Source organism: Microcebus murinus, chromosome 8, assembly GCF_040939455.1.
Source record: "Microcebus murinus isolate Inina chromosome 8, M.murinus_Inina_mat1.0, whole genome shotgun sequence".
Lineage (NCBI taxonomy): Eukaryota > Metazoa > Chordata > Mammalia > Primates > Cheirogaleidae > Microcebus > Microcebus murinus.
The window spans coordinates 7,098,678-7,242,856 of NC_134111.1; the positions used below are offsets into that span (position 1 = coordinate 7,098,678).

General features: G+C 35.4%; 1 long non-coding RNA gene and 1 other non-coding gene across 3 annotated transcripts; one reads left to right on the forward strand and one right to left on the reverse strand.

Annotated features, from left to right (window-relative positions):
• Positions 1-12,814: 12,814 nt before the first annotated feature.
• Positions 12,815-113,092, reverse strand: LOC105866576 (uncharacterized). Of its 2 annotated transcripts, XR_012920530.1 has the most exons (7): positions 113,043-113,092; positions 107,258-107,311; positions 53,111-53,241; positions 52,495-52,628; positions 32,919-33,091; positions 19,417-19,470; positions 12,815-13,483 (listed from the first exon to the last, which is right to left on the reverse strand). It is a non-coding gene; the product is annotated as an uncharacterized LOC105866576 (long non-coding RNA). The 2 variants fall into 2 exon arrangements; XR_012920531.1 differs by lacking the exons at positions 107,258-107,311; positions 113,043-113,092 and adding an exon at positions 94,591-94,915.
• On the forward strand, positions 99,664-99,770 carry LOC142872808 (U6 spliceosomal RNA). Its single transcript, XR_012920894.1, has one exon. It is a non-coding gene; the product is annotated as a U6 spliceosomal RNA (small nuclear RNA).
• Positions 113,093-144,179: the final 31,087 nt, after the last annotated feature.

Here is a 144,179-nt window from a genome sequence, read left to right on the forward strand (position 1 = left end):
GACCATGAGATGCAAATAACCGAGTGAAAATTTGAAGCGAGTATAGCTTCACATCAGGCCTTCATTTCCTGTAAGATTAACTGTATCCTTTCAATAAATGCCACTATGAAATTTTGGCAAAATCTGATTCTTTTTATTCCTTGATACAGGAATTTTAACCAGACTACAACTCTCATTATGGTAAATAAATGAATATAATACCTAACGACATTGCAGGAACAGGTTAGGGGAGCACATTTATCTACTAAGATTCCCTTTTCCTAATAATCTGTAAAATAATGGTGTTTCTTCTACACCGTTTATGGACCGAAATGCCTCCTTTTAGAATTTTTTAGCATTAAATGTAAAACCACCCTTGTAGATAAAAAAGTCACCAACAAAAGGGCATGACCTCAATTGAATCCACCCCCCACCCGCTTATCTGAATCATTCACCAGGAGAGGAGACTGGACATGGAAACTGCCCTCAGTGACATTGTCTTCAATAATCATTGTTGATCTTGGGCCTCCAAGCCAAAAGGTTAGATAAACAGGCTGAAGGCCTAAAATGTTTCTATCTATTAATGGCCAGAAAGAGAGCTGACCAGAGAGCAGATGGAGATAGACTCTGTCAGTAAAGCAACCCTTTAATCCACTCGTATGGACAGTATTAGACACACTTTAGCTTCTGTGCGTCTCATGCTCAGTGCCTATGGTAGGGATTTTATCACCTTTGAGGCAGCAGAAGTAGCCATCTAAATAGGCAGCTAGTGTTACAATCCCTGTTCAGATCCTTCCCTTTTTAGCAATTTCATTTGTTCTTCTGCCACATCTTTAATTGACATAAGTAGAATTAATCAATTGACACTAAATGTGCTGAAAGTTGCCCGTCTTCCCCTAACACCACCTCAGGTAAGAAACCACGTGCCCAATACAAGAAGGTTCTCACTCCCCGTGGTGCTCCCAGATCAGGGGTGGTGCTTGGCTCTTAAAAGCAGTCAAAAAAGTAGTAGTAAATACTGCTCAAAGCTGATTCTCTGCACATGAGAACATAGATGTATTGTCTAATTGATTGTTCATAGAAATAATTGGAGAAGGGGATACAGAAAGGCAAATACCACCCACTGCAATATATATTTGATATAAAAAAAGCATTTTAATTAATTATATTTATGATTGGTGAAGAAAGCTTAAAGCCCTGGCTTATCTGCTCTTTGCTCATACATAGCTGCTGTTTTCAGAAGTACTTAAAAATTTAAGTCCAGAATAGAAATCAGAAACTATATACTTATGGCTATTTAAGGAAGTTCACCATTTCTTGGATAGCTTCAAGTCAATCCTGCTTTTGTATATTGGGTTTAATATATAATATAGTTGTTAATGATTTTTAGTTGGACTCAAAAATTTGAATTCCTTCTGATCTGAAACATGAAAATTTTTTAAAAACTTCACTTATTTTTCTTTGTTCATTTTACATGAAGATTATAAAACCAAAGTAAATTTCAAAGTTTGATATCTCCCAGAGAATAGGTTCTGTGATCATTGGCCAATTTTTTCTTGCCTGAAAAAAAAAAAAAAAATATATATATATATATATATATATATATATATATATATTTGAAAGTAATAAAATGGAAACTTTAAAGGAGTGATCTCAGACCAAAAATGAGACTGTTTTGCAATTCTGGGTTTAAATTAAAAGTCTGCTAACATTTGAGGGAGCGGGGCAGGAATCAAGCCTTACAAAACAGTCCTTGATTGGCAATTAGCAATTAGAAAATTTCAGAATGTTCAGGAGGTAATTTTGGATAAGTACCTAAACCCATGGCTGCATGTCTGATCTTTTGCCAAACTTTTCAAATACTAGATTTGCAAAACTGAGATGAAAATTTATCAGCTACTGGTTGCCTCCAGGCATTTTTCTGATATTTGCTTCATTTAAGGCTAAAAGGACTTCATAGATTTTAGGAGCTGTGATCCATTTGGAAGCAAGAGCATAGATACAAGTGGAAAGCAAACAAGAAGTAATCACAATGACATCTAGGTTTCTAGGCCTGCCCAGGCATATTTTCCTCCAGTATTCCAACAAATACTGGAGGACTATAAGCACTTACTTTATACTTGGTGTCTTTCTCAACCAGAGAAATAAAGAATTAACACTTCCATTTTCCAAATGGTTAGAGATGCTACATAACTTACTCAAGTCATAAATATCTAAGCAGCATAATAATCAGTAATATCTGGCCACATAGTCCACATAAGTGAAGCCTGTGCAATGAAGTGGCATCATTCTTTCTCATGGAAACTCTGTTGCAGGGAAAATAAACCAAATTGCCAAATGCCTAGATATGATGAAAATAACTTGCTTAAGTCGTGCTGCCTATTAATAGCTTATGTGAGGTACTCATGTATTCATTCATTTATTTATTTTAAACATCTTATTAATCATCTAATGTACAGCAGGCACTTTACCAGGCTTTTAAGATATATAGATGAATAAAATAAAATATTTGGCTGTTTAGAACTTTACTTTTACATAGCTTGACAGACTGTGAATAATACACATTATGAAGAAACAAATTATATAGAATGCTAGCAGATGATGGAAAAAATGAACAGGGTATGGAGATCAGGATTGCATTTTGAAACACAATGGTCGTAATAGGGCTTATTGGGATGAAAACCATGGACTCATTGTTTAAGGCTTGAAGAATGTGAATTAGATATGGGGGAATACATTACAAAAAGATGGACCAAAAATTATATTGGGAGTTATTCCAACTTTTTTTTTTCCAACTACAAAAATCCACTCCAAATCTATCCCTTTTACAATTCTGCTAGGGGCCAAAGCTATGGTCTTTCTTTTTTGTCTCTTGTTTTCTGTTGTCCATTCTCTATTTCTAATTTTATACCCTCTTTCCCCATTTTTTCTTCATTATCCTCACTTGTATGATTCATCTTTAATATTTTTAAATGACATATGGTTTCATCTTTTAACATTTTAACTTACAATCCTTTAGCTGCTCCACTCAAAAGCTTCCATAGACCATACTGCACAGGGAAGGACACGTGAGCAACAATTTTTCCTCATTTAAATTCTGATATATGCCTATTTTTGCTTAAGAGTCTATTAGATCTGTATGTTATATATTCTCCATTTGACTCCTAAGATAATTTTTCACCCTTGTGTGGTGTCTAAGGACTTATCCTCCATGGACACCACCTAGCTACCTTGCCATGTCACTTCCAATTGGGTTCATCCAGATCATAAGACAAAAGGAGAAAGTGATCTTCCTTGTGTTCCTCCCTGCCAGATGCAATTTTGCAGTGACCCACCAGGGTCATGCCTTCTGTTGAGTAGTCCTCTCTTCCAGCTGCAGTCATTGCGCCTGCAGTCTTAAGGGTTGTGACTGTACACCATCCATTGTGGGTTTTCCTTACCATGTGCAAAGCTTTGTAAATAGTCCCTCCATTAAACTTGCTTTGAATGCCTTTTTAAGTTGACCGTCTGTTTCCAGCTTGGAGCCTGACCTGTGGGATCACCATCTTTCTCCTCATATTTTGTAGCAGGGCCAATGACTATCATAAATAAGTAAAGTAGATATCATTTCATGTGGGTAGAAATATCACCATCCTGCTTATGAAATTTACCTGGGTGTTTAGACTACCTGTTTGTTTTATACCAACCATGTGCCAGACACCAAGTTCATACAATAGCTGTGGGAAGTGGGAATTGTCCCCATTTCATAGATGAAGGAATAGAGGTTTGAAGAGAACATGGAATTTGTCCACAATAATAAAGCCATTAATTGATGGAAATTGAATATTAGCCTTGTTATCTGTGACTTCAAAGCCCATATTACTCCTAAATAAATTTTTGGAAAGAACTTCTTCACCCAGTATATTCAAAATAACTAGGCCTCTTAAATGAACCTTACCATATTGCAAATGTTCCCAAGAAGTTCAATTGCAATAAGTTCCTTTTTAAATGATCTTAAGAAATTCCAAAGAATGAAGAGAGACTAAAGTTCTAATAGAAGGGAAAAATAGCAGGAGGAAAGCTGAAAGAAACACTTTTTCTTTTGACTGTAGCACTACATCAAGTCATTTAACATTGTAATTCAGCATGGATTCCAAATGTGAACAGTATGTGCATCATAATTCCTCTAGGAACTGGGAATTTAGCTGGAACCATGCAGTGTTAGCAACTCTTCAGAATTCTTAAATCCCTCTTAAGGATTCTTAATGATAAATTCTTATATTCTTAGATCCTTCTCATTGGCAATGCAGCTGATCTGTCTTGATAGATGGCAAGTAGCCTGTAGAAACAGAAATCAAAACCCTGTTCTGCTAATTTTACTATTTCATTTTGGGCAAGTACCTTGACCTGCCTTAGGCTTTCATCCTCAAGTGAAATAGATATAAGAATGTCTACCTTATAGAGATTTTTAGTTTATTACAAAAAAACAACCTAATTCAAAACATTTTAAACATTATAAAATCTCAGGAAATGTGCTGAATGATCAGGATAAGGGAAATAGATATTATCAGAAGGGGCCGAGAGGGATACTTCAAGAGGGAGAATATCACTGTTTCTGAAGTCTAAAAATCTGCCTTCACTCATGCAATATTTTATTCTTGCTTTTTCTCATACCCTATTATTTTGGGCAAACTTCATCTCTGAATCACTGGTGCACCACTAGTAAACACTCAAGTTGTCTGTGGTTAAAAATAATGAATTTTTCCTCCTTTTTTTCTGTCTAACATGACCCCATTTTCCTCTCTCTCTTTTTTTTTTTTTTTTGGAGGGTGGTATACAAAAAAAGTGAATCATGAAGTGATATGTGTGGAATAGTAGTATATCATTTCCTATTATACTACTTAGCTATGTCCTGAGATTCTGACTTCTTTCAAATGATGACTTAGAATAAAAGATACAAAAAATAAGGTGATTGGATTAATGATGAACATTAAAGATATAATTTAAGAAATTAAAATATATCACATAAAAAAGAGAAGGAGGTAAAACATGAGTACTAAAATAATATTTTTAATTGAAAATGACATAATTCACTATTGCAAGATCATGAAAACAACCCACGTGTCTGTCAATTCATGGGTGGATAATTAAAATTTGGTATATGCTCACAATGGAATACTACTCAATTCTAAGAAATGACAGTGAGCTAGCACCGTTTACGCTATCCTGGATTAAGCTTAAGCCCGTTATCCAAAGTGAGGCGACACAAGATCAAGAAAATGGGCTCCCCATCTACTCTCCATCAAATTGGTACTGACTGATTAAAAATATGGTGCTCAAATGGTGTTAGTGTTCACCAGGGTTTGGGGGAGGGGGAAATACACATTTTAGGGTTGTGGCGAGCATTGTGGGGAGTGGGGGAGGGAATACCTCTAACCCTTCGTGGGGAAAGCCAGAGATATACAATGTAACCAAAAGGTCAAAAAAGGACAAAAAAAAAAAAGAAAACTTTTATCGCGTGGTGGGAAGATGGGAGGAGGGGAAAGATATATACTTACAAAATAGGTGCGATGCACACCACCTGGGGGTTGGACATGCTTGATGTTTTGGTAAGGCGGGGTAGGGGAACGAATGGCAGGAGCAATATATGTAACTCTAACAATATTTGTACCCCCATAATATGATAAAATAAAAGGAAAAAAAAATCAACAACAACAGAAAGAAAATGACAATAGCCTCTGAGCTTATTGTCAGCCTAAACAAAAAAGGGAAAATATGACTCATTATATGAATAAAAAAGTGAAAACAATTCTTCAAAATGAGCACATTACATGTTTGTAGAGGCATAGGGAAATAGCTTTATTACTTTTCCTAATTAGAAAAAACAATTATAATTATTGATAATTTACTGCTTAATAATTAGAAAAGTAATGTGTTTCATTTAAAAGACTTAAAATATAGAATATTATTAAAAAGAAAATTAAAAAAAGATAATCTCAAAATCCAGAGAAACTAAACATTAATGTGGGGTATGTGCTGTATTTTCAAAATTGTTTCTATGCTACGTTTTTATAAAAATTGGATACAATTATGTTCATAGTATAGCTTTTGCTCATAAAAGTATGTCCTGGACATTTTATAATATCAGTAAATAAAGATATCTAATGTTATTTTTAATGATGACATAGCAATTTTGTATGAATATTAAATGATTAAACAATCCTGTGTGCGTATGCACATGTGCACACAGAGGAAAAGGGGCAGAGACAGAGATACAGAATTTCCTTCCTCTCTCTGCTTTTGTTTTTTAAACCATGCTACACTAAGCACCCTTATGTTTATATCTTCTCTATTTCTCCTTTTCCTTTGAATATTCTGGGAGAGATAATATTTCTGGACAAAGGCATATAATTTGACCCTTCATTTAAAAAAAAAGATATTAGTTTGTTTCCGTTACTTTCATTAGCACCAGTCAGTGCAAGTATGCATGCATGTGTGCTTGTGTGTGTGCATGTGTTTATTCTTCCCACTCAGATAGGCAAAGTACGGGTTTGGTATTTACTTGCATGTCTTTGCTGGTTGGGATGAACGTCTTTTCACGTATGTCTTTTTTCTGTACTTCACTTTTTAAATTAATTCATTAATACTCTTAGCCCATCACCCTAAAATTGTTACTATCTTTTCTTATTGATTTTCAAGAATTCTAAAGATTAGTGATATTAATTTTTTGCTGTCATATGTGAATCAATTATTATTTTGTTAGTTCATTTTTTGGTATTTTATTTACTATGTGTACTTACCACTAAGAAGCATTATGTTTTTAAGTAGTTCTATCAGTCATTTCTTGTGTGCTTTTTACTTGATTGCCAATCATAAAAGAAACTTTTCCAGTACTGTGAACACATGTGTGTGGGCATGCATGTGTGTCTCTGTGGGTGTCTGCGTGTGTATTGTCATTCTAAATTTCATTCAGGTAAGTTTAGAATGTTATTTAATACTTTTTAATATTTATATATTATTGTGCATAATATTTACAAAATAAATCTATAATTTATTTTAGTGAAAATTATAAAATAGCTATAGAAATTGTGTTTCTTTCAAAATATTGACCTAATGCTATTTTTAAAGAACATATCCTTTTTCTACTAATTGGAAATAGTATATTAATCATATTCTAAATGCTTCTTTTTAGTTGAATATGTTTCTAAATTTTATATTGTGTCCTTTCCTGTGTTTATATACTACACTGCTATAATTAAATATATCTTTATAACATAACTTGGCATTTTCAAAGGCAAAATACTGCTTACTATACTTTTAAAATTATTTTAGCTACTCTATAATTTGTACTTCTTTGTAAATTTTAAAATTTACATTTTGTCAAAATGTAAACAGCAAAATTCCACTGAGAATTTGATCTAAAACTTTTAATTTAATTATTTATTAATATATACCCTATCATCATCACTGAATTCAAATGCCAGTTTTACCACATGCTAAATTTCCATCTACAAGAGTTCTACTTAAAACTTTGGACTAATTTTGGAGAGAATCCAAGAACATAGAATATTTTTCAATTTATCCAAACTTTCTTTATGTCCATGAGTAAAGTTCAATATTTTTTCATGCAGGTTTTCAAAATTATTGTTTGCTTTTCCATATTAAATGCATTCTGATACTACAATTGGGACTTTTCATTACAGTTTAAAGTATTTACTGCTGATCTATAGACAAATTTATGTGTTTATGTATTAATATTCCATTGGCTTCCTTGTCTCCTTATATCACACACATGTTTGCACACACACACACACACAATTATTTTAATGCTTATATGTCTCTCCATTTTGCCAGGGAGACAATCACATCCTCTACCATTCATGCCTTTTTCTTTTTTCCAAGCATTTATACTGACATGGACATGAACTCCTAACAATAATGAATATCAGTAGCAAAACCAGATTTCTTTTTCTTGCTTTAATGCAGTGGATCTCATCATTTCATCTTTAAGAAGGATATTTGCTGTTCTTTTCCAACAGACAAACTGAATGACTCCTGACTTATGAATACTTAAAAAAAATAGGTCTTAGATCTCACGAAAGCTTCTCAGCCTCTATCTGGCTGGACTTGTAATGTTTAATCAAAGGCAATAGTAGCCTCCCACAGAAAACACTGAAGTTCTGTATGAAAGGGGAGGCAGGATTTTTGGTTGCTCAAATAAATGGAGAATGCTAAAGGCCTATTACTGGGGTGTGGCCAGAAACGCCAAAATTTCTGCCGTGCATAGTCGTATGATGCTCAACTGCAATCGGCGTTCCTGTGGAGATAAACTGATTCAGCTTATGCTTTTGGTATCTTTTAATGCATTAACATTATGGGCTACATTATTAAGTTTCATGATTTTAGAAGGAAATTTCATTCCCCTATGACACTGTAATTGGTCATGACTTGTTAGACTAGACTTGATAATGTTTTATTTCATAATTTTACATCTACATTTATAAAAGTGATTGAGTTAGATTTTTTACAAGATCCTTATATATTTATACACACACACACATATATATTAATATGTACATATGTATGTATATATACACACATATCAGCTTCCTGGTAGTCTTATAAAATGAAAAACTTGTCTATTAATTTTTTTTGTCTTTTTCTATATTGTCTGTTTATTATGTTTTTCTCTTGCATTTCTTCCTGTTACTTTCTGGCTTTTGTCAATCATGTTTCATCCCCACCTCTTTATTCATTTGAAAGATAGGAATCCTATCTTTCTGCTAATGGTTTATTCTGCTAGTGGCTGAATTATATATTTCAATTTAAATTTCTGTATCAAAGTTAAGAATTTAAGAAAAATATTATGGAGCCAAATATTTTGAAATTTCTTTTTACTGAGATGTTTTGCTTATCTTTCTTTTAGACTCACTCTAATTCATAAAATGTTAATGAAAAGGGGAAAGGGGAGATTTATGAATGGAGACAGGGCTGCACATGAGTTTGGTGACCGGTGGCTGTTAGGAAAGTGAGCTTTCAATTGCCCTTTCTCTCCTCTCTGCCACTTCTCAATGCATGTTTTTATTAAGCCCCTCTTTGCAGCAATGGTAGAAAAATTTATTTCTTACATGGATTGGATTGCTCTAATGGATTTAAAAAGGGAAGCAGAATTTGTAGAAGTTTGTTCTCATGTTTTATCTCATGTCAAATTCTAAAAGGGATTAATCACACAACTCCTAATAAAAAGAGCATAAAGTAAAATAGCATAGTGTTTTAGTCATGAAATGTAATCCTACATTTTGGATGTTTATTTATTTATTTTTATAGATGTAATATTAGCTTTTATTTATTTATTTTTTATTTATTTCAGCATATTATGGGGGGTACAAATGTTAAGGATACATATATTGCCCATTCCCCCCTCCCTCCTCCCACCCGCCCGACACCCGATAAATGTTATTCCTATATGTCCACTTAAGTGTTGATCCATTAATACCAATTTGCTGGTGAGTACATGTGGTGCTTGTTTTTCCATTCTTGAGATGTTTATTTATTTTTAAAAATACTACTAATGCATCCATATGTTAAAAATGTTAAGTAGTGGTAAAAGTTGTGATAAATAAAAGTCTCTTTCCCCACTTGGACCATGCATCTAATTTCCTGAATTATAATTAATAGTCTTTTACATAAACTCTTGGATAAATTAACACCCATGGCAGATAAATACACACACCATTTGCATTTTAGAATATTATACACTTCAATCTTTTTCTTCTGTAATAAATTCTAGCTCATTCTTGTTACCTGCAGAATATTGTCATTGTATTTTTAGCATAAGGTTATTAAATCATCCTCTACTGTGGGTAAACATTAAGTTAATTTAGCAATAATCACACCTCGAATAAATCTCATTGGCTACAATACTGCCATTATACAAAGCTAATTTTATTTTATTTTATTTTATTATTACAAATAGTACTGCGTCAGGCATCTTTCTAAAATTATCCTGAGATACATTGATTAAATTCTGCTAGTCAGATTATGTTGAAGGATATGTTTATTTCTGATTTTAGCAAATATTGCTTAACTGCTCTCACATAAATTTTCAAACATTTTTATTCATTCACTGTTGTGTCCCTGGTACCTACCAGAATTGTTGCAATACTGTGGTGACTTACAATTGTCAAATTCATAGAAAACAGAATGGTGGTTTCTGTGTTTATTGATATAGAGTTTCAGTTTTACAAGACGAAAAGTTACGGAGATGGAAGGCAGTGATAGTTTCACAAAACTATGAATTCATTTAATACCATTGAACCGTACACTAAAAAATGGTCGAGATGGAAAATGTTATGTTTTGTGTATTTTATCACAATTAAAGTGATAGATAAAAAAGAAATATATGCAAGGCAGAAAATTATTTGAGAGTTCTAAAGAAGAGAAATCTAAATCTGACTTGGTAGGCAAGAAGATGAGGGAAGAGTTCGTGTATTAACATAATTTGCAATTTACCACAGGGTAGCATGGGAGGCTTACTCTGATATCCTAATTCATACAAGCACTCTCAATAAAATTGTCACTTTAAAGGTTATTGAATGAATGAGTAAATGAGTTTTGTGTGTATTTCCATGGGTCAAATTGGCACTGGAAAGAAAGAGAATGTATCTGCTACCTCAAAAGGGAAGACATGCACATATCGTGGCAGATAGCAGTGGCCCTGGTGTATTCTACAGGGAATCTGGTTTGGCCACTAATGAAAAAAAAAAAAAAAAAAAAGACTATGACTCCCATTAAGTAACCGCTTCACACACTTCACACACACACGCTTAAGCTTCTGGGGTAAATAATAGCTACTATATTTATCAAACACATAAATTCAATGAGTATAAATAAATAAAACCCTGGGGGCTGAAAATTTGAGGAATAAAAAATATTTGACCAGTCTCATAGTGTCAATTACTTATTAATTGAAAAGGGAGAAATAGAAACTTTACAGAAGTGAAACTTGACAGAATCCTTCTCAAGCAGGTGACTGTCACCAGTGTTGGTTCAAGTCCACCCTGTAACTAACTCTGCCCACCTGTGCAGTGAGGAGAACCAATGGCGAATCTGTGATATTCCTGCCAAAATCCATAGTCAAAATCAAACATCAAGGAAATATCAGAAAAACTTTAACTAGGAAGAAATTAAAAAAAAAAATCCTGTATTCACCAAAAATGCCCATGTCAACATAGTCAAAGACAGACCGAGGGGCAATTTAGATTGAATGAGGCTAAAGAGACATGACAATTAAGTGCCACACGTTAACCGGGATCCTTTTGCTTATACAATATTAGGACGGCTGATGAAATTCAAATACTGTCTGCTGATGAGATGATGCTCTCCTGTCAATGTTAATTAGATAAATAATAAAGATTGATCTAGACATAGCTTCCTGTAGATGCAAGTGTCTATGTCCATACCTGCAGATATCTAGCATCTATCTATCTGTTTATCTGGAGAGAGAGAGAAAGACAGAGAAAGAGAGGGAGGATACAGCAAATGTAGAAATATATTAACATTAACATTTGCAAAATTTGAGTAAGAGATATATAATGGTTCTTTGTGGCCTTGCAAATTTTCTTTAATTTTGAAAATTTGTCAAAAGACAAAGTAAAAAAAGAAGCAATATATAATATTAATAACATTTATTTCATGATGCATCTTCCCTAAATCTGTCTTCCTATGATCCGAAGAGTCTCTTGCTCCAACTGTACCTCATGTGAAATAGCAAATCAGCCCAGTGGGGAAACAACCCTTCCATAGCCCTCCTAAGCCTCTCGTTCCAGGAATACCGGCTGCAGCCAGCCAGCAGCTTTGCATATTGGAACAAATCCTGAAATATAAAAGCACTTTGGCATGTTTTTAACAACCTAACTGATGATACCCTGTGCATTTTAATGCTTTGCATGTTTTGAGACAATTAACTGGTACCAGATGATGTGAATTTACCTAGACTGATATAAGTTATAGTGTACATGAGTGATATCTGGACACACCTAAGGAATCATATTTTCAATAACTGAATTGCTCTCATGGGATTTCTTGCTACTCTGCTTCAGGGAGTTGCTACCCCAAGGCTTTGGCTGCACTTTAGGGGGAAGTGGTTCCTGCCAGAGGTATGAGGGATCAGCTATATGCAAGAGAGAAAGGAGGAGTTGCCAAGGAAGGGGGAATATGTCTTCTTTGTCAGAACTTTTAGCTGCAGAGAGCCAGATACAGGGAGAAAAGAAAATAAAGAACAGGGGTAATTACACAAGAAGATGCATTGATGTAAGAGTCTACAAATGAAGAAAAGGAATATCCATGATATTAGTGGGTTCTTGGAAACAGCTGTTAATCTACTTGTCACAAAAAAAGCATGTGATGGTTCCAGATCTACAATATAATAAATAACCTGGCCTTGGTAAAATCATTTCAACAAAACTTTAAGGAGGAAACTGTAGGAGCTCATTTATGAGATCTCAAAAGAGGGCCTTAGTGGCCTCATTGGCAGTATTTGATGCCTCCACTCTCTGGGCATAGATTTCTCGACTGGCAGTGGGCACTGGACCCACCCTGAGATAATGAGCCCATATGAGAATTTGGAGCTGGAACTAAGAGAATTTGGACTCAGCCTCTTGGTTGGGATGTAAACATTGATGCTGTGAGCAAGCTTATTCCAATGTGTCTATGAATCTTCCAATGACATCTTCATAAATGACAGCAAACAACTAACAACAAAAGGTACCAAAAACCTAGAGTTAGGTTCATCTATTTTTTTTTTTTTTTTGGTTTGTTCTTCTCCTTCAATAGATTGATTTATAATGGTGAAGTTTTTAGAATGGGCAAATGGCTATAGGCATATAAAGGGAGTCAGGGTTTGTAGACTTAGAACTTATCTTCTACAGGTAGAATAAATATTCAGCTACATTTTTTAAAGTATCATCCTCAAATCAGAGGAACCATGGGGTATTTATTTTCTGTTGTTGCTGTTTGTGTGTTTATCTAGAAATTGAAGTGTGAATTGGTTATTTTTAATTAATATCTGTAGCCCCATTCTTCTTAGGGAGAAAGCTGTATTAGACACAGAAACTATTGTCAGTTCCAAGAATTGATTACAGTATCTTGAACAACAACAACAAAACACACCTGAATTTCAGGAGGAGGTGGCACATAGGAAAGTATGGAAAATATACAAATGAACATGAAACGGCTCAAGACAATTGCCAAGTGTATTGGGATTGCTTAACCTTTGTGTGTTGGTATTAGTCATAAGTTATAGATATATTTGAATCTTCTTTGAATGCACAATATTAAGTAAAATATTGCTATTTTAAGGAGAACTGATTTTATTTTTCTAGTACATCTGCACAGATCTTCTTCAGGTTTTGGCCAAAGTGCATCTTTTTTATTTTTATAAACTTCTTGCTCATGGAACACAATGACCTGAGTATAGACACTGCATCTGGAAGATCTGCCTCCAAACTTTCTTTAATGTTTTAAACTGAAAGAAATGGGATAACAAAAAGATGAATTTGCTGGAGTCACACAAAAGACCAATCACATGTAAAACTGAGAATCATAGAATTGGAATATAATACAAACTACTCAGAGCATGATTATTTATTTTTACACAATTATTTAAGCCAATGATACAGCAGAAACAAAGTTTTGCAGCTTTGGGTAGGAATGTGGATAAATGATTCAAACTTTATTGAATTCACTTAGTTATCTATACTTATTTCATGGGGGTCACTTAAGGCAAAGTTTCAAGAAGATTTAAGTTTTGTTCAATTTCTTTCTACCTCAGTGTAGGGTGTCTTCCCTCCCTGCTGGCTATTGTATCTTCCAAACTTGAGCACTTAGGGAATTCATTACCTTTGCCAACCTCTCCTAAGAGTCTTCATATTTTGAAAAGAAATATGTACTTCAGCCTCCCCTATCCACACTTTTCATCAAAATAAATCCACCACAAGTACCAGCCCTTTAATACCTGTATTTATTTTTATATATAGCCACGCATATGGTAATAATCATACATGTCAACTTGCCTGCATTTGCAACCCAGCCTAGGTGAGATATTAACCTTCTAATGAGAGTTTCTCAAAAGAAAAACTTTCCTATCAAAATAATGAATCCAATGAGATCCATTTGAGGAATTATTAGCAGGAAAATTTTTTTGTGACTTTTATCTCAATTCCTTTTTAAGGTAGTCAAAGTGCCCTGTTAGAGAGCCATCCTAATGCGACAGCTTGGATGTGCTACTGAAGAGTAAGAATGAACTGGAGATGGTGAGTCCTGAACTGGCCAAGGAAGAGAGCATCCAGTGACAAAGTTCTACCAGAGATGATGATGGGAGCAAGAAGAAAGCACTAGGGAATGCAGGGACAGGAGTTAGGCAAGAAGACGAGAGCTGGACACTGAGAAGGAGGCCAAAGTGTGGCTCTGGGCACAAAGTGAAAGGGTCAGGGTGCAGGAAGTGCACAAGACCTGCAGGACTTGGAATAGCAAAGATCAAAGAAACAGGCATTTGGAGACAGATGATTATGCACCTTTGGACCAATGGAGATTGAAGGTTCTGCGAAGCACATAGTTAAATGTGCCTGCCAAGCCCACCCATGTAAAGACAGCCACGTCAGGATAAGAAAGACAGGGAGTGCCCTGAGCCTATTTCTCAAATGCAGCAGGCACTGAAATGGTCAAAACTTGAGAGACTGGGACAAAAACCTAGCCATCATGTTCACAAAGGTACATTTAATAATCATGGCCCCAAAGAACAACCAACCAACCAAGACAGCACAAAACCTCCAGGTCTTTCTGAGCAGGTGAGTGGTGAGCTCAGCAGTGGTCTCCATGAGGAGCAGCTCCCCAGGGTGGCTGGGACACCCCTGCCTCCGGGAGCGCCCTGCCCCAGCGTGGCTCAGGATGCAGCGTGTGCCTCCCGGTTCCAACGCACCCCGGTAACTCTGATTTAGCTCTCCTTCCCTGAAACGTGATTGGCCGTCTCTAACATTCATTTGATACTGTACTTAGTTTCATATGTAGCAGACTGTGAACACACGCAACTAGATGAATTCTGTGTTGATTTTCTATCGCCGCTGGAGCAGATCATCACACATTTAGTGGCATCAAGCAAACACAAATATTTCATCTCACCATTCTAGAGGTCAAATGCCCAAAGTGGATTATACCGGGCTGACATCGACTCTGTGAGCAGGGCTACGTTCCTTTCTGGAAGCTCCAGGAAATGGTCCATTGTCTCGCCTTTTCAAGCTTCTAGGAGGCTGCCCACGGTCCCTTGGCGTGGGGCTCCCGCTCCCGTCCATATGCAAAGCCAGCAGCAGCTGGTCAAGTCTTTTTGCACATAGAGTCACTCTGACACTGATTATTCATCATCCCTTTGCCACATTTAAAAGACCCCTGTGATTAAGTTATGCCTACCTGGGTAATCTAGGGTATGCTCCTCATTTTAAAGTCAGCAGATTAACAATATTAACTTTATCTGCAACTTTCATCCTCCCAGCCCCATGTGACATAATATATTCACCATTTTCACAGTAAGGACAAGGACATTTTTTGAAGAGACTTCACTCTGCCTGCGACACACCTCAAATGCTTGATAGGCCCAAATCTGTCAAAATCTGCGTATGAACACACACACATACACCACATACACACATACACACCCCCCCACACATATATATACACACAGAGACACACATACATACACACACAGACACACACACAAACACACATATACATACACACACAAACACACACATACACCACACACATATACACACAGAAACACACACCACACACATGTATATACACAGAGACACACACATACACACACAAACACACATACACATACATACACACACAAACGCACACAAAGACAACACACACAGACACATACACACACGCACACACACAAAAGTACAGGCATATATCCCTTTGCAAAAAGGCAACCAAATGAACATATTCTGCCTAAAGATAGAAACATTTAGAGGTATTCAACATGAAATTATATTAGAGGATACTTGAAATCAGCATTATAAAGAAACCTCTTCCTAAGTGGAAATTGATTCAGAGTCATCAATTTAAGAGCTTTAAGCCCAAATTTGCGCATGGAGCACGGGAGGGCTGCATTGCCTGAGATGCTACATTTATGACAACATCTCATAAATGGAAAAGGGTTCCAGGTCCTTAGCAGGAGTTGAGATTGTGTACACAGCCACACCCGGCTGGAGGTGTCAGAGTTATTAATATATATATAGAACTTAACCCATACCCTCTGCTATCAAAATCTCTATGGTGCTGTCTTTTTGGAAAAACAAAGACCAGGATGAGGGATGAGGATGACTTAAGGACTGGCCCCTGGGCAGCCATTATTCTCTCAAGCGGGCACAGCTGCCAACAGCTCTGCAGAGTTAAGCTCACCTCACTCATCTGTTTTCCTCAAGCGTCACAACCGAGCTAATGCTGGTGACGTGCGCCGCCAGGTGTCCTTGTGCTGGCACCACAGGTTTTCCTGTGGAATGACTTAGGGGAGACCATCTTGTTGACGAAGGGTATAAAGGGTCTGTCTTGAAACAAAGTATGTTCTTTTTACTTCAACTGGCTGGGTTTCAAGGATGGCTTTGGGGGGCTTTGGGGGATCATGTGGGCTTACGATCCTGTTGTCACTGTACCCCTGATCCAAGGGAGACCCACAGAGTCCCCACTGGAGTGAGAGGTTCCATGAAACATGAGCGCATCTTATATGGAAATGCCCAGATGCATTCTCTCCTTAACGCCTCTGTTCCTACTTATGAACTGAAAAACAAAAATCTCAGAGTGAAAAGCAAATAACAAAGGAAGAGGGAAAAGAAAACAGGCAGTAGGGCTAGAAACTGCGCCTTCTGTATCTGGACCAGGGAAGAATTCTGGAGCCGGCGGGCAAGGGCTCAGGCCCTGGGTGCTCATGAGGGGGTTATGGAAACACTCAAGACACAGGAAGCATCTTACTAATCTTCCCACCATTACCTTTTCAATTTTCAAAACTTAATAGATCTTGGCCGGGCGCTGTGGCTCACGCCTGTAATCCTAGCTCTTGGGAGGCCGAGGCGGGTGGATTGCTCAAGGTCAGGAGTTCAAAACCAGCCTGAGCAAGAGCGAGACCCCGTCTCTACTATAAATAGAAAGAAATTAATTGGCCAACTGATATATATATAAAAAAATTAGCCGGGCATGGTGGCGCATGCCTGTAGTCCCAGCTACTCGGGAGGCTGAGGCAGAAGGATCACTGCAGCCCAGGAGTTTGAGGTTGCTGTGAGCTAGGCTGACGCCACGGCACTCACTCTAGCCTGGACAACAAAGCGAGACTCTGTCTCAAAAAAAAAAAAAAAAAAAAAAAAACTTAATAGATCTTGCCCTTTTTCTAAACTCCTCCCCTTAAAGAATCTCCTCAGTTTCCTAGTTCAAATTCTTTTTGTGCTTATAGTAAATTTGAAAAGGAGGGAATATTTTCTGTTTTGCATCAGGAAGAAGAGGCTTGCAGCAGGGTCAAATTTTACTTTTAATGCCAGTGAGAAGATACTTTACAAATGTATTTTAAGGACTGAGTGTCTGAGGCAAGTTCTCCTTCCTTAACATATATTCACCCCTTTTTGTAAATATAAAACTTATTTTTTTCTTTCTCAAGGCTTTTAAACATATTGGAAAAATTTGAAATGGCTTAAAGTGCTTAGAAAATGGCATTTTGATGATATAAGTGAACTCAAACTACTTAGCTAAATTTTTTCTTTAAATTACCTATAATTCAAAAAGTTAAGTGAAAATACATTTGCAAATGTACTTGAAGGTTCAATTGATTGTGGATGTTTTGAAATGCGGGTGGAGTAGGTTTAGACATTCAGATCTGTCCATTTCTGCCCAACTGGTGAGCTGTACCTGGAATCTCAACTAGGTCTTTTATCTTCTGAGTCCAAAGCAACTTTCATGTGTAAGTTCATTAAGTATCACTCCAGTATCCTTCACTGTTTTGTGAAATGTTAGGAGAGGAGAGGAATAACATGGTAAGGCTGCATCTGCTTGGTACAGAACATCTTGAGTTTGAATGGGCCAGTGACACAATGAATAATAGTGTGTCTGACTAAGGATCAGAAGGATCAAACTGAGGAGTTTAGAACAAAAAAATTCAGGATGGTTTGGTTTAGGCGAGGGAAAAATCCCTCAGAAATGTGCTCCAGGATTTGTTTCCAAGAACACCTATAGAGAAAATGAGTAAAGCCAACATCTGTTTCATCTGTTTAGTGTAACCAATGTAATCAAAGCTTTAATACATTACCTATTTAATCCTAGAGCAAAATAATAATCATTACACATTGTCTACAAAAGATGAATTTGAGGCTGTATAGATGATGTAACTTGTTCAAAGTCAAAGTGTCAGGAAATGATGGCAGCAAGGTTAAGCATGAGTCATTTCCGAATACCTAACGGCCACTTTGAATTATGTCAGTCCCTCCCATCATCGCACTACCTACGGAGAAGGTATAAATGCTGGACTTCTGGGCCTCTGTCTCTGTCTTCCCTGAAATATTTTTGTCTCCATGACATCTTACACTTACCCTCAATGTTCTTTTCCCACAACCAGAGACCAGGATCCTGTCCTACTTCCCTGATTGAAACTTGAGCCCAGAATAGAACGCAGCATCATCTCATCTTAATTTGTATTTGATAAGAAGTGAAAAAAATTCATTGCTAATTAAGCAGTTCCCTGGATTAGAAAATCAGCAAAGGAGGGATTTTAAGGAAAAGGTTTTCTTGTTGTTAATTCACTTTATTTCCAACGTGTATTGAATGAGCCCTTAGTGTGGATATTTATTATTAACAATCCAACAAAAATAACATTTTGCTCTCTAATGATTTTGCTAATTGATACCACAATTAAACTGAATAATTTAAAACTCAAGTGTTCTAATGTGGGTTACATTGAAAATTTTTCAAGATTATATAACTGCTACCTCCATATTATTTCAGAAATCTCTGGTCACTAATAACCTGGCATTGATGTATACATAGGTAAAAAGTCTTAGAATTCGTAATGTTATTATGGTTTAGAGCAATCATTCCTATTTCTAATGCCAACCCTGATAAAACAAGAAATATTTGGACATATTGAATCATGCTAAGCATATTTAATATAACCAGAAAACATATATTATTACTTTTCAATTGGTTTATACAAATAGTTAACTTTGAGAAATTCAAATATTTTAGGCTTTTACAGAATCTTTCAAGTATTCTCTATGGTTGAATACATCTATGTTGCTTAATGTCTTTAAGTAACTCCCTTGTGAATTTCAGTTTAAACAGGAAAATTTTGACTAAGGTTTTAAATACCTTTCAACTCTTAAAGATACGTTTAAGTTTTCAATGTAGTTTTAAAATTACCTATTAATGGACAGCAAATATACTGCATATTCAGCACCTACTGCATACCATGCACTGTTCAAGGTAATTGACAGTTCAGGAGGAAATCAGCTTCAGGTGATGGAATGGAAGTGTGCATGGAGGCAATTAAAATCCAGGCAAGAGGCAGTGGCAGGAAATATAGAAGAGAGAAAAAAAGAAGTTAAGGATATTGTCAGATTGTTTTTTGGCATGATCAAACAGAAAGATAAATTTGCCACTTACTTGAATGGCAGATGACTTAAGGAGATACCAGTCTGTAGGAGGCAAAGGAAGTTTGGTTTTGGAATGTTATTTGAGATTACTTTCAGAAGTTGATGATGAGAGTATAAACTGTTGCCACATTGAAAAACTGTTTGGTTGAATCTATCAAAACAACATATACACTTGCCCAACACTTCTACTCCAAGGTATATGACAAAGAGGGAGTGTAAAAACTTCACCAAAAGACTTGTCCAAAAAATTTCACAGCAGCACTACTTATAACATTGAAAAACTAGAAGCAGACTAAATAATAATAAGTAATACATTATGATATATTTATGTAATAAAATATTATACAACAATGTACCTATTTGCAACATTATAAATGCATCCCACAAATGATAAGACAAAATAGACACAAAGGAGTAAACACTGCCTGATTCCATTTATATAAGTTTTACAAAGAAGCAAAACCTAAGGTATTTAAAATATTGGTAACTTGGGGATAGTGATAATTATGGGCAAAGTACAAATGATGGGCCACTGTGATGCTGAAAAAAGCAGTTGTCTTTTTAGAAATGCATTGAACCATACAACCATATTTTATATGCTCTTAACTATTTACATATTAATCAAATAAAAAATTTAACATACGTTTTAGGTATTTAATAAATTTTCATATGGAGATGATAGATAAATGGTTGAGTATATGAGCCTAAAGTTTTAAGGAAGGTCTGGGCTGGATATAAAACAGGGAGCTGCCAAAGTTTATATGAGATAAAACAATTGCGCACAATCCCAAGAAGATGCATACATAGTGAATAAGGTATAAGACCAAATTTTGTGCACTCCAAAGTTGGAGTCTAGGAAAATTAATTATGGCCTATAAATGGATATGAGAAAAGGTGATCAGAGTGACAAGAGGATAGCTGAGTGTGCAGAGTTCAAAAGCCAAGCTAAGAAAATATTTTTGAAAAGTAATTGGCTTTTCAAAGTAATTTGAAGGTAAAAAATGCAGATGGGTGAAGCAATATGACTTAGTATAGGAAAAAAAATGCTCATCTATGAGAAATTACAGCATCATGCTCATAGTTAACAATACCACACAGTGTACTTAAAATTTTGCAAGAGGGTAGAGCTTAAGTGTTATCATCATCATCATATATAAACTGGGTGGGAGGAAACTTTTGGAGGTCATAGATGGGTTTATGGCATAGATGTGGTGATGGTTTCACTGGTGTATACTTACCTCCAAACTCATCAAGATATATGATTAAATATGTATGACATATTTTTAATAAAAAGAACTCCCTATAATCACATCCAGCCAGACTTCAGTCAAAACTCAGGCATATGAAAGCCTATGGTTCCAGACCTATTTTAAAAAAATTCCCTTTCATTCTTTCATTCCCCGAATCTTTCTCAAATAACAAAATTTGAATTTTCTTGGAAAAAAAAGAAGGAGAGAGAGAGAGAAAGAAAGAAATAGGGATGATTCTCTAGAGGGACAATGTTAGAAAGCCTTAGGAAAAGGAACCTAGTGACAAGGGTCATCCTTGGTTAGACTCAGGAAGAGTTCACAGGCAACAATTGGAACACGGAAAGAAAGAATAGACATGAGTGAAGATAGGCCAGGTGGACATTTTTTAATGATGGTTTATAGTGTCTCTGTGGAAGAAGTAGGGTCTTCACTTAAACATGGATAGAAGGGAAAAGGTTTGAAGAAAGAGAAGAAGGTACTATAAAGTCTCCTTGATGAGCATGTGCTGATGAAGACAGGAAATGTAATAGTTTTTCTGGACAACATGTAAAGGCCCACTTGCCGTTGTAGTTCATATATTAAAAGTAAAATAAATTATTTAGATAAGGCTATTATAAATATTTGTATCCTCCATTTGCACAAGAATGGATAAAGCTGTTGAAGGATCAACATCCTTTTGGGAGGCATTGCTAATGAAAAATTGTCTTATTATCATTAAGGGATGATAATGAATAGAGATTAGTCTAATTGATATATACCAGGTCATAAAGGAAGGTAGTTTTTTCTTCATGTCCTGTGTTTCTTCTATTGTTGTTTTTCTTTCCTTCTCCTTTGCCCAAAATAACAACAATGATAATAATAGTAATTTAAACAAATATTTTTAAAAGTTAAGGGATACCAAGACAATACCAAGTTTTAGGTAAATATTTCATGTACAGTAGAATATCTAATAAGATAGCAGATGTTTTCCAGTTTCGGGAAATTAAAAATAGTGTGATCTGTGTTTATGTGTATGTGACATTATCTCCATGTGTTTTCACACCACCAATTTTAATTGTTTGTTTCCTTGACTGTAAAGATATAAGAGGTAATGAGTTCTTCATTGTTCACTAATTGTGTACTTAACAGAAGTCTCAGGCAGCAATTGTAAATCGCTGCTTTACTCCAATGTTTGGGTATACCAGTGCAAATAATCACAGATACATCTGTTCTCACATAAAGCAAACTGCTTCTGCTATGAAAATAAACAGATGCAGCGAGCACTAAAAATCATCCTGGTGAATTTGGTTGATTAGAATTTAGTGGCTTCTCCTTTTGATATAATGTATGTTTAAAAATTCACCTCTATATATCAATATGCCTATATATCTTTATTTATCTATATACTTTTATTTTAATTTATCTATATATCTTCATTTCTAAAATAGTGAAAGTAGAGATATGAGAAGCAGTACTGCCTACATGGTGACCCCGAACTACTTTCTCCAAAGGAGGATTTTTTTAACAATAAGGAATGATTTAAAAATAGTTTAGAACTGGAAGCAGAGACATCCCGAGTAGCCTGGACACCAGCGGCAAGGGTAGGTGGAAAGGTTAACTTTCCCCTCCCTTGCATCCGGGACTGTTGGTGAGCTCTCCAGTGGTTGGAGAGACCTGCGGACACCAGCCCAGAGACAGCCACTGCCAGTGAGCGGTAAGCCTACAGCAGACGCAGGACCAGGGTCCCAACTCCCTTGGGACACCTCCGTGGCAGACCCAAGCCATGTGGCAGGCCCCATATTGCTACACTCCCCCCACCACCACCACTGTCCCTATCCGGGGCTGCGAAGAGAGACAATATAGCCACCAGCTGGAAGCACCTCCAGGGAACGGGACCTTCCCTTTCAGGGCCCTTCAGCTGACTGAGGGGAACTCAGACTGTGAACTCCCTACCCACCAGACAGGTGCTGCTGGCCCAGTGATTCCAGGAGAACAGGGCAGACCCTGAGGCTGAGAGACATCAATCCTGCTTGGGCTCCCTATAGGTGAATTAGGACTGGCACTCCTCTCCCTGGTGGGGTTAGGGATTGAACTCCGGAGCCCAGAGGTCAGACCTGCAGACCAGATCCCGTGCACCCAGGTCTCACATTGCCCGGGGCACAGAAGGGATATTCCTGAACAGCCTACTGAGGTGTGTGTGCCTTCTGGGGCAGATCAGCATCCTTGAGGGCAACCCTCCTCCCAAAGGGGGCCTGAGTGCCCAGCCCAGGTAGCAATCCTGCGTAGGGAACCTCCCGGCCAGCGTCACAGCCAGGGGAGGCCCAGTGGCATGAAGTCTGGCCTGCTGGCAGAGGCCCAGGAGTAGCCACAGAGTGCGGAGAGTTGAAAGGAGCGGGCCCGCTCCAGACTGCAGGTCTCAGATGGCCCCATCCCCACACGCAAACTTTCTGACTGAGCGGGGACATTTCAGCTTCTCCCTGACAGCTTTTCCCAGAAGCAGAGAACAGAACTTTGACCCCTGCTAACAGCATTGTTGGTGCCTGAGGGCAAGCTTCCCCAACACAGCTCTACCCAGACTCACTCCCAGACCAGCCCTCACTGAGGTGGAGAATAAGGACACACCTGGAAGTCCCAGGGCCCCACTGACTAACTGAGGCACTAGAGTGCCTCTCCAGACAAACAAGAACTGGATAAAGACTGAAAAACAACATTGTAGCCTGCTTGTCTGGGCAAGTGCCACCTACTGACAGGGAGGACATTTTGCACACCCTTTCCACGATACCTACTGATTCATCATACAGGGTGTGGTCAAATCTCACCCACAAACACCACCTACTGGCTCAGAGACTAAATAGGGCATGTCAATATCCAAATGAAAACCTAAAGGCAAGAAGCAACAACTGATCCAGATGAGAAGAAATTAGCGAAGGAACTCTGGAAATGAAGAACCAAACAGAAAGCACACCCCGAAAGAGGAGCACTAGCCCCTTAGAAATGGACACCAAACAAAATCAGACCACTAAAATGACAGAAGAGGACTGTTGAAGGAGGATTGAAAGAAAATTCAACTACTTTCAAGAAAAACTGGATAACCAACACAAAGAAAACACAAAAAGATTCTAGGACATGGAACAAAAATTCACTAAAAAAAATCGATACAATGAAGAAAAATCTAACAGAAGTCCTAGAAATGAAGAATTAATTCAGGGAACTACAAAATACAATGGAAAGCCTCAAGAACAGGGTAGATAAAACAGAAGAAAGAATCTCAGAGATTGAAAATAACACCTTCCAATTAAATAAATCAGTCACAGAGATAGAGCAGAGAAACAAGAGAAAAGATCAAAGCCTACAAGAGATGTGGGATTATGTCAAGAAACCTAATGTGAGGGTCATAGGGCTACCAGAAGGGGAAGAAGAAAACACTCAAGGATTAGACAAGCTACTTGAAGATATAATAGAGGACAATTTTCCAGGCCTTGCTCAAAATTTCCAGATACAAGTTCAAGAAGCTCAGAGGACACCTGGGAGATTCAATGCAAACAGAAAGATGTCACAACATGCAGTCATCAGACTGACCAAAATATGAACCAACCAAGGAGGCCTTTCTATGAGCTGTAAGATGAAAGAAGCAAGTAACATACAAAGGAAAGATAATCTGAATAATGCCAGACTTCTGTACTGAAACTTTACAAGCAAGGAGAGACTGGGGCCCCATTCTGACTCTTCTGAAACAGAATAATGCCCAGCCTGGAATCTTATTCCCTGCAAAACTAAGTTTTGTATTGAAGGAGAAATCAAGATATTCTCAGATAAGAAAAGAATGAGGGAATTCACCAAGACAAGACCAGCCCTTCAAGAAGTACTCAAAACAGTGTTACCCACAGATAAGCTAATAAACACTCATGAATATAAATCTACTCAAAGCTAAAGATCAAAGCCCAGATACCACAATGTCTCAAGAGAGAAAACAAAGCAACAAAGTTCAACCCAACATGATGAACAGAAATCTGCCCCACCTGTCAGTTATCTCAGTAAATGTGAATGGCTTAAACTATCCACTCAAGAGACATAGGCTAGCTGATTGGATAAAAACATATAAGCCAAGTATCTGCTGCCTTCAGGAAACACATCTAACCTGCAAGGACCTGCAGTTAGACTAAAGATAAAGGGGTGGAAAACAATATTTCAAGCAAATGGAAGCCAGAAGAAAGCTGACCTGGCAGTCTTGATGACAGAAAACTTAGTTTTTAAATCAAAAATAGTAATAAAAGACAAATAAGGTCACATATAATGGTGAAGGGTACAGTTCAACAAGAAGACATAATAATTCTAAATATATAAGCACCCAACTTTGGTGCATCCAGATTCATAAAGTAAACTGTACTTGATCTAAACAAATGGATAAACAACAACATCATAATAGTCAGAGAATTTTACACCCCACTGACAGCACAGGACAAATCCACCAAACAGAAAATCAACAAAGAAATAATAGGCTTAAAGAGAACAATAAAACAAATGGGCCTGACTGACAATTTACAGGACATTCTACCCCAAACCACTGAATATATGTTCTTCTCATCAGCTCATGGGTCATTCTCTAAGATTGACCATATCCTAGGACATAAAGCATGTCTCAAACAATTTAAAAAATAGAAATTATACCATGTATCTTTTTAGACCACAACGGATTAAATGTAGAAATCAATCCTAACAGGAGTTCTCATTTCTACACAAAGTCATGGAAACTAAACAGTCTTCTGCTGAATGATAACTTGATAAATGAGAAAATCAAGATGAAAATCAAAAGATTTTTTGAACTAAATGAGAAAGGCGACACAAGTTACCAAAACCTATGGGACACAGCTAAAGCAGTCCTGAGAGGATAGTTTATTTCCATAGATGCTTATATCGAAAATCAAAAAGATCACAAATAGACAACATAATGAACCATATCAATGAGCTGGAAAAAGAAGAACAGACTGACCCCAAGCCCAGCAGAAAAAGTGAAATCATTAAGATCATAACTAAACAAAATTGACAAGAGGGAAACTATATGGAAGATTAATAAAACAAAAAGTTGATTCTTTGAAACAATAAACAATAAATTGACACACCATTGGCTAGAATAATGAAAAGCAGAAAAGAAAAATCTCTAATAAGCTCCATCAGGAACAATGAAGGAGAAACTACAACTGATGCCCCGGAGACAAAACATATAATTTATGAATACTACAAAAACCTCTATGCACACAAACTGGAAAATGTGGAGGAAATGGACAATTCCTTAGAAATACACAGACTCCCTAAGCTCAACCAGGAAGAAATAGAATTCCTGAGCAAACTAATATCAAGTACTGAAATTGAAACAGCAATGAAAATCCTTCGTAAAAAGAAAAGTCCTGGACCATATGGTTTCACACTCAAATTTTACCAGACCTACAAAGAACTGGTGCCTATCCTACAGAAATTATTCCACAACATCAAGAAGGATGGAAACATCCCCAACACGTTTTAAGAAGCAAACATAACCCTGATACCAAAACCAGGAGAGGATGCAACAAACAAAGAAAACTACAGACCAATATCCCTTATGAATGTAGATGCAAAAATTATCAAAAAAATCCTAGCCAATCAAATCCAGGTACTTGTCAAGAAAATAATCCCTCACAACCAAGTGGGCTTCATTCCAGGTATGCAGGGATGGTTCAACATACGCAAATCTATAAATGTAATTCACCATATAAATAGAAGCAAAAACAAAGACCATATGATCCTCTCAATAGACCCAGAAAAAGCATTTGACAAAATTGAACACCCTTTTATGATAAGAACTCTCAACAAAATAGGCATAGATGGGGCTTACCTAAAAATGATGCAAGCCATATACAACAAATGCACAGCCAATATCATATTCAATGGGGAAAAATTGAAGGCATTTCCACTTAGAACTGGAACAAGACAAGGTTGCCCACTATCTCCACTTCTATTCAATATAGTACTGGAGGTCCTTGCTACAGCAATCAGACAGGAGAGTGGAATTAAGGGCATCCAAATGGGAGCAGAAGAGATAAAACTCTCACTCTTTGCTGATGACATGATATTATAGACCTAGAAAACCCCAAGGATTCAACCAAGAGACTCCTTGATCTGATAAATGAATTTGGTAAAGTCTCAGGATACAAAATCAACACACATAAATCAGAGGCATTTATATACACCAACAACAGTACAATGAGAACCAAATCAAAGATTCAAACCCTTCAAAAGAGTAACAAAGAAAATAAAGTGCCTAGGAATATATGTCACCAAAGAGGTAAAAGACCTCTACAGGTAGAACTATGAAACAGTGAAGAAAGAAATAGGAGAGGATGTAAACAGGTGGAAGAATATACCATGCTCATGTGTCGGCAGAATCAACATTGATAAAATGTCTACACGACCCAAAGTGACCTACAGAGTCAATGCAATCCCTATTAAAATCCCATCATCATTTTTCACAGATATAGAAAAAATAGTTTTACGATTTGTATGGAACCAGAGAAGACCCTGTATAGCAAAATCAATCCCAGACAATAAAAACAAAATAGGAGGTATCAATTTACCAGATTTCAAACTATACTACATGGCTATAGTAACTAAAACACCTTGTGTCTGGCACAAGAACAGGGACATTGACCAGTGAAACAGATCAGAGAACCCAGATATAAAACCATCCTCATATAGCCAACTAATCTTCAACAAAGCAGACAAAAACATACTCTGGGGAAAAGAATCCTTATTCAATAAATGGTGCTGGGAAAACTGGATAGCCACATGTAGAAGACTGAAACAGGACCCACACCTTTCACCTCTCACAAAAATCAACTCATGCTGGATAACAGACTTGAACCTTAGGTGTGAAACTATTAGAATTCTAGAAGGAAACATTGGAAATACGCTTCTAGACATTGGCCTAGGCAAAGAATTTATGAAGAAGAGCCCAAAGATAATCACAGTGACAAGAAAAATAAATAAATGGGACCTGATCAAATTAAAAAGCTTCTGCACAGCCAAAGAAACTGTCAAGAGAGCAAACAGACAACCCACAGAATGTGAGAAAATTTTTGCAAGCTACACATCTGATAAAAGACTGATAACTAGAATTTATTTAAAACTCAGGAAAATTAGCAAGGAAAAATCAAACAATCCCATCAAAAAGTGGGCAAAGCACATGAATAGAAATTTTTTAAAAGAAGACAGAATAAAGGCCAACAAACATATGAAAAAATGCTAAACATATGAAAAAATGCTAAACATCTCTAATCATCAGAGAAATGCAAATCAAAACTGCAATGAGATATCACTTATCTCTATTAAGAATGGCCTTTATCAAAAAGTCCCCACACAATAAATGTTGGAGTGGATGTAGAGAGATAGGAACACTCCTACACAGCTGGTGGGACTGCAAACTGGTTCAGCCTCTGTGGAAAACAATATGGAGATACCTTAAAGTGATACAAGTCAATCTACCATTTGATTCAGTAATTCCTGTATTAGACATCTACCCAAAAGATCAAATGACACTCTACAAATGGGACACCTGCACTCAAATGTTTATAGTAGCACAGTTCAAAATCGCAAAGGTGTGGAAACAACCCTTGTGCCCATCAATACATAAGTGGATTAATAAAATATGGTATATGTACACCATGGAGTGCTGTTCAGTTTTAAAAAACAATGGTGATATAGTACTTCTTGTGTTTTCCTGGATAAAGCTGGAACCCATTCTACTAAGTGAAGTATCTCAAGAATGGGAAAAACAAGCACCACATGTATTAACCAGCAAATTGTTATTAGCACATCAACACCTAAGTGGACATATAGGAATAACATTTATCAGGTGTCCGTTGGGTGGGAGGGGGAGGAGGGGATGGGTATATACAAACATAATGAGTAAGATGTGCAATGGTTGGGGGATGGTCACGCTTGAAGCTCTGACTAGAGGGAGGGGCATGAGCAATATATGTAACCTTAACATTTGTACCCCCATAATATGCGGAAATAAAAAAAATGGAAAAAAATTAAAAAATAAAAATAGTTTAGAGGGCTGGCCATTGTGGCTCATGGCTATAATCCTAGCACTCTAGGAAGGCAAAGTAGGTGGATTGTTTGATCTCAGGATTTCAAGACTAGCCCAAGCAAGAGCGAGACCCCATCTCTACTAAAAATAGAAAGAAATTAATTGGCCAACTAAAAATATATAGAAATAATTAGCCAGGCTTCGTGGTGCATGCCTGTAGTCCCAGCTACTTGGGAGGCTGAGGAAGGAGGATTGCTTGAGCCCAGGAGTTTGAGCTTGCTGTGAGCTAGGCTGACTCCACAGTATTCTAGCCCAGGCAATAGAGTGAAATTCTATCTAAAAAAAAAAGTTTAGAGAGGATAACATCAGCAAAATGATGTTGTAGACAGCTCCGAATGCCCATCCTTCCACAGAAACATAAAAAAAGAGCAAAATGGACAGGACCAACTTTGTCGGAACACTAGAAAACAGCCAAAAGTTCACAGCAATGAAAAGGCAGCTTTAAAACACTAGAAGAACTTTTTGTACTTTTACTTGCTTTTGTTCTGCTCTTCTCCACTTTCAATAATGAGTAGATCTAGACTGAGGATCAAATAAAAGAACGGAGGACTTAAAATATACTATAAACCTATAAATGCTACTGTATACATAATATAAATCTATAAGCAATGCTATGAACAAACAAAAACAATATACTCCACTCAATAATAGCAGAATGTACATTCTAATAACAGCAGTTGTATAAAAAACATTTTCTATGATATATGAGTTATTTGGCCATGGGCCATGAATCAAGTTTAATTTTTTGTTTTTTTATAAATCACACAAAGCATATTTTCCAACTGCAATGAAATAAACCTAGAAATAATTACAGAAAAAAAATCAGAAAATTCACAAGTATGTAGAATTTAAGCAACACACTTTTAATCACCCAATAGGTAAAAAAAGAAAATAAAAGATAAATTAGAATATAAATACAGATATATGTAAATGAAAAGAAAATATATTAAAACTTATAGGGTGCAGTGAAGCAGTACTCAGAGGGAATGTCATAGCAGTAAACAACTAATTTATAAAAAGAAAACAAATAAAGATTTCAAATCAACCTAACTTTAAACCTCAAGGAACTAAAAAGAAGAGAAAACTAATTTCAGTGCTAGCATAAGAGATTAATAGAGATAAGAGGGGAAATATATGAAATAAAGAGTAGAAAAACAATAGAGAGAATCAACAAAAACAAAACTTGATTCTTTGGAAGGATCAACAAAACTGACAATTCCTTAACTAGAACTGACAAAAATATAGGAATAATACAAATAAATAAAATCAGAAATAAAAGTTAGATCATTAATATAGACTTTACAGAAATAAAAAGACATAATTGAAAAATATTATGGAAAATTGTATGCCAATAAATCAGATAAACTTTCTGGAATAGAAAAATTCCTAGAAACACAAATATTACTAAAACTGACTCAAGAAGTCATACAAAGCTTCAGCATACATATAATAAGTAAAAATATTCAATCAAAAATAATAAAGTAACAAGAAAACAACACCAAGAAAATAAAACCCTCTCAGAAAAGAAAAGCCCAGGGCTAGATGTTTTCACTGGTGAATTCTACTAAATATTTAAAGAAGAATTGACACCAATCCTCCTCAAAACTTTCTAAAAAAAAGAAGAGGAAAGACTACTTCTTAACTCATTTTATGAAATAAACATTACCCTGACACAAAAGCCAGATAAAGACATCAGAAAAAATGTAATTACAGATACATAAATTCTCATAAAAACAATAGCAAATGAAATATAACAAAATAATTCACACACAAAAAAAAAGTTTCTTGTGCCAATAATAGTGTTGGCCAAGTCAGTGGGTACAAAATCAACATGCAAAAATCAGTGGTATTTCCATACACCTGCAATGAAAAATCTGAATATGACATTAATATAGCAATTCCATTTACAAAAGTATCTAATAGAATAAAACACTGAAGGATAAATTTAACCACAAAGATAAAATATTTGTTCCCTGAAAAATTTAAAAAAAAGAAAATAACATGCTGAAGGAAATGAAATAATGCCCGAATAAATGAAAAAAAAAAATCCTTTTCTTCATGAATTGAAAGATAATATTGTTTAGATGTCAATACTGTCCAAAACAATTTATAGATGTAATACAAACTCTTAACAAAATATGAACATCCATTTTTGAAAATATGGAAAAGCTGATCTGCAAATTCATATTAAATTGCAAAAAGCCCCAAATAACCATTACAATCTTGTGGAAAAAAATAAGAATGTCAGAGGTTTCACACTTCACAATTTTAAAACTTAATGCTAAGCTTCAGTGATCAAAACAGTGTATTATTAGTATAAGAACAGACACATACACCAAGGGAACAAAATTGAAAGTGACCAGAAAATAAACCCATCCATTTTGGGTTTATTCAAAGGCCAACTGATATTCAACAAGGGTACCAAGATAATTTGATCAGCAAATAAAAATAAAAAATAAAAAAAATAAAACTCCTTAACAGCGGTGCATGGACAAATGGATACCTCTATGAAAAAGAACAAATATGGACCCTTACTTCACACCACATACAAAAAATAACTCATAATGGATCAGCTTAAATATAAGATATTAAGTTAAAATCCTCTGAGAGGAAAACACGGTGTAAATCTTCATGAGCTTTGGTTTAACAATGAATTCTTAGATATGACACCAGAAACATAAACAACAAAAGAAAAAAATAAATAAATTGAACTTCATCAAAATTAAAAACTTTTGTATGTCAAAGAAAATTATAACGACTATAGAATATTTGATAATATTTGGAAATCATATATCTGACAACTCAGTGAGAAAGATAACCCAATTGAAAAATGTCAAAGAATTTGAATAGATCTTTCTCCAAAGAGTATATATGCAAATGACCAATAGACACATGAAAATATGTTCAACATCATTAGTCATTAGGGCAATGCAAATCAAAGTTACAATGAGATACCACTTCATATCACTAGGATGATTAAATTTAAAAAATAAATATATAAAAGCAACTAGTGTTGGTGAGGATTTGGGAAATTATTACTAGAAACATCACATGTTGTTGGTAGAAATGCAACATGGTTTGGCTGCTATGGAAAATAGTTTGAGAATCTTTCAAAAAATTAAACATAAAGTTATTCAAGGATGCCTCAATGGCACTTCTAGTTATGTATCCCTCAAAATTAAAAACAAGTACTCCCATATGTCCATGTAAGTGTTAATCATTTAGTATCAATTTAATGTTGAGTACAGGGGTGTTTATTTCTCCATTCTTGTGACATTCATCAGAGACGAGCGGGTTGGGGGTAGGTGGGGATGGGTTAATAATGGGTGCTCACGTCTGGGCGATGGGCACACTTGTAGCTCTGACTCAGGTGGTGAAAAGGCAATTTATGTAACCAAAGAGTTCATATCCCCATAATATTCTGAAATATAAATAAATAAATAAAACACATACTCAAACAAGTACAGGTGCACACTAGTACTTGTGCAACAATCCCCTACAATATCCAAAAGGCAGAAAAAGCCCAAACGGCCATCAAGGGATGAATGGATAAACAAATTGATACATATACGCAAAATAGAATATTATTCAGCAAAATATGAAAAAACTGATATGTACTACAATGTGAATGTACCTCCAAAACATTTTACTTATTGAAAGAGCGAGAACGAAAGGTCCCATATTATATAATTCCATTTATATGAACTATCCAGAACAGACAAATCCAGAAAGACAGAATGCAGACTGGGGCTTACCAGGGGCTGAGGGGAGAAGAGATGGACAGAAATTGCTTAATGGGTTCAGGATTTTACCCTGGAGTGATAGAAATAGTTTAGAATTAAACAGACCTAGTAGGTAGACTCTATATCTCTGCAACCTAACTACCAGGGTGCAGGTCTTCTGTTGTCAACTCACTTAACGTGTCAGTGCATCCATTTTCTAATTGCGTGGAGTTCCAAAACTGGTGCCTTGAGCATAGTAGGAGCTATGTATTGTTGCTGTCGTTAACGTTCAAACACTATATGCACATGAAGACCTTGCAGTAGTAGTGATGTGATCATGATGTATGAACAAAGGATGAGGAAGAACTAGAAAACACAGTGAACAACAAATTTTCATTAAAATATTTTCTAATATAGTACAAAAATAATTTTGTAACAAGGCTGATAAAAATTTCAGGTTTAGGGTATGTTTTCGTACGTGAACTCTGATTCTAACTGTCTAAATTGTTATTTTTTTTTCCTGAAATGTGAACTACTGTATGCCAACAGCAACAAGACATCTTATAAATCATCAACATATTGGGTAGTGGGTTATGAATATTTTGTACTTTCTCTATTTTTCAAACTTCCCATAGATATCTTTTATGTATTTGTATTCAGAAACAAATATATTTTGAAATATATATGTTTGGAAAAGAAAGTTTGTAACTAAAACTAGAAAGTAATTTGGAGCATATTAGAATACAATGGTGAAGTCAGTAAACAAAAAACTTATATATATATATTTTCTTTTTACTGAGTTAAAGTGGCATTTTGGTTAAATAAAAAGAGCTGTGATTGTACCTTACTCTTGAAAAGTATTATGTAGGACACTCTATTTGAGAAAAATAATGAGCATCTACAATCAGAGTATGAATTTTCGTATTGACCTATCATAGACACCACACAAAGACTTACTGTGGACTGTGCATTTATCTCTGATACACTGAAAGAAAATTATAGAATGTGTAAGAGAAGTACTAAATTATATAAATGTTTTGCAACATAATATGTGGCCTTCAGCAAGTAACTTCTCTGTATGTTTCAGTTTTATCATCTATAAAATAAACGTTCTCTCTTGTTGTCTAATCATTTAGGTCAATAGAGGTTCTTAGAGTTTATCAAGTATAATCTCAAACTAAATTCTACTTAACATTTTCCCCTGCTTGTGTAGAATTATTTAAAGCTGGCAAGAACATACACACATACACATATACATGTCATCCTCTGTGCAAACTAACCTACATTTATTTAGGACCACACTTAAGATGACTATAAAATGACTGATAATAGAAAGCAGGTAGAACTACAAATGAATTACTCAGTGATACATCAACCTAAACCAGGAAAATCAAATGTACTTCTCTTGTCCATTCATCGTATTTGCTTATAGAACAATTTATAGGGAGGAAAAACATATGTTCTTTCACTCCAAGCAAGCCCCTACTTCTTCCTTGGCGTAAATGATGCTTATGCACGACGGTGTGCTTATACTTGTGATGTTTTAGTCTTTTTAAAATATACAAACAAAATCAAAGGATTCTCTGACTAGTACTTTTCAGTTTCCATTTCTCAGTTTATGGGTACCTAAGACTCATTTTTATGGAGGAAGCAGTGCTGTCTTGTTTAAACAAAAAATTAACAGAACGCTCTTGAGTTTGTGTTCAAGTGTGTGGTTCAGGCACATCCTTTAGATGCTTGGGAGGCTGGCGGTACTCAGTGGGCACCCGATCTAGGAGTGTCCTCAAGAGCAGCCTATTTTTCTACCTGTTAGGTCCAAAGCCAAGGAGAGAGAGAGCGAGAGAGACAGAGAGGGGGAAGAGGGAGAGAGAGAGAGGGAGAGAGCCTCATGTGTAGCAAAATGCTGTTTATTTGGGACATCTGGGTGCGGATGGATGGAGGCCAAAGAGCACCCACACTGAGGGAGGGGAGAGCCTTGGGTTTTATAGAGGGTTTCTTAGCAGGGAGTGAGTGCCTGGGCTGGAACAGCTGCTGCAATAAATTTCTTTTTTAAACAACCAATTTCTCAGACCCCTGGGTCAGTCTCATCCTTAGTGATAAGGGCGGGGTTAGTTCCATCCTTATGGGGGAATAGGAATGCTGGCTGCAGCTGTCTGTTAGGTTTACAACCTCCAGGGACTCCCCAGATTCCTGCGGCTGTTGTTTCACAAACCTCAATCAATTTTCCATTAACCGCATTCTCTGTCCCATACATACCTTTCGAGTGTCCACCTGGAACAAACCTAACACTACCCAGCTTGGAAATCTAGCTATTAGGGTTACTTCCAAGAGCTAGAACACAAAGTAGATTTTTTTTTCCTCTTGTTTTTCAGAAGCTCTCTGAAATTATGTGCAAGTCATTTTTGTGAAGAATGAATGGTAGTAGGAGAAAAAAGGGGATAAGATACTAAAAACAGGAAGAACAAAAAAAAAGTAATAAAAAGAGGATTTTTTTCTCTTTTTATGGAATGTTAGATAAGAAAATAACAGAGAGGAAAAGAAATGTTGAAAACGTGAGTAAAAAATAATTTTAGGAGGAATTGAAAAAAAAGAAAGTGGAAATATATTATAGCTGTCCCACATTCTCTCCTATATTCAATTGATTTTTCTCTACTGGTTTATTTTTTTCCTCAGAAGTTTTTATTTTGCATTTTTATTTCCTTCTTTTTATTTTTTAAAAATTCATTTGCTTTTATTTATTTTTTTAAATTTCCTAAAATGAAAATACAAATAATAGTTTCAATAGAGAATGTCTAGATTTTTATGCAACTTATTTTTTGTTTGTTTCTTTTGGGGGCATGCAGTCAGACTACATTTCCAGCTTCTCTCCCAGCCAGCAGAGACATGCAACTGAATTCCATCCAGTGGGAGTGTGGGGAAATCATGTGTGTCACTTCTGAGGGTACATGGTTAAGAAGCAGTTGTGATTTCTCTACTCACTCTTTCCTCATTCACACAGAAGACAGAGGAGTCTAAAACCATAGGACTGCAGGGCATAGTAGCCACAAAATGGAAGAAAAATGGGTTGCTGCAACACTAAAGACTAGGAATAAGTATGAGATGGAGTGCTATGTGATTAATAAAATTTCATCTCTACTGAGAGGTGGGGACGTATATAACAGCAGCAAACTCTTTCCCGGACACTAGTTAACTGCCCTATTTCTCTCCTCACTTTCTCATTTAAAAGAGTTATCTACAGATGTGTTTTCTATTAGTTAATCATTATTTTATTCTTCAACTACCAAAGTCAGTTTTATTCCCTCTATCCTATCATCTAATTGTGTTTTCCAAGTGACAAATGCTTTAATTTATGTCTAGTTGAAAGAGTTTGAGTATTTATTTTATGCAACTTTGAAACAGAATTTATCTTGGACATTCTTGACCACCAATCACCTTGGGAAACTCTCACCACTCCAGTTTGATGAAAACATTTGATCGATTTTCTTCCTAACAGGATACTCTCCAATCTCATTGGTAACTGATCTTTGGTGACCATTCCTTTGAATGTCTCTACTATTTTTGGACTCGACCTTAAGTTCTTTCCTGTCTTTCTCTAGATTCCAATCCACTTTCATAACTTCAAATAAAAGTTATGGAAATGATTTTATATAGATAGATAGATAGATAGATGTAGATGTAGATAATCTGGAAATGTTGATGTTTGCTAGATCTATACATCTATTTAATTGTGCTATCTAACCGTATGTCACATATCATGTTGATTTTAGTGTGTCTCAAACTTAATTTTTTACCTCCTAGCCAAACTTGCTTATCTCCCTTCTTTTGCTAAATGGAAAATTCTCTAACTCTATTCAGTAACAAAACAGCAACAGTAAAACCGGGATGCATTCTTGTCATTTTTTCTTTGTACCTAATCAGTCCAGCTGCAATGCAAAATCTACTCAACATTCCTCTCAGCTCAACTGGGTATTTGTTTGAGGAAGTACCTTCATCCAGTACTTCCTCCAGAAAAACTTTACTTCTTCCAGAGAAACTTCAGTACTAGAGCATCCAGTAGGCTAGATGCTCCCAAAACATTCTTTGGAATTTACAATGCTTCCTTTGTCCCATATGCTATATATTACACTGTGATAAGCTTTTCAATTGTATGCTAGGGGTAAAAGGAGAGAAAATACATTTTTTTGTATTTTCAATCACTACTTTTATTTACTGATATATCTATTAGGCTTAGGAAGTAAGGAAAGAATGACAGAAATCCACAGTAGGCCAATTTGCTGTAGAAGAAATGTATGAGAAAGGGAAAGAGAGAGTTTGAAGAATGGAAAAACATCTTGGGAAAGAATAAGTAGTGGGAATAAAATCCAAAGAGAAAAAGTTAGGGCCAGGGGATTTTCTGTGAGGTACGGCCATTTAGTGACGAAGAAGAGCTGTATAAAGAGTAATTTTTAGAAAGACTACTGTGTACCGGAATTCAATTTCCTTATCCCTACACATGGACAATGACCTATAGAAAATACATGAGCATTATGCTTTAATTGCTCTGGTAGTAGACATGTAACTTACAGAGTAAGAATGAAGGCTTGCTTTCAGGTAGTTTATACTGGTCCGTCCTCACTAGATGGGAAGCAGTAGTGGCTGATTATTTATCTGTGTGCGCACAGATTTAGTTCCACTCAAGTAATTAGGACACGTGTAAAAACACAAATGAAGCTGTAGATCTATAAATTTTCTTCATTGTTCCTTTCTAACTTACCCTGTCTCTACCGACATAATTCCTAGCACATTTATCTCACTTAGCTGAATCGTCTCCTATAGAAACCAGGACTTGTAAGTTATGCACTAGGATATTGAGTTGAAGATATTACCAAGCAAAGTGTTGAAAATGCAACCTGGTTATTTATTTGCCTTTTAATTTTTTTGCTTATAGTAAATGACAGAGAAAAGGACTAAACACCAAGTAACCAGGAAATTCTCACCCTGTCCATATTGCAGAAAATGTTAAAATTAAGAGATTCACTCAACCGTCAGGAAATCATGATCAGGATAGAAAGTCAAAGGCGCTGCTGGACAAGCTTTGGCTGGCACTTGGAAAATTTCAGAAAGTCGGAGTATTCTATCATAGAGAGAACTCTGGAGAGATTACGTGTATGACTCATGGATTCCTCTGTCAATTAATAGAGGCCAAAAATAGAGATAAAATTATTTGGGAACGATCTGCAGAGAATCTTCTTGTCTAATGATGTGTATTTCTGTGACACGTATGAGGGAACGATAATGTGTTTTGAGCATTTTATAACAGCAGAAATACTGCCGGCTGGGACAGACAGAGTCAGAGAAGAAACATGGTGAAAGGATGCAGGACTCCCATAGTCCCACAGGCAGAACACAGGCTGATAAAGCTACTCAGCTACACGTATGTGTGGCCTTTCAATAAGAAGGACTATGACTCCACAGCCAGAGAGCTGTGAGCCCCAAAGGCTTGGAAATCTAATGTAGTTTGTCCTGATGGCGTTCAGAATTTCTTGCAATGGTGACTTCTTTCATGTTTCATTTCCTCTCTGCCTTTTTGAGTGGGAATTTCTGTGATTGTTGTTTTATGCCTCTTTCACCATCATATTTTGGGAGTAAATAATATGTTTTCTGTTTTCACAGGTCCATAAATGGAGAGAAATCTTACTCCAGGGAGCATCATATCTGGAGTTTCATCATACCTGATTTAGATGATTTAAATAAGATATGGGACTTATAATTTTTTTTATTTTTTTCCATATTCCAGAGTTCAAAGGAAGGATGGGGGACTTTCGAAGCCAGTGAAATTTAGGTAAGTGTTTGAACTTAAGCTGATTCTGAGATGGGTTGAAACTTTTGGTGATACTAGGATGGAGTGATTATATTTTGCATGTGAGGAGAGAGTAGGACATAAATCTTCACAAGCAAGGAGGTGGACTGTGGTAGAATGAATAATGGTGCATAAGGATGTTCACATCCTAATCTCCATAACTGGTGAGTGCGTTACCTTAGATGGCGAAGGATGTTTGCACATGTGATTAGGTTAAGAATTTTGAGAAGGGGGACTAGCCTGGATTATCTGGATTGGCCCAGTATAATCACCTGAGTCCTTATAAGAGGAAGGTAAGAGTGTCAAGATTAAAAAGGTTATGATACAACAATGGAAATAGACATTATAGTGATTTGGCCATGGATCAAGGAATGCCGGCAGCCTCTGGACGCTTAAAGAGACAAGGGATGGATTCTATGTTAGAGGTTCCAGAAGGAACCAGTCCTTCTGACATGTTGATTTTAGTCCTACAAGACTAAGTTTGGAATTCTGATCTACAGATCTTTAAGATAATGTATTTTGTTATATTAAGACACTGTCTTTGTGTTAATTTGTTCTAGCACCCATAGAAAGTTAATAAACAGGCTTTGTTTTTACTTTTGGAAAAGTCTGATGCTTTATTTCTCTCCATCATCAAAGTTCAGATTAATGCCTACCTTATACCCCAAACCTCTCCAGGTGTGTCTTTCTCTTTTCTAATTATTCTTTTCAATTCATCTTTCATTCTAGTGCAGTTGTGTGTATGTCTCTGTGTGTGTGTGTGTGTGTGTGTGTGTGAGGAGAGAGAGAGAGAGAGAGAGAGAGAGAGAGAGAGAGAGAGAGAGAGAGAGAGTTTTTTAGGTATATTTGTCTTGGATTTCTGACTTTGCTCATCTTGAAAGGCATCAGCACTAGTCCAGATTGTGATGGGGTAAAAGCAAGGGCCTTACTTTTAACATTGACACTCTTACTTTCTTCTTATAAGGACTTCTATGATTATGTTGGGCCAACCCAGATAATCCAGGCTAGCCCTCTTCTCAAAATTCTTAACTTAATCATGTCTACAAATGTCCTTTGCCATCTAAGGTAACACACTCACCAGTTACAGGGATTAGGATGTGAACATCTTTATGCACCATTATTCATTCTGTGACTCTGGATGCAGAAATCATGTAATTTATAATCCCAATAAAGAAAATGTATAAGAGGACAGAGTGTGTTAATAGTAATGAAGACAAGACATCAGTTATAGACAGGATTGTCCCAAGCAAATTGGGTCATACGGTCACCCTAACAATAGTAAAGTTTCTACTCCAAAAAGGAGCCAAGGAGAACTTGTGAATTAAATCAAATTCTTATGAAAACCCTAAATAACTATGATAAATCACTTTGAAAGGACTAATTAGAAGAATCATTTAGAAATATGAAAAATTAAAGCAATGACAGGCCATTTTTTGATATACCAAACCAAAATAATTTTATTTATTTATTTTTTAATATGGTACAGGTTCCTGAGTTTTCTTTTTTCTTTTCTTAATTTCAAAATATTAAGGTGGTACAAATGTTTTGTTAGATGCATAACTTTTATAAAGCTTTATTCAGGGCATAAATATGCCCATCACCCAAATAGTGTCATTGTCCCTGATAGGCAGGTTGTTGCCCCTCCCCTCCCCTTCCTCCTCCTTGCTTGATTTCCAATGACTTTTACTTCTCTCTGTGTCCATGTGTGCCAATAATTAGTTCCAAATTATTAAAGAATAGATATGGTATTTTTTTTTCATTCTTGAGCTACTTTACTTAAAATAATGATCTCCAATTCCAACCAAATTGCTACAAAAGACATTAATTCATTTCTTTTTATGGCTGGGTAGTACTCCATGGTGTATATATACCCTCATTTTGTTAATCCACTCATGAATTGATGGGCACTTGGGTTGATTACACATCTTTGCAATTGTAAATTGTGCTGCAATAAACATTCGACCACAGGTGTCTTTTTTATAAGATGTCTTATTTATTTTTCATTTGGGTAGATACCCAGTAGCGGGATTGCTGTATCATATGGTAAGTCTACTTTAAGTCCTTTGAGAAATCCCCATATTGTTTTCCATAGAAGTTGTACTAATTTGCAATCCCACCAACAGTGTATAAGCATTCCTTTCTGCATCCGCATCTGCATCCATTGTTTTTGGGCTTTTTAATAAAAGCCATATTCTAACAGGGGTAAGGTGATATCTCATTGTGGTTTTAATTTGCATTTCTCTGATGATTAGTGACATTGAGAATGTTTTCATATGTTTGTTGGCCATTTGTCTATCTTCTTTTGAAAAGCTTCTGTTTATATCTTTGCCCATTTTTTAATGGTGTTGTATGTTTTTTTCTTGCTGATGTTTTTGAGTTTTTTGTAGATTCTGGATGTTAGTCTTTTATTAGATATATAGTTTACAAATATTTTTTCCCATTCTGTAGGCCATTTATTAGCTCTGTTGATTATTTCCTTTTCTGTACAGAAGCTTTTTAGTTTAATCAAGTCCCATTTATTTATTTTTGTTGTTGCTGAAATTGCTACTGGGGTTTTAGTCATAAATTCTTTGCATAGGCTGATATCCAGAAGAGTTTTTCGTACATTTTCTTCTAGAATATTTAGGGTTCCATGCCTTACATTTAAGTCTTTTATCTATCTTGAATTAATTTTTGTAAATGGTGAGAGGTAGAAGTCCTGTTTTATTCTTCTGCATGTGGCTATACAATTTTCCCAGCACCATTTATTAAATAGGGCTTCTTTTCCCCAGTGTATGTTGTTTTCTGCTTTGTTGAAGATCAACTGGTTGTAGGTAAATGGTTTTATACCTGAGTTCTCTGTTCTGCTCCACTGAAACAAATTTGGAAGTATCACATTACCAGACTTCAAACTATACTACAAGGCTACAGAGCCTATCTTCTTGATGGCTCCCTATACTTATTTGTGTTTATTTACACCTAGATCTTTGATATCTTTTCAACTGCCTCCTGAGCTTCACATGTGTACCAGTTGACTTCCATTTGAATTTTCCATTAAAAAAAATCAATCAGCAGTTAACATATTATTGATTAGCTGATTTAGCTTCTTTAATTTGTTAAATCATAGAGTTAACTTGTCCAAATCACTATTTGTTTTGATTCCACAGAAATATAAACATTTTGTTGTTGTTGTTGTTTTTACTTTGTCTTACATTTGTTTATTTGATTGGATTTTAGTGCCTTAATGAGCAGGTTCAATAAGAAAATTTCATTATATAAATATTTACCCATTCCACCAAATTTTAATTATGAGGTTAATACATCTGAAGTTCAGTTGGGAAGATCTATTTTTATGTGCTCTCACTAACAATGTGTCTGGATAAAATAAAAATGAAAGAAACTTAAACAATTCTAACGCTTTATAAGACTGGAGCCATAAGTACCTTATCCATTTAATATTCCACTTATGCTATTATATATATATGTGATAAGGTTTATCAAAAGAAAATTGTAACTACTTATAATTATAGCCTAACAAAATAATCTTAAATGAATTAATGTTTTAGAACATTTCAATATAAACGTATTTACTAAGAAGAGACAAAAGGATAATATATAAAATTATGTTCATTTCAACAAATATAATGACTGGCCTATTATGGGCCAATATTTGACATTGGAGTTACAGTTTGCATAAAATAATATGCATCTATGGAGAAACACAGGTTGATAGATAAATTCTATATAACATGATAGCTGTAAAGAATAAGTTTAAGAATACGAAATAATTATCTGGGTTCACCAAATATTTGGTCATATAAATCAATAAAAATATAGTATTATTTCTTTCACTGTTTGTTTGAGTCTTCAGACTAATATCTGCTTTCAGTTTGGTTTTAGTGAGAGATGCTTCACTGATAGTGTAAGTGGTATTAAACATAATGGCTGATGTCACTTACAGTTAATTTACATGAGAATATCTCCTAAGATCCGTACCTCTGGGCAGGGCCATGTGCTTTACCTCCTACTGCTTTGTGACACAACACTCGGAAATCACTATGGAAATAAGATCTTTGTTTCATGAGTGTGTTTTCCCTACTGCTTCACCCAGTCCTCAAGTTGTCATCTCCCACTGTGACAGCACTGCAGTCTCTAAGGAAAGGATCTGGATGCTACAAACACATGATAGAAACACCACATAAGTTAAAAGGCAATAGATCTTGAGGATGAATACTATAAGCAAATATCCTCTTGGAATCAAAATTTCTCTATTAATAAAAAGAGGGTCTATTTTATAGATCCTCTCTTCAAAATCATTTCACAGTGTGGTTGTTTATAGACGTTTTGGTCAAGCTATTTTCTTGAGGCTAGTAAAGAAGTAGTATGGTGTGCATATGAATAATGCATCAGAATCAAAGCCATTTGGGTCTAATCCAGTAGCAGGCACTTTTCCTCGAATTACCTAAATTCTCTCAGCCTTAAATTTATCACTTGAATAATGGAATTACAAAACTCCTCATTGTGTCATTGAGATGATTTGTATAAGTAAAACATCTTAATAAATGGCGGCTATTATTAACAGAATTTTTTCCTGCCATGGTGATATGGGTAAAATATAGTTGTATTTTTCCCTTTCTATTTTTTCAAAACTTCAGCCTAGTTTCAAGTAAAGAAAAGATAAGCAAAAGTCATAAACTAAAACTATTCTGTTTAAAAAATGGTTGTGTTGACATGCCCAGAAATTATCTATTAATAAGTATTATATAATCATCATGATCAGATATTCTTTGATAAAAGAAAAATGAAGCAACAGCATTTTCATAGTCATGGTAAAAAGCCATAACGTCAGTTTTAAATCCATTGCAGAAATCAAATGAAGAGCAGGGAAAATCAAGCAGAATATAATCTGGCTTTTCCTGCATTTATATTTCCCATCTAAATGTGTTGAATTGAATATATTACAGTCAAAAATCTATAACAAGTCAAGTAGGAGCTTTACTTAATTTGTACAAGTATCTGTTCAGCTCTGGTTGTGTATGAGGCCTAGTGAGAGTTGCAAGAAGGCATACAAAATTGTTTATTTTAAGAAAATGATCCTGTATTATGAGCTAAGATATTTTACAAAATAAAGACACATGTCATCATTACCATGACAAGCATAGATATTGCATGCCAAAGATAAGTAACATACTCAAGGAATGTCTTTGAGTGAAGGGTAATGCTTGAATTTAAACCCAAAGTTTTCTGACCCCAAAGTTTGTTGTTTTTTTCTACTGCCTGCATGTGAGGTATAGAACAAAATGTCTGCCCTAAAGAAGTTTATAACTTAGTAGTAAAATAAGTAAGCTATATATATGAAAAAGATAATCAGCATTTCTAGGTGCAAAAGGATTGGCTGGGGCACTTGAGAAATGTCAAAGGAAAGAGAAACAGAGATGATTTTAAGCCTGACTGACTAGGTAAGGCTTTATAGATTAAGTCTTGACAAACATGTAGACTTTTTCTGGCTGAGAATGTGGAGTCTGGAAGCATTTCAAGTTGGAAGAGTGTCTGAGAAATGAGGCAGAGGAAAGCACAGTAGACAGTGAATACAGCAATTTGATTATAATGGCTATTTAACTTGGGGAACTGGTGGAAATGAGGCTGGAAACCAGAATGTTTCTATTTTTATTTTAGACCTTTTTGGGGACTTTTCTCTGATATATAAGATATTGTGAGAGTCTAATGAAAGTATGTTTTATTTCAGAAATCAAATATGACCAAAATGTGTGACACAGATACAAAGCAGTGCCATGTGTTCTTGTGTGGCCAGGATGTGTCCCATTGTGTAACCTCCTACAAACTCATTGCATGAGATAGTCATGTGCCTCAGGCCAGGCTAATCATAATATCCCTTTTCTTTTAACATAGTGGTCTTCCTGGGGTGGTTACAAAAAAATGAGCATGTTCAATAAGAAGACTTCCCTGGAACTGCTGTGTGGAAAGTAGAGATTCTCTACCCACTAAGACTACTATTGGCCATGAGGGAAAAGGAGAAGCAGAGTCAATAGATGATGAAAAAATAGGAATGAAAGTGAAGAGAAATAGAAAGGTTTTTAGGGTCCCTGGATCCAGCAGTACTTAAAACCACTGTAGAAGAAAATTGAAAAATGCACAGAAGTCCTCAAGACCCACGGAGTCCTGGTCTGAGCCCAATAAAGACTTTATTCCTCACACACACACAAAAAAGCCACTGTGAACTAAAATAAAAATTTAAGGCTCACCTGCCCCCCTCCCCCAGCTGACTGAATGGACTCCCTCATGGCCAAAGGAATATCCTAAAACTAAATTGTCTGCCAGGAGTAGGGAGGTCAGACATGCCTCATCATGCCCCGTTCCTTCTTGGAGACATCCTTTGTAACCCATTAACAGGCCTAAGGGTATGCAAAACAAACCTGCAGGTTCTCAATTTACACAACAAATGTATGTCAGGTGGCTGGTCTCTGATTAACAGACCCCATTATTTTAAAAGATTCCAAGCCTTTAGATAAAGCTTCCTATCTTTAACCGATTACAAACCAAAGAATCTTTAAACCCATTTATAACCTGTAAGCCCTCACTTCGAAATGGCCCACCTTTTTGGGCCAAACCAATGTATGCCTCCCACGTATTGATTTATGACTTCACTTATAACCCCTGTCTCTCTGAAATGTATAAAACCAAACCAAACTGTAACCAGCCACAGCTAGTCCACTTGTTCAAGGCTTCTGGGGCTTGACTATCCGGGTTATGATCCTCAAATTTGGCTCAGAGTAAATCTCTTTTAAATTGTTTTACAGAGTTTGACTTTTTTTTTTTTTCCGTTGACACCACAAATTCAAACTACTCACAGACACATTAATTTTCTTTTTTCCCCTTCATATGGTTTGAATTACCCAATTTATTATGTATTATCTATTATTTGTAATTCATAGCTAGGAAAGCCCTATTTCATTAAAAAATATAAGTTTTGATGGTGTGGTTCAAGTCAAGTACATATCTTAGGATATTTGGAAAAAACGAAAATTAAAGTGAACAGCCTGGGAATTCTGATGACAATGGAAGTGAACAAGCAGTTCTCACAGCTCTGCTCTAAACAGGGACCAGGAGGTAAAACATTTTAACATATACTTCACAGAACACATAACCGTAATTACAACGGAGAGGGAAACACTTGAGAGGACTTCTGCTTTTTAGCCATGAGGAATAAGATGTTCCGAAGCAACCCTCCCACAACTAGACAACGGGGAGAAATATAGGAAATAACTATTTTCAGACATTGCACCAAGGGCAGCCCAGAGCTATAATTCACAAGGAAAGGGAAAGAAGCTAGATGACCCAAATTGCTGCCTAGCACTTTTGTCTGGAGGTAATTTCTATACTACAAGACAGGCAGGAGAACTGAAACCAAGTGTGGAAATCTCACTAAATTGAGAAAACAGAGCTTGGAATTTGCACAGGCCAATAAGCCTAGAAATTGTTGTTCAGGGAACTAGGGAGAACCAAAGAACTAAATCTGCAAACATACAAAGCTCCAGAAATCTACATGAGGGCCCAGGAGTATTTCCTGAATACCAATATGCATACCTATAGTGTGAAATCCCAAGAGACTAAACAAAACAACTCCCCAGGCAAAAAGTCATTATATGAAGCTACAAGATAAACAATTCTCAAAGGTCATGCAAGGCCAAGAATTGCTTGACTTTCTTTCAGCCAGAGTATGGAAGCTTCATTCACTGAATACAATGGGCCTTTTGTCCTTACCTTAAAAGTGGGACTAAATGAGTTATAGAAATGCTACTATAATTAAACTCAAAACAAACTAAAAAATAAACTTTAAAAAGATTAAACTAATCCAAAGGTACTTAATTGCCTAATAGGGAAAAAAATCTATCAATCTCATCCTTTAGAGGTACACAAAAAATAAAAAATATATATTCAAATTGGCCAGGTGTGGTGGTTCACACCTATAATCTTAGCACTCTGGGAGGCAGAGGCGGGTGGATCATTCAAGGTAAGGAGTTTGAAGCCAGCCTGAGCAAGAGCGAGACCCTGTTTCTACTAAAAATAGAAAGAAATTAATCGGCCAACTAAAAACATATAGAAAAAAAAATTAGCCATGCATGATGGGGCATGCCTGTAGTCCCAGCTACTTGGGAGGTTGAAGCAGAAGGATTGCTTGAGCCCAGGAGTTTAAGGTTGCTGTAAGCTAGGCTAATGCCATGACACTATAGCCCGGGTCAAGAGAGTAAGACTCTGTCTTAAAAAAAAAAAAAAAAATTAAAATTAAAAACACAGGGTTCAAAATATAAAATTCTGAATGTTCAATGCCCAATTAAAAATGAAGAATCAAAAAAATCACTCATAACCAGAAGAAACATCAATTGACAGCAATGAGCAGAGATGACAGAATTAGCAAAAAGGAGAGGAAAATAGCTATTATGAAAATGATCCATATCTGTAATGATGTAAAGAAAAAAAATTAACATAAAGAGAAAAAATAAAGCAAAAGATATATGAAAGAAATGATTGGGACTTCTAGAGATTAAACCACAAGACCAGAAATTAAAAAGCAAAACAAGTAAAACAAAAAACACTAGATGGAATTAATAAGCATATTAGAAATGACATAGAAAAAGAACAATAAACCATGGGTTTGTAATAATACAGGCATTTCAATGAAGGCTGGAGAGAAACAGACTAAAGGGGAAAAAAAGATAAATAAATAACTGCAGCATTATTGACCTGTGGGACATTATAGGTGATGTAACATTGCTAACATATGTATAATTGGAGTCCCCAAAAGAGAGAAGTATGGGGGACATACATATATAAAATAATGAATGGAGCTTTTGAAAGTTGATGAATATCACAGAACCATACACCAGACCAGAGAGCATGCAACAAACCACAAACAGTAAAAAAAAATTCCACATCAAGTTACATGCCATAATCAAATTGCTAAAATATTGTGATAAAGAGAATGTATCAAAAACTAATGACAAAAATAAAAGACAACTTACTTCAACAAAATATGAATATCAAATAGAAAAATTAAATTATTAAAAAGAGTGAGTGAAAGGGAGCACATTTGTTGGATACAATGCAATAAAATTATAAACAAATAGAGCAAGAGAAACTACAATTACCAAAATACTTGGAAAATAATGCCATTCCAAATACCTCATAGATTAATTACTCAGGATCTTACAATAAAAATTAATAGACTTAGACCTGAAGGACTATGAAATCAACACATAAAGACAGTCTCATATAGGTAAACTACCTTTTCAAATGAATTCATAGCTTTAAGTTGTGGAATAAGAAAGATTGAAATCAAATTATATAAGAAATCACCTTAAGAAATACCTAATAGAGAAAATTTTAACCCTTGATTAAAGAAAATATAATACCTTGTTGTAACCAATGTTTATTAATTGACAGGTGGAAATTATCTTCAAGCAAATCTATAAAATCCATGTAATACCATTCATTAAAAATTCCAACAGAATTTTGGATATTCAAGAACAGCAAGATAATTTGAAATACTAACAATATGGAAAGGTGCTACCCCTCCCAATACCAAGACTTATAAAATTATAGTAATTTAAACAAACACAGCATTGAAATAGAAATAAATCATGAGAATAAGTAACTCCCTCTAAAAAAATCATAAATATGTGGGGACTAGAAGTGTTTTAGGGGCCTCATTTATTTATTTTATTTGAAAGTATTACCCAGGTACAAATGTTTTTGGTTACAATGATCACATTTGTAATTCTTGAGTTAGAGTTATAAGTATGCCCATCTCCCAGGGGCCTCTTTTAAAACAAAACAAGACAAAATCATCTTCTCTTGCTGATTTTTATACAATTGAGAGGTATGACAATGAGCATAACAGACATAGATGTTGAAATGCCAGTGTAGTTGCTTCATAGTTAATTAAAGAACATAATTTGGCCTGACCATGTAGGAGAGCAATATGTCAGCTTAGCAAAATAGAAAAAATGGGCAAACCATAATAGCTATCCTATTTCTGTCCCAGAGAAACTCTAACATGTACACTCAAATATACAAGAATGAGAGTATGGTACTATAAAATGATAATCTAGACACACCTTATACCTGAGCCCAAATATTCAATATACATATCTATATTTTCCAGAAACCTTTGCACTTATGTTTGGTCCATGTGACTAGTTCTGACCATATAATCTGAGCAAAACTTATGAAAATAATCAGTGTGATTTCTCTATCTCTTTCTTGCCTACAACAGTAAATTCTGAAGACACATATTCCATGGTGAGGAATTGTAAAATAGAGGAACATGCTTTGTCCCACATTAGCATTAAGGAGAGCCTGAAATAAATCTCTGTTGTGTTAAGAAATGCTATTTCTAGATTTGTAGTACTGCTGCAGAACATAGATTACCTTCACTAATATGCACCTAATTATCCAATAAAATATACATTAGACACAGTATATTTATATAGAAGAGACAAAATATAAAGAATGGTCTAGATGCATTTACATATATAAATACCAAATGAATAGATGATGAAATAGTCTTGAGCAAATGCATAGAATCAATTCTAAATATAGAATTTTTATACTTTCTAGAGTTTATATTTTTTGAAAAAAGCAGAGTATACTGAAGAGAATATATATGGAAAAATCTGAAAATAAATTAAAAGGGGTTAGCAAACAGATTTTCACTTATTGATTGATTCTTTAAGCAACAATGATTTATTGAGTGCCTACTATAGGCCAAGGAGTATCCAATCAAACATTTGCTTCTTTCTCTTCAAGCACTATGTTATCTAGTGGGAATACAGATTATTTGAAATAAACCTCACAGAAGTGTCATTTGTGTCCTGACTGAGCTATTTAAAGAATGCAGTGAAGCACTGAGGCAACATTGAATTAGGATTTGGGTGGTTCTTCAAGAATGTATCCTAGAGGAGACAGTGTGTAACCTGGCTCCTAGAGGGAACTGCTTTCAGGCCAGAAAGCTATTTTGGCCTTAAATTACATCTTTTTAAAGGCATGAACCTATGGGGTAAATTACAGTAATCCCTCCTTGTCTTCACTTTCACTATCCATGATTTCAGTTACTCATAGTCAGTACAATCCGGAAATTTTAAATGGAAAATTCCAGAAATAAACAATTCCTAAACTTTAAATTGCATGTCTTTCTGAGTAAAATGATGAAATCTCATCCTGCCCTGATCAGTACCACTCTTTGTGCAAGGTATCTACACTGTAGAGGTTACCCACCTGTTAGCCACTTAATGATTGTTTTGGTTAGCAGATCAACTGTGTGGTGGTATCACAGTGCTTGTGTTCAAGTAACTTTTATTTTACTAAATAATGGCCTCAAAGCACAAGAGAAGTTGGCAATTCAGATATCGCAAAGAGCAAAGTGCTTCCTCTAAATGAAAAGGTGAAAATTCTCTATCTAATTGGGAAAGAAAAAAATCATATGCTGAAATTGCTAAACTCTACAGTAAGAACAAATATTCTATTGATGAAACTGTGAAAAAGGAAAAAGGAATTTGTGCTAATATTGCTGTCACACCTCAAACTGCGAAAGTTATGGCCACAGTGCTTGATAAATGCTTAATTAAGATGGAAAGGACATTAAATTTGTAAGAAGAAGACCCTAACAGAAACATGTTCTGATTGACCACAACACAGTATGCCAGATTAATTTAATTGAATTAAACATTATCGCAAGAATGTATTTATAGAAAAAAAGTAGTATGTATAGGGTTCTGCATTTTCTGAGGTTTTAGGCAGCTACTGGGGGGGTCTTGGAACGTATCCTCCACAGATAAGTGGAGATCACAATGTTTAAGGAATTTCAAGTCATTCAGCATGGCCAGTGATCAGAGTGCACATGGAAGGAGAAAGTTATTTCTGAGAGGTTGCACTGGACTGACTGGGCATTCTCCCCCACCCCCACCCCACATCTTTACCTATGGATTTAATCAATATATTTAGTACTAAAAGAGCATAGATTAAAATAAATTTCTACTCTAACACTTATCTCATTTTTTTGCAACAAATCATTCCCATGCCTATGTTTTCTGGTTGATGGTGATCTTCTTTGGGAGGGAGTACAGACATTGTTTAACACCCATGTGCTCTCCAAGCCTAGCACAAAGTGGAGTGAATCCAAGGTGCTCTAGATACCCAACATAGAATTTGATTTTAAAATTTCTTCTAAGTAAAAGTATGCAGTTATGTGTAAAGGGACATTATTTTAATGGTGTTGTATCATGGGATATGTACAATATGACTTCACTGGTGTTGGCTGGGTAGTGAAAAAGTTAAGGAGAAAGTAGATGAATCTGGATTTACATCTTGCTTTGTGTTATGTCCGGATCAGAGAGAGACTCACGAAGCCTCATGTGTAGCAAATTGCCGTTTCATTTTGAGCACCTGGGTGGAGACCAAAGCGCATCTACCCCGAGGGAGGGGAAAGCCTTGGGTTTTATAGAGGGCTTCTCCTGGAGGAGTGAGTACCTGGGCCAGAACAGCCACTGTAAAAAAAAATTTAAAGAACCAATTTCTGGGACCCCCGCATCAGTCTCATCCTGCAGGGATAAGGGAGGAATGTAGCTTCTTCCTCCCTCAGGGGGATAGGAGCGCCAGCGCAGCTGTTTTACAACCTGCCCACTCTCCAGACTCCTGTAGCTATTGTTTTACAAGCCAAAGTTTTTCAATAATCGCATTCTGTCCTATACATACTTTTTAGGATCCCACCCAGAACAAATCTAACACTCTGAATCACATACATTTGTGGTATTGGACAGGTCATTTGATTTTGGAATCTTAAAAATGTGATAGATAAAATTAAGATTAGTCACATCCACCTTTGTGTATTAATACAGCATTAGGATCTTATGAAATAAACTATCACATTGAGTGTCTGGTAAATGAAGAGATTGAACAATGTGAGTTAGCTTGTGGTATATTTCCTCCAACATTTAGTGAAAGGCTGAATAATTCTCTTCAATACGTGTAGGGAAAAAAATAACAATTGAAATAAATGCACACTGTATATGGAGAGGCTGGTTAGAAAGTATATCTGACCAAAGTAGGAATTTTATGAATGGGAATACAGAAGATGAAATGGAAAGTATAAACTACACCTGTTTCTTAGCCTTGTGACCAAATGCTCTTTGAGTTTGACTTGTTCACAAGTAAAGCAATGTAAATGATGTTGTCTTGTATGAGTGAGATGTGCACCATCTGGGGGATGGTCATGATGGAGACTCAGACTTGTGGGGGGAGGGGGGAAACGGTCATTTATTGAAACCTTAAAATCTGTACCCCCATAATATGCAGAAATAAAAAAATAAAAAAATAAATAATAATAAAAAAAGATGTAATAAAAAAAAGATGTAATAACACCTAGGAACTTTCCAGATTTCCTGTGCAATTATTGTTACTAGATCCAATTTAGACATGAAAAAGGAGCATTGTTGTTTGTTGTTGATTGGTTTGCTTGCTAACTTTCCTGTTTTGTGGTTTTATTTATGGAATTAGTTATTTGTTTTTGTTTTAATCCTAAGGAACAGCTAGCTCTGTCTAAGACTGCCTTTAAATAGTTTCTCCTGAGAAAACTTTCATACAGCTTGTCGTCTTTTCACAATCTGTTGCTATAAGAAGGTAATGTCTATTTTTGATAGTTACTGATGCCAATGGGATAAATGGCATCCTGTTATCTAATTAATTAAACAAGTTCTGTGCACTTCCTCTCGTTTCTGTATCCATGAAGTCAGGCTTTTTTGGTTACTAGGCTGATTAAACAAACAACAGACACTGCTGGTTGGTCACTCAAGTCCTCAGGCACTAGAGAGAACAATTGTTTTGCCAACAGAGTTGAACTTTTGCCCTTGTTTATTCTCAGCCAAGTGTTACCTACCTTGTGGAGGAAATGAGTTAAAGCTTATTAGGAAAGCTCAGAGAGATTCTCCAATATCAGATAATCTTTAAACAGCTTTTCCAGGAGGGAGGTAGATAAATCCAATTTCTCTGGTATCAAATAGAAGCAAATGCCTTAAAAAAACAATGGTATATTCAATCTTCTTGCTTTCTAGGAGAAAAAAAAATCTTTAAACTGGGAAAAAATGGAGAGTAAATATTAAGGAAAGTAAACTTATTTCAGGAGATATAATGAAGGGGAAAGTTAGAAATTGGCTGTATAATTATCAGAAAATTGAGAGACCTTGCTATTGAGAAAATTGAATCAAGACTAATCCTATTTCAGAAATGGAGAATATGAAAAGAGATTCTAAAATGAACTATCAAGCCACAAAAAGACATGAAAGGAGCTTAAGTGCTTATTGCTAAGTCAAAGGAGCCAATCCGAAAGGGTTACAAACTGCGTGATTCAAACTGCATAACATCCTGGGCCAGGAGCAGTGGCTCATGTCTGTAATCCTTGCACTTTGGAAGGCCAGGGTCAGAGGATCATTTGAGGCTAGGAGTTCAAAGTCAGCCTTAGCAACATAGCCAAAAAATACAAAAATAAAAATTACCTAGTCATGGTAGTGTGTGCACCTGTAGTCTCAATTACGCAGGAGGCTGAGGTGGGAGGATCCTTTGAACCCAGGAGATCGAGGTTGCAGTGAGCTATGATGCACTCCAGCCTGGGAGACAGTGGGAGATCCTGTCTCAAAACACAAACAAAAAAGTCAAAACCATGTAGCATTCTATAAAAGGCAAACTATGGAGATAGTAAAAAGATCAGTGCTTATCAGGGGTTGGGAATGAGGAGACAGGAAGGGATAATAAATAGGGCAGTGGAATTATTCTGTATGACAGGTCAATGGCTGAAACATGTTATTGTCCATATGTCAAATTTCACAGGATGTACAAAGAGTAAAGTTTCATAAATTATGAACTGCAATTAATAATACTGTATCAATATTGGTTCCTCAGTTGTAATAAACATGTCGCACTAATGCAAGGTGCTAATAGGACAAAGTGGAGGGAGGGTGGAAGGAGTGTGGGGGACTCTGCACTTTGCACTCAATTTTTCTGTAAAACTAAAACTACTTTAAAAACATTTGTTTTTTTTTTAAAGATGCTAGAAGAGTACAAATCTACAAATGTTATGATGATGGTGATGATGGTGGTGGTAATGAAGATTTTCAAAATAATTTTAAATACAGAACTGTACATTTAAGTTCAAGAAGAAAAACAAAAACAACATTAAGAATGCAAACATTAGGAATTAAAAATATAAAAATACAAAAGAGAAGTAACATAATAAACAAATTATCAAAGGCAAGGTATGAGCGCCTGGAAGTTGGAAATCCTTATCATGATACACAGTAACCGATGATGAAGATCAAACCAAAAAGAACAAATGATCTTCACTTAATCCTCTGACAAGTTACTTAACATTATTAACCTGAGAGAAAGTAGTGCATGAAATATTTTTGAAATTCAGGCAATTTGACAAAATATGCTATGATTATTAATTTTAATATCCAGAATTGGGTGGATTCATTATCAGCAGTGTCAATAATTAATGGATTTATAGTGAAGACATATGACAAATCTCTAATTTTAACTCTGTCATTCATGGAGTAAATGAAGAATGGCATGAACATATGAGGGACATCAGATATATTGAATGACACACCCTGATCTAAAAAGATTCTGAAATGTTAGTGTGATGAGAGAAAGCTAATAAAATAATACTCATCAGGGATAAAACAGAAGCACTACACCTGCATCAAAAAGCCAGCTTTATTAGCAGGAAACGAAAGAGATGAGCTCCATAGAAACTCCAATTTTAAAAAGTATGTGTGTGTAATATATTTCAGTAATATGCATGTCAATGATATATAAAATATTCTAGAATAGTGTCATATATCTACCTTCAAAAAATCAATGAGATTTTTAGTTGATATTAATACACATATTTCTAGAAACAAAGAATAGGAGATACAGGCTCCAGGGAAATTAAAATTTCATGACAATATTTAGGGGCATTAGAATGCTCAACATTCTATATTGTAACATGTTTACCTGAAACTCATGTGATTTTAGCTCATAGTAATGAGCATATTTCTAGAAAACTAGAGAAGAGCTTCTCTCTCATGTGACCTGTTTGCACACACTCTTGAAATTCTAAATCCCGTCCTGGTACTCCATCTTAAAAGAAATATAGTCAAATTGGAATGTGTCCAACAGAGGTTAAACATGATATTGAAAGTGATAATAGTATGTCAGAGCAAAAATGGTTAAAGGGATTGGAAATATTTACCCTTGTAGGAAAAGTTTCTGAGGAGATAATATGTCTTCAAATATCTATAGTTTTCCCTCAGAATAGGGACTTCCTCATCTTTATGAACTCAAATATGCCAAAAAAAGAGAAATTTTAACTTTTACCTCAAAGAGCATCTCACAATCCATAACGGAGCATTAGTCACAAATACACAAATGTGGCTTTTCAAAGGACCTACCTCCTAATATCATCAAATACTCAGTGTCCACCATGACGTAACAAAGTCTCTCATTTTCTTCCTAATCAAAATGTACTATTAATGCAAAAAATTATAAATAGCTTGTATATTGTTAAAGAAAATAATTAGTATTTCATAGACAGAAAATACTCTAGGCCCCGGAATTAAAAATGCAGTAGGCTCCAGACGAGACTATAAAGTTGCAGTGGGTGGGGGGTGAGGAAGAAAATAATTATGTAACCAATGAGACCAGTTAAATATATTTTTTTAACTCTGTGATAAATTATCATCCTTACTGATGGGAGACAGAAATGGCAGGAGAAAGGATAAAAGCTATCTAGACTTCAATGGTTTATCTAATTTGAGTCTCAGGTATCCCCATGGTTCATAATAAGCCTCTGGAAGTTTAATATGCATGAATTTGACCACATTCTTCACTTTAATTTAAACCTGTGGGGTCCTCTGCTCTTTAGTCTGATCCTAGTGATGCTTTTCATTGGTTCTGGCATGGACCTACTTTTATTATGTATATAAACCCAGAAAGTGACTAACCTTACTAATATCTACAGTGTGGTCTATCTCCCCAGTTCTCTGATGGAAGTTTACAGAGAGAACCAAGTAATCGCACAATTCAATATATTTCATTGCTATTTCATCATTTTACCAGTTAATCCACTGCCGAATGATCCCAAACCCTCAACAATCCCACTATGTGCTTCCATCACTTGAGTCACAACAGATTAGACCTATAGAAAATCAGTAGAGAGTTTAGTGTCTGTGAATGATTTTAGGTGACTGATAGGAAATCGTTTGCCCCTCCCCACTGCCCCTTACCACCCCCCAACAAAAAAATTGAAAAAAAACCAAAACTTTAGCAATAAGGATGTTATAACATTACAATACAGTTTTATTTCATGAGTGGAACTCATAGGCCAAAGAATATTCCTTTGAGTGTGTGTGTGTGTGTGTCGACTTTTTTCATGGATATAAATGTGGATGAAAATAGAAAAATATTAATAGACTGTCTCTTAGACATGTAAGTAAATGTGATTTGTGTTATGTCTTATTTGCTTTTCTTCACTTTATAAATAGTTTTCAATGAGCATCTATTATTTTTACAATGAAAATCATGACCAACTATTTTTAAATGAAAAGCATAGATATATTTATGTCGGGGCACGAGAGAAATACATTTAAATTCCTAGCAGCAATAATTTTGGAGAGTAAGAGTTATGGTTAATTTTAACCTAAATGTGACCATATTGCTATTGTAATCTAAAATAATGTACATTCAGCAATTATAAATGAGCTACAATAGTGGAGAAATTTGATAAATGTACATTATTTTCCAAGTTCTGGCCGTTTCTTCAAGGTGACTCCCCTAACAGGACACCCGTTCCCTGTATTCTAGGACAAATTTTGACTCTTCCTGAAATATCAATGCCAACTACCTCAGGACTGAGACAAATGACATAGTCAGTACATTGAAGAATAAACTAAAGTTAGAGGTTCAAAAGTAAGATGCAGCTATACATACATATATTTAACATACTTTCATTTAGCACCTCCTATGTGCTAAAATTGTATGCTCAGTATACGAAGAAAGGAACAACCCTTTCCCTCGTGAAACTCTGATGGTAAGAAAATTAGATAAGCTAGTAGTAGCACAATTTCATTGATGAGATAATATATATGCACAAAGAGCTATCTTAGCACAACAAGAGAGACACTATCTTACTAGCGATGGGTAAACCAATAGAGTGGTATTTGGCCTGGCTCTTGATAGATGTGTGCGTATCTACCAAGTACACACACGAATTGTTTCTTCTTGTGTCTCTACGAGGTAGACGAATATCATGTGAAAATGCATGAACATTGAAAAAATAATATAGAAAAAATATTCTCTCAAGATGTTTTAAGATTCTTCTATTGGTCTTTTTAAGATATATACATATATGGATCTATATGTACATACATATATGTGTATATACATATATATGTATATTATATGTGTATATATATATATATAAAAAATAGTGTGTGTGTAGTCTCGAGAAGTGGAACTGGGATAATTGCTTTTATTTCATGGCAAATGAGTATTGCTATGGAGACACAGAGCATGAAAAAATAAAACAAACAAAATCATAAAAATATACACTAAGGTTGTCTTTTGTTTCTCATCAGAGGATGAAGAAGACAGGTAGCCAGGCAAAAGCACTAAGGCTTTCAGATTTTCATTCATTTCAGGCAGGATTTGCAAGTGCTAAAGGTGGAGAACTGAGTTCTTCAGAAGGCTAGGACCTTTCTCCTGGCCAAAGGTGGGCCAACGCGTCCACCAGTGGGTCCCAGCAGGGCAAAACAGCACTGACTCATTGCAAGTCTACTTGCCTAAGGCTTGACCAGAAAACCAGCCTTGGGGGCCTGTCTTTATAGTGAGCCATATGGCTTTTATTGAGATTTCTCAGGCAAGCAGGAGCAGAAAGCCTAAACCTCTTGAGGATGTCAGGTGTTCAGATAGTCATGTCTAGAACATCACTGCCTCAATTCTATCACTACAAATGATGTGCATTGGCCAACAATAAGTCTAAAGCCTTTAGTCTCTAACTAAATTATGATATATTATAGCTCAAGGATGGGAATCTTGTTATAAAGTAGCTCTTATTTATAAGGGCCTGGACCCTGGTAAGAGGATTATCACAGCAATTATCATCAAAATAGAAAAAGGGGACATAAAAGGCTGGCCATCCAGTCCAGCAGATGGATATATGTAGAGAGAGATGGGAGTTTCGAGAGAAAGATGTTACAGTAGTTTCATAAGTCTCTTCATAAACTATGATTCATTTCTTTATCTTGTGCATCTTTATGCAGATATGTATGTTAGAATATTAAGGATCACATGATTATATTAATATTTAGAAGTATCTGGAAGCAATCTTTGGATTAAATGGTATCCTTATGTCAGACCATAACTAATTCAAGTTTAGAAAATAAAATAACCATTCATTTAATTTATATGTGTGCATTCTGGCAAGAGAGTTTTCTTCAGAGAAGCAGTATAGAATAGTTTGGTTCTAGCAATAAAGATTACAGATAAAGCACTTAGGAAATGGTTTGCACATAGGAAGGTCTCACAAAATGTTTATTTATTATATTTAGCAAGATTAAAATTAGAGTTGTGAGAAAATGAATTTAAGTGAAATAAAGCATGTTATTTTACTAAACATATTTGAGGAGTGTATGATTCCACTAATTAAGATGTCATTTTTAAAAATCCAGTGTATTAATCCCTTCATTTATTCATTCACTAACTAATGAATTATTAATAATTTATTCCTTAAATTTTAGTATTTGGCAAATATACTCCAATAATATGGGAACATCCAAACATTAAACAAGCAAAAAACCCAAACAAATTTATTATAGAAGAAAATATTGTATTAATTAAGAATAAATATTATTAAGAATAAATATTATTTCTTCTTATTATAGAAGAAAATAATTAAAAATAATGTGCTATATACAGCAGACAGAACAAAATATTTTGGAAACTTAACTTCTCAAATTAAATGAAAGTATATTAAACAAAAATTTGTTTTCTCTTCTTTTTTTTTTTATGACACACTACCATTAAGAGACAAGAGTTTCTGTTTTGGTTTTTGTTTTTATTTTTTTAGCTGAGACAATTATTTTCAAGAGTCAAACTGGGATGAAAGGAGTGCTTTTCAAACACTTTAGTCTCCTAAATAAAAGTGTTGCCCGGGGCTCATCAAGCTCTCACGACAGCAATCCCATATTCACAAAGAACTTTTGTTTCCAAGGAGAAGGGGAACATGAAGTTTCTACACATCTTTCCTATATTTTTATCTCAAAGGTTTTCAAAAAGATTGTGGGTTTGCAAAATTAAAGGCTCCTGGAAAAGAAAGACTATAATGTTATCAGGGAAAAAATCAGGACAAAAAAGACAGGAAGGAAAGGTAATGATGCTCTGATTCTTTTGACTTCACATCACTCCCCTGCGACTACATTAGTTTCCTATTGCTATTGTGACAAATTACCACTAATTTATTGGCTTCAATCAACACCAATTTATAATCTTACGTTTTTGCATGTCGGAATTCTGACACCAGTCTCATTGAGCTAAGATCAATGTATCTGCAGGATGGTGATCTTTTATGAGATTGTAGAGGAGAATCTGTTTTCTCACCTTTACTGGGTTCGAGAGGCTGCCTGGTGACCCTCTTACCCCATCTTCACAACCAGGGGGTCAAGCCCATCCTGTGCTGCCGTCTATATGACCCTGCTCTGTTGTTTAAGTATTTCTCTGATCGATGCAGGAAGGGGTCTCCACTTTTAAGGATTCACATTATTAGATTAGGGTCACCCAGATAACCAGGATAATCTCCCCATCTCGAGATCTTTCACCTTAACCACATTTTCAAAATCCCTTGGCCAGGTAAGGTGACGCAGTCACAAACACCAGGGGTTAGAACCTGAACATCTCTGGGGACCATAGTTATCCCTACCACAGTGACATGACCCCCGTATGCTTTCATTTAATTCCACACTGATTTTACAACCTCCACTTCACCCATCAGGAGTTAAGGGTGATCTTTTTACCTCATTCAGACACACATTCACTTATGATACACATTTACTTACTGAACATGAAATAAATGATGTGTTCCAAGATTTCCTTTATATGCTGTCACTGCACTAAGCCACTCTCGTTCATTTATGCATTTGATTAATTAATGTCTGTCTTTCCAACTAGAATATAGAGTCAAAACTTTGTTTCTCTCATTTAATGTTTTATCCCCAGTCACTAAAACAATCTCTAGCACAGAAGAGTTCCTAATAAATATTTCTTAAACTAAAAAAGAGTGAATGGATAAGCAACTAATTACTGTGCACCATCTGCCAGGGCTCAATGCCTGTCTACATAAAGGCAGGCAGGTGGAAAGACCACGAAGAGGAGATGCAGCATTGAGCCCCAGTTGTTATATAGAACTTGTGTACAAACAGTCAGCATGATCTGTTCTTCCTGCCCAGGATCACCGCATCACCACTAGCCAAAAATGACCACCTGCAATACAGTCGGGCACAATTAACTCCTGGAGCCAAGAAGAAAATGCAGAGAATCTACAAGATTAGCAAATAGTTGGAGCTAGCCCTAACTAACTCTGCCACTTACTATTCGTGTTACCCTCAAAGGTTAGCCATTCTGGAAATGGTTGCAATCTGTGGCTGTAGAACCGGAAATAGCCAAGGGGTTGCTGACCTTTACCGCTTGTGGAGGATTGATTCTGTCGCACTGTTCACAGTGATACTGCTCTCTGACCAGCTCTGACATTGTCTCCTGGCAGAGCACAGACGTGAAGTCATTCCACTTTGAGGTCAGAAAGGCACAAATAGCCGTGGCATGACCCAAGCCCGAGAGGAATGAAGGTAAGGAATGTGAGCTCAGCAGATGAGGAAAGAATCTGCGTGCCCCCAGGGACATAATCTTTCTCTGCATTGTGCATCTGTCTCTGCACATAATTTATGTGTGTACCTGTATCCTGTGGATAATAAAACTTTATTTTGTATGACATCTCTCATACTGCACTTCTAAATATTTAATAGAGTTAAATAATGCAGTTACTGAGAAGAGTAATAGGAGGCAGCAGGGGAAAATTAAAAGGCAGCGACAAACAGTAAGAGTTATGCTTTGGGAAGAGTCACAAAACGATTCCTCCTTTCTTTCATTGACTTCCCAGAAAGCAGTCCTGAAGCCAGGGCGAATCGAAGGTATTAACAATCCAAGGATAGAGAGTGTATTTCCTCAGGGTCAGTTCTGTGTCTAACAACACACGTGACCTTGGATGGGACACAGGGTGACCCTGAGCATCAATTTCCCCATCTAGAAAATGGAACAACACCTCGGTAGCAGTTGTGAGGATGAACTTTGCTAAAATATGTAAGTTGGTTTTGAAATGTATTATTACTCTAAAATAATTCCTTTGCTGGTAAAAGAAACTTAGGTGAGGAGGACTGAATGAGATTTACACATAAGACACGACGGGACTAGAGTGACAGCTTTAGAGATTAGCAAGACTCAGACTAGGATCAATTTACATGGCACTGAAGCAGAAATCCAATTCCAAAAGACTTTAGAGTCGTTTTGTGAAACAGGCAGCTGGAAGCTGGGCGGTGAGTGTGTGCTTTGGTGTCCCGGGGTGAGCCTCCCATTTTCCTCCACAGCCTTCGTCGCCCTTACTGCCCAGTGGCTCCTCCATGACAGAACAGTGCATCTCTGCATTATTCTTATCGATGTTCCTACCAACCGACTACTTTTATACCTTCTCAACTCTTATCAGGGAGCTTTAAACCGGCCTGCGGTTATTCTTATGGCAACTGACCCTTGAATGACACGGGTTTGAACTGTGCAGGTCCACTTAAGTGTGGTTTTCCTTCTGCCTCTGCCAGGCCTGAGACGGCAAGAACAACCCTCTGTTTCCTCCGCCTCAGCCTGCTCAGCATGAAGAGGAAGAGAATGAAGAACCTTTATGATGATCCACTTCCACTTAATGAGCAGTACACATATTTTCTCTTCCTTATGATTTTCTTAATAACATTTTTCTCTAACTTATGTTATTATAAGAATATGGCATATATGTATAATATACAAAATATATGTTAATTGACAGTTTGTGTTATCAGCGAGGCTTCGGTCAATAGTAAGCTATCAGTAGTTAAGTTCTGGGGGAGTCAAAAGTTACCGGTGGATTTTCGACTGCATGGGTGATCGACAACCCAAACCCCCAAATTGTTCAAGGGTGAAGTGTGCATGCTATTTCTTAAAATAAACATTACTCCTTAGATTCTGGCTCAAAACCTGCCTCTTTGAAGTCACTTACAAAGGTGTCAGCTCCTCTAGGAAGCTTCCCGCACCTCATATAAAGACACTTTTCATCTGCAGTCATAAACTCCTCTCTAAATGTGGTGCCTAGCCCAGCTGCAGCGTCATCCTTTGGGGAATTATTAGAATGTAAATACTTAAGTGCCACCTTAGACCTACAGCACACGATCAGACCCTACCCGTTTAGGATGGAACTTGGATGAGGAGTCAAGAAAGGAGGTGTGACCCCGCAGCCCTGAGAATGCTCTTTCTCAAACCTCAGTGCACAGCAGGTCGCCTTGAGGCTCATGTTTAAGACACAAATTGCTAGGCACCCCAGTTTCCAATTCTAAATGTCCACGTTGGGGATCAAGAATCCGTGGCTCTAACCAGCTCCCAGCTGGTGCAGACGCTTCCGTCCCGAGCCCCACGCTGAGAATCTCGCCCTGGCCGCCCAGTGCTGTGACACGGCTGTCAGCGCTCACACAGTACTTCAACTGGGTGCGCAAGCTTGGCCGGAGCAAGGATAAAAGCCTTTTCCTAGTATCCTTTGGCATAACTGAGAATATACTGGAACAATTTAAAAGGCCAAGGCAAGATAAAGAAAAAGGAGGATGACATCTAACCCAGGCCTTCTCTTCCCTACAGGCTGGGCCGCTAGAAGTACACCCACCGCCTCCATGCCGGGGTGAGAGCCTGTTTTATGTTTGCACCAACTCTCTGTCCTTAACCTTCGTAGCACTCACAAAACTGTGTTTTTATATAACCAATATGCCATAAATTTCACAGAGGTTAATTAAATGTTTTATATGTAGTCAGTTTTGACAACTGCATACAACTCTGTAGCCACTACCAAAAAGAGTAAATAGAATATTTCCCTCCTCTTTGAAAGTTTTGTCATACACCTTTCCAGTCAATCCTTCCTCTACAGCTATCTGTTATTTTATGTATTTATTTATTTATTTATTGACAGGATTTCACTCCATCACCCAGGCTGGAGTACAGTGTCACGATCACAGCTCACTGCAGCCTGGAACACCTGGGCTCCAGCCATCCGCCCCCCTCAGCCTCCGGGCAGCTGGAATTATAGGCGTGCATCAACATAGGGTAGTTTCGTTTATGGTAGTACAGCAGGTTCTAAAATAAGATTGTTTTGTTCAATGTCATTTCTTTGTAATGTTAATGATAAAAAAATTTCAAATATTGGCTGGACCCACTGTTTATGTGGAGTTGGGATGTTCTCCCATGCCTGCACGAGTTTTCTCCAGGGACTCCAGTTCCATCTCACATCCCAAAGCTGTGACTGTGAGGCCTGGCGTGTCTGCGTGGGCCTAGTCTGCATGCCTGTGGGTGCGGGCGGCGGTGTGAGTCACCCTGTGACGGATGGCGTCTGGATAGGGCTGGTTCCTGCCTTGCACGGTGAGCCTCAGGCCACCCAAGACCCTGACCCCAAATAACTGGAAAAACTATTATTATTTTGCTTCTTTTTATTATTCCTTCTTAAGTTGAGGTGCAGTTCACATTTATTCCAATATTTGATATCAGAAGTGTGTTGGTCTTTATTTAAAAGTTTGGTGATGCTTCTGTAATGAGACATATACCTTTGGAAGTTAACTCTTGTTTATATCAATCAGCCTGTGGTAAAACTGGATCCATTATACATTGTTTCACTTAAAGTCACATTTACAAGAACCTATGGATGCCATTAAGTGAGAACATATTATATTTAACAGGAATAATATCATATCATATGTATTCTATTGTGTTGGGCAGGCTTCCTTCACTTAATAAAATATTTTTTTAATAATGTATGTGATTGACTTGATACATTTAAAAAAATTGCTATGAAGTATTCAATTGTATAGCTATAACACAATTTGTTTATCCATTCACAAACTGAAGCACATTTTTCCCCCCAGTTTGGAGCTGTTATGATTAAATTTGCTATGAACATTCTCAAACCAATCTTTTTTCATCCATATGTTTGTGCTTTTATTGGATAAATACCTGAGAGTAAAATTGCTGTGTCACCAGATAGATTTATATTTAACTTTATGAGAAAATTCTGCACAGTTCTTTAAAATGTTTGAACCATTTTATGCTCCCACCAGCAATGTATCCAGGTTCCAGTTGTTCCATATTCTTAGAAATATTTGTTATTAGTATTTTGCTTTTAATTTTATTCATTTTAGTGGGTGTAAAGTGAAATATCATTGTGGCTATCATTTCCATTTTACTATTTAATGGTGTTATTGAGTACCTTTTCACGTGCTGAGAGAGTATTTGTATATTTTGTGTTGTCTATTTAATTATTTTGCCTATTATTTATTTTATTGTTAATTAATTATTGATTTATAAAGATTCTTTACATATTTTGAATAAAATTCCCTTTTCGTATATTGTTGCAACTATTTTTCCCAAATAGTAGCTAATTTATTCATGTTTTTAATGATGAATGACATCATTACAAAAGCAAAATTTTTAGTTTCGATAAAATCCAATTTAACATTTTTCTTTTTTAAAGATTTTTTTGTACCCTTCAGTTGCCACAAAATTATAAATTTCTTATTCTAATATCCAGAAAGTTTATGATTCTGGATTTTATTTTTAGGCCTATGATCCATTTTAGACTAGTCCTATGTACAGAGGAAGAAAAGTGCCAAAGAACAAAACACAGTTTTTCTAAAAATATTTGTAAAAATGTTTTCTTTTTTCCCAGTAAATGATGCTGATATAGTTATTGAAAATATAATAAATTGCCCACACTCACACATACACACACGCATGCATATATAGCATATATGTATTTATAGTATATATGGGTCTATTTCTGAGCTCACTATTCTATTACACTGATACAATTGCCTGCCCATATATTAATAATAAAACTGATTTCATTTGTATACATTTACAGTAAGTCTTGAGGTCAAGTAGGGGAAGCCTTCCAAATTAGTTCATTGTTTTCAAGATTATTGCTGCTGCCCTTTGCTATTCTTCTGCCATTCTTCTTATTTTCCTTAGCTTTTCAAAATAAATTTTAGAATTTATTTTAAAATAAAAGCCTTTTGGAATTTTGGTAGGGTTCAATGAAGTCTTTATTAGAGGGTGGATAGTGAACAATTTTGAGTCTTACAATCCCTGAACGTATTTACCTCATCATTTATTTAATTTTTCTCAACAAAATTTTGTAGTCATTTGGTCTTACATGGCTTTCATTAGATTTATTCCTAAGTGTTTCATGTTTTTGATGTCATTTATATTTTTATTAAATAAAAGTAAAATGCTAAATCTCTCTTTTAGTATGCAATGCTCAGTTTTAACAAAATATACAATCCTTTAGTAACCACCATAATTAAGATATCAAACAGATCTACCAAAAATTTCTCGTTTTTTTTTTTTTTTTTTTTTGTAGCCTATCATTCCTCCAACTCCTATGGCCCCATTGCCCCATAACCACTCACGGTTTCACTTGTATCAGAGTATTATGTAAGTAGAATGATACAGTTTATAGCTTTCTGAATCTGACTTCCTTCACATAGCATGATACACTTAGAGCCTTCAATACTTTTGGACACATCATTAGTTTGTTCCTTGTTATTGCTTAATAGTAATCGATTGTATAAACCTATCACAGGTTGTTTAACCACTTACCAAATGAAAGATGTTTGTGTTGTTTCCCAGTTCATGTTGCTTTTAATAAAGCCCTACTCATGCCCAGGTTTTTCAGGAGGGTAAATGACAGCAGTGACACTGCTGGGACACATGGTGAATATTCATTTAACTGTGGTGAGAAATTGACCAACTGATTTCAGAAATGGCTGTACCATTTTGCAATCTCACTGGTAATGTATAAAATTCCAATTCCTCTGTATCCTCACCAGGATTTGGTATTGCCAGTTATTTGTATATTTTATTATTGACTTTGGGGATTTCTTTATATAGTGTAGTCCTTCTTCTGATATATCATTTGCAAATATTTTCTCACACTCTGTAGCTTGTTTTTGCATCCTCTTCACATAAGCTTTCATATAGCAAAAGTTTTTATTTTTAATGAAGTTTTGGAATTGAATTGTTTTTGCTACTTTTAAAAAAATCAGTTGAGCATAAGTGTGTGTCTTTTTCTGAGTCTCTTCTTCTATTCTGTTGATAGAAGTTTCCATCCCTCCACCAATACTTTGTTAGGCTGAGTATTCCAACCCCAAATGGTGGTATATTTATCTAATTATTTAAGTCTTCTATAATTTTGATTATCAACATTTAAAATATTCAATATATACTAGGTCATTAAATATGAAATGTCTAATTTCCTTAAGGACTAAGTTTGACAGTTGATATCTGTGACATTTCTCTTAGAAACTTTTTTTTTCTTGTTGTTGTTCTATTGTGAGGGTATATCCACAGTCTTTCAAATGCATGCTTTGGCTTGAGATTATCTTTCACATTTTTTAGAGCAATTTTTGTGAACCCATGGATAAGTAAAAATTTTTGTTATTTTTGGATATGAGTTCCCTCATGCAACCAGTGCAATATAAACAGCTTGGAATGTCATGAAAGCATTTGGGAAGGATGTAGCTAATGAACGCATAGTATGTTGATAGTTTGAGAAGTTCATTCTGGTGATTTTAACCTTGAAAATGAGCCATGTGAATGATCTGATACCAAGATGGATAATGATGAGCTGAAAGCTGTAGTGGAAGTGAATCCATTTCAACCTATGTGTGAATTAAAAGCAAGGTTTGATGTTACTATTCCAACTATATCAGAGTATTTAAAGTAAATGGCCAAGGTAAAGAAGCTGGATGGATGGTACCGCATGAATTAAAGGAGCATGAGAAGAGAAATAGTCTCGAAGCTTGCCTTTCTTTGCTGTTATGACACAAAGGTGAACCATTTCTATACTGTATTGCTATGTGTGATGAAAAATGGATTCTTTTTGACAATTTCAAGCATTCAGCACAATGATCGGAAAAAGATGAAGTGCCAAAACACAGCCCAAACCAAATATCCATCAATAAAAAGTTAATGGTGTCATTTGGTTGTCCAGCACTGGTATTAGCCACTACAGCTTCATGAAATCTGGTCAATCAATTATAATAGGTGTCTACTGCAACCAATTGGATGAAATGATGAGGATGCTTGTGATTAAGAAGCTGAGATTGGTCAATAGAGACAGGCTAATCCTCTGGAAAGACCACTTGTCACAAAACAAACCAAGAAAACAAAAAACAATCCTGTTCCAACTACAGAGTCTGGACTTGGAAACTCTCTGTCATCCACTGAACTCCCAAGACCCTGCACCAACTGACCACCACTTCTTCCAGGCTTCGAACCACTTCTTGCAAGGAACAATATTCACTTCTCAACAAGATGTGGAAACACCTTTAGTGATTTCATCACCACTCACACTCCAGGTTTTTCACTTCTGGCAAAAACAAGCTACCATTAAGAAGGCAAAATTGTGTCAATAGTTTAGGCACATGCTTTGATTAACTGCACTGCTTCTTCTTTGAGATATAATAAACTAAACTTTGCATTTGAAATCAGACATTTCACATTTAATGGTGTAATAGATAGCACATATGTTTGTTCAGAGTATACCTAAATATTTTGCTATCTTTGGGGCATTTGTAAATGGTGTTGTGTTTTTAATTTTGGTGATTGCATGGGCATTTCTAGGATATATCATTGTGATTGATTTAGTGTGCTAATCGTTAATCTTGTGGTTTTGCTTAACTTACATATCAGTTCTAGGAAGATTTATTATATTATTATCCTTTTTTTCTTTTAAATTTCTTAAGACTTTCTACATGGGCAATCACATCATACCATCAGCAGATGGAGAAGATTTGATTTCCTCCTTTCCAATCTGTATGCTTTATATTTACTTTTTCTTGCCTTATTACAGTGGCTTCCATAATGCGTTAAATAGGAGAGGTAAGAATGGGTATTGTTACTTGTTCTCTATTTTAGAAGAAAAACAGTCAGTAGACTACCCTTAAGCATGTGTTGTTTACCAAGTTGAGATAATTCCCTTCTATTCTTATTTTATGAGGCTATTTCATGACATGGTATTAGATTTGTCAAATTATTTTTTATATAAATTAATATGTAAATTTTCCTTTTTAGGATTTGATATGGAGGATTATATTAATTGATTTTCAAATAGTAATACATCCTGACATGTGAAGGAAATCCTAATTGGTCATGTTATATAATTCCTTTTATGCATAGCTTAATTAGGCTTGCTAATATCTTAATGAGGATTTTTGTATCTAAATTCATGAGAGATATTGGTCTGTAGTCTTTTTTTCTTGGTACTATTTTTCTCTAGGGGTATCAGTATAATACTGGTTACCTAAAATGAGTTGTAAATTGCTTCCTTCTCCTCTGTTTTCTAGTAGATATTATAAATCTGATATTAAAAGCTTTTTAATTGTTTGATGAAATTCTCCAGTGAAAAAATTTAGGCTTGGATTTGTCTATTTTATAAGATTTTTAATTATGAAAATTATAAATTGATTTTTTGATGGTTATAAAGTTATTTAGATTGTCTGTTGAATTTTGCTTAAATGTTGGTAAATTTTAGAAATTAAGGAATCCACTCAAGGATCCATTTCTCTTAGATTTTTAAATTTATTTTTATAAAGTTGTTCATAATATTACTTTATCTTTCTAATGATCTTATTTAATTATTGATATTGTTAATTTAGGCTTTCTCTCAGTTTATGTTTGTTATGCTAGAGACTTACCAATTTTATTTTTTATTCAAAATCAGATTTTTTTCTTATATTGACTTTCCTAATATTTCACCTCTTTTCAACTTTATTTTTTCATCTCTGATATTTCCTTCCTTCAGTTTGCTTTCAGTTTATTTTGCTGTTTCTGTTCAAGTTTCTTGAGGTAAGAAATTATGTTATTAATTTAAGACCTTTTCAATGTAAGCATTTAGTGCTATGAATTGCCTTCTCAATTCTACTTCCCTGAACCCCACAAATAATCATATACTGTCTTTTCAATTTCATTCATATTTATATATCTTTAAATTTCTTTTGGGACATTCTATTTGACCCATCGATTATTTAGAAGTGCATTATTTAATTTCAAGTGCTTAAATATGTGCATACCTAGCAAAATACTCTCAATATACATTTAGGATTATTATATTTTCCTGATGGATTGTTCCTTTTTTCATTCTGTAATGTCCCTCTTTGCCCCTGATAATTTTCTTTGCTCTAAAATACATTTTGTCAGATATTAATATAGTCATAGTGCATTTTCTTTATTAATTACTTATAATATACCTTTTTCATCTTTTTACTTTAACTTGATTTTAAATTTGAATTAAAATGAGTTTATTGAAGGAAGCACGTTTATTTTCTCCGTGTTCAGATTAGTAAATTCTATTAGTCTGTCATGTAGTTCTCTGATTCTTTTTTTTAAGCCACATCCAGGCATAGATATTTCACTGTTTCTCTCCTCTGTCATCTCCATGCTAATCTTGAGTCCATCCAGTGAGTTTTGCATTTCAATATATTATATTTTCCAGCTCTATAATTTCTGTGTGATTATTTTTTATAAATTCTACTTTTTTGATGAGATGTTCTACAGTTCCAAATTCAAAAGAACTTGAAATTGACTATTTAGCAGCTGCTTTGAAATCCTTGTCAGATAATTCCAATTTTTTATTCATCTTGGTGTTAGCATCTCTTGATTGTCTTTTTTCATTTGCACTATGATTTTCTTGGTTATTGTTTTGGCAGGTAGATTTTTATTTTATACCTGGTCCCTTCTGATTCTGCTTAAATGCAAACGGATCTCTATAGGCCAGTGTGTGTGTGTGTGTGTGTGTGTGTGTGTGTCTAGGTTAGGAATCCCCTAAAAAAGTATGCTACAGGTGCCCATGTGTTTTTGGGGGGAGGAAGAGAGATTAGTGGAGTCCAGGGGACAAAGAGCCTTCCCAGACTGGTCCTCTTGCTGTAGCTGAGACCCTCACTCACTGAATTCTGTGTCTCTGGCTGCTGGATGAAATTTATGACCTTTGGAGACAAAAAGCCTTCCTAAAACAGGTCACCTGATACACCTGGGTCTTTCCTTTAGATTCTTTCTACCTGATTCACTATCTCTTGACAGAAAAGAGTCATTTTAGCTCAATTAAAAAGGGGAGTGGCTCTCCAGGCCACCGATGTCTGTGATTATATCATAATCATGTGTAGGTGGGCCTCCCTCTATTGGTTGGAGAAACACCAGACAACCTGTGTTTGTTCTGTTCCTCTAGTCCGAGGGCCCTACATCAGCTTACTTCTTACCACCTTTTAGAGTTTTCCTTTGTTTGTCTCTGTTGTCATTTCTAGGGTTGATAGTTGTGCTTCGGGAATTGGAGCAGGGAAAAAAGGTATATGTCATTTTGTCCAAACCATGTTTCCCCAAATATTTTTAGATGTGATATTTTCATGCTTATTCACCTCTATGAATTTTGTTTTATTTTCTTGAGACTTCCTGGTTGAACAATAAACTATTTAAAAGTGTGCTGTTTAATTTCCGTGTGTTGAGATTTCCCTATTGCCTTTCTGCTATTGATTGTTTAGCTTGATTTTATTATTGTCATGGAATACACTGTGTAATTTTAATTCTTTTAAATCGGTCAAAGTTTGTTTTATGGCTCAGGATACTATATATCTTGGTGAATATATATTATTTATTATTTTGAATGTTAAATCAGCTCTGTTTTCCTAGGATAATTTCTTTTAGTGAGTCTATATATATGCTTTAATATATTATTGGATATAATTTTCTAATATTTTGTTAAAAATTTCATTTTTCATCATCTACTTTTGCTATCAAAGTAATGCTGGCTACCTCTGTCTTCTGGAAGAGTCTTTGTATATTAGTATTTTTTCTTCCTTAAATGTTTGATAGAATCACCCAGTAAAGTCATCTGAGCCCCAGAAATTTCCTGTTGAAAAGATGTAAACTACAAATCTAATTTACTTAATAAATACAATATTATTGAAAATATGTATTTTTAAGTGAGATAATGGTTTCTTAAAGTAATTTATTCACTTCATTGAGGTTCTTAAAGTATGAACATAATGTTTTCTATAATAATCTCTGAACCTTCTTTTGATGTCTGGAGTTTTGTACTGACGATACCCATTACTTGATTTTTGATATTCATATTTTATCTTCTCTTTTGTTTGTTGTTAAGTCAGGAAAGAGTTATCAAATTTATTGATCTTCTCAAAGTACTAGATTTTGCTTTCATTGATGTTATATATTATTTTATTTCTTTTTCCAATTTCATTGATTTATGCTTATATTCTTATTTTGTACTTCCTTCTGCCAGCTTTGAATTTCATTTGCTCTTCCTTTTTTGGTTTCATCAAATCGAATCTTAGATAATTTAAAACTATTTTTTCAAATATAAGATGTCAATGCTATAAATTCCTTGACTTGAACTCTTTTAGATGCATACTATAAATTTTAAAATGCTGTTTCTCATTTTCTTTCAGTTTAGTAAGTTTTTAATGTCTCTTGATACTTTCTCTTTGATACATATGTGTGTTAGAGTATGTTAATTTTCAATTTTTTTTGGATTATAATCCTTTCTAAATTAGAAATGTTTATTGGCTTAGAATATGGCATGTGTTGATGAGTACATCATTTCTGCTTATAAATGAAACAATTTCTACTAGTTTTAGTATAGTGTCGGATTAGCTTGCTAGTCTATCATAATAAAATGCCTCCAGGTTGGGGGCTTAAACAACAAAAATGTATTTCTCACAGTCCAGAGGCTGGAAATCTAAGATCAAGGTGTCATCAGATTTAGTTTCCCCTAAGGCCTCTCTTCCGGCTGGCAAATGGCTGCTGTCTCCCTGTGTCTACATGTCTCTGTGCCTGCACATCCCTCATTGTCCCTTCTACATCTTATAGGAACATCAGTCTTATTGGATTAGGATCCCATCTTCATGACTTTGTTTAACCTTCCTTACCTTTTTAAAGGCTCTATTTCCAAACACAGTCACATTGAGTGCTAGGGCTTCAACATATGCAATGGGGATGGAAATGTGGGACACAGTTCATAACAGTGTTCTGTAAATATCAATTAGGAAAAATAGATGGGTAATTTTTCAAGGTTCTCATATTCTCTCTGAATTCCCTTTAAATGTTATCTAATTACTGAGTGAGGAGACTTTAAGCTTCCAAATTTTTTTTTCTTTGAAACAGGATCTTGTTTTGTTGCAAGGGTAGAGTGCAGTGGTGTCATCACAGCTCACAGCAACCTCAAACTCCTGGGCTCAAGCCATCCTCCTGCCTCAGTTTTCCCAGTAGCTGGGACTACAGGTGCACACAACCCACACCTGGTTAATTTTTTTTTTTTTTTTTTTTTGTAGAGACAGGGTCTTGCTATGTTGCTTGTCTTGGTTTCTGATGAATGCCTAGAATCAAGCTATCCTCTGGCCTCTGCCTCCCCAAGTGCTAGGATTACAGATGTGAGCCACCACACCAGGCAAGCTCCTACCTTAACTGCGGACTTGCCTGTATGTTCTTGTATTTCTGTTAAATTTTGTTTCATTGATTTTGTTAGGTATATAAATATTTTTTAAATGTCTTCTTTTGAATTGATTCTTTCATCAAAATTAAATGTTGCCCTTCCTTTCTAATACTATTCTCTAATGTCAAGTAGAAGTGGTCGATATTATAGCCATGCCTCTGTAGCTTTCTTTAGTGCTTTCATAGTATATCATTTCCTACCCTTTTATAATATTTTCAACTTGTGTGTGTCTTTATAATTGAAATGTGTTTGGGGCACACAGCATATAGTTAGATCTTCCTTTATTAAATCCCATATAATAATATCCACCTTTTAACTGGGGTGTGTAGTCAATTTACATTTAATGTGCATATTGATATTATTACATTTATTTCTCTAAAACAGTATTCTTTTATAGTCATTCTATAATACTTGATTTATATTTATTATTGTATTATAATATTTATATTATATATTATTATATATAAGTATGATACTATGTAATATTCCTATATTATCATTATATTTATAATATTTTATTTTTTTCTTATTCTTCCTTCTCTTCTTTCTATTAGGTGAATTGACAGTCCTCAACTTATGATGATTTATTTCACTTACAATTTTTTGTCTTTAAGATGATGCAAAAATGGTATGCATTCAGTAGAAACTGTACTTCAAATCTTGAACTTCAATATCTTCCCAAGCTAGCAATATGTAGTATGGTGTTCTCCCTCCCTGGGGGGCCGCAAGTGGTAGGGAGCTGTAGCTCTAAGTCAGCCACCCTATCGGGGGGTAAACTACTAACACTTTCCAGTGTACTGTGTTACCAGATGGTTTTGCCCAGCCATAGGTTAGTGTAAGTGTTTTGAGTACATTTAACATAGGCTAGGCTAGGCTATGATGTTCTGTAGGTTAAGTGTATTAAATACATTTTTTTTTGCTATTTTCAACTTACAATTGGTTTATTCTTATGGGACTTAACCCTATCATAAATCAAAAAGCATCTGCACATCTTATTTTTCAGTCATTCTTGTCAGATGCAATCTCTGATACTGTAGACACTAGCCACATGAGGCTATATATAATTAAATCAATTAAAATTAAATAAAATTAAAAATTTTATTTTTCAGTCATAGTGGATGGAGTTTACATAAAATACTATTCACATGAACTTTTCCATCATAGCAGAAAGAACAAAACTCTGTCGACATAAAACCTTTCCATCATAATGAAAAGTCTATTGAACAGAACTCTAGAGATTATGATATGCCTTTTAACCTATTCCATTGTTCTTTCAAAAATAATGAAATATTCTCTGAAAAAAGTAAAAATCTTAAAACAGTATGACTCCATTACCCTTTGTGTTCTTGCCATGCATTTTTTACTCACATATACCTTCAGCTATACAATATATTTTAATTATTATTGCTTTAAAAAGTGAATAGTCTTTTACCAAATTGCATTATACATTTATGAATATATGTATGATTCTATAAATTAATATATGAATAAATTATTTAAATGCTTTTTATATTTATGCATACGTATTACACTTCTAATGGTCTTGTTCTTTTTTCTCAAAGTATGAGTTTTTATCTGATAACATTTTCCTTCAGTCTAAAGTACTTCTAGTATTTTTTGATAGTGTGTATTTACTAAAGTCAAATTCTTTTAATCTTTATCCACCTTAGGAGATCTTGGTTTCACATTCACTTTTGAAATATGTTTGTCTAGATATAAAATTATAGATTAACTCTATTTTATTGTTGTTACATTCTTTTAAAAAGTCAATCTATTTTATTGGATTCCATCGATTTGGTGAGATGTTGATTTTTATTTGTATTATTTTTCTCTTGAATTTAAAGTGCCCTTCTTTCTATTGTTGGCATTAAACATTTGCTGTTGCTCCTTGGTTTTCAGCAACTTGACTATTAGTATAATTTTTATTTAATCTACAATAGCTTCATTGAGATGCTTGGCAGATTGATCAGCAGATCAATATATTTCAATAGTTTTAGAAATTTTCCAGTCTTTACTAGTTGAAATGTTTATTCTATCCCATTTCCTTTTTTTTATTCTTCTGTAACTCTAATTGCACAGGCAGTATACTATTTGATATTTTAACACAGATCTCAGATGTGATGCTCTGTTTTGTTTTTTAACATCTTTTCTTAATATTTTAGTTTGACTATTTTCATTTGCCCTGTTACTTCACTATCTTTTTCTCTGATTCTAGTCTATTATTCATTCCATATATGTTTTTTGCATTTCTACTTGATTATATTTTATTATGTTCATATGTCCTCTAATATTTGCCACATTCCACACATGCCTTTTTATTTTTTTATTATATATTGGGTATTTCTATAAAATAAAAGTAGAGAATGAAATACAGATTTTTTATTTAAAGAAAGAAGCACTCCCTTTCTTACATCATGCTTCTGAAGTGGAAATAAATGCAATCCAATCTGTAGTTCTGCTAGGTCTGGACATTGTTGCAATTTTAATTTAATTCATTTTATACTGGCTTCAAGTGTTTTGAAGGTGTGGTCAGGATGTTCTCTTCAACAGCACCAATAGGTAACTGAACACTGTCCATATTTTTGATGTCTTCCTCTATCTCCAACTTTTTGACCCACTAATTTTTTGAACCATGAAGGAAATATCTCTTCCCACTTTCCAGCTCATCTTTCTGCTTTTGAATCACTTGGCAGTTCTCTTTGTTTTTGAGTTCTGCCCACAAGTTTCTAAACCTTGAGAGAACTCTCAGCCCTGATGCCTTTGCCCTTGACTGTTGAGAGTGACCTCATTATCCTTTGGAAAGGCCCTAAATTTCTTGGAGTGGTTTCTCTTCCTTCAACTCTGCTCCTTTCTTAGACTTCGGTAGCTGAAAGCCAAGATTTTCACAATGACTTTCTCAACAACTCTCCTACCTTTGTTTTATTATTTTTCATATGCCCTGCTTCATGCCAGTGTTGTGTGAATTACAATGTGAAAGAGGTGGTGAGTGGATAGACATGTTCAATGGCTGGGGCACCTTAGGATTTTAACCTGTCGTAAGAGTATGCACATGATGCTTTAAAGTAAAAATTCTACTGATTTTCTTTTAATTTATTATGAATATTTTCCTCATTATCATATATTTCTACATAAATGAGAGTAGTGATAAATCTTCTCTAAGTAAAGATCTTTCTCTAGAGTTTGGTCTTTGAAGTTTTGTGTTTTTAGCTATCTAATGGAATTTAATAAGTCTGTTCTTATAACTTATCTGAGTTTAGTTGTTAGGATGAGCATGTTGGTCTTTGCAAATTTTTATATCCAAAAGAGGATTTATGGCCATTACACTACATGGAATTATTTGTTTACAAAACCAACTCCCTCTGCAAGAGACTCTGAAATCCTTGAGGCCAGGTACTGTGTATTTTACATTTTATGTCCTCAGCAAGTAGCAGAGGCAAGATATTGAGAAGAGGATAAATAAATGCTTGACAAATATGTAAAGGAATATATAGATGAGCTCCACACTTAGATGAGCTCCTACAAAAAGCAAATACTATAGTCTCAAAAAGCCTTTGTTCAAAATCCATTAAAAGTACTTTATAAACTTTCAAATTCTTTTGAGAACATGCAAAATTATAGAATGTAAATTTAAAGGAATAGGTCTGGACTAGTTTCAGAGCTGATCTTCAGAAATTTTCATCTATGTCATCCAATATAAGCATACATTTTTAAAATAAATAATTCTCTAAATATAACTTGCTTTAATAAACTCCTCCATTTTAGTGTCTATTAAACTTTTCCTACAAGCTTTCTCCCCCTTTAAGGTAATATAATTCCTTCCTGTAATGTCCTTGGAGGAGAAGTAGAGTATTAACATCTCATAGGCATCTCCCCATTATATCTGAAATAAATGTAAAAATCTCAAACTTAGATTAGTGTACTGACTGGAAAAAATAAGGAAGTTGAGATTAACTTGATAATTATGTACCTTCTCTGGAATTGCATCAGAAAAAATACTGCTGGAAAATGACTTGAGTCATTTTCCTCAGAAAATGCATAAGAAAAGACTGATACTAGGATATTTCTGTTTGTTTTTCATTCTCTAAATTAAATAAAATAGATTGTGATGAATCAGACTAAATACTATAAATCATTTATCTCCTTTCTCATGTCACATATATGTGATACACAATTTCTTATCTGAAACAGATATCCAGGCATAGGTACAGCAAATAGCAAAGCAAGCCATTATTTTATGTATAACCTTTCACATTGCCACATGGATCTGAACAAATTCCAAAATCACTATTTTCACTGAAAATAATGCCCAGATGTAGCAACTATAGACTGTCTGGATGAGGAAGTAAATCGAGGATATATATATTTTTTCTTCTTTGAAACATAAATCTGTTAAACTTTAGTTCTAGTAATAGGAAAAACTTCCCTCCAGGAAGTACTCAGAACAGTGTTACACACAGATAGGAATAATAGACACTCATCAGTGTAATATCACCCAGAAGCTAAAGATCAAAGGCCAGATATCACAATGGCTCAAGAGAGAAAACAAAGAAACAAAGTTCAACTCAACAGGATAAACAGAAGTCTGCCCTATTTACCAATTCTTTCCATAAATGTGAAAAGCTTGAACTGCCCAATAAAAAGATATAGGCTGGCTAAATGGATAAATATATACAAGCTAACTATCTTCTGTCTTCAGGAAACACATCTAACCCACAGAGATGCATTCAGACTCAAGCTGAAGGGATGGAAAACAATATTCCATGCAAATGGAAGTGAAAAGAAAGCTGATGTAGCAGTTCTGATTTCAGATAGCTTAGTCTTCAATCAACAAAGGTATTTAATGACAAAGATAGTCACTATATAACGATGAAGGGTGAAATTCAACAAGAAGACAAAACAATTCTAAATATTTATATACCTAACTCAGGTGCACCCAGAATCGTAAAGAAAATCCTGTTTGATCTAAACAAAATGATAAATAGCAGCACCATAATAGCTGGGAATGTCAACACCCCTCAGACAGAATAGGACAGATCTTTCAAAGAGAAAATAAACAAAGACACAATGGATTTAAATATAACAAATGAGCCTGACTGACATTTATAGAACATTCTACCCCAAAACCACTGAATATAAGATTTTTTCATCAGCTCATGAGACATTCTTTAAGTTTGACCATATGCTAGGCCACAAAATGTGTCTCAGCAAATTTAAAAAATAGAACTTATAACATGCATCTTCTCTGACCACAGTGGAATACAATTTCTAATTTCTAATCAACTCCAACAGAAACTTTCATCTCTACACAAAGTTGTGAAAACTAAACAATTTGCAGAATTTGGGGGTTAAGGCGGGAATTAAGATGGAAATCAAAACATTCGTTGAATTAAATGATAAAGGCGACACACGTTATAAAAATCAGTGAGACACAGATAAAGCAGTCCTGAGAGGAAAATTTATATCCATAAATGCCTACATTCAAAATACAGAAAGATCACAAATGAACAATATAATGAATTGTCTCAAAGAACGGGAAAAGGATGAGCAAACCAACCCCAAACCCAGCAGAAAAAAAGAAACAGCAAACATTGAAGGAGAACTAAACGAAATCAATAAAATTTTTTTTTTTGGCAGATTAATAAAACAAAAACTTGGTTCTTTCAAAAAATAAAAATGGCATGCCTATTGCTAGATCAATAAGAAGCAGAAAAGAAAGGATTCTAATAAGCTCCATCAGGGATGAAAAAGGGGAATTACAATTTATACCATGGAAATATAAAATATCATCTATGAATACCATAGAAACCTCTATGTCCATAAACTTGAAAACATGGAGGAAATGGACAAATTCTTAGAAACACACAGGCTGCCTAAGCTCAATCAGGAAGAAATAGAATGCCTAAACAGACCAATATCAAGTACTAAAAAAGTCCCAGACCAGATGGTTCCACACCCAAATTTTATCAAACCTACAAAAGAAAACTGGTGTCTATCCTGCAGAAATTATTCCACATTGAGAAGGAAAGAATCCTCCCCCACACATTTTATGAAGCCAGCATCACCCTGATAACAAAACCAGGAAAGGACACAACAATAAAAGAAAACTAAAGACCAGTATCTCTTCTGAATATAGATGTAAAATTTCTCAAGAAAACCCTAGCTAACTGAATTCAGGTGCTTATCAGAAAAAATAATCTGTTATGACTAAGTGGACTTCATCCCAGAGATTCAGGAATGGTTCAACATATGCAAATCTATAAATGTAATTCAACACATAAATAGAAGCAAAATAAAAATACAAAACAAAACAAAACAAAAAACATATGATCCTCTCCATAGACACAGGAAAAGCATTTGACAAAATTTGACACAGTTTTATGATAAGAATGCTTAACAAAATAGGCATAGATGAGAGTTCCAAATGATAAAAGCCATATATGACAAACTTATAACCAACATCATACTGAATGGGGGGAAAATTGAAAGCATTCCTGTATAGAACTGGAACCACATAAGTTTGCCCTCTATTACCACTTCTATTCAACTTGGTGCTAGAAGTCCTAGCCAGAGCAATCAGACAAGAGAATGAAACCAAGGGCATCCAGATGGGAACAGAAGAGGTCAAACTATCACTCTTTGCTGATGATATGATCTTATATCTAGAAAACCCCAAAGATTCTGTCATGAAACTACTGGAATTGATAAAAAATATAGCAAAGTATCAGATTACAAAATCAATGTTCACAAACAGTGGCATTCCTGTATGACAACAGTCAAACTGAGAACCAAATCAAAGCCTCAATACCCTTCACAATAGCAACAAAGAAAATAAAATACCTAGGAACATGTTTCACTAAGGAGGTGAAAGACCTCTAAAGAGAGAACTATGAAACATTGAGGAAGAAAATAGCAGAGGACTTAAACAAGTGGAAAACCATTCCATGCTCCTGGGTTGGCAGAATCAACATTGTTTACATGTCTTCACTACTCAAAGTGATCTACACGTTCAATGCAATCCTTATAAAAATACCAACATCATATCCGTACATCCAAAAAAATAATTCTACATTCCGTATGGAACCAGAGAAGACCCCGTATAGCTCAAGCAATCTTAAAGCAAAAGAACAAATTTGGAGGCATCATTTTACCGGACTTCCTGCTATACTACAAGGCTATAGTAACAAAAATAGCATGGTACTGGCACAAGAATAGATATATAGACCAATGGAACAAAACTGAGAACCTAGATATAAAACCATCTTCAAATAGCTATCTAATCTTTGAGGAAGCAGGCAAAAACATACACTGGGGAAAAGAATCCTTATTCAATAAATAGTGCTGGGAAAGTTGGATAGCCACATATAGAAGACTGAAACAGGACTTGTACCTCTCACCTCTCACAAAATTAACACAGATAACAGACTTAAACCTAAGGCAGGAAACTATATGAATTCTAGAAAAAAATGTTGGAAAAACTCTTATAGACATTGGCTTACGCAAAGAATTTATGAAGACCCCAAAGGCAATCACAGCGACAACAAAAATAAATAAATGGCACCTAATCGAGTTAAAAAGCTTCTGCACAGCCAAGGAAACTATCATTAGAGCCAACAGACAACCTACAGAATTGAAGAAAATATTCATGTGCTACACATCCAATAAAGGACTCATAACTAGAATCTATGTAGAACTCAGGAAAATCAGCAAGAAAAAAAAATCAAACAACCCTGTTAAAAAGTGGGAAAAGGACATGAACTGAAACTTTTCAAAAGAAGACAGATTAATGGCTAGGAAACATATAAAAAATGCTCAACATCTCTAATCATCAGGGAAATGCAAATTAAAACCACAATGAGATATCACTTAACTTCAGTGAGAATGGTTTTCATCAAAAAGTCCCAAAATAATAAATGTTGGCCTGGATGATAGGAACACTCATACACTGCTGGTGGGACTATAAACTAGTACAACCTCTGTGGAAAATAATATGGAGATAGCTCAAGGAGATATAAATAGAACTAACATTTGATCCAGCAATCCCATACTGGGTATCTACCCACAGGAAAGAAAAGGACATTCTATAATAAAACATCAGCACTATAATGTTTATAGCAGCACAAGTCACAACTTCAAAGACGTGGGTACTACCCAAGTGTCCATCAATACATGAGGGAATTAATAAATGTGGTATATGTCTACCTTGGAGTTCTGCTCGGCCACAAAAAAACAATGGTGATCTATCACCTCTTGTATTATCCTGGATAGAGCTGGAGCCCATTCTACTAAGTTAAGTATCCCAAGATGGAAAAAAAAATCACCACATGTACTCACCATCCAAGTGGTATTAATTGATCAATACTTAAGTGCACATATTATAGTAACATTCATCAGTTGTTGTGCAGGTGGTGGGGGGAAGAGGGGATGGATATATTCACATCTAATGGGTGTGGTGCACATAGTCTAGGGGATGGACTTGCATGAAGCTCTGTCTCAGATGGGCAAAAGCAATATATTTAACCTAAACACTTGTACCCCCATAAGATGCAAGATTCACCTGCCACCAAGTCATATACATTGCTTGAACTTCAACCAATTATACCCTTCTGGATATGACATGAACCCACTGAGACCAAAATGAGCCAGCTTTCTACCCAAGGTAACCCTGATGTGAACAAGCTAGGGAGAGAGTAATTCCTTTAGGGAGAGCTGACAGTTGCAACAGAAGCTATCAAGAGCAGAGACAAATCAAATGAAAGACAAAAACCATCAGAAAACTTGTCCAGAATAGAAATCTCTAAATAATGTAGCAAGGACAAAACACACTTCCCTTTATTTTTGATAAAATTTAAACTCCTCCATTAAGTAGTCCTTCTTTAGCCCAAATTGCAGGTTTCCAGATTTCAGTTACCCACCATCCATCTCAGCATGAAATATTAAATAATAAATTTTAGAAATAAACAATTCGTAAATTTTAAACTGTGAACAATTCTGAGTAGCACAATGAAATATCTTGCCATCCAGCTTTGCCTGGCCTGGGACGTGAATCACCCTTTTGTCAAGCAGATGAATGCTGTATACTAGTCACTTAGTGGACGTCTCCGCAATGAGATCAACTGCCGTGGTATCACAGTGTGTGTCTTCAAGTAACATTTATTTTTACTTTTATGACAGCATATTGTTATAATTGTTTTATTTTAATATTAGTTATTGTTGTTAATCCCTCGTTTGCTTAATTTATAAATTAAACTTTGTTATAGGTATGCATATATAGGAAAATCTACAATACTATCCACGGTTTCAAGTATCCCCTGGGGGTCTTGCTACTATGCCCCAATAAGGAGGGAGCTACTATAGAACAAAAGGGTACTTTATTACCTGCTTTCCTCCTCAAGTTTGCCTCCTATCATGAATCTAGAAATGACTTCTGGACACTCACAGTTGTGGGTGCAGCCTGCAGCTCCATTTGACCATCCTCATATTCTGGATAGTCTAATTCATAAATGTCTTTCAAAACTCAGCTTAAGTAATACCTATTGTAGGAAATCCTGCCTGCTTCCCTCATCTGGATCTTTCTTCTATATACCATATTTCCCGAAAATAAGACCTACCTATAAAAGAAGCCCTAGCAGGATTTCTAAGCATTTGCGCAATATAAACCCTACCCCGAAAATAAGACCTAGTGATGGGCGTGGCTACACAGTGCATCTGCACAACCCATTCCATTGCGGAATGGTATAGGAGACGTGCAGCCCTTCTATCTGCCCCATCGTGACAGCTCCTATCCCAGAGGTGACCAGAAAGGTGCAGGCAGCCCCACCAAGGTCAGCTCCCCCTGTCAGGTCCTGGCCATCCTGTGTGTGCTGCAAGCTGAGGCTTTGAGGGGAAAATAACACATCCCCTGAAAAGAAGCCCTAGGGTGTCTTCTTAAGGAAAACTAAATATATGACCCTGTTTTATTTGGGGGGAAACATTGTATCACCCCATGATTTTGTTGTTATTGTTGCAGTTATTGCATACTGTGGTAATACTCTGATTATCTGTAACCAACGAAGTTTACAGAGGGTTCACCTTTTACATAGCATCAGAATTTCTTCTTCTCTCTTATATTGTTACTGGGGCCTTACTGAGCTCCCCAACTTTCAATAGGCCTGTTTCAAAGAGGTCTGTTTCTTCTTCAGTTTAAAAGTTTTTTCTTCTTGGAAAAATAATGTATTTTGCGTGTTTATTTTCTGCTTGGCTCTGCCAGTTTCTAAACGTCAGTAAAGCAAGTAAAGCATTCCCGTTACATAACCTCAGAGCCTCTAGCCGTCACCTGCCATTCCTCAAATCTCAGTTCAAATGTCATTTGTTCTTCAATGTTTTCTTGTCATTTATCCTTAAATCAGCAAATTTAACTGCTACCACATTTATCATTCTAAAATATTTATTGACTAATGATATTACTGCACTTATAATTTCATTAGAGTTATCTATTTATGTGAAAACTTCTCTGCCTAACTTTACTAGGAAGAAAGCCAACTTAGTTAATTTTTTTAATCTATTGCACTGAATAGAGCACCTGGTGCATAACTGACACTAAATAAAAATAGACAGTGGATAAGAAAAGAAAGAATGAAAGAAGAAAGGAAAAAGGAAGAAACATAGAGAGAGGAAATATGGAAAGAGCCAAAGACAAGTAAATAGTGCTTAGATATCAATATACAAGGGCTGTCCAGAAAGTAATATGAAAAATTATGAAAATTATGACTGGATACTTTCCGGACAGCCCTCATATTATCATATTGTCATCAAGCATTTGATTCAGCCATAATCTCCCAGTGAAAATGTGCTGGAACTAGCATTCAAATCAATTTCAGAGTCTTCCTATGCTACCTGATAGCTTCCAACATGAAGATGTCTATAACACAGTAACTACCCAAGAATCATGGTGAGTTTGTAACTTACTGGCTACACTGTAAGCATCAGTAGTCTTTTGGGTATATAATCCTTTGCATAGATAAGCTCTAAAAGATGCCAGCATATTAAAAAAATGAATAAACATAACTATATATATATATAACTATATATATGGTTATATATATATAACTATATATATATAAACATATCTATAACATAAATATAGAAATTCTGGGATAAAGACTCACTGGACACTGATTAAAAGTGTATAGGCTTTCTTGAGAACCTTATCCCAGCTCTGCAATGAATAGCCACCCAGCTGTCACTATAACTGTGTCTTTAAAAGACCATTCTAGGCTGGGCGCAGTGGCTCACACTTGTAATCCTAGCACTTTGGGAGGCCAAAGTGGGAGGATTGCTCAAGGTCAGGAGTTCGAAACCAGCCTGAGCAAGAGCGAGACCCCGTCTCTACTATAAATAGAAAGAAATTAATTGGTATATATAGAAATTCTAGTATATATAGAAAAAATTAGCTGGGCATGATGGCACATGCCTGTAGTCCCAGCTACTCGGGAGGCTGAGGCAGCAGGATTGCCTGAGCCCAGGAATTTGAGGTTGCTATGAGCTAGGCTGACGCCATGGCACTCACTCTAGCCTGGGCAACAAAGCGAGACTCTGTCTCAAAAAAAAAAAAAAAAAAAAAAAAAAAAAAAAAAAAAAAAAGACCATTCTACTATTCTGTTGAGTCAGCTACTTTATGTTGAGAACAATGAATTCCATGAGCATGGGTCCATTGCTGCATTTTATTTGCTGTGAAGTGAGTTTCTTGGTCGGAAATAATGTAGTGTGAAATACTGGGAGAGCAGATAGGCATTCTATAATATGAATCCACAGATGATAATTTCGGCAGAAACATTATGTTCAGGGAGGGCAAATTCATGTGCAAAGTTTCCATTTCAGTAAGAATGAAGTGAAGTTCTTTCCATGATGGAAGTGTACAATCTACCTCCAGGTAGCTAGCTGATCACCCAAAGGAATAGTACCATAGTACCGACTCAGTGTTGGTCTCTGCACTCAGCAGTGGCTGCAGCCTGCTTGGCCTTGGTGAACAGAAGTACATGCTGCTGAGCTCATTCCCAACAGCTTTGCTCATGACCCCTTTGGGCAATGACAGTGGTGGCTGGGGAAGAAAGCTGATTGGTATCTACAGAATGGGTTGTCCTATCCATAAAGATTAAAATTTGTTCCTTGAGTCATCCTTTGGTAAGGACAACCGCAGACACAAATATCTTCTTGTTTTTCATCCATTAAGAGAGATCTATTCATATACCTCTTCCCCAAGTTTCGTTGTCATTACTTTTGTAATAATACTCCTTTAAAGGCCCTGACCATCCAGCAAAACTACTGGCCACAGCACATGAATTGATACATTACCACATGCTCAATCCTTTCCCCTGCCAAGAAAAACGAACAACTTGATGTGCTGCTCAAAGTTAGGCCCATTGGGAAGTTTTCTCCTCATCCCTGTCCTTCAGAGATTTCCCAAAAAAGCTATAGTACTACAGCTGCCAACTTCCAGGTGGTGCCAGTGTATCATGCAGAACCACTTGTAAACCAGACATGAGTCTTCTCTTCTTCTGTTTGTAGGGAGCTCCTCATGAGGCCATAGGAGCTGTCTGTGAGAGAGAAGGTAATATAGCAGAAGTGGGGGAGGGGCATTCGAGCCACTTATCTGTGCAACTTACTTGTGCTTTCAGGCCCTGCTCAAGTCGAATCTTGTATATGCTACTTGCATTTGATAATAGGTAGCTCGGTGGCCCCTGGTTAAGTATACAGTTTCCACTAACACTTTGAGCACCATTGGGTCTACTGGGTCACGCAACCCACGTGACAGAGCAGCTTACACACCAGCCTGCACCTGTCGCAGAGGCTCCCCTTGTTCCAGTCCCCCCTACAAACTAGCAACTTTTGTGTCACTTGGTAAACGGGCCTGAGTAACATACCCAAATGAGAAATATGTTGTCTCCTGTATCCGAAGAGACTCAGCAGGCATTGAATATCCTATTTTAGTTATAGGAGGAGGGGCCAGATGCAATAACATATCTTTAATCTTAGAAGGATCATCTTAACACACCCCACAGCACTATTCTTAAAGAATATATTGCTAATTATACTCAGGATTTTTTATTAAAACCATTCTCTTTTTTAGTTTTGTTTAATGAAAACAGTTAAATCATTCTGAGTCATCGTAATGATACAGATACATACCCCATTTTAGCCCCTCATTAGGTAAACAGTATATGCTCATTTTACCAATGTGGCTGCTCTGGTGACTCTTAATGGGCTTTCCATGGTCCACGTTCAGGGATATTGGAAAAAGAAATTAATCTTTCATCATCACTGATTCTGAACAACCTTCATCATGTTTTGTAATGTTTGACCTTTTCTTGTTCATGGAGATGATGCTATCACCTATCTATCTCCTCGCTAATAGCTTGATTAATATTGATGAATGTGGATACCAGACTCCTGAAAAGATGAGAATAATCTGTCTTTAGGAGATTCCAAAAGACTGTTCCATGATTTCCATGCCTAGACAGACCAATACTACCTATCTGTTGCCAAAATTAAATATCAATCTCTTTTCCCATATTTTCCTTCAGTCTAACAATTATATGTTTAATGGAAAATAAAGAGTCAAGAGAAATATAATCCTCAGGATCTGGGGGCCAGTTTACATATGTATTATATATTTTTTTTCTTTAACATAGGAAATTGCAATGGACTAAATGTGCGTGCCCCACCACCACCAAAAAAATTCATGTTATAGTGCTAATCCCCAAAGTGATGGCATTAGGAGGTGGAGTCTTTGGGAGGTAATTAGGGTTAATGAAGTTATGAGGGTAGAGTGCTCATGATGGGATTAGTGCCTTCATAAAAGGGACCTCAGAAGGTTCTCTTAGCTTTTTTCCACTACATCAGGACATAAAGAGACGTTGGCAGTCTGCAGCCTGGAAAAGGGCCCTCACCAGAATCCAACCATGGATCCTGATCCTGATTCAGATCTGATCTCAGAATTCTAGTCTCTAGAACTATAATTTTTCCTTATTTATAAGCCACCCGGTGAATGGTAATATGTTATACCAGGCTGAACTAAGACATAAATGTTTGAGCTTTTGTAAATGCTTTCATAGGAAAATCTTGTCCAATGACTTTATGATTTTAAAAGTCACAATAGAAAGATTGTGGAAGTTAAAGTCTGTCAAAGTTGAATTTAAATTTCAGCTCTAATGATTGTTGGCAGTGTGAATTTAGCTGATTCAGTTTTTAATTTTTAACTGTCAAATATTGGTTACACCAAAATATCAGGGATCTAGGGTTATTGGATGAGTTGACATATGTGAAACAACCAATGACTGCCAAGGAGCAGATGCCAAAAATGAATTAGAGGAAAAGGGACTTATTGGGAATGGGAAACGAGAAGTGGAAGGAGGAGAAGAGACTTTGCACCTAGATGCAGGAATGAAACCTGTGTGAAGAGAAGAGGAAGCAGGATTGGTTAGGAAGAATCCCAGAACTGCAGCATGGTTGTAAGATAGGTACAATCACGTCTACGTCCGAGCCAAAGTTCCCTGCTGGATGAGTCCCACGTGTCCTCTGGCTGGGCATTAGCAACTGCGCTCTGCTGAGGGACTGCAGGAAGGGTGGGCTCCCTGTGAACACAATGGTAGGTCCTGAGAGGCAGGCGTTGGAGTCTTGGTGAATTTTGCTCCTTATAGCAGAGGATCTCAGGGGCTCATTTTTATAGCCACAGCAACAATCTAGATCTTGGCACAAGATTCTTTCCAAATGGTTGTTTCCAGACTTTTCTGCAATTGTTCCATTTATTGTTTAGACAATAAATCAGTCTCTCTCTCCCCTTTTTCCTCTTCTCCTCTACCATTCCTCATTTTAACTATTATCTCTGATAGTTTCCAATTTCATGGTGTCTAGAGAGACTAAATATTCTGAGTAATTTATTTTAGAATCATTTTAATATTACTTATATAATCTATTATTTGGGGGAAATGGCAAAGAAGAACTGCAGGTTTTTCAGGAATTGTAAGTAAAATAATTGCCATTCTCCGGAAGCATTGCCACAAGACTGCAAATGGATTTCGCCTCCACTGAATGCCCTTATATTCCTATTTGACCCCAGCAGTCCTCCCAGTAACAGTGACAGACTGAATGCCACTGGGAAAAGAGAGCAAGCCGTGCTCAAGTCTTCACACACCACAGGGCTGCTGAGCACCCAGACAGACTAGGTTTGAATTAATAAGGAAACGTCTTGAGTTTCATCTTGAGATGAAAGTTACATCTTCTTATAACCCATTAGATGGATCTTGATCACTGCCACAAACAGGCATTTTGGGGATCTGATAATACCCTACCCTCCAGTTTAACCAGATAACATGTCATATTCATTTTAATCCTCATATACACACACACACATCCTCATACACACACACACACACATACACACACATATACAGTGACATAATAGTTATTTAACAAATTGTAGCTAATGCTATCAATGGGAAATATTCTACATACCTGTTTATCCATTTATAATTTGAAATATATAAGAATACAATGATAGTTGACAATGATGACCTTGTTCCTCTTAATGATTTTTTGTCTTTATATACCACTATGTTCTTTCTGTGCAAAAAGTAATGTGGTTTTAAGGAAAGGATGCAACAAAGAAAGAAAACTACAGACCAATATCCCTTATGAATATAGATGCAAAAATTTTCAACAAAATCCTAGCCAATCAAATCCAGGTACTTGTCAAGAAAATAATCCCTCACAACCAAGTGGGCTTCATCCCAGGGATGCAGGGATGGTTAAACATACACAAATCTATAAATGTAATTCACCATATAAACAGAAGCAAAAACAAAAACCATATGATCCTCTCAATAGATGCAGAAAAAGCATTTGACAAAATTCAACACCCTTTTATGATACAAACACTCAACAAAATAGGCATAGACGGGGCTTACCTAAAAATGATACAAGCCATATATAACAAACCCACAGCCAATATCATACTAAATGGGGAAAAATTGAAAGCATTCCCACTTAGAACTGGAACAAGACATGGTTGCCCACTATCTCCACTTCTGTTCAACATAGTGCTGGAAGTCCTTGCTACAGCAATCAGACAAGAGAGTAGAAGTAAGGGCGTCCAAATGGGAGCAGAAGAGGTAAAACTCTCACTCTTTGCTAATGACATCATATTATACCTAGAAAACCCCAAGGATTCAACCATGAGATTCCTTGATCTGATAAATGAATTTGGTAAAGTCTCAGGATACAAAATCAATACACAGAAATCAGAGGCATTCATATATGCCAACAACAGTAAAAGTCAGAACCAAATTAAAGACTCATTTCCCTTCAAAATAACAACAAAGAAAATAAAGTACCTTGGAATATATTTAACTAAGGAGGTAAAACACCTCTAAAGGGAGAACTATGAAACACTGAAGAAGGAAATAGCAGAGGACATAAACAGATGGAAGAATATACCATGCTCGTGGGTAGGCAGAATCAACATTGATAAAATGTCTATACTACCCAAAGTGACCTACAGAGTCAACGCAATCTCTATGAAAATACCATCATCATTTTTCACAGATATAGAAAAATTAAGTTTACGCTTTGAATGGAACCAGAGAAGACCCCGTATAGCAAAATCAATCCTAAACAATAAAAACAAAATAGGAGGTATCAATTTACCAGATTTCAAACTATACTACAAGGCTGTAGTCATTAAAACAGCTTTTTGCTGGAACAAGAACAGGGACATTGACCAGTGGAACAGAACAGAGAACCCAGATATAAAACCATCCTCATATAGCCAACTAATCTTCAACAAAGCAGACAAAAACATACACTGGGTAAAAGAATCCTTATTCAATAAATGGTGCTGGGAAAACTGGATAGCCACATGTAGAAGACTGAAACGACACCCACACCTTTCACCTCTCACAAAAATCAACTCATGCTAGGTAACAGACTTGAACCTTAGGTGTGATATTATTAGAATTCTAGAGGAAAATGTTGGAAATACTCTTCTAGACATTGGCCTAGGCAAAAACTTTATGAAGAAGACCCCAAAGGCAATCACAACAGCAACAAAAATGAACAAATGGGACCTGATCAAATTAAAAAGCTTCTGCATAGCCAAAGAAACCATCAAGAGAGCAAACAGACAACCCACAGAATAGTAGAAAAATTTTGCAAGCTACACATCTGATAAAGGGCTGATAAATAGAATCTATTTAGAACTCAGGAAAATCAGCAAGAAAAAATCAAACAACCCTATCAAAAAATAGGCAAAGGACATGAACAAAAACTTCTCAAAAGAAGACAGAATAATGGCCAACAAACATATGAAAAAATGCTCAACATCTCTAATCATCAGGGAAATGCAAATCAAAACCACAATGAGATATCACTTAACTTCAGTGAGAATGGCCTTTATCAAAAAGTCTCCAAACAACAAATGCTGGTGAGGATGCGGAGAGAGAGAAACACTCCTACACTGCTGGTGGGACTGCAAACTAGTTCAACCTCTGTGGAGACCAATATGGAGATACCTCAAAGCAATACAAGTCGATCTACCATTTGATCCAGCAATTCCACTACTGGGCATCTACCCAAAAGATCAAAAGTCACTTTATGAAAAAGACACCTGCACTCAAATGTTTATAGCAGCACAATTCACAATTGCAAGGCTGTGGAAACAACCCAAGTGCTCATCAATTCCTGAGTGGATTAATAAAATGTGGTATATGTATATCATGGAATACTACTCAGCTTTAAGAAACAATTGTGATATAACACCTCTTGTATATTCGTGGATAAAGGTGGAACCCATTCTTCACTTATATATATATATATAAATGAAGTATCTCAAGAATGAAAAAACAAGCACCACATGTACTCACCAGCAAATTGGTATTAACGGATCAACACCTAAGTGGACATATAGAAATAACATTTATCGGTGTCGGAAAGGTGGGAGGGGAGAGGAGGGGATGTGTATATACAACCACAATGAGTAAGATGTACAATGTTTGGGGGATGGACACGCTTGAAGATCTTACTCAAGGGGGGAGGGGGGCATGGGCAATATATGTAACCTTAACACTTTTACCCCCATATTATGCTAAAATTAAAAAAATTTAAAAAAATTACTGTGGTTTTTAAGTAGCTTTTTTGGAAACTGAGTATATTAGAAATAAACAATTATCAAGATTAATAGCTGTAGATAAGATATATGCTCAATTGAACATAAATTACAAATATGTATAAATATGATCTCCATATCAAATAATGTATTATAATGTAATTATAAAAGAAAAAACAATTAAAGCACCACAAAACTGTAATGATTGGCCTGGCCCGTGGGTAGTTTGACAAATAAGTGTAGTGACATCAAAGGCTAATGAATTTATTATAAAAGATATAGTCAAAGAAGGCTCCATTAACCTATGGTGTTAGAGCTAGCTTGTTAAATATTCAGGAATTTTTGAAAGCTGGATCTTAAAAACAGCTATTATTAAGAACTAAGTCATGTACTTATAACTAAATTAAATTGCAAAGATAATGCTCCAAACTTACCATTTCCTAATTATTTTACTGCATTTCAATATTGGCTGTATTTTTAGGTTATATATGTCTATTGTATCTGTGTGGTAGATATGCTATATAATGCTGTGTTACTGCATATCTTTTTCCAACTCCACAATCAGTGACATCACATTAGCAGCTAGAAATCAGCCATGGTGGGAGTATTTACACCAAAGAAATTAATTGGCAAATGCTACAAACAGGGGCTTGAGTTATTATTTTGTTTATTTTCTACACTTAAATTAATGGAGAAAATGTGAATAATGGAAAATAAAATATGTTTTAGTCTACTACTGAAGCTGAAAATGGTTACAGTTTAACAAATAGTATCCAATACAAATCAACAGAAATAGAGAATAGAAAAACAACAGAAAAATCCATTAAAGCAGAAATTGATTTGTGAAAAGATCAACAAAATTGGCAAAACCTTAATTATACTGGATAGAAAAAAAGAGAGAGGCTCGCATTATAAAAATTAGAAATGAAAGAGTGGACATTCTCATCTACCTTAGATAAATAAATAGGATTTTAATGAAAGATCATGTACAAATAAAAAGTTTTAACAAATTAGATAGATGAAATGGACACATTCCTAAAAAGGCAGAAACTAACAAAACTGACTCAAGAAGTAATATAAAGGCCGGGCGCTGTGGCTCACGCCTGTAATCCTAGCTCTTGGGAGGCCGAGGCGGGCGGATTGCTCAAGGTCAGGAGTTCAAAACCAGCCTGAGCAAGAGCGAGACCCCGTCTCTACTATAAATAGAAAGAAATTAATTGGCCAACTGATATATATATAAAAAATTAGCCGGGCATGGTGGCGCATGCCTGTAGTCCCAGCTACCTGGGAGGCTGAGGCAGAAGGATCACTCGAGCCCAGGAGTTTGAGGTTGCTGTGAGCTAGGCTGACGCCACGGCACTCACTCTAGCCTGGGCAACAAAGTGAGACTCTGTCTCAAAAAAAAAAAAAAAAAAAAAAAAAAAAAAAAAAAAAAAAAGAAGTAATATAAAATCTGAAGGGACTATAATAAACAAGAGATAAAATCAGCAATTAAAAAATGAAACAAACAAACAAAAGAAAAAACAAAGTAATTCCCAGGCTCAGATGGTCTCATTGGTGGGTTTTATTTTTTTTTTACAACACTTTAAGAAGAATTAATACCAACTCTTAGCAAACTCTTCCAAAAAAGAAAAACAAAACAAAACAAAACAAAACAAAAAAAAACAGAAGAAGAGGAAGGAACACTTTCCAAACCAATATTAGAGGTCAGTATTGCCTGACACCAAAACCAAACGAAGACAAAGATAATGCAGGAAATGATAACTACAGACTAATATCTTTTATGCCTATTGATGTAGAACCCGCAACAAAATACCCTCAAAGTGAAATCAGTGACATATAAAAGGATTAGGCACTATGACCAAGTGGGATTTTCCCAGTAATGCAATATTGGTTCGATACTTGAAAATCAATTGATGTAATACACTATACCAAAAGAATACAGGAGAAAAACAATATAACCATCTCAATAGTTGCAGAAAAAAAGCATTTGACAAAATCCAACACTTTTAATGGTAAATTAAAAAAAACAAAAAACTAGCAACAGAAGGGATTTTCCAAAACCGCATAAAGGGCATTTATAAAAAAATATTTAAAAAAAAAACAAAACACAACATCATAGTTAATGACAAAAGATTGAATACTTGTTCTCTTTGATCAAGAAAAAGACAAATGTACTCCCTCACAACAATTCATCACCATTTTGTAGGAAATTATATCCAAAGTTAAACAAGGAATGAAATAAAAGTCATCCATTTTGTAAAAGAATATGTAAAATTATCATTATTTTCAGATATATGATTTTGTATGTTGAAATTCCTAAGGAATCATTGAGAAAAGCTCTTAGGACTAAAAAATTAGATCAGTAATGTTGGATACTACAAGGTAAATATACAAAAATCATTGTGTTTCTCTACACTTTCAACAACTAATCCAAAAATGAAAAGTTGCCGAACAGCTGGGCTGTTTTCATTTGGGGACTATATTGAATAATGCTGCTTTAAAAATATGTGTACAAGTTTCTTTTGGGCTATCTTTTTCATTCTCTTGTGTATAAAACTAGTAGAGGCATTACTGGGTTATTAACGACTTCACTCTTGGCAACTTGAATTTCTGTGAATCAAATTATTTTAAGGGAAGCTTTCTTTATACATACATTATCTAACATATTAGCATTGTCAGGTAACTGTGGTGATGTTAGTTCATTTCAATATATTTGAATTCCAGGCATCAGTCACTAAAAGTTGCAATGTTCTATAAAGATCTGCACATTTTAAAACTTTACATTGTACATTTTAAAACTTTAGCATTGCCTTGCAAAACTTTCTAATAGGTTGAATGATTTTAATATCCTGATACCTCTTAAAGCCTCTGTATTTAAATGGTACCCTGAATTCACACTTCTTCTATCAAGGGATGATCTTAAACCATGTATAGTTTAAATTGTGAATAATATATGTGACTCTCCAATGCTGTAAATAATACAAATTTTGAAAAACAAACCTTATTTAAATTTTTAAAGCAAACTTATTTAAAGCGATCCTGTTTTTAATCTATGCTACGTAGTAATGAAAACACATTGTTTTTAAAACTGTGGTTTCTTAATCCCAATTCAGCAACTTTGAAACACTCAATATTTTTCTGATACCTTCTATAAGGAAAGGAAAGAAAAAATAAAAGAAACCTATTTTTTTAATTAATGAATCTATAGGTATGTGATGACTCTCGAGTCAATTCTAACTATATCTTCTATGTCATTATGTCTTATTATATAAAATAAGAACTAATGTTTTAACCAATGATCTTAAGATCCTCCTGTATTTTCAGTTGTCAAAGAAGACATTGGTAGTATTTTACCAACTATCTCTACTAATTACAGTTTGAGACAAAATTAGGTATGCTAATAATATATCAAACGAATGAAAATTCTTTAGATGATTAAACTTCAATTGCAATTTTTTCTGGAGTAGAACTATATTTCTATCGAGCTTTCTAGATATTTCAGGGTTAATGACATTAAATTTATCTAGTATCATATATACATATATAACCTCCAAATAATTGAAAGTAATATGATACCAAAGGGTAGTGTGGTAGGGATATTGAGTGATGCATTAGAAATGGTGGTTATCTTTATTACACTTTAGAACTACTTAGTGCCTGGGTAAGGGGGTCCATTGAGGCTGCTGTACAAAGATGCTTTCTGTGATCCTGCTGTAAGTAATGAGCTTTGATGTGAGATTCAAAGCCTTTACCCCAGACAAAAAGTCATCCAGAGTAAAGATAGTATTAGGGGTATGTCGTATCATTTTAATATATAACACAACAGAAAAAAACACAGACTAGGATCTTGAGAACAAGATAGCATCGTATGTATATGTTAAATGAAAAGTGACAACAATGAATATAATTATAGACATTAAATAACTTCCATGAAGTGAATAATAAACAATTAAGAATTTATACTTTCTCCTTACCTCTTTCCACTTCTGTTATATCCTAGAATCTCTAAACTGGTTTTTCTACTTCTTATTATGGCATCAGATTTTCAAGATCCTGTGAGAATAGTGCTACTGCTTTTTGCTGGTACTGCCACTATATCTGTAATCAGAGCAAGCTGTTAAAAATAGATAAATAAAGTGATGTAAGAGAATACCAAGCTGACAGTGTGCCCCAAAATATCTCCTCACCCACTCTGCCATCTGGCATTATTTTGAATCTTAGGTCCTAGTCAGTTTTCCAAATATACAGATATTTCATTGGGATTAAAAACATGACAGTTGATGTTAAACATTTGGTGCATTTGGTAGATGCCCCCACAATTTTATAGTGCTAAATATTCATTTCTTATATACCTTCTATCTTAATAAATTATTTATATTTATAAATAGAAAAATAAAAATAATTCTTAAAATTACTAATTTAGACAAATATCTCCTTCTTAATGGAAAACACTTTATTTCTAATTTCATTTATTAAGAGAGCTGCCTTCACAGATAAATATACATAGATGATGGATAAATATAATAGATAGATGGATAGAGATGGGTAATAAATAGATATTTGGCAAAATAACATGATGGTTCTCCTTTATACCATCCCAGAAGGCTGAATATGAATTAGCCAATGATTTGGGAAGAAGAGGCCATAGTAGAACCAGGAAATAAATGAGGCATACTTCAACATAACCTTTAAATGATTTTGATCTAAGAAATAACTAAAATTTGGGTACAATGCTGCAGACAGGTGATTTAATCTTCCTCTGACTCAATATGACCTGGCAGGAAGGGGTTGAGAGCGAATAGGGGAGGGTGTGCCGATCATGGCCACTTGGGAGACACACGAAGTTTCCGTCCACCGGAAGTGCCAATGACCTGTGCGAGGCTTAGCATCCCGTTCTCCTTACGAGCACTATTTGTTGAGGGCACTGGGCAATAGTAGCCAGCCCACCCATCGGAGATCTTGCAGAAGAGAATAAGGCTCCTCTGTTATCCAAGACTCATCCCCAATGGACCAGCCCTCTATTTAATAGCTAAAGATAATACCTTAAGCTCTCTCATAATAGAAAACTAGTCTTGAATACCTGGAAGGTCAATTAGCAAAAGCAAAGAAAGACCGTCTGCTCCATCTAACCAAAGTAGGGCTCAGCCACCTGCTAGAGATCTCGAATGGGCACAGGATAGTGGTGGACTGACCCATCCTACCATGTTTCCAAAGCAGTAGCATGGAGACCTGCAGGATTAGGAGATCTAGCCTTTCTCAGATTTTCTAAGTAGCCTGGTCATTTGGAATTACAATATTCTTACTTCTCTGAAGTACTATCTTGTGTAGATTAAAATTTTCTTTTCTCACTTGTCAAACTGTGGAAAATAATGGACAAGGACCATAAACCCAAGCTGCAAGGTAGGCCATGTTCTAACTAACTTCTTTCAACCAAAAGGATTGTTATCACTAAAACTTCATTTCTTAATTTGGTCATTGTAAAATGTATGACTTGCTCATGAGATTGCTAAAATATATTTTAAAAAACAGTTTTCAAAAACGTTTCTAGGATGTGTGTTCTGGGTGTTCCAAGGAGAGGTCTCTGGGGTATGCGGTACAGTGAGGATAGGACTGGGAAAGATCACTGACCCCTTCGCCTCAGCACCTCTGCTTTCTGCCAACCCATGGTGGAGATTTCAAACAAGATTATATATGAGAAATGTTACATGCTAATCAACATCAGGAACCCTGGAAATAATATATGAAAGTACTTTATTAATCAGAGAGCACTGTGCAAAATTTGAGGAAATGGTTTTCTTTTGGATTTCTCTATAAAGTAGGAATGATAACAGTTCCACAAATCATCATAAAAGAATTTAATGAATGAAATGAAATAATGTGTTCAAAGGGTTTTAAGAAGGTAAAACCTTCATATAAATATAAGGGCTTATTAAGTATGTTTTCTAGGTCCACTTATTGGTCACTAAGTGCTACAACTGGATGGCCTGGGATTACTTAGAGTAATGCTTTCAAAGTGCTTAGAATTTTTGTTTTATTTTATTTACTGACAGATGCTAGATGCAGATCTCTAAATTTTTAATATTCATGCTACTTGATTTAATTGAAGCACCAAAGCTAAGTCTCTACACACAGATGTGAAATTAAAGGTCTGTGTCTGTCTATATGTATAATATTTTATATAGAAATGTATATATTTATATATGTATATATATAATTTTCAAATCCCAAAAATGCATTGCCATGCTATGATAATCAGAGCTCTGAATCTTTTGTAGATGCAAAGTATTATTATTAATCCACATGGAGCAGATATCTCAGCTGATTTGATCGTTTAATGAGGCCAAAATCCAGTATTTTCTCCTTCAGAGATTTGTTAGCCTTTCACACTGTATGTTTATAGACCTGATGGTCTCTAAAACTGCATTCCACTGTCACTAAATACTAATCAATGAGCCAGAATCCAAAGACAAAAGAGGTGAGAGATTATAGTTCCCCAGATAGGGTCCATTCATGTTTGGCAAACGTTATAATAAAAAAAACAAACATGGTAATAAGTGTTTCTGTAACTTCACTTCTTCATATAAAATGAACACATTAAAATATAAAACTTCCACAACACTCTAATTGTGTTTCCAAAATAGGGTGGACTACTTTACTTAGCTAACAGCCAATACAACATTTAAATGTATATATATATAATATACATAATGCATACAAAGAAATTTGGACATATCATCCCCTATACTAATGCAAAGTGCTAGTGTTGCTGCAACACAATCATTTTCTAGTGTACTCTTTGGATTATAAGGCTAGAATTGAAATAATTTACTAAAAGATACTTATGCTTTTATAAATGTTTAATTCGTTTTGAGACTACTTATCAACACGCAGTATTGCATATCCATAATGCTAACTTTAGGGTATTCTTTTAAAGAGTTGGTGGTGCTACTTCAGTATCTGAATTTATCTTCCAAGTACAAATGTTCAAGCACTGTGTATGACTTATTCTTAGGCCTTTCATATAATTTATTATTCAAAAAAGGATAGTTTTGAGATATTTTTGGCGATATTGTTAATAAATAACTCCAGTACATCAGACATAAATTGGGAGTGTCCTGGGCAAGTCAAGGTATGCGGTTTGCCTAGTTACAGCAGACAGTCTCTGGAGCTCACCACTGCATTCCCCTTAAGGTTTCAGCTTGTGTCTGACTTAGTGATCTGGCTAAGCAAGAGGTGCGTTTGGGCTAGCAGTGATCTACAAACTAGAAGCGAGCTTGGGAATAAAGGACTGAAGTTGAGGGAATATACCAGTAATTGTTAATCTTCTTGGGAAGGGTTGCCTAGTCACCAGTGTTGTTCTCAGAGACATGGTAGCCAACCCAATCACTGCATTTCCTTTGAGTTCAGCCTCTTCCTCTTCTCAGTTATTTTATGAGGCTGAGGCAGTAGAGAGCAAACCCTTGAACTGCAGAACCCTGCTGTTCCACTGACACTTTGTTGCTAGGACATCCTAGCAACAAAGTGACCAGTGTGTTTCCTTGGTGTAAGACAAGAAGTGGTTTGGGGAAGGTGCAAACAATAGAGTTTCTCATGCAACATTTAGGCTATTTCAAGGTGACTAAATGTCCACTCAAGTCAGTATGGCCCTAAGTCTAAGCCAAGGTGAGCAGTAGAACTTGGGTCTTCTCTTCTAGCTTCTGCCATCCTTGGCAAACAGTAGCCTGTTCAGTTTTACTTTGGAAGATTGGCAGGCACTTTGGAAATCTGGAGGAATGTTCTAACATCTGGATCAGTCACATGGCTCTCAGTCTTCACCAAACCCTACCTCCCAAATTTACAATTCTTAGCCATCAGTATCAGTTGCTATCATCCACAACAACCCTTTTAGACACAAGGCATCAGAAGCACTGAATCCAAAGTGGTTTACCTCAAGATACCTTCCAGGCATTTAACTTGGTGGTAATCTGAAGTTTAGTTTCATTTTTCAAAACCAATAATACTCAAAAATAGTAATTGAGTGTTTCCTTTGAAACAGGCTCTATTAATACACTGGGATACAACAGTGAATAAAAGAGCAAGATCTTTGTACAAATTTATATTTTAGGGTAGAGGCAGACAAAGAAAAATAAATGAATAAGTAAATAAAAATTTTTTAGACAGTTTTCTATCTTATGAAGAATATGAGGTAATACATCACATTGTTTTGAGGAAGAAGGGCTACTTTAGGGAGGTCAGGAAGGACACTCGTAAGGACGTAGTTCCTGAGATGAGACCTACAGAAGGATAGGGTTGGCCATGTAAACAGCTGGGGAGAAGCATTACAGCAGAAGAAACTGTGTCCAAAAGCAATGTGTTGGAAATAGGCTTGTTGTGTTAATAAAGAGAATAATCAGTCCATGGAAGTGGAGCAGTGAAGGAGGAAGAATAGTATATAATGAAGTCAGAAGGGGAGAGTAGGGGACCAGAGATGTGGAGTCTTTGAGATCATAGAAGGACTTTACATTTTATCCAAAATTGAAGTGCAAACTTTTGAAAGATTTTAAAATCTGACTCATTCTTTTAACATCTCCATTATATTATTGAATACATCTAGGATGTGTTCTCAGCTATTATTCTTTTTTTTTTGTTCTAAAATCTAAAGGCTTTTTGGCTCGAGAGAGAGAGATGGTCTGATTTTTGTTTTTAATAAGTCACTTCCTTTGCCATGTGAATGATGGATTCAAAAGTTATTACTGTGGACTTATTGAAACAGTACAGGCAAGAGAAGATATTAGCATGAACTACTGTGGCTGTTGAGAAGAGGGGAGGATGAGAGGAGTCAGAATATTTTGTAGTTGAATTGGATTAGATGTTGAGGATGAGTGAAAGGTGGAATCACAAATAAATCATAGGACTCAGGCTTGAACAATTGGATAGATGAAGATGTTTAATGAGATGAAGATGACTGGAGAAGGAATATATTTGGTAATGGGTAAAGGGGATAAATATATGACTTTGAATATGTTAAATATGAAATGCCCGTGGCACAAAAAGAAATCTTATGTAGCGTGCTCGCTTCGGCAGCACATATACTAAAATTGGAACGATACAGAGAAGATTAGCATGGCCCCTGCGCAAGGATGACACGCAAATTCGTGAAGCGTTCCATATTTTTGATTGAAATCATTCCCACTTAGAACTGGAACCAGACAAGGCTGCCCACTATCTCCACTTCTGTTCAACATAGTGCTGGAAGTCTTGGATACAGCAATCAGACAGGAAAATGGAATCAAAGGTATCCAAATAGGGGCAGAAGAGATCAAACTTTCACTGTTTGCTGATGATATGATATTGTATCTAGAAAACCCCAAGGATTCAACCAAGAAACTCCTGGAACTGATCAATGAATTTAGTAAAGTCTCAGGATACAAAATTAATACACAGAAATCAGAGGCATTCATATACGCCAACAACAATCTAATTGAGAACCAAATCAAAGACTCAATTCCCTTCACAATAGCAACAAAGAAATTAAAGTACCTAGGAATATATTTAACCAAAGAGGTAAAAGACCTCTACAGGGAGAACTATGAAACACTGAGGAAGGAAATAGCAGAGGATGTAAACAGATGGAAATCCATACCATGCTCGTGGATCGGCAGACTCAATATCATCAAAATGTCTATACTACCCAAACTGATCTACAGATTCAATGCAATACCTATTAAAATCCCATCAGCATTCTTCACAGATATAGAAAAAATAATTTTACGCTTCGTATGGAACCAAAGAAGACCCCGAATATCAAGAGCAATTCTAGGCAACAAAAACAAAATGGGAGGCATTAATATGCCAGATATCAAACTATACTACAAAGCTGTAGTAATTAAAGCAATATTGTATTGGCACAAAAACAGGAATATTGACCAGTGGAACAGATGTGAGAATCCTGATATAAAACCATCCTCATATAGCCATCTCATCTTTGACAAAGCAGACAAAAACATACGCTGGGGAAAAGAATCCCTCTTCAATAAATGGTGCTGGGAAAACTGGATAGCCACCTGTAGAAGGCTAAAACAGGACCCACACCTTTCACCTCTCACAAAAACCAACTCACGCTGGATAACAGACTTAAACCTAAGATATGAAACTATCAGAACTCTAGAGGAAAAAGTTGGAAACACTCTCCTAGACATCGGCCTGGGCAAAGAGTTTATGAAGAAGTCCCCAAAGGCAATCACAGCAGCAACAAAAATAAATAAATGGGACATGATCAAACTACAAAGCTTCTGCACAGCCAAAGAAATAGTCATGAAAGTAAACAGACAACCTACAGAATGGGAGAAAATTTTTGCATCCTATGCATCCGATAAGGGACTGATAACTAGAATATACTTAGAACTCACGAAAATTAGGAAGAAAAAATCAAATAACCCCATTAAAAAGTGGGCAAAGGACTTGAACAGAAATTTTTCTAAAGAAGACAGAAGAATGGCCAACAAACATATGAAGAAATGCTCAACATCTCTAATCATCAGGGAAATGCAAATCAAAACCACAATGAGATATCACTTAACCCCAGTGAGAATGGCCTTTATCAAAAAATCTCCAAACAATAAATGCTGGCGTGGTTGCGGAGAGAGAGGAACACTCCTACACTGCTGGTGGGACTGCAAACTAGTTCAACCTCTGTGGAAAGCAATATGGAGATACCTTAAAGCGATACAAGTGAATCTACCATTTGATCCAGCAATCCCATTGCTGGGCATCTACCCAAATGATCCAGTGACACTCTACAAAAAAGACACCTGCACTCGAATGTTTATAGCAGCACAATTCATAATTGCAAGGCTGTGGAAACAGCCCAAGTGCCCATCAATCAAAGAATGGATTAATAAAATGTGGTATATGTACACCATGGAGTACTATTCAGCTCTAAGAAACAATGGTGATATAGCACACCTTATATTTTCCTGGTTAGAGCTGGAACCCATACTACTAAGTGAAGTATCCCAAGAATGGAAAAACAAGCACCAGATATATTCTCCAGCAAACTGGTATTAACTGAGTAGCACCTAAGTGGACACATAGGTGCTACAGTAATAGGGTATTGGGCAGGTGGGAGGGGGGAGGGGGGCGGGTATATACATACATAGTGAGTGAGATGTGCACCATCTGGGGGATGGTCATGATGGAGACTCAGACTTTTGGGGGGAGGGGGGAAATGGGCATTTATTGAAACCTTAAAATCTGTACCCCCATAATATACCAAAATAAAAAAAATAATTAAAAAAAAAATAAATCTTATGTAGCACTTTCCATATGTTAGTGGGAAGTACAAAGGAGAAACCAGCAATGGGCTACTTAACCTATATCAACTCTTTACTTAGGATGTCTTATATCAGTGAGTCTGAGATGCTCTTCTGAGATAAACTTTCTCTAGCATACATTTAATCTCTGCCGGGGCAGATTTTTTATAGGATTTTCCTCTATATGCAATTATTATTTAAGAAATGCAATTTGAGCTTTTTACTCAGTGCATTGTGGTTACATAGTTAGAAAAACAGACAAAAATCAAAGCAATAGTGAGTTCTAGGATAGCAGAGGCATATAAACAGAACTGAGAGATGGCTGTGAAGGACAGAAGGCTTTTCTGTTTGTTTGTCTGTCTGTCCACCTGTCTGTTTGTGGTGTTTCTCTGTCATGAACTTGCAATGATATGTGATAGCTGAAGTGCCTACAAATGTTCATCTTGTTCTCATCATAGCTATTGCCTGCTCCTTTGGTTTTTCTCTCTACTTGAGAACTTTATGATGAAGATGAGTAAAAACCGAGATATCAATGGAGAACATTTTTGAAGATTGATATGTGGCAAATGATAGAATGCCATTATTCTTCAACAAGAATGCATAGGTTTGAGAGAAATCCACGTGGTGACCATGGATTTGTGATGCTCAGATGCCCCTTCAAGAGAACTTGCCATGGGAAGCAGAATTGACAGCCTCACGATGATGCACCTTCAGATCCACCATGGAGCTTGCATGGCCATGGCACTCACACATCCTTTGGGCCACTCCAAGGCGGTGGCTGAAAAAGGTGGGAGTGCCAGGGCCAAACTGTTTCTGCCTGACCTAGAAGAGTCTATCGGCAATCTTTGCGCAGCCACCCAGCATCAGCCTGGCTCTGAACTGTGGTGCAGTCTGAAGCATTCCTGCTCAATCCTCCTCACATCTGTTTCCTTTCTCTGAATGTCAAACACACATCTGGGCTGAAGGGCCCCTTTCCCTGGCTCCCTCCCATTTTATCTTTCACAGATCTCCTCCCATAGACTTGTAATGTAACTAATTTAATCTTGGTATCTGCTGCTTGTAAGCCCCGGAATGACAAATCCCTAAACAGGTGAACATCCTAGGCTTGTTATGGAAGGGTTATTTTATTTATTTCTGAGTTCCCAGGATGTGCCACATGTCTGGAAAATAATGGCAAATACTTACTAGTATTCCCTTATATGATATGCATTTCTATTCTATGGACATTTCAAAGTAAGTTTGTTTATTTATTTAATTTTGACATATAGTAGTTCATTTAATTCTCATATCTCTTAAGGTAGATTTTATGATCTTCATTTAGACATGAAGAAATTGAGTCACAGAAAATTTATGCAACTTTTTCAAGGTTACACAGTTTACAAGAAGTAGTAGCACTGAAATGGGAAGAATATAGGCTCTTACATTTATGCTCTAATTAGATACATTAGTAGGTTATTAATATGAGTTGGAGGTAGGGGAATAAGGCTGAAGGGCTGGAAGACTGACCAAGTAAAGAAAACAATATTGTAACATCATCACATTTATACATTCATAATATTATTTTATGTATATAAAGTCATTTCTAACAATAAAAAGAAAATGAAATACTATTCATACAAGTGAATATGTCTGAATTGTTTTTTATTTCAGAATCTTATGGGGTTACATAATATTTGGTTACATATAATACCTTTGCCTAGCCCAAGCCAGGGCTACAAGCGTGCCCTTCCCCAATATAGTGTGCTCTGCATACATTAGTTGTGAATTGATTCACCCCCATGTCCCCCTCCCACCTGACTGGCACCAGGTGAATATTACTTCCATATGAGCACCTTAGTATTGATTGGTTAGTGCCAATTTGATGATGAGTACATTTGGTGCCTCTTTTTCCATTCTTGTGATACTTCACTTCAAAGGATGTGCTGAAGCTCTATCCAGGATGATATAAGAGTTGCTAGTTCACCATTGTTTTTTGTAATTGGTAGTATTCCAGGGTACAAATACCACATTTTATTAATCCATTCATGTATTCATGGGCACTTGGGTGGTTCTAACATCTTTGCAATTGTGAATTGTGCTGCCATATACATTTGAATGCAGATTTCTTTCTTATGGAATGCCTTTTTTTTTTTTTCCCCTTTGGATAGATGGCCAGTAGTGCGATTACTAGATCAAATGGTATTTCTCTTTTTAGCTCTTTGACATATCTCCAAATTACTTTTCACAGGTATTGCACTAATTTGCAGTCCTACCAGCAGTGCAAGAGTGTTCCTATTTCTCCAAATCCACAACAGCATTTGTTGTTTCGGGACTTTTTGATAAAGACCATTCTCACTGGAATTAGGTGATACCTCATTATGGTTTTGATTTGCATTTCCCTAATGACTAGAGATGCTGAGCACATTTTTATATGTTTGCTGGCCATTATTCTGTCTTCTTTTGAAAAGTTTTAGTTCATTTCCTTTGCCCACTTTTTGATAGGGTTCTTTGAATTTTTTCTTGTTAAATTTCTTAAGTTCTATATAGATTCTTTTTAAAGCTTTTTTTATCAGATATGTAGCATGCAAATATGTTCTCCTATTCTGTAAGTTGTGTATTCTCTCTGAAGATAGTTTCCTTGGCTGTGTAGAAGCTTTTTAATTTGATCAGGACCCATGTATTTATTTTTTTTGCTTCTGTGATTGCTTTGGGCATCCTCTTCATAATTCTTTGCCTAGGCCAATGTCTATAAGAGTTTTTACAACATTTTCTTCTAGAATTATTAAGGTTTCACACCTTAGGTTTAAGTCTGTTATCCACCATGAGTTGGTTTTTGTGAGAGGTGAAATAAGGGGATCCAGTTTTAATATTCTGCATGTGGTTATTCAGTTTTCCTAGCACCATTTATTGAATAGGTATTCTTTTCCCCAATGTACACTTTTGTTTGCTTTGTGGAAGATTAGATGACAATATGAGGATGGTTTTATATCTGGATTCTCAGTCGTGTTCCAAAGGTCTATATCTCTGTTCTTGTGCCAATACTACGGTGTTTTGATTACTACAGCCTTGTAGTAAAGCTTGAAGTGTGGTAGATTGATACAGATTGTTCTTTTTGCTTAAGATCACTTTGGCTATATGAGGTCTTCCCTGGTTCCATATGAAGCATAGACAAACTCATACCTATACTGCAAAAATTAGTCCACAACATTGAGAAGGATGGTATTCTCCCCAACTCATTCTATGAAACCAATATTTCCTTGATACCAAAGACAGGAAAGTACACAACAACAATAAAAAAAGAAAACTACAGACCAAAACCCCTCATGAATATAGATGTAAAAATCTTCAACAAAATCTTAGCAAACTGGATCCAACAGTACATCAAAGAAAATAATTCACCATGACCAGGTGGGCTTTATCCCCAAAATCCAAGGATGGTTCAACATATGTAAATCTATAAATGCAATTAACCACATAACTAAAAGTAAGAACAAAGACCATACGATTCTCTCAAAAGATGCAGAAAAAGCATTTGACAAAATCCAGCACACTTTTATGATAAAACTCTAACCCTGAGGTTTTTTCAGTCTTTTGTCTCTGTTCTTCATATTGAATATTTTGTATTGATCTAAGATAGTCACATGTATTGACTCATTCTTCTGTCATCTCCATTCTGCTATTGAAGCCATTCATTAATTTGCTTTTCAGCTATTAGGTTTTTCAGTTCTAAATTTCCATTTATTTTGATTTTATATTTTATATTTATATACTGAGAACTTTTAATTTTTTCTTAATTTTCAAGAGTTTACCCTTACCTCATGGTGGTAATAACAATGTGAGCACCTTTACAAATTATAATACTTATAATGTAGAATATACATATTGTATACCATACCCTGTTATATTACACCATATGGTATTGTATTGCATAATATCATGTTATATTATGTATTATGTGATAGATATGCAGACAAGAGAGAGAGAGAAACAGAGAGATTGCTTTGAAATACAAGAGTGAATGCTATTATAATAGGAGTGTCACAAATTGCAATGGAACATAATATTATATATTTTGAGCCCAATAATGGTTTTCTAATATATCTTTGGAACAGCAGTTGTTATTGTATTGGCTATTGGTCATATTTTCTTTGGTGAGACTAACCACATGACATGATGCATTCTGTACTATTCAGCAAGTGAAGATATCAACAGTGAAGTCCTATGTCGGCAATACAGATGGGGTTGGATCACAACAGATTCATCTATTGAGGCTGAAGTCCAGAATGGTATCATAAACAGGCATGGAAATTAAAAAAATAATTGATATGAAAGTAATATCTAATGCATATTGAAATAAAGTAGGGAATGTTCTCAGTAGATATTTGTTGAACTGACTAAATCAAATTGCCTTTACTTTTAATTTATCATTGCCTAAACCATAATTAGAAGTTAAATCAATATCTCATTTTATCTAGATTTTATTTCTTACACTACATGTTTATGTCTTAAATCATATGCAAGGACATGTTATATATCCATATTCATTATATGCTGCCACATTTGTGATTATTTTTCTACATCAAGGTTTTCGAGTTGAAATTTCTTCATCAGATAGATGGTTAAGGTAAATGACTAAAATTGGTATGGTAAATGAGAGATGTGTGTATTAGACAATAACATTAAGGACTTTGTGTAACTGAAGGTAGAATGCCCTGTAAAAACACACAAATAAAACTAATAGTAATGAATTTTTTTAATGTTATAAAAAAAATGTAGCCCCCAAAATACATTTGTGGACTCCATGTGGATTTCATGACTCTCATTTGTGATTCCTATTAGGTTGGTAATAGCACTTCATAGATTGGCACTTTTTTTCAGTGCAAGACCAGATAGTAAATATTTTTAAGCTATGTGGGCCATACACTCTCTGTCGAAACAACTCAACTACACTGTTGCAGTGCAAAAGCAGCCAGAGACAATATCTATATTAATGGACATGGATGTGTTCCAATGAAATTTTATTTATAGAAACAGTGATAGCTGAAATAATAGCCAGTGAGCTATAGTTTGCCAACCCCTGTCATAAATGGAGCAGTAGACTAGGATTTAGTGACTTTAGTTCTGGTTCAAATTATTATTCATGCTCAGAATTTTCCAATCATTTATTACTTCAATCATACAGCAAGATTTTATTTGTAAGTCATTTCTGCTTAGTTAGTTTGGATGTCTTCTTAAATATGCCTTCATTTGTCCATAGGGAGAGTTACTAATTTTTTAATATTAATGTTCCAAATGGATTCTTTCTAAGATTATTTTTAATTTTTTGGTTGAGTTATACACAAACATCCACAAAGCAAGATACTGTACTCACCTCTACTATGAGAGCATGATCAGTGCTGTGTGATACCTTCTGAGCCTTTCCATGCTGAAATGTGAAGGGTCAACGTTAGACATCCAAAGAGAAGACCAAGCTACCAACAGTATATCATTAGATCTGGTAAATAGATCTACTTCCAGCAATGCTAAAACATTAGCAATATTAGTGGGGGATGGGAGGATGAAATCCTATATACCTATTAGAATAAAATTAAATAACAATTGCCTTAAAATAGAAAGAGAGTTCCACCTTTAGTCATGAGGAAATGTCCCATGATATTATTTCTTGTTTGTTTGTTTGTTTGTTTGTTCTACACTTTTTGTTTGTTCCTGGTTTTGGTTTTAGGTATTCTTGTAACATGTACACAGTTGGTCTTAGGTAAGGTTTTTCTATGAGATTTTTGAGTTACTCATGAAGACACACATTTGAACAAATGAGTATTATAACATGCTTAATACTGCCACTTGAAAAACAAAATTTTATATCAACTGAGATTAGTTGATTACTTGCTTTTTGGTTGGTTTGTGTTTATATTTTTCAAGCAGAGGAGACAATTATCTGGGTCTATATTACTTCCATCACTATTTTATGATCCTTTAAAAAGGTGTATTTGCTAATCTAACAGTTTAGTTTTTTGATTACTTAGTTGTTAAAATTTTTTGCAGGAGAGTCAAAGAAAAGAAGTTGATTTTTTAAAACATATATCCTTTATATCATCACAAGTCAACAATGTATTCTTAAGCAGAAAAAAATATTCTTTGTTTCAGAAATATTTGAAGAAGTGTCTGACACATTTTAAATGATCAGTTAATCCAAGGAAAAGTTGGACTATTGTAAGAAAGCTCTTGTTTTCATTGTTCTTAGCTACCTTACTATGGAAAATGCCAAAGAGAGAGTTGAGTGTTTAGAAAAGACAAATATTTAAAAAGTGACTTATTTCATTATGTTAAAAAGAGTTAGAGGCCGGGCGTGGTGGCTCACGCCTGTAATCCTAGCACTCTAGGAGGCCGAGGCGGGCGGATTGCTCGAGGTCAGGAGTTCGAAACTAGCCTGAGCAAGAGCGAGACCCCGTCTCTACTATAAATAGAAAGAAATTAATTGGCCAATTAATATATATAGAAAAAATTAGCCGGGCATGGTGGTGCATGCCTGTAGTCCCAGCTGCTCGGGAGGCTGAGGCAGGAGGATTGCTTGAGCCCAGGAGTTTGAGGTTGCTATGAGCTAGGCTGATGCCACGGCACTCACTCTAGCCTGGGCAACAATGCGAGACTCTGTCTCAAAAAAAAAAAAAAAAAAAAAGAGTTAGGGTTTATAGGCATAAATACTTACATAATTGTGTGATGCAAATATGAGCTATATTCTATTCCTTTCCAAGTGTGTTTGAAATAGCAGGGCTGTCATCTGCATTAGCCATACAAGAAGGTGGGAGACTCTTGTCTTAAAGTACCATTGCACTAACTATAATCATGTGAACTAAAATAAAATCTTATGGCTCCCTCCCATTGGCTGACTAAAAGGACCCTTCTTGGCCAAGGGGATACCCTAAAACTGAATTGCCTGCCAGGATGAAGGAGGTCAAACATGGTCATCATGCCCCCCTCCATTCTTGGAGATATCCTTTGTAACTCATTAACAGGCCTAAGGCCATGCAAGACAAACTTGCAGGTCCTAAATTTTTGCAACAAATGTATGGCCAGTAACTTTTCTCTGATTAACAGACTCCCTTAAAACATTCCAAGCCTTTTTTAGAAAACATCCATTTTTTAACCAATTACAAGTCAAAGAGTCTTTAAACCCACCTATAACCTGTAAGGCTATACAGGTATAGCTTTTGAAATGGCCCACTTTTTTGGGCCAAAACAATGAATGCCTTCCATGTATTGCTTTATGACTTTACCTGTAACCGCTGTCTTCCTCAAAAGTTTAAAACCAAACTGTAACCCAACCACAGCGAGTCCACTTGCTGAACGCTTTTTGGAGGTGGCTCCAGGTCATGGTCCTCCAATTTGGCTCAGAATAAATCTCTTTAAATTATTTTACATAGCTTGGCTTCTTTTCCGTTGACAAGGAGAAATACAGAGCTTTTAAAGAGAGGGGGATTTCAGCTTCAGTCTATTACTGTTTAACTAAAGCTGATCATCCTGATCAACCCCATGTCCAGCGAAGACAACTGTGACCTCTGCCCAGACAATTCTGTTGAGCCACCTCCTGTGGTACAAAGAAACAAAGGACACCCCACTGCCCTCCTGATTACTGGCCTCTGGCAGGGATGCAAGTTTTAACTCCCAAGAAGAGTGAGGGAAGTTTTAAAGAGACAGCTTATAAAACATTTTGCTCTTTGTTCAGGGCTTTGTTTCCATTACAGTATATTTATATACAACTGGTAGCACAGTAGGTTTGTTTATACTAGCATCACCACAAGCACATGAGTAATTGCTGTGCTATGACTTTACAATGGCTACAACTCACTAGGTGACAGGAATTTTTCAACTGCATTATAATCTTATGGGCCCACTGTATATGTGGTCTCTGCTATGCCTGTAACTACTCTTAGATGAGACAGTGGGCTTGCCGGAGAAAAATGCCTCCTCGTATAGCTCTGGGACCTGACATTGGTAAGGTCTTCCCCCAGCCCCTCCAGTTTCAGTCTTTGCTGTGGAGAAAGCTCTGGTTCTTTCCCGTAGATAATTCTTCCCCTGCCTGCCTCCTGCCAGATCCCTAAAGGGATTCTTTCTTGGATCTTCTCCTTGAGAATCCAGTAGGTTTCCTGGAAGTAATGTCCACTCACAAAAGTGCGGGGTCTCCCTAAAACATCAGACCTCCAGAGTGTCACACTATTATACTGAATGTCATGCCACACTCAGCCTCCAGCAGTTTGTTCAACATTACCATTTTAAATGTTACCAGTTTATGGCCCAGGAGCTTTTTGCTCCAGGTAACCGGTCTGAGCTGTGACTCTGAATATGCCTGCCTCTTCAGATTGTAGAGTGGCAGTCGCTCTGGAAGCTCAGTATAGAACTGCGATTGAGATTTTAAACAATGATGTGATATTTCATAATCTTGTTAAATTAGTACTAATACATGAATCCACAGGCTTTTCTATGTGTGCAAACATATCTTTGAAAATTATAAAAGTTTTACTTTTTTGTTTTATTTTTAGATCTGTTACATAATGATTCTAAAGCTGATACTTAGGAGATGAGAAGTTAAGAAGAAATCAGAGACTGAGACACTGAACTTAAGCAGAGTTTTGATAGTCTCATGGGGGACAAAAAATGGAGAATAGGTTTCTCAAGCTTTGAATTCTTATCCTGAAGATGTAGGTCAGCTTTCCTAAAGGATTGTATTGTCAATCTCAGATTATAATATGATCATCTGTCCCTACTTTAACTGTCTGCTAGAAACAAATGTAAATCCTTCCTAGACCAATATAACATCACTCAGTTTCTTAAATTATCCCAGCAACATTTTATTCACAATGATTTATACTTGATTAACAATATCTAAGAATCTAAAAAGATAAAACATAACTCAAAAATCAAAGAAAATCGATAATAATAGACAGATATAGAAGAGTCAAATATTGGACTTATAAGAAATGGACTTTTGAAATATCTGATTGATATGTTCATTAAATAAGATGAAAAGTTGCATGATCTCATCAGACACCTGGAAATTATATAAAAATTCAAATGGATGTTTAAGAACCATAAAAATACAAAAATACTATTGAAAATATCTCAACTGATAGGTTTGGACAGCAGATTGGACAGTGTTAAAGAGAGGAGTCATTAGCTGGAAGATAAATAACAGTACTCAGATTGAAACTGGGTGGAAAATCACAGGATAAAAACACAGGGGAAAAAGAGAGCCTAAGTTCAATATGTGGTAAACGGATCTAACACTTCTGTGAGGCAGATATTTATCCTGTCCAAAATATATGAAAATAGTGCACTATGATTTCTTTTAGAACCATGGTTTGAAGTCATGTAAGTAGATATTCTCCAAAATTGAAGCAAGATATCAATACAATGAAACAAAAAATTGTATTTCACATCATGGAAAACTTACTGAAAACTTAAAAGTAAAAAAAAAAAAAAATCCTTAAAAGATGAACAGGAAAAACAATATGAAGCCAAAGCCTTGTTCTCAGAAAAGCACCAATAATACTAGCAGTTGACTTATTAACAGAAACAGAGGAGTCCACAGACAATGAACATTAATAAATGTTCTTTGAAATAATCCATGAGATAAAATTGAAGCCTCAATAAAAATCAGAAACTATTTATAACTGAGTGATAATAAATATACAGTAAAATATATCCAGTACAGCTTAAATCATGTTTAGGAAAAAAAATGTGTAGGGCTAAAAGCATATAAGCATATGTATAAAACAAAAATATTATAAAATCAAAAGCCTGGTTATCTATTACAGCAATATAGAAAATTAATAGAAAATTTATGAAATAATAAAGATAAGGGAAGAAATTACTAAAATAAAAAAATAAACATTTAATATACAATATAACAGAAAGTTGTTTCTTTCCAAAAAGGCAAATAAAATTAATAAATCTTTAATATATCTGAACAAGGAAAAAAGTGATTAAGGGGATAAAAAATAGAAATATGTACAGATCCTACAGCTACTGAAGAGATAAAAGGGTATTATGAATAATATTATGGCAATGAAAATTTAAATGAAATTATGAATCCCTACAAAACCAAAATTTACTAATAATGATGTAGGGAGATACAAAAAAAAAAACAACCTTGAAAAGTTATAGCTATTAGTAAAATCAAATTCATAATTAATAGGATTCACAAAGTGATTTTAGGCCCAGCTGGCATCACTGATAAACTGACATAAAATTTTAAGTAGGAAATGAAGTCGACAGGACACAGTCAATTCCAGAGAATAGAAAAAACTAACATTCCCTGCTAAACAACTTTGTTCTACACTTTAAAAATCTACATAAAGAAGGTAGACAGCACAATAGAAATAAGAACAAAGTCTTGTACATGGGCTTCAGAAAAGACCCAAATGTTCAAAACACATATGAGAAGGTATTCACCTCTTTGTCATCAGGGAAATGCAAATGTAAGCTTAATGAGAAATCATTCTGTGTGCAACAGAATATCTACAATTATGGAGCCTGACAATAGCAAATGTGGGCTAAGATGTAGAGAAACAAACTTCTTATGCAAAATTGAGACTATGAATTTGTACAACCACTCCAGAAAATTCTTTTATGTTATTTACTAAAGTAAATATGTGCAAATCACTTCTTCAGTTTCTCTTATATAAGTATACAGATACCAGAAATACATGTATGTATTCTCTCCTGCAGTGAACATGTATGTCCTTAGTAATACTATTCATGCAAAACAAAACTTGAATGCTCATCAATTAATAGACTCTTATATTAAAATACTATACAGCAACAATATTAATTACTCAAAAAATTAGTTTTGAGTAGGAAGTGATTGAATGAAACCGAGCGAGATTGCCCAGGTTTGTTTCTTTTTATCCCCCTAAAATTAAAAAGAAAAAGAAAAAGCAGGTTTTAAGAAGTAGAGTGTAGATGGCTATGTTGAATATTTTTCAGAGTTTCTTGAATGTATGACCAAAAAGAAGGTTTGGGGTTAGGCAATTTTTTGAGTTATTTTTTACTTTCTTAGATCAGCTTAAATGGAATGGTAGAGGTAAAAACAAGCAGAATAAGTCAGAGATTTTAGACTCAAAGAATCTTGGAATCTCAAGCATCAGTTTGATCCTTACCATTCATTAATTTAAGCTGTCAGTGAGGCCAGCAGGAAAGACACTTGCTCATGGACTTATTGGAATCTGCCGACATCACAATCCATTCTGGAGAGCATCAAATTTTATGCCAGCACTCTGAGAGTGTAAACAAAAACGTGAACTTTTGCTTTAAGCAATTGTGTTGTGCCCAGAACATATAAGGATAGGAAATTTTAATAAAATGTTTAATTCATGAAAATTATTTCAAAAATGAGATGTAGAACACAGTATTTGGTCAATGTATAGACAAAAAATCGGAATGTGGACATGTCTTTTTGTTGAAAATGACTAAAGCCCTAATTTCTAGGTTCAAGATAATGATTCCTTACACTTACTTCTTTGTTCTCTTTTTTTTTTTTCAGTTTTAAACATAAGAATTTGGAGAATTAAACCCTTTCTTGGAATTGTCAATAAGATGCTTAAAATATCAAAATTTTATGAAAACTGTGCTTATTTGTTTACATATTTAGATTTATATCAATGCAAAAATATACAGCAAACATGGTAGAGAGTTTTCAAATAGTGGATTCTTAATAAACAATTTATAATGACAACTGAACAAAGGTGACATCATTTACTTTTTCAGATTCACTGAGTTTTGTTTTTCTTCCAATATAGAGACTACTATCCTAAACCAACTTGTAATACATTTAAGTCTTCATGAGAGACAATAATGGGATTCCAAGTTGCTCACCACACCTGTCTTGGATTAGATGCAAATGTGTGTGTGTGTGTGTGTGTGTGTGTGTGTGTGTGTGTGTGTTTGTGTGTGTTTTACCTAAAAGACTTTTTATTTTTGATCCCATCCTGCTGAACTTGACTGTGATTTCCTAAATAAGACAACATTTAAAAGCATCAGAAAATCAGGAAAAACAGCAATGTATTTGGACATACCTGGTCTGAGATTCAAGCCAAACATAAAACTTACTACTATTTGTTCTTTCATCATGATTTCTCTTTGAAAAATATACCTCTAATTTTATACACTTGCCTTACTTGTCTGACATCAGTTATGTTATTTAGCTTCCCTGGAAGGTTCTGTGATGTAGTAGCAAAATCTGATATGTTTTGGGAACCAATAATAATATGTAGCATTTTTTAAATTAATGAGTTTCTGGTAACTAAGATGAACATAGACTTATTGAACTGCTGAGTATAAACCACACCCTCATAATATATGTAACTTAAGCATAAGTTGATGGACGAAACTTGCAAACATTAAGCTAATTGAAAACAGATATCACATATTCTATGATTTCATTTATGTGGAATGTCTTGGATATGCAACATTAGCAGTTGCCAGAAACTGAGAGGAAAGTGTGGGGTAGCTACTAATGGGCGAGGCGTTTCTCCTGGAGGTAATAAAATGTATTGGAATTAGTGATGTCTTGCATATTTCTGTGAATACACTAAAAACACCCCACTGAATCATACATGTAAACAAGTAAATTTTATCACATGAAGATTATATCCACATACAAAAGTTAAAGAAATATTATATGATCATACCAATAGATGTAAAAAGCATTTAACAAAATTCGCCACCCATTCATGATTTCCAAAAAGAAAACTCAAAGCATACTAGGAATAAAAGGGGACTATGTTAATATAATAAAGGTATGTGTTAGAAGACTTAAGGTATCCTACCTATGGCCTTATCCTACCTATGGCCAGACAGTGAACATTTTCCCTCTGCGATAGGGAACAGGCTAGGATGTTTTCTCCTACCACTCATGTTCATTATTTTTCTGGAAGCTCTAGCCAGTACAGTGATAAAAGATAAATAAATAAAAACATATATTGTAAATAAAGATGTTAAAGCCTCTTATTTCCAAATAAAATATAATATATACAGAAGAAAAATCTATTTAGATAAAAACAGAAACAAATCCTGAAGTTAGCAAATATAGTAAATTCTTAGGACACAAGATCAATATATGAAAGTCAATTGCTTTTCTGTATATCTGCAATGAAGAATTTGAATTAAAATTTATATACCATTTAAAATTACAACACACAAAAAATTAGAGACTTAGTTATATATCTAACAAAATAGATATCTGATATATGTGTAGAAAAAAGACATACCAGGCCGGGCTTGGTGGCTCACGCCTATATTGCTAGCACTCTGGGAGGCCGAGGCAGGCAGATCGCTCAAGGTCAGGAGTTCAAAACCAGCCTGAGCAAGACCCCATCTCTACTAAAAATAGAAAGAAATTAATTGACCAACTGAAAATATATATATACAAAAAATTAGCCAGGCATGGTGGCGCATGCCTGTAGTCCTAGCTACTCCGGAGGCCGAGGCAGGAGGATGGCTTGAGCCCAGGAGATTGAGGTTGCTGTGAGCTAGGCTGACGCCATGGCACTCACTCTAGCCTGGGCAACAAAGTGAGACTCTGTCTCAAAGAAAAAAAAAAAAAGACACACCAGAGAAAGAAGTCAAAGGAGATTTAATTAAATGGAATTTAAATATATAAATATATTTAATTAAATGGAATTTAATTTATATATTTATTTATTTTATAAATTTATTTATTTAATTTATAAATTTAATTTATATATTTATATAGATATTCCATGTTCATGGATTGGAAGACAATTTTGTTAAAATGCCAAATCTTCCTAACTTTATCTAAAGATTCAACAATCCTTATCAAAATCCTAGCACTTTTTTGCAGATATTGACAAAGTGGGTCTAAATTGATACAGAAAGCCAAAGGATCTAGAATAGCCAACACAATTCTGAAATGGATGGTCATAGTTAAAGTACTCATATTATTCGATGTTAGGACCTGCTGCAAAGCCAGCCTCAACAGGACTGCATGGCATTGTCACAAATATAGACATGTTGATAAGTGGAACAGAAGACCCAGAAAGGCATCCCCACAAATATAATGCACTGATCTTTTATAAAAGAACAAAGATAAATCAATGAAAGAGCAACAACCTACAAATAATGCTGAAAATATTAGACATCCATATGCAAAAAGAAAGAAAGAAAAAATAAACAAGAACAAACCTCATGATATACACAAAAATAAAAATTGATCATAGATTTACATGTAAAACTCAAAACTGTAACATTCTATAGGCAAACATAGGAGAAAACTTACATGACATTGGGTTTGATGGTAAATTTTTACTGTAACACTGAAAGCAAATCCAGAAAGAAAAAGTTTAAAGTTGACCTTTATGAAAATTAAATATTTTGTTCTACAAAAGTTAATGTCAAGAGAATAAAAAGACAACTCATATGCTTGGGGAAAACATTTGCAAATTACACATCTGATAAAAGATTTGTATTAAGAATATACATTGCATTCTTTAAACTCACTTATGAGAAAGCAACGCAATTTTAAAATGGGCAAAAAATCTGAAACACCTCACTGAAGAAATAAACAAATGGCAAATGAGCATTTGACAAGATGTTCAAATCATTCATCATTGATGGCCAATAAACAAACCAAACCAAACCCAAACAAACAAACCTAAATGGATAATACTAACTGCTGGCAAGGATGCAGAACAACAGTAGTTCTCATTTATGCTGGTGGTAATGGAAAATGGTACAGAGAGATTTGCAATGTTTTATAAAGCTAAACATTGTCTTACCAAACTACCAATAATCATCATTATAGATACTTATCCAAATCATTTGAACACTATGTCCACATAAAAAGATGCACACAGTGTTTATGGAAGAATTATTCACAATCACAAAAGACTGGGTGCAACAAGGAAGCGCTTCAGTAGGCAAATGGATGAACAACCTGGGGTGCATTCACACAGTAAAATACTATTCAGTTTTAAAAAGAAATGAATCGTGCAACAGTATGAATGGATCATACATGCATATTGCTAAGAGAAAGAAGCAAAGAGGGAAAGGTTACATCCTCTATATGCCCATTGTGTGATGTTATCAAAGAGGAAAAATTACAGAAATGAAGAACAGATTGATGGTCTCCAGGAGGTTGGGTATGGTTGAATAGGTGAAACACAGGAAATTATTTAAGGTTGTAAAATACTTTTCTGTAATACTATTGTAGCAGATACATGACACTATAGAACAAAGAGTGGACCATCATGTATAACAAGTTTTTTAAAAAAATTATTTAGGAGATTGGGTTTCCTAGGATGGAATGCAGACTTTGACCAAAGAGGATTTAACTCTGTTACAGATGTATGATAAACCTTACTAAAAAGGTGGAGAGAAAAGGAGTTAACCTAAGAGAAAAGGAGTTAACCTAAGTAACTTTGGAAAAGAATTGGAGGCTATACATAACATAAAAGACAAGAGAAAGTATATATAAGCACTATAACTGGTAAAGTGGTTTCCCATGGGAAACATCTCCGAAACTGTTTGCCATGGAGAGCAATTCTGAAACCAGTAAACATGTATGGTGGGATTGAACAAATCAGTAAGAGGATGGCAGATAGTGGGAACGAGTTTTCTGCTCATTGAAATGGGGGATTAGACATAAGCAAATGGAGAATGCTAGAATAAACCAAATATATTAGAAGAAAATTTGAGGCATAGGTATGAATTCATGTTTGGTTTAATGTACAAGTATATGTTCTTTTATGTGATGTAAATAGAATCGCACCCCCTTGGTCTTCCTCTCTATAACCCTAGTAATCATATCAGAAACATCAGAGAAATTTCAATTGAAGAATATTCTATAAAATATCTGACCAGTACTCCTGAAACCTGTAAGGTCATCAAAAGCAAGGAAAACCTGAGAAACTGACACAAGTCTAGATGAACCTAAAGGCTCTAATTCTAGGAAACTAAGGACTGGGTTCTGGAACAGAAAAAGAACTGAAATAAAAACTAAGAAAATACAAATAAAGTACGAGCACTAGTTAATAATAATCCATCATTATTGATTCATTAGTTATGACAAATTCACTATAGTAATGTTAGAAAAGAGAGGCATAAGGGAATTGTCTGTGGTACCTTGAACATTTTCTAAAATTCTTCTAAAATAGAAGAACAATTATTTTAAAACTCTGACTGTAAATTACTGACTCTTAGATCCACAGAAGTGGCTTATCTTCTTGGTTTTTTAATCTGCAAAAAAGGAGATAATTTTATAAAACTAGTAGAGCAATATTTTTAAGAAAATATTTCTTAAAACTTTTAAATTATATATTAAAGATGAGTGTTATTGCTACTCAAAGGAAAAACAAAAAGAAAAAAAAAGCATGCCTTTCTAGGACACTTGTATTGATAGCTATTGCTCTTACACATTTTGCTCAAAATAAGAACTTCTTCAAGCAGTATGTGCACATCTCTGAGGGTCCGCATGTTTGTATGTAACTAATAAATTTACAAAGGGAAAGTATAAGACCCAAAACCTGGTGAATACAAAAATATCTTCCAGTATTCTTATGAGCAGATTTATTCAAAACAGTAATGAGTGGCATATAAATAAATGCAGACATTATAAAAATAACAAAACTCTTAAGTTGTTTTACAAATCATGAAGATATCCTGTCACAAAATATATAAAGCAATTTGCTCTTGAAATACTATAACAATCGGATACAGTCAAATTTACCCTGGGTTTTACAGAAACCACAGCAAATGACTTAGCAATCTATAAATCCACACTTGACAGTTTTTTTTTTAAGCAGGTTTCATAAATGATTTGCAATAGAGGGAGGAGTTTACTATAATTGTTCTCCATGGCTGTAAAAAGCATTGTGGATTAGAAAAAAAGAAATGAAAGAGCTATATTAAAGTAAAATGTTTTCTTAGCAACATTTTTAAAGAACGTAGAAGGATAAAGAATCTTTTAATGAGATAAAATAAAAGTGTTATATTTATATAAGGAAAGAATGGGGTCTTCTCAGTCATCTAAGACATATCCTCTAATTTGCTGAGCCAAACAATCCATCTTCCTCTTAATTAAATCACAAAATTAGTGGTTCTAAAGCTTTGAGTTAAAAAGATTTTCTTAGGAGTGAATATTAAAAACATTCCCTCACTTTTATCTTCTGAGTTTCCACCTGAGTAGGACTCACTGAGACCAGGAATCTACATTTTAATTAAGTACCTCCCAGGAGATTCCCATGGGTCCTACTCTGCTATACAAGCATAAAAAAATGTATACACACACACACACACACAGAGAGAGAGAGAGAGAGAGAGAGAGAGAGAGAGAGAGAGAGAGAGAGGAAGACTATGCAGCAAAGCAAAGGAAGAGCAATAAATTCACTCTGGATAAGACTGATAAACTGTTTAACATTCATACAAATATAGATTCTGAGCATTCCCAGGTTTGTATATTTCTTGAGAACTAACTGTCAAGTTTGTTCAAAATAGACACCTAACAAAATCCCAACAGTGATGGAGAATGTATTCCAAGAATTTCTCTTTGAAGAGTGAGGAAATTCAGTTGTTGACACCTTGCTATATAAATTGTACTAGACATGTGTTAGACAGTCACTCAACATTTATTCCTTCCTTCCCCCTCAGTTCGATTCAGAATTTGTTTGCTTATTCATTCTTCACATGCAGCCATGTACTTTGGGAAAATTTGACTCCGCTCTGAGCCCTCAAAGAAGGATATAATTAGGACATACTCCTGGCTAAAATCAGGAGTGGTCATAAGACCAAAGTCAGAGCACTTTAAATATATCCCATTCCCCTGCTTTGAAAGTTGTTTAGAAGCACCCTCTTTTCTACTAAATGTGAATGAGGAAACTTGTCACCCCAGTTGTCAGAGGTTTGATATTTTGATAAACATGGCAACTGGTTTTAGATTGAAGCTAACAGAACAGAGACATATAGAAGAAAAAATAAATAAACAAAGGTGGATCCTCGAGGAAACTGATGAACCACCAAAGTTAATTCTAAAGCTTATCTTACCTTAGAACCTCCCACTAATACTAGATGATGTATGTACTTTACTCTTGTTCAAATCACTTTGAATTAGATTTTTTAAACAGATACAGTGAATGGAAAAATGAACACCACATGTACACAAGACTAAATTGGAACTAATTGATCAACCCTTATGTGCACATATGGAAGTAAAATTCAAGGGAAATCAAGTAGGGAGAGGGGAGGATAGGATGGGTAAATTCACATCTAAGGGGTACAATGCACACTAACTAATTGAAGGACACACTTATAACTTCGCCTCAAACTGTACAAAAGCAAATTATGTAACCAAAACATACGTACCCCCTTAAAATTCTGAAATAAAAGAAAAAAAAAAAAAGGAAATCATCCTCCCTAAGCAGCTAAATCTATAAGCTAAATTTACTAGCTAAATCTAGGAAACTAGAGGAATGAAGCTAGGTGTAATCCTATAATAATGGCTCAGGTTTTCACCTTTCCCTATATCTACTCTCTTTGCAATGCAACTTTGATGATCCTCCCATCAGAGTTGGATACTATATACCTCCTTCTTGTTTCTGTAGTCATTTGACATCCTTTGGCCAGTGGTATATTGACAGTTGTGACACTGCTGAGGCTTGAAAGCATGCTAGCATGATCTGTTCCGCTCTTGTTCCACTATCCCCACCATAGGGCCACTCCTAAGCTAGCCTGCTGGGTGACAAGATACACAGAGCAGAGGGAAGTCACTCCATTTGCCTTAACAGAAGCCATCCTAGATCATCCAACATTCAGCTGATCTCCAAATATGTGGGAAATCCCAGCCAAGAGTAGCAGAGCTGCCCCACTGAACTTTAGCTGACCTTACATACATAAGATAACCCAGCAAGACCAAAACCAAACAACTGTTAAAGACACAAATAAAATATCAGACATGTGAGCTGAAAGAAATTTGCAGACTTGTGACTTAAACATTTACTTATGTTTTATAATACTGAATTTTGGAATAGTTGGTATTCAGTAACATTGTGACAGAAGATAATTAATATATACACTAATACTAAAAGTGAGATCTTTCCACAATAGAAACTCAAATAAGTATCATTAATTTGGGGATCAGTTGGTGAGGAAGCTCCTACAGTAGTTTAAAAGTGATGAGGAAATTGATATAAGAGACGAGAAATAAAGTGACCCATGTTATGTGGTGGAAATATATTTGGCAGCACTTTTGCTGATGATAACAGAAGATAAAACCATAACCACAACATTTTTGGATTTGATCAAGGATATTCCCAAGGGAGTAATGCTGAAAGTGCATCTAACTTTTACTAGCTGTGTGTGGAAAAGATATAAGAAAATGATGAACTCCGAAAACAACTGAAATTTGCACATAGAAATTAGATGAAACATACAAGGGCTGAACTTCCTGTGATGAAAAATGAAATTTTTTCATTTCCAGTTTCTCTAGTGGCAAAAGTGTCTCACAGAATGATGCATCAGGGAGCACAGACAAAATCAAGGGTGTGACTGTCAGATCCTTGTTAAGCCCCTTGCTGGAATTAAGGTCATGCCTTGTGTATACCTCAATTGGGAATAAGTATTTCTGGGAATCTATGAGATCGTTTCACAGAAGTCTGGCACGCCTAAAATAGCAATAAATAAAATGAGTGTGAAAGGCCTATATGGAAAACAGGTATGGATGTGGCTTTCTTGCCCATTAGTGTGAAATAGACTCAAATTCACAATAAATGTACAAAGTCCCTGAGTCAGTACATACCCCCAGCTTGGACTAAAACAGGCAAAATATATTGAAAATGTGAAAAGGTCTCTGAAGTCTCAACAATATTCTGGTAAAAAGTGTACTAAGAATACTGTTCAAAGAATGTATTTCCTAATTTCTTCCTCAAATGCACTAATGGAAAGTAATGGAAGGTGTTAGCTTAAGCAGGCTGCTATACACAGCCCAGGGAACAAAATGCCACAGACATTTTTGGTTTAGATAACAGGTGGTTTATATAACATGCATTTATATATATATTATATATTATATTTTATATAACAGGCATATTATATTTTATATACTAGGCATTTTATATAACAGGTGGTTTATATAACAGGCATTTATTTTTCACAGTTCAAAAGGCTGGGAAGTCCAAGATCAAGGTGAAGGCAGCTTCAGTTCCTGGAGAGGGCTCTGTTCCTGACTTGCAGATGGCTGCCTTCTATCTGTGTAGTTGAGAGAGAGAGAGGGAGGAAAGAGAGAGAGACACAGAGAGAGAGAGAGAGAGAGCACACTCTGTTCTTTCTTCATTTTTTTATAGGAATGCTAACTCCATATTGGGGACCCTGCCCTCATGACCTCATCTGTACTGATTACCTTCCAAAGGTCCCACTTCCAAAACACCACTCCCTTGGGGGTTATGGATTTAACATATGACTTGGGTTGATAGAGGCACAATCCTTCAGTCCATCATGTCAACGGAAAAAAAGGCAAACTTTGTAAAATAATTTTAAAGAGATTTACTTTGAGCCCAATTTGAGGACCATGACTCGGAGCCACTCCTAAGAAGCCTTAAGCAAGTGGACTCAATATGACTGGGTTATAGTTTGCTTTTATACAAACTATATAAAAGGGAGGGAGGTTTCAGGGAGACAGAGGTTACAGGTAAAGTCATAAATCAATATGTGGGAGGCATACATTGGTTTGGCCCAAAAAGGTGGGCCATGTGGAAGCAGGGTGGGGGGGAGCTTACAGGTTATCGGCAGGTTTAAAGATTCTTTGGCTTTTAATTGGTTAAAGACATGAAGCTTTGTCTAAAGGCTTGGAATGTTTCAACATAAGTAACTATTATCAGAGATAAGCCACCAGACATAGATTTGTTGTGTAAATTGATGACCTTCAGGTTTGTCTTGCATACCCTAAGGCCTGTTAATGGGTTACAAAGGATGTCTCCAAGAAGGGGGGTGGGTGCATGATGAGGCATGTCTGACCTCCCTCTTCCTGGCAGACAATTTAGTTTTAGGATATTCCTTTGGCCACCAGGGGGTCCATTCAGTCAGCTGGTGACAGGTGAGCCTTAACACTTTATTCTAGTTCACAATCACATAGACAAAGAATGATGTCCCAAGGTAGAGCCATGGACATGGCAAACAATATTAACTGTGAGCCACTGGCAGTTAGTTAACAGAACTGAGGACTGATCAAGAAAATCCTATCCAGAATGGGAGAACTTGGCTACATTTGCTCAGAAGGATTTCAGAATTTTAAACAGTAACTTCTCTGTAACTCTTTTTTTTTCTTCTTTTGGGGAATGGAAATGTGTATTGTATTTTCTTTGTCTGACCATTGTTTTAGATCATGTTTGGGTAGGGATGTGTGTGTATTTGTGGATAATGGGGGAGGCAGGGTGTAGATAACATCTTTTTGTTCATGGTCTCTAAATCAAAAGGATCACCATTTAACCCTTTTGTGGATCAGGACATCCTGGGCTTAGAGTCTGGTTATGGCATTAGATGAAATTTTGAGATTCTGGAATAAAAGTGACCATATTCTGCATATGAAAGAAAATCTAAATAATCATGATCACAGGTGGACCATAATATACTGATTACACTAATGACTCTGATTCTTCTCCCTTCCCTATATTCACAAGTTTGTAGTATGATTTTATAATTTCTTCCTTTAAGAAGTAGTCTACAACTCTGTACCTTGTTTCTGATATCAGCCATATTACTTGCTTAAGCAATGAGATTTTAGCAGTTGTGACTAAAGAGAAAATTGCAAAAGTGTTGACATACCTCTGCTTCATTTTTGCTCTTTTGCCTTTGCCTTGGGAACTTTCTGGGCTAGCCTACTATAGAACACAGGGCAAAAAGCCCAGTTTTCCTATTTCCCAGCACAGAAATCCTATAACACCTAACAGCTAATTAACTTCCAAAAATTAGAAAAAGCCCAGACAAAATCAGCAGAGATCTCTCCTCATCCACAGCTGTTCTTCTTCCACTGAAGTCTTGAACCCCTCAAAGTCATTCATGAGGGTTTGAATCAACCTCTTCCACACTCCTACTAATGTTGATATTTTGATTTCCTACTATGAATCAAGAATGTCCTTAATAACATCTAGAATTATGACTTCCTTTTAGAGGCTTTTCAGTTTACTTTGCACAGATACAATGGAGGAATCATTATCTATGAGGAAAAAAATGAGAGATAGAAAAAAAATGACCCCTGACCCCTGTCTAGCCTGGCCAAGACACAGGTGAATGAACAAAATAAATGCTTATTTATTTTAAAACTAGAATATCTAGGATGGTTTGTTACACACAGCATTATTGTGCCAATAGGTAACAGATACAAAAACCTACAGAACTAGGTTGAAAGTATATACTGGGAAGGTTTATGCAGAATTAATTTTGGTGTTAAAATCACCTCCAATTGAGTATATGTTGACTACTCTAATATTCCTGGCAATGACTCTTGAATAATGATCTTTCAACAGATCTTAGCTTAAATAAGTGACAAATGAAAATCTGTTCAAGTAATAATTTTACAATAACAATCGCCACCACATTTTTCTGTAAATATACCTTATTGTTTTTCTTGCTAGAGTTTTTAATTATCTTTTTGCCTAACAATGAGAGTATAGAAAGATATATCCAGGAGTAAGAAATCAGATGACTCATAATATTCATACATATTGCCTATTTTAAGTCTATCTGAATCCTGAGGAATTTTCCTGACCTATTCAGATTATAAAAGAATACCATTTTAGATTAAATACATCAATGAAAATCATTTATGGATTATGATTATATATCTGTTGATGTAAATTTTGATTCAGCAAATATACTTAAGATATTGGAGATAAATATGTGAATAACTGATTTATCACCATTAAGGAGAATAAAATCCAGCAGAGGAAACAAAAGTAAACAAAGTAGGTCCCATTTACAACATTATAAATGTTGTTGTAAATGTAATCACAAATGCCATGAAGATAAAAAAGAGAGGTACTTTAGTCTGTTTGGAAGCAAAAACATAGAAATCAAAGATATTTTCCCAGATGATATAAAATCTACTTTAAATTTTGAAGGATTAGCATGATTTGGACAAGTTCTGGAAGACAGACTATGTAGAAAGGTTTTCTAAGCAAAGCAACATATGCAAAAAGCTTTAAAGATTAGACAAACATGGAACATTTGGAACATGCAACTATCCTATGGATTAAAAAGGAAATGAGATGAGTGAAGTAAGAGAATGAGAGTTTTGTATTTCTCCCACAAACTTGTTTCTGGTTTTTGCTGCTTTTTTAGGAAATTAGACCAGCTCTAGGAAGTTTTGGTTACATGGAACATCCTTGTGGTGTAAACTTGTTCCTAGAGACTGTGTTTGAAATCATAGTTATCGAATTAGATCATTTTGTCTTCCTCTTATTTCTTATATAAAACATACCACTAAACAATGATGTCAATGAAACTTTCACTAAGTTTTGCTATATATAACTCATTTTAACAGTGTATCTCTTAGCAATTGTCAGTTAATAGAATCTGTCTCACGTGAATTCCTGGAAGAGATTAAGAAAAATGACTGATGGAGCTTATCCATGTTAGGGACTAAATGCCTAGATTTCTTGAAAAAAGCCATATCAAAATAAGTTATTGTTTTTGAAAATTATAGCTCACGTAACAATTATTCAAATGTAATGGAAAAAAGGCCAAGCAAATACATGAATGTTAATAACTTATTATTAATTGATCTTTCATGAAGAAATTAGACTAAAAAACATTATGTTAAATAGTTGTTTAATAAAAGAAAATATAACTTAACTTCTCACAACATATAAACACTATATGTTTATAGTGATTCCTTTAGAGGATGGAATCAGAGGGAGAAAAACATTTTACCTTAAAAATATTTTTTTCAATTTTTCAAAGTAATGTGCATTACTTTTGCTTAACAAATAAAATCAAACTAATACATATTAAAAATAAAATGGGCAACATCATGCCAAAAGCATCAGCTGCCAGGAGGAGCCTTTCGCCTTAGGTGGGATAGGCAGTCACACCTGTAAGATGAGCATAAAGGATTGAAAAGACTTCATAGTGCTGCTCACTCATATTCTAAGTGGTACCAGAAAATCAAATGGTTGAAAATGCCTTATTTTCTATTTGATTTCACTGCTGTTCTTTAAGTTCCTCCTTTGAATTATATTTTCTGGAAGTCATGACATAATTTTAAGCCTTGAATCTTCATTCTTTTAAATAATGTGTCATGTATTCTCCAACAAAAGGCAGAGGACTGAGGAGCACAAGTGTACCTTGGAGACTGGGAGAGGGGAGAGTCAATAAAATAAGGAGAAAGATAAAATAATGGCACAAAGGAGAATCTACTAGTGGAAAGATATTGGAAATGTCTCAATTTTATAAAGATTTGCTTTCAAAGAAATACATAGACTCAATTACTCTGTTCTAGCCAAATATGTAAAAGCTTTATAAACTTTTATATAAAATAATTGCAAAGCTACTACATATCTTGCAATATTTTAACAATAAACCATACATAAAATTCTAAGGATTTCAATGAAAAATGGAAATATTCTCTAGTGTTAGATTGAAGTAGAATAACCTCAAAATGTATACATTATCAAATAAAAAAAAAAAAGAAGAAAAGCCAGACTGTTGTATTTTGAAGCAAGGTGCTTTGTAGAAAACTAGAGAAACTACAAAATTCAATTTATGCCTTTAGAGACTTTCAAAGTCCTAGTAAATATTTTACTGACCATTTTATGTTTTTTTAGTAAATGAAGTGCATAAAGCACCAGAGAAACCAGAAAAAAATTGCTATTTTATTTCAATTTTATAACTACTCTCACATTAGTGGTATAAGAGTTTATCTATAATATGTAATGATAGAACACATCGATTCTAATAGGGTATATTACAATATTAAGAATTCTCAAAGCACATAGTAGTAAAAATGCCTTCTACTACACCTATAATTTGAACTTTCAAAATATAAAAAGGATTATATACAAAATGGAAATAAATCTCCTAAAATACTCATAGCTACTGCTTTGACAAACAAAAAAACTTTTATATTGTCAGTGATTTTGGAATGTATACTTAAGTTTTAATATTAAAACAGAAATATGTTGATGCAATAGCTGAATCAACATCACTACAAATTAATTCAGGTAAAATACTATCCTAAAGCATAAATGTAATTTCTTTGCATAAAACCAATAGCTAGCACCGAATTCAGATAGTCATTTGTGAAATAGTTGCCTTTTTTATCACACATCTTAAACCAGGCATTGGATAGTTATCAATATTAATACTTTAATGATAAGGTTCATGACTACTGAACATACACATATTCCAGGTATTGCTGTTCAGTAATAATATTATTTCTAAAGGAAAATATAATAATGAAAATGCCATGAAGGAATAATAAGAAAAAGAAAGGGTTCCATTTTATAGAAAGAAAAAAGTCCAGACCAAAAAAATGTAATGGTTTTAGCACTGAAGTTCACAAACTCATAGGCAGGATTTGTTGTTTATTAGTTGAATATAAAACATAATCTAAGAGTAGCAGCATTAAAGTGTAGTGACTTTTGATGTCTTGTTTCAAAATTAATGTTTACTAGCTTTTCTGTTTTCCTTTTTGTTGATATCTCAACCAGATCTACCCTCTTGTTTTAGATTCATGGGTGGCCATGACTTAACCAACAACTCTTAGCAAATAAATCAAGTCAGAGCTTAATAATTAATTCTAAGATAAATGTTATACTCTAGTACTTAAAGGTTTTCATCTAGCAAGTCCTCTGGTTACTTTGCAACTTTAGTTAGGTCATGTCTCTGTCCTGAATGGTTTCATTGATGTTCATATCAGGCAAGGAAAGTGAATGATATTCACTTCAGCTACTGCCCATGAACCTTGCACAGTTATTTAAACTCTTTGCCTCTCTGTCCCTTAGTGCTGTTCTCTTAGCTCACAAGGCTTTGTGAGAGTTAAATGAAGTGATACATGTAAAACACATTGCCCAGAACTTTGTACATGGTAAGTAGAGAATCGATGTTTTCTCATAGTGGAAGTATTAAATTATGTGATTACGTGGTAAGAGATTGACCTCATCTTTTCACAACAATGCAGTATATGTACAAGAATGTTGTGGAAAGTAGCTAGACAGCCTTGGAACACAGTGAAGGTCAAACATGTGACCAATTTAGTTGTGAGCAATGGTAACTGGCTTATAGTATAAGGCTGAAGAAATATTTTGAATGCACACAAGGGAGCCAGGGAAATGCCATGGCTTTTGCAGCATGTAATCATATGCTTATACAAACTCTGCTGTGAATATCGCAATACAGCCTAACAATAATACCATGGGGCTTTCTTTCTAAACAATCTTCTCTCCGTGGCTCAGTGCAGATTGCCAAAATACCCCAGAATAGCTGCATACGACATTGAAAGTGACTGAAGCAAGAGTTTCTGAGAATTTGTAGTGTTCTGATGCCCAGAATTAGATAATGGAAAGACACATAAGTCTTATTCTTTCCCTATAAAATAAAGGAACTGTCAGATCTGTATTAGGCATTGGATTTTCTCCTCCTGGGATAGGGAAGCATGGGTACTTGATTTTTAATGTGTTTCTTTGCTCATATTCCACATGATGCAGGCTCTTTCTTATCAATATTTCTAATTTTAGGTATCAATAAAGTTAGACACCTAAAGACGTCATTGATATCTTCTAAATATGACATCAGTGATGCCAGAGAAGATCTGTGTCACTCTCGCAGACTAGGAAATAGTAACAGGCTTTACAGGCAAATGAAGGATGTAGACAATTAGGAATATTGGTAAAATAGAATGAGAACCAGATGGGAGGTCAGATATTGGAGCCCTGGGCCTAGTTCTAATATTAACATGATGTGTAACTTTAAGCGAATCCCTGAAATGTTTATGGATTTATTTTTCTTAGCTGTGAAATGGAGCACTGGTTTCTGACAACCCATCTGTTGCTTTCTTTCTGCAACGAGGAACAGATCTTCGCTATTCCTCATCTAAGAACATATTTTCCTCTAGCACAGGACTGATCATTTCTTGAAATGCAATCTATGTAAAAGCTGGGATGCTTGGTAACATGGGCATTCTTGGAAGCCCTAAATTTACTGAATGAGAAACTTTGGTGATTCTAATACACACTGAGTTTCAGAAGTACTGCTCGGGCAAATCAGATAGTAGGAAATCTAAATTTTTGGCTCTGGCCCTTTCAACATTGCTAGCTCAAATAAACAGTTAAGTAAGTAAAAGAAAATCAGTAGTTACAACTTCTGTCATTCTTTTCCCAACAACAATATCAACAACAAAAACATACCAGAAAGCTCATTTACCTAAAATAAGCACACAGATTCCTTTCAGCCAATCACAAATATCTTAATTGATTTGTCCGCCTTTAGTCTTATCCTTAACCCATAGACCTCATTGAAACCTCATGTATTCTTAAAAAAATAGCACTAATAATAAGATATTCAATAAAGATTCTGAACAGACTTTCAAGAAGTTCTATGAATTGCTCACAGGACACTAATAGTAGAGAGCAAAGTCTGGATTTGAGCTCAGGTCCATCTCACCTCAACTTGGGGACTGTTCACCATCATGAGTCCCCATAGGCATTCAGTTGTAGGATCATCTTTTGAACTTTCTTCCAGAAATGCAAATGCCTGGGAGTAAAATCTAAGCCCCTTAACTTAATTGATCAGACCTGGCTTTCCTTTCCAGATCATGAAGACATGCATTGAAGGCTTCCCTGAGAAGACAGATAGTTGCAAATGAGACTAGGATGTGTATGGGAATAAATTTCCATGTCAAACAACAGCCTATATGAAGGTCCTGTGGATTGATGGCTAGTGGAAATGAAGGAACTGACAGAAATACAGGGATTTAACTAAAAATGATAAAATCCATAGATGACAAACTCACAGCCAGAATTATACTAAAGAGGGTAAAACTGAAAGAATTCCCACTTAGAATGGGAACCAGATAAGGTGGCCAACTATCTTGTATTCAACATAATGCTGGAAGCCCTAGCCAGAACAATCAGACAAGAAAAAAGAATCAAGGGCATCCAAATGGGAGCAGAAGATGTCAAACTATTACTCTTTGCTAATGATATAATCTTATATCTAGAAAATCTCAAAGATTCTGCCAAGATACTACTAGAATTAATAATAAATTTAGCAAAGTCTCAGATTACAAAATCAATGTACACAAATATAAGTAGCATTCCTATATGCCAGCAACAGTCAAGCTGAGAACTAAATCAAAGACACAATATTCTTCACAATAGCAACAAAGAAATGAACTACCTAGGAATATACTTAACCAAGGAGGTGAAAGACCTCTACGGGAAAAACTATGAAACACTGAGGAAGAAAATAGCAAAGGATGTAAATAGATGAAAAATTTTACCATGTTCATGGATGGGCAGAGTCAACATTGTTAAAATGTCTTTACCACCCAAAATGTTCTACAGATTCAATGCAATCCCCATTAAAATACCAACACCATTTTATCACAGATCTAGTAAAAGTAATTCTACCCTTCTTATGGAACCAGAGAAGACCTCACATAGCCAAGGTAATATTAAGCAAAAAGAAAAATTTGGAGACATCAATTTATCAGACTTCAAGCTATACTACAAGACTATGGTAACCAAAACATCATGATACTCGCACAAGAACAGAGACATAGACCAATGAAACAGGACTGAGAATCTAGATGTAAAACCATCTTCATATAGCCATCTAATATTTGAGAAAGCAGACAAAAACATTCATTGGAGAAAAGAATCCCTATTCAATAAATGGTACTGGGAAAATTGGATAGCCACATGTAGATGACTGAAACAGGATCTGCACCTCTCACCATTCACAAAAATCAACTCATAATGGATAACATACTTAAACCTAACTCATGAAACCACAAGAATTCTAAAAGAAAATGTTGAAAAAACTCTTATAGACATCAGGCTAGGCAAAGAATTTATGAAGACTATCCCAAAAGCAATCACAACAACAACAAAAGTAAATAAATGTGACCTGATCAAATTAAAAAGCTTCTGCACAGACAAGGAAACTACCATGAGAGCAAACCTATAATCTACAGAATGGGAGAAAATATTTGCATGCTATACATTTGATAAAAGGCTGATAACTATAATCTATAGAGAACTCAGGAAAATCATTGAGAAAAATTCAAACAATCCCATTAAAAAGTGGGCAAAGGATATGAACAGAAACTTTTCAAAAAAAGACAAACTAGTGGGTAACAAACATGAAAAATTGCTCAGCATTTCTAATCATCAGGGAAACACAAATCAAAACCACAATGAGATATCACTTAACTCCAATGAGAACAGCCTTTATCAAAAAGTCCCAAAACAACAAATGTTGGCAGTGGATGTAGAGAGATAGGAATATGGACACACTGCTGGTGGGACTGAAAACTAATACAACCTCTATGGAAAGTAGTATGGAGATATTTCAAGAAACTAAAAGCAGATTAACCATTTGATCCAGCAATCCCACTACTGAGCATCTACCCAAAGGAAAAAAAGACATTCTTTAGAAAAGACATCTGCACTAGAATATTTATCCAGCACAATTCACAATTGCAAAGATGTGGAAACAACTCAAGTGCCCATCAACATGTGAGTGGATTAGCAAAATGTGGTATATGGAGTAGTACATAGCCATAAAAAATGTTGAACTACTTACTGTATTATCTTGGGTGGAGATGGAGCCCATACTTCTAAGTGAAGTAGCACAAGAATGGAAAAATAAACACCACAGGTACTCACTATGAAATTGGTACTAGTCGATCAACACTAATGCGTACAAATGGGAAGTAACATTGAAAAGGTGCTGGGCAGGTGGGGTGGGGGAGGAGGGAATGGGTAAATTAATATCTAATGATGTGGTGTTCACTGTCTGAGGAACGAGCATGCTTGTAGCTCTGACTTGGGTGGTGCAAAAGCAATTTATGTAACCGAAGCATTTGTACTCTGTAATACTCTGAAATAAAAAGAATAAATTTAAAAAAATAGAACATGGAAGTAGCCAATTCTTCATTAGGAGGAAGCAAGGATTGGAACATCATGTAAAAGAGGTTGAAGGTATAACAAGGAACACATGAGGCTTAGTTATGTTATCAGCTCCACGCTGGGGATTACAGCAGTCCCTTCCCTAATTCTGGCTACTGCCAAAGCACATTATTGAACCTAGATTGCTTTGAGTGTGACACTAAGTCCTGAATAAAACATGCTGAGCATAGGCTTCAATGTGAGACAAGCAGGACTGTTGCGGGATAATATGTTATTAAAATATGAAGATATTTTTCTTGCTGGTATCAGGTACAGGTTGTATTAATTGGAACATTAATAAGTTTAGTATTACATAACCGAATCATAGAACAGCTAATTCACTTGTAAAGTTCCAAGAATCTTTTGTGAATAATTGAAATCTGCATGCTGTGGTCTTCTGTCCTTAATTATATACTTCGAGAGCGTGAAAGCAATTTATTCACAGTTAAGCCTGGTTCAAAATAACTGAAATGCTTTTAACTTTTCTTATGAATAAAAATTTTATTTAAAAAATTAACCTGCTGACTGAATTGTTATTTATTTGATAGCATTGTTTTCTGGACATGGCTAAGTGGTGAATGTAATGATAAGATATATTTCCATTTTTTAAAAAATCCCAAGGTATTTTTCTGGACATTTTAAAAAGAAGGGATTCAACTTTTCATTTTTTTCCCTAAAAATCAACCAAACCAACCAATGCAATCAACAGAGCAGTTAGACTTTTACTTAGTTATCAGGAAAGATTATAGACCATTGTCACCAGAAATGAGGTACACAAGATATGCACAAAACTGCTTAATTTACAGATTAAACAAAAATTGAAAAATCCTTTCTAGATATCTGTGCCCAAAGTAGAACTGAGAATGCCTTCCTGCAAGCCTCTATTAGATTCTGAAATTTATTTCAATCACAGTGCCTCTAACCCAGCATTGCTTCCCTATTCCTGTCTGTCTTGTCAACTCCACTGCAATGTCTTGGTAATCCCAAGGCCACTACCAGGTGTTGGTCAGTACAGTTGACACTCATGACATTTCTTCTTGGACTTTGCAGTCACTTGGTGGCTGTCTCTAGGGTACTACCCATTGCCATAAGAAAAATAAAGAAAGGAGGACCAATAACTTAATTTGCTCCTTGGATATTTTAAGATATAAATCTGACCATCTCAGTACTAAGAATTTATCAATAGGTCTCCACACCTTTCAGGCTCAAACTCAAATGCCTTTGCATGGTCTGCAGAGGCGTTTTGTTGTTCAAGCATTTCACAAATATTTATTGAGTATCTATAATGTGGTAGGTATCACTGTAGACACGAGCTGTATGATTTTATATATATATATATATATATATATACGCTGACAAGTCCCCTATGACAATACTGTAGGGGCCAAGCGGACGCTTTCCTATTTGAAGATTAGCTGAAAAGTTAGCATGCAAAAGTTAGCATGAATTGGTTCTATGGCACCTCATCTCTCTCTCTCTCTCTCTCTCTCTCTCTCTCTCTCTCTCTCTCTCTCACACACACACACACACACGCACACACACACACACACACATCTTATACACTAACCATTCCTATTGATTTCTGGTTGTAAAGCATATACCTTTCACACCTCTGTGCTCTGATCTTGCCACTTGGCCTGTATAGAACACCCACCCTATCTTGGCTATTCTACTTATCCCTCAATCTGTAATGCAAGCAGAAGGAGCTCTGATGCCCTATTTCATGCTACACCCCCTCCCATTAGCAGAGCTAGCACTTCATTCTCCACCCCACTCTGCTTAGCTGTCTTACAGAAAGCATTACTATGGCATTTGTCATTCACTGTTCTGTCATTATGAAGCTCTATGCTCCATGGTCACAGAGGTTACAGCCATTGTCTTTACACTCCTGAAGCCTCCACATGTGGCACAAAGGGGTAGCCCAGTGAACATTTGTGAGAGGAAGGAATAAGTGTGAGAGGAAAAATATATATGTGTGTTTATTCTCTTTCAGGTTTATTTGCATTTTAAACATCATGGGTAGCTGATAAATAAAAGCATATTTACATGGATTTTTTAGAGATTTGGTAAACAGATGAAGAAAATCATTTTGAGAAAAAGCCTCTGGGCACCACTAAATTCACATCTGTATGGAAGCTGCTTCTTCCAACCCCAGGTGAGACTGGCCCAACTGTTACCCACAGCCCGAATGAAGTAGGTTATGGTTCAGGAATATTCTAGAGAGAGGACAATGGGCTTCCAGGAGAATGGTATCCAAAGTTTTAGAGAAGCCAGTACAGGTAATTCTCATCTTAAATAAAGGTCTAAAATCTAAGTAATGGACTCCACCTCTTTAGAAGCAGACGAGCAGGTGAGCAGAATGCTGGATCCACAATACACGTGGGCATGCAGGCTCAGTCCAGGATTGGCCCAGGAGGCTCTGGGTTTGCCTTATGTAAAGTGCTTTCAGGGCTGGTTCATCCCAAAGCTGCCCATCTTCCTCTAAATGAGAAAAAGCTTATAACTAGGGGGATGGCAATAATAATAAAGCAAACTAAACCAAATTGGGTTCTTTCTACTTAAAGTGAACTTGGTGTGTATTGATTTTTAATTTCCATAAAAATTTATGAGGTAATGCGGTTATTATTTTTATTTTATCATAATGGAAATAGAGGCTTAGAAAGACCAAGAAAATGATTTATCTTAATTTTCCATGATTCTGATTTTTTGTTGTTGTTCAAGCATTTAACAAATATTTATTGAGCATCTATAATGTGGTAGGTATTACTGTAGACACGAGCTATATGATTTTATATATATATGCTGACAGGTCCCCTATGACAATACTGTAAGGGCCAAGGGGACGCTTTTCTATTTGAAGATTAGCTGAAAAGTTAGCATGCAAAAGGCAGATTAATCGGAGAAAACGCATACAAATTTATTTAACGTATATACATGGAAACTTCAGAATGAAGACCTAACGACACAGGGGAAATTATCCATTTTTACACTTAAGTTCAACAAAATAAAAACAGCCATGTAGAAACATGATTGGGCAAAAAGGATATGATCCATGCTAATAGACTGAATGGGAAGACCAATTCTTCCTGGCTTCTCTGAGCATGCATTCCTTCCTTCTGGGTATGGGGCAGGGCTTTCTCTGGAGTGGGGAGGGGTTCTCATGAACTATAGACAACAAGGTCAGATTATTTCCTTATAGCTCTTTTTTCCAAAGAAAGGTGGAAGGAAAGTTAGAGTAATATTTTTAGGATTTATGGCTGCCTTTGAGGAAAAAAAGATTCTGGATTCTATGACTAGCCCTGGGGGAGAATGGGGCTTAGAGACAGGCAGACAGGAGAAAATCAGAGAAAAAATTTTGCATCTGAGGCCATTTTGTGGTATTGTTTTCTGAGCTTCAGCAACACAAATAAAATATCTGGTTTTCTATTATTCATTTATAAAAACAACCTTTTTCTTGCACCTCACCTGCTTTGATAGGCATGTCCATAGTATGGAATATCTATTGAAGTTAGGATAGATATAGCATCTAATGGATGTTTAATATAATAAGTAAGCCAAGAAAGTATGAGGCATTTGCACTCTTCAAAAAGCTCCTAATATTATTAGCTAAATTAAGAATGCACCCAACACTTATTAGGAGTCACGCGTGGTATCTGGAACAGCCTCCTAAGCTACGAGAATCAACTTACAGAGAAAACTACCAAGAAAAGCACTTGTATTCAATTCAGTTCTACAGATACTTTTAAAAATACTTCATTGAGGTATGATTGACATACAGGAAGTTGTATATACTTAATATGTACAACTTGACTAGTTTGAAGAAAAATATACACTGGTAAAACCATCACCAAAATCAATATTATAAACATACCCATCACCTCCCCAAATTTCTACCTCTTATCTTTAATTATTATGATTACTATTTTATATTTATTTTTATGACAGCATACTTAAGATCTACTGCCTGAGCAAATTTTTAAGTGTACAATACAGTATTGTTAACTATGCAAACTATATAGTATAGAACATCTCTGCTGTGCAGAACATTTCTAGGGCTCATTTATCTTTCATAACTGACACTTTGCAACTTTTGACCAATACCATCCCTTTCCCGTCCCCCCCCCAACCTCTAGAAACCACCGTTCTACTCTCTGCTTCTATAAGTTTGATGATTTTAGATTCCTCATATAAGTGGGACCATGTAATATTTGTTCTTTTGTGACTGGCTTATTTCAGTGAGCATAGTGTCCTATAGGCTCATCCATATTGTCAAAAATGGACAAATTCCTTCTTTTTTAAGGCTGAATCCTATCCAATTGTATGTATATACCACAATTTTTATCCATTCATCTGTTGGTAGACATATAGTTTATTTTCATCTTTGCTATTGTGAAAAATGCTACTATGAACCTGGGAGTGCAGATATTTCTTTGAGGTCCTGATTTTAATTCTTTTGAATATTTATCCATAAGTGGGATTGCTGAACCATAAAGTAGCTTCATTTTTAATTTTTTGAGGAACCTCCGTACAGTTTCCACAGGACTGCTCCAATTTACTCTCATCAACGGTGTATAAGGGTTCCCTTTTCTCCACACATTTGCCAACATTTGTTATATTTTGGTATTTTTTGATAACAGCCATTTTATGATATATAAGGTGATATCTCACTGTGGCTTTGTTCTGCAGTTCCGGGTGGTGACTGGTGATACTGAGCATCTTTTCACATCCTGTTGGCCACTTGCATGTCTTCTTTGGAGAAGTGTTTTTTCATGTTCTTTACTCCTTTTTAAATTGTTTTTGTTTGTGTTGTTGTTTTGGATTTTTTTTATTTTGCTATTGAATTACTTGAGTTCCTTATATATTCTGGATATTAATCCCTCATCAGATATAGATACGTTTTGCAAATATTTTGGTTCATTCCCTGAGTTGCTTTTTCGTTTTGTTGTTTGCTTTGCTGTTCAGAAACGTTTTAGTTTGATGCAATCTCACTTGTTTATTTTTGCTTTTGCTGCCTGTGCTTTTTGATGTCATATCCACGAAATGATTGCCAAAGCCAATATCAAGAAGTTTTATTCCCAGAGGTCTATATTTTAAAAGTTAGAGATTTAATGACTTTATTTATACCTATCAGATTCTAAAATTTGAGTCAAAACAATTGAAACATTGATCCATCAGCAATATTGACCTCAAATGTGAGTTGACTTAGAAGAGGTAGTGTCCTGGGTATCGAACCAGACAGAACCCAGTTAATCCCAGTCTTGTCATTTACCTGATCTTTAGAGTTACCCAATTTGATTAACTGCTATCACCTTCAACTTCCTCATTTTGAAAAGTGAAATAAATATGGAGCTCATATGATTCTTTTCTTAATTAAGTATAATATCCTAAGTAAATTTACTGATACCTAGGAAATACTCCAAACAGAATCTAGCCGAGAATTAAAGAGGTATAAAAGCATGAAGGACCTTCGGAAAAGATCAGAGCAAACATTACTGAGTGTTCAGGAAGGAAAACATCCTGACACAGGGCTGAAGCAGTTTGAAATATCTTGTTTTAACAATTCTAAGCCTGTATTTATTGGTTGGTTATTATTTATACATGTTTAATTAGAAAAAGTGCAATATACAACTGTTCTATATTAAGGTATACCATTTTAATTGTACACATTAAGCAAAATGATGCGTGTTTTAGACCCCTTGTACACTTCTTTGAGGTGACTTCTTCCATCTCTGATTTCATCCTTGGTGTGTTAATATTCTAGTTTGACTCTGAGCAGCCAATCTCATTCCCCTTTGTTGATAGGGTCATGTTTTTTAGCCTTCATGTCCCAATGATTATCATAGTAGAAATTCATGGTAGTGAATAAAGTTTTTATGTCATAAAATGTGAGCACACTGCATGATAGGATGCATTAAAAAGAGAAAGGTAAACTTAAGGAATGAAGCACTCTCCCTTTGCCAGTTCTGTTACTAAAAGCAGAAATAACAAAAATAGAAAAACACTTATTACGTGCTAGGCATTGCTTTAAGAGCTTTATATATGTTGGTTTCCAATTTTCACAATAACTCTTTGAGGTAGATACTATTACTATAATCCCCATTTTACACATAAAGTAAAAGTGTAGGCATGATTGGTTAGCTTCCCAAAGTGACACTGCTAGTGGCAGAGTGAGGATTCAAACAAACCCATGTTTTCACCTCTATGCCAATAATATAGTAATACTATTGTCCAATTTGTACATGTAAGTGAATGATCTTGAATGAAATATTAGTCTCTAATATTTTTCTTTAGTGAAAGGTAACAAGCAGGGTTGTTATGCACAGGTGTGTGGTTTGCACATTGCACAAAGTTACAATATTGCTCCATTCACCAAGCTCTGAAATTTGGCAGAAATCTCTATCTACCAGAAAGAAATGCCACATTTTAAAAATGTTCACAACTTCCCCACAGAGGTTATACAGTACCTGGGATCAGGGATTTTGAAGAGTAGCTTCAAGTTTTTGGATGGACACAGAATACTCCATGATTGCCAAAACTGGAGGAAACTTACAAAAATGTCAGGAGAGCACTAAAAAGACATAGGACATTCTAATAGCCAGGTTATAACAATCTGTGCATCATTAAAAATAATATTTTATAATAATAATAACATTGATATGGTTACTTATGAAATACCACGAGTTTATAGTAATATGTAAAATTATAAATCTAATATGGGGTAAATGCTAAAAAGTAATCTTTATTGATACATAATAGTCATACATATTTATGGGATACATGTGATATTTTTATACATGCATACTATGTGTAATTATCAAATCAGAGTATTTAGGATATCCATCATATTAAATATTTATCATTTCTTTTTGTCAGAAACATTTCAAATCTCTCCTACCTATTTTTATATTTTACTTTTTATTTTTATTTTATTTTTTTATTTCAGCATATTATGGGGGTACAAATGTTTAGGTTACATATATTACCTTTGTCCCATCCGAGTCAGAGCTTCAAGCATGTCAATCCCTCAGACGGTGTGCATCACACCCATTAGGTGTGCATGTACCTATCCTCCCTCTTCCTTTTCATCTACCTGACACCCAGTGAATGTTATTACTATATGTGCACTTAAGTGTTGATCAGTTAATACCAATTTGATGGTGAGTACATGTGGTGCTTGTTTTTCCATTCTTGTGATACTTTACTTAGTAGAATGGGCTCCAGTTTTATCCGGGATAATACAAAGGGTGCTAGATCACCATTGCCTTTTGTGGCTGAGTAGAACTCCATGGTATACATAAACCAGATTTTATTAATCCACTCATGTATTGATGGGCACTTGGATTGTTTCCACATCTTTGCAATTGTGAATTGTGCTACTATGAACATTTGAGTGCAGATGTCTTTTTTATAGAATGTCTTTTCTTCCTTTGGGTAGATGCCCCATAATGGGATTGCTTGATCAAATGGTAGTTCTACTTGTAGTTATTTGAGGTTATTACTTTCCACAGAGGTTATACTAGCTTGCAGTCCCACCTTCAGTGTATGAGTGTTCCTATCTCCCCACATCAAAGGCAACATTTTTTGTTTTGAGACTTCTTGATAAAAGCCATTCTCACTGGAGATAAGTAATATCTCATTGTGGTTTTGATTTGCATCTCCCTGACGATTAGAGATGTTGATCATTTTTTCTTATGTTTGTTGGCCATTAGTCTATCTTCTTTTGAAAAGTTTCTGTTCATGTTCTTTCCCTACTTTTTTGATAGGGTTGTTTGATTTTTTCTTGCTTATTTTCTTGAGTTGTATATATATCCTAGTTATCAGCCCTTTATCAGATGTGTAACATGCAAATATTTTCTCCCATTCTGTAGGTTGTCCGTTTGTATATACAATAAATTATTGTTAACTATAGTCACCCTACTGTGCTATTGAGTAGTAGGTCTGATTCCTTCTACCTCTCTGTATATTTGTACACATTAACCAACCTCTCTTGATCCTTCACACACTTCTCATCCTCTAGTAACCATCATTCTATATTCTATTTTCTATTTCCATGAGGTCAACTTTTTCAGCTCCTGTATATGAGTGAGAACATGTGATATTTGTCTTTCTGTGCCTGGCTTATTTCACTTATCATAATGACCTCCAGTTCCATCCATGTTACTGCAAATGACAGGATTTCAAGTTTTATGGCTGAATAGTATTCCATTGTGTATGTATGCCACACTTTCTTTATCCCTTAATCTGCTGATGGACACTTAGGCCAAGTCCATACCTTGGCTATTGTGAATAGTTCTGGAATAAACCTGGAGGTGCAAGCATCCCTTTGCAAAAAAGTAATTATAACATGAAAGGTGGTTAAACTATGTATATAGCAAAATGTGAATATAATAAACATATCATACATTTTTTGAGTCAAGTCTACACAACAAAGAATAGGATCTACACAACTGGCTGACCACAACTAATGGTGATACAAAGTTAGCAGGTTGAAAAAGAGTAGAGTTGATGATTGCTATTTATAGCGATGTACCAATGAGGTCTGACAGTGGGTTCCAAAATAAATTTGCCAATGTTTTCTTAAATGAGAGTTGCCCAAGAAAATTCCAATCCTCATCTACAGTAGATGACACAACCCTGGGACTCTACTCTTTATAATGATAAAGCTTTCTTAAATTCCCAGTTCTATGAATACATAAAGTTAATATATCACAATATGCCAAACACCATGATAATTCAATTATGGTATAATTCAATTATGACAAAAATTCCAAGCTTCAAAACTCTGATTCTATATGGAATATGTGACTAAAATGTACTTGCTATAACAAGCAATACATAATTATAAACGGTCAATGGCTCAACTCTGACCACATTTAATTGTGTACCAAGACATCTGTTAAGACAGGAATCAATCTATTCACAGCCCCCAAATCCACAATGTAGGCTATTCTGATGTTTACTCTTTTTAGATATTAAAAAGATTATCAAAAATCCTATAAAAGGTATATATTCTATGACTATAGCCTTGGAAATAAAAAATAATAATAATAAAATTAGAAATTATGAAGAAAAATTTAAATCTTATGTTAGTGAATTTTGTAATTGGTTTAACTCTAAGTATATTAATGTTTTTTTAATTAGTCCAATATTCTTGTTTATTTTGTCTATTTAAAGGTAGTAAAACTTATTTTAATTAATTTGCTTAGAAAATTTTGATTAAATATGTCTATAATTATCTTTTTGAGTTCAAGGAAACTCATTATGTTTAATTAATTAATTTTGATGAATTGTGTAGTGCTATAATAATATTTGGATTTTGATTATTTAATAAATGAATGAATGTTGTATTATTACTAACTTAATAGATAAATGCATGTTAGCTGTTAAATAGATTTCTAAGGAAATTAAACAAAATGCATGTAATGTTACTGTTTCTTCACATACAAAAACCCCTCAGACACTAGAGGATCTCCGAACAATTAAAATAAAATTCTTTATTGGGCTGGGAAAGACAACAAAAAGCTTCCAAGTAGGGTTAAGATATGGATTTGATGCTAAGGTTGACTAAGAGTCAAACAGAAAAGAGAAAGGAAGAAGGCGTTAAAGTCCAGGGTTCAGGGCTGTGAATGTAAAAAGGCCTATCTCTTGAGGGCATTAAGTCTGGAAAATACAGGTAGTAAAACCTTGGCAATAGATATGGATCAAGTGTTACAGGTGGGACAGCCATGAGTAACAATCTAGTGCTTTCTATTTTTTTTAATTAATCTTTAATTTAATTTAGTTTTTAATTGAGTCCATTGAATAGATTGAAGGTAAAATTAGAGTTAAAATTTTTGAAAAGATGATTTTAGGTCAGGTGTGGAATTAATTTGAATTGGGAGACATTAGAGACAGAGGCTGATCTGAAGGCTGGCGCTATCTACAATTGCTAAATGTGGTGCCACTGCCTGAGCTTGGGTGGTGACGGGGACGGGGAGAGGGTCAGAGGACCAGCACCGCACCAGAAGCCTTGCGAATCTATGTGGGGAAGGAGCGGGTGGACAAAAACAGCCCTTATATTTGGAGCCTGGGAAATAGCCATCCAAAAGCTCATTCATTTCCAGAGCAGAAAGTCTCCTATTATTCCTCAGAAAGATTTATCTTTGCAGCTTGGCACTCACAATGGTACATATTTAAAGACACACAAACATATCACTGTCACTTCCATTGTGAGCCACCCTGGGAATTTCAGGTACCCCATAGCAAAGTCAATAGCCCAGTAAAATAAATGTTTTCCTTTAATCTTCAGCTCCACAAGGAGATGTTTATTATGTCAAAGAAAAACATTTTTACTTTGGGCCTCTGAGTTTGTGTTGTGGACAATTGTTTCCTTGGGTGCTTGAGTGTGATGAATTATAACTCTGAAAACTGTGACATTTTAACAAGAACCAGCCCAGCAATTGTTTGCCTGAGGACAAATCTCTCACTCAGGTGTTAAAAACATGGTAGCTTTGAGAAGGTCCAGGGTCTCATGAAATGAAGTCAACTAGGAGATAAAATAAATAAAAAGCAATTTGCCTAATTTTATGCTATTAATATAAGGAGTTCAGCCCAAAGGACGGACAATTTATTATTATTTTTTCTTTCTCGCTCTATGTTCCCTTCATAATCCTGCCTTCCAGCCAAACCCTACCCTTCCTTTCAAGCAGAAGTTGCAAACTGGTGGCCCTCAGGCTGGATCAAGATAACATAAAACATGGTTTGTTTTGAGTTAAAACTGTTAAAAAATAAGAATAATCATTTAAAATATAGTTATTGAGCTTTGAAAATTAGATAATTTTATAAATAAATGTAAATGTCTGGTTTCTCTTGAAAACATGAAGATCTAGCATAATTTGATTTTTTTTCCTGGTAAAATGAGTGAAATTGAATAATGTCTACTACTCTGAGTTACAGAGTGGGTGAGGAGTCCAGCCAGAAGCCAAATTCTATGTGATTTTTCAGAGTCAACCACAGGCCATTACAAGTCTTCCTTGGGCCTCATGGAGAGAATCTGCCCTTCCCACACCAGAATCGATGAACAGACAATGTATTGCAGTTTCCTGTGGAAACTGTAGTCTAGAACTCAGGCTCTGCAGCTCTGGGCTGGACATCTCTGTACGTACACCTGCATTCCTAGCACCTCCACACGCAGGCCTGCCTGTTATGGGAACCTCTACTGAGATACTTATCTCCACTTTGACTTAGGACCTTTCCACTCTCAGCCTTTCCCCTTCTCCCTACTCCTGACCATGGGTCCATAAGGAGGCAGGAGTCTCTTTCTTTTTGACAGCGAGATTATTCTTCCCATCTTTGTGGATCACCTGACCCATGCCCAGTGTCCAGGAGCTTGTTCCTCTTTTTTTCCTCTTGCTTGCACTACTAGTAAGTGAAAAAAGTCTTATTGTCACTTTTAGTTTGGCTCTTTATTCCAATTGACTTCCTGGACACCTAATGGATCAACAGTGAATACCAGAGCTGGCTCATTTTCAGACCACTTTCTGTTATCTTGCATTTATGCTGATGTGCCTATATATGCCACACAGCTGTTGTGAGACATCTGAATTTTCATCCCTGTTTTCAGGCATAGCTCCATTCTCACTGCATCTAATAATGCTTAACCACACGGCCCTGTGCCTATCTGTGTCTTCTAAACTTGCAGAGTCTTGCAAATCTTGAGTAGTCTCTGCACCAAGAGAATCGTCGTCACATGGAAGCATGATAAAGATGCATTATCTCAGACTGAACCCCGGACCCATCAAATCATAACTGGCATTGAAACAAGATTCCCAGATGATTTGCACGTGTGTTGAAATTTGAGAAACACTGGTGTAGAACATCATTCTAGATCATCCTCATTAGTATGATGTGTATTTGCCTATTTCACACTGATATAATTTCACATTGATATAACATGTTGCCAAGTGAACTTCAAACATCTCAATGGTAGAGATTGTGTCCTGAGATACTTCTGTGGTATATTCTGTTAGGTAAACTAGCAAAGATTGGTGGAAGCAGAAAGTATATATAAAATATAAATCTTTCATCTAAAATAAACTTGGTCATATTTTTGCATCTGTCTTCCTAAAATCTGTGACCATTGGT